The sequence below is a fragment of the Amborella trichopoda genome, chromosome 12 (genome assembly GCF_054954075.1).
Source record: "Amborella trichopoda isolate Santa Cruz 75 chromosome 12, AtrichopodaSantaCruz75HAP2 v2.0, whole genome shotgun sequence".
Lineage (NCBI taxonomy): Eukaryota > Viridiplantae > Streptophyta > Magnoliopsida > Amborellales > Amborellaceae > Amborella > Amborella trichopoda.
The window spans coordinates 49,421,816-49,535,984 of NC_142347.1; the positions used below are offsets into that span (position 1 = coordinate 49,421,816).

Consider the following 114,169-nt stretch of genomic DNA (forward strand, 5'->3'; position numbering starts at 1 on the left):
TGATTACCAATTTCATTAGAGGTACCTATGTTTTGTATTTCGATCCCCTTGTAACTATACTTGTTTATGGTTAATAAAAGTCATGTGTTAATGCTCAAACAAAAAATAGTGAAAAAGACATGGTGACTTTTGGTGTTCCTGAGGGTCATGCCCTTGATATAGAAGAGTGAAGGAATATGATTCATACAGCCAAATCCCAAATAATTAAGATAAGGCTTGGATGATGATGATGAACTTCATACAGGTCCTAATACTAACAATAACAAATAAAAATAAAAATATCAATTAAGGCATTACAACCCCATGAAGAATCTCTTAAGCAACAAAAGATCACAATTATAATGGTTGTTTTTTTTTTTAATTTCTATTTCAATGAGGTACTATCTCAAAAAATATAAATTTTCAAATTACCTGGACAAAACTATTGAGAGGCAGTTTGGTAAATTTTACTCCCAAAAATGCCTCAATAGAAATAAAAAAATGCCCTTGTAATTACCAAAAAAAATAACCCCAATTGTTCAATTTTCTCAATCTCAAATAAGAACAATTTCAGCAATTCTCAATTTTCTTTTTTTAAGATATATTTTATTGAAATAGAAGTTTAAAAGAAAAGTCCTCAAAATGTAGATTATTATCTTTTCAACCCTTTGATGATTTTCTAAGGAGTTAACCTTAATTGATATTTCTTCCGTTAAAACATTTCTAAATGACACTCTATACAATAGAGAAAAATAATGTCTCAAGATTGAATAGATATTGTCTAATTTTTTGTCTAATGTTTTCAGGGTGACTAAATGTTAGATAACTTATAATTTTAAAAAATTATTATAAAAATAAATATATAATTATAAGTGGATTACTAAAATTTTAAACCGAAAAAATCACCCAATTAGGTCATCCTGCTGAAAGAGTTGATATATAGTAATGGTCCTGCACAAGCATAGCACGCGATCCAAAAAGTCAAAAAACTCCTCTCCCTCTCTCTCTCTCTCGCCAATTCTTCCGATCCGATCCACCGTTTCCCCGGATCCAACACGCATATGGGTGCGACCGATTCGTGTCACCAATACGTTTTTTTTTTTCAACCTTACTTTCACCGGTATCCACACTTCACGTATTTCTCTCTCTAACTTATGCGAGGGGTCCGAGGGTGCCTTTGGGTCGTAGATCGGAGGATGCGTAGAGTGTAGTCCCATGGAAGCAAACTATACACGGTTCCTCCGGCAAAGAATCACCTGGTCGATAGTTTTTCTCAATTTCAAAATTTGGGATCCATTAAAAATAAAATTTGAGTTCCTAAACACTTAAATTAGGCAGTCAGTTGCACATACTAACAATAAACAGAATGCAATGAAATATGATGCAAAAAAAGGGCTTTAGGATTGAATAACAATGCAATATGGTGCAAGAAAAAAATTAAATTAAATTTAAATGGGAGTAATATAGGTAGGATTGAGTGGCGTAATTCCCTATATTTAATATTTATTGAAAACGTGATCAGTTCGATTAATTCCCAATCCAAATAGGCAGGTCTCGAGTCATTAGGTAGTAATTTAAAACAACGTTGATTCGTTGCGTAGTTATTTAAAACAACATTGAATCTAATCCAGAATCAAAGGAGTCCCACCCAATCTCAATCTCACTCAAACGACTAAAAGCTTTTTTTTCTCCAAGATATAATTAAGGGTGCACTTGGCATACGGATGCATCCGTAGCTCTAGAGGTAAGATGCACCTTCAAATTTTATCATGGTATATAATTTTGATAGAAAATGTTTTTAAGGTTATCTCAAAATCTATGTTTACATCGAATTATAAAATTTTAAATTTTAAAAATAGTTAATATCAAATAGATCTATAAATATATGAAAATCTTGAGAATGGACGTTGTAAATAATATATTGTAAAATGCACTATTTGTAAGACTTAAAATATTTTTATTTTTCTTAATCATATATCTTAATGTTGAGATGATCAATCAAATTTTCAACATTAAAATTACCTGTTCCGATAGATTTTTGAGGTTCATATGTAGTTCTACATTATAATTTTACATCCTTATATAAACTTTTTCCTATAATTAATACACAACATTAAGAGAAAGTTGATAAAAATGTTACAAACCAATGTTCTATCATACTTCCCATATAAAAAGTAATACATTGACATTATAATTGACCTACTCGTATAAGGAAAATGTACAGATAAGATCAACGGCCCGTATTCAATTTAGACCGAACAAATTATCACAATTGTATTTTATATTTAAATTTTTATTTATTTTTATAAATCTACATCTCTTAAAATTTTAGACATGTTCTTTAAAAATAAAAAAATCCAATAAAAATATCAAAAATAATATTTCGTAATAAATAAATTGATCAATATACCTCCAAAACTTTTTAACAGTATTTTAATCTATTTATATCTTGTAAATTATTTTTTAATATTTTTATTAAATACACTTTGATAAGAAGAATAAAGGCTTATAATTTTACGTAATTTAAAATTATGAAAAAAAAATTAAAATTAAAATACGAAACATAATCATGCCTATCAAATCAACCCAAATTCATGGGCTCATATGTAGTTATAGGCCCACTAGCCTACCGCTACCATTTCCCCTCGTATGAATACCATCATGCTTCCCATGTCATAACAAATGTGTGATATTGTTGGCTCACTCATATAAGTACCGTATGTATTGAAGCACAAAGAACTCACCTCATAACAGGAATAAGATTCAGCACCATCTCCATTTTTCATTTTGCAAATGGCCGGAAACAATCCGACAACGCCACAAAATGAAACACCCCCATGAAGAATGAAACATCACATGGCACATTTCTTAACAAAAGTTTTACTGATAATAACATAATCCCTTCCATGACAACAATAGAAGAGTGAAATACAAAGTGTCCATACAAACCATAAGGAACCGAAATCAACATGGCCGGTTGAACATGCAACAGCCAGAACATAGTCAAAATTAAATGCCTAACCTCCATCTTACCAGATGCTGAGTTCTTCTCTTTCAATTGCAATGTCAAAATGCAAAATACTCTTAGTTATAGAACTAGAGAGAGAGAGAGAGAGAGGGACCTAAGCTTGACCAACCTTTGAAAAGCTGACCAATTCAGTGCAAAACTTCTTAAGTTAAAAACAAGTACAGGTCCTTTACCTTACCAAACGCAAAGTGCCTCAACAGTTGAAAAAGCAGAATCCCAACTATGGAAGAGAGTATCGGTGTTTTTATGCACGACCAACTTTTGAAAAACTGACCATGCGAGTTGTGTTATCAATCTGAGATCCCTTTCCAGAAGCACCACTCTGGTATGGTGTCCTCCCCACACTACTATATGCATCTTGGTAGCGAGTACTCTGGTAAGGAGCCGAGTAACCTCCACCACCCCTACTCCCTTGACCACCCCTATCCTTAGAGAAACCACCACCGACACCAGAAGACCCACCTCTACCATAGGCGGAACGCGCACCATAACCGCCTTGTCTCCCTTGACTCGAGAAATCAGCCTGCCATTTTCCACCAGTCGCCCCTGCATAGTCTTGACCCTCTCTCCTCCTAGACGGGAGGCCATCGAGCCCACCCCCTGTTCGAGCCTCAAAGGCCCTCTCATTGCTATCCACGAAGACCGAGAGCTTCTCAGCATACAACGAGGCCAAGGCTTGAAGCCTTGTGTGCTCAACGTTGTGGAAGACCAGGCAACGAGTGGGTTGGTGCCAACTCGCATGCAACTCTTCAGTGATCATCATCTTGCTCACAAGGCTATGAACATGGGCCTCCGAGAGCTCGAACATCGCAGTCAATTGATCAAGGCTCAACGAATGATAGCACGAAGAGTACGCGAAGAGATAGGTTCTTAGGGCCTCATCTTTTATTTTGTTCTTTAACATGCCCAAGACTGTTTGGAGGTCCTTTACGAGTTTCCACATGTCTAGGGATTCGATGGCTTCAAAGGCCTTGCGAAAGTCACCCTTGATGAGGGAACGCGTGGCAGCCATGACATGGTCGCGCACATTCTCAGGTGGGCCCGTGAAAGTCTGTCGCTCACTAACTTCGAGGAGGCGGCGAAAGGTCTTGCTGATGACCTTGCGCTTGGCATCATGAGTGTTGGCTGCCATGTTCGGGACCTCAAGGAGCATGGCACATATCAGGTGCACAGCCTCGAGAAGTTCGAGGTTGATATGCATGTGGTATGGCATCTGCCTTCTCCTCTCGAGCTTTTCCTGATAGAGAGAAAATTAGAGAAACTTATACATCTTACTAGTACAAAAAATACATTGATAGGAATGTAGAAGAAAAAAAGGTGGTAAAACACAAAAAAAAGTGTAAAAAACAAAAAAGAAGATGTAAATTCAGGTGCCTATTAAGAAAACAGGAGAAGAGCATTGGAACCAAAACAACCCTCCAACTACCCCCCCCCCCCCCCCCCCTTCCCAACCCACAAGAAAAAGTAACCCAAAAAAAAGAAAAAAAGAACATCTCAGATTTATGACTTCTCTTTGATAAGGTGGGTTCTGGTAGTATATTCATGGCAATCAGCAAAGGGCTGGCTGGCAGGCTGCCTCTTGCATCAAGGAGGTTAGCTTAGCGAGCAACAAAAGCAGTGCCACCCAGATGTTCGTAGTTTTAGTGTCACAAGTAGGCATATAGCTTTATGTTTCATAAAAAGTAGGCATATAGCTTCACTTGATTAAAAGGGCATCATAGCCCAAAAGTCCTAAAGAACCTTGTCCGTGCATGTCATAGATTTTGTTAATTAAAACAAAAATCAATCCCAAATTGAGATGGGTGGACAGCTGAGACAGATTGCAGTACTCAGGACATAGATGCTCTCAAATGAATAAAATCTATAGAAGTCATGAAAACAGTATCATAGGAGTACGTAAATGCATTCATATGATGAAATCTATATAATTTTCAGAAACAAATATCCGATTGGATGGTTGCCTCAGTTTTCATCACACCAGTCATAGCCTGGCCATTCTAGCCTCCCAGGCGGGAAAAGGGGGAGGAACCAGGACAAACCTCACCGCCAAGGAGCCGATTGACCAGACAAACCAGCAGTGGCCCTATCAGTGTACATTCAATTATATAACGAAAAAAATATGAACATAGCCAACCAACCAACTACATAAATACACTTGATGCATTCAATGAATAAACTGTATAAAAGAAATGTAATCCAAATAAGGACATGAGACACCCATCATGGATACAGAACACAAGCACGGCGTGGAACATATCCTTTGTACTTAAAAAAATCATATAATTTGACAATGGAAGTGAGTTAAGAATGAATCAAACTTCTGAAAATGCTTCAGTGGGATAGGTGAGTGTGCATGTGCACGAACACAGACAGACAAATGCACACGTGCACACACACATAAAGCTGATATTTCATAATTGAATTGAGTACAATAAAGAAATACGTAATTCAATACCTTACTGATAAAAATACATATTCCAATATAAATCTGTGATATCTATTTTTTTCAATCAGTTTCTATCCTTGCAATGCTGGCACACAAGCTCAACAAGACCATGCACATAATGCCACAAGAATATGGGACATGGTGATCCATGTCTTCCAATAAGAGTCCCTATTATCAGTTTTCCAAGAATAGGGTTCATTAAGGTTGACAGCAAAGCCACCAATATATAAGAACCCAGTCACTTAAACACATAAGCTGATCAGCGGCTGGGGAGTGCTTCATGGAAGGTGAGGCATATCATAAAATGATATCAGCCATGGTTACAGATTGAATCAAGGATCATCTAATTTGCAACACATTGTACACGGCCTGGTGTCCGTCCCATGTTTGAATTTCCAAGTTGAAAACAGTTCCATAACTTCATATTTTAAAGGTAATTCAGTAAATGAAGATAAATTTATCTATTTTTTAGAGAAATAAATGAAAATAACTTCTATACAGATTCTGATTTAGAAGTAAATGAAGATAAATTCTATACAGATTAATGGTACACAATACAAGGTTGAGGTTTCTAGGTATGTTCCTCGTGAGAACAAAGCCATGGAATTAATCACAACACATGCAGAGTGAGCATGTCAACAAGCCAAGCCAGATCGCATGGAGGCTCAGCTCAACTCATAATGACCGCAGCTTGAGCAACATTTTGTGACTCGACAAGCCAAGTCAAGCCTAAATGGGCAGCCTGTCTATCAATCAAAACAAGCCCAAGCCAAGACAAGCTCAGGCTTGAGCTTGTTTAATATATTACTAGTCAGATGCAAATGCTTTGCACGTGCATTGAAGTGCATAAAGCCATTCAATGAAAAATATAAAATTAATTGAAATTAAGTTAGGAAAGAGATTTCAAATTCGGCAATCTTTTTTAATAAAAAATATATACTTTATCTTTCAAATTTTTGAAATAACAATAAAAATTTAATGTATTTATAAATTTGGGAAATTCATCAAAAATAGTTTGAAGAACTAAAAATTATTCAAAAAAAATAAAGTTATTCAAGTAAATGAAGAAACAATGGGTGCATATTTCAGGTTATATTCTGGGCGTCCAATCACCCCCTATTCAAAGGCTTTCCGTCCTCAGCATTCCATCAGAACTGGCAGGCCTTGCTTCATCCCCATCATCAGCAACCTTCTCATGCGCCTCTTTGGAGACCCCCTGAGAATGGCCTAATCAAGCTAAATTTTGATCGAATTGGAGGCCTTCTCCGAAATCACCAAGGCTCTGTCCTGGCCTCTTTCTCGAAACCCATTGGCCATGCTAATTCCCAAATCAGCAAAGGCGCTTGCCGTCCTCAAAGGGCTCAAACTATTCGACCCTTTCTGGAGCCCTGGACTGATAATTGAAGGTGACTCTCGGAAAACTATTGCCTGGGCTTCAGGCTCTACTGCCTGCCGTTGGTACATGCCGCATATCTTCGATGAAATTTTCCACCCAACAAGCTTCTTCCCACACTTCTGGAACCACGATTGGCTAGAGTGCAACACAGACACAGAAACCCCCCTTCTTAGATGATGGTTGCATATTTCTCTTCTGTTTTTTTTTTTAAATTGGAAGTCAGAAATACTACAGAAACACCCCTTCCCTAGAAGATCATACATGTAGGACCCCACCCGCTAAATATAGACATAGTAGTGAGTGGTATAATATAGTAAAATGTAATATAGTATATAACATGGTAGTCTAGTTTGGTATAGCAATATATTACTACACAGCATTGTTATATAATATAAAAGTATAGATTATGTTACATTCTTAAAAAAAAAAGAAAAAGAAATATAGATTATGTTACCACACTAGTCAAGCGCTCTCAGGGCCCTCGATCTTTAACCAGATGGAGCCTCTGCCTATATAATTTATCATTAAGCACAATTGAGTTTGGATCTAGCTACATTACATATTAAGCTCAAGATCCCCAAATTTAAAGGTGTATGAACCCTAATCCCTACCATCAGGAGCTTCTATCTAGTTATATACCCTATCCCAGATCTGGTTCAATCCCAATCCCAACAACTAGGTGTGAGCGCTGAATAACCTATAAACACTTTTCCTTTTTTAGCAGTAAGTAGGCACTCAAAGCGAGTCTGGTTCAGGTCAGAAGTAGGAGGCCCTTCTATAAAAGGGCACTCAGCAGGTAGCTTTGAAATATTATCAATGAGCCCCATAGAACAAAGGAGAGAGTTCAAAAGATTATCAAATTTGGTGGGAGCAATAGCAGGGGAACCTTTAAATCAACAGGGTGTAGTGGATAATTGGATATCATCATAATTTTGAAGGCAAAAGTTCTACTGTGCAACAAGTTTGTTGCAATTAATAAACAAACTTGATGCTTCCAAACACAACTCCTCATGGACAAAGTGTAGGTTGTACAGTAAACACACTATTTGTCCAAAGAGAAAACAAAGGGATGTGCTTAAAGCCATCACGTAGCTAGAAATAGGTCAACATACTGCTTGGGACGTAGCTAATACAATTAGCAATTTGCAAGTGTAGAACCAAATGAGAAATGTATGTTTGTGTGGGTGTGCATGTATGCCGCATACATAGAACAATGGGAGATCAAGTTTGAAGAATTTTTGTGCAATAATATGGCAGCATCAAGTAATGTTTTCAGTTGGGAGACATCAGGTAGAAGTAATGTCCTTACCAACACATTACACGAAATACATATATCTAAAATGTATGATAGGGAAGAACAAAAGCAAACCCATATACGAAGAGATATATAAAAAAACATATACAAAGAATTGCATAGCAAAGAATAGGAGAGAATGTAAATTACTTGTTCTGGGGTCTTCTCATGGTAACGACTCTGAGCAACACCTTGTGCAAGCAGCTCCTTCACCCTACCACCCGCATAAAGCTCAGATAGACAACCATGCGCTTCTGAGATGAGAGACACCCTAAAAGCACAGAGACCAAGTTGAGCCATTGCCCTGTTGAAAAGTATTTGGGTCGAAATATCCATGTGTTGGACACCATCTTGCAAGTGACTCATCAACAACAAGTCGCGAGCAGTTGCAAATTCGTCCAAAATTGCATGATGATATATATCACAGAGCATAGCCCTTGCCTTAGTGCGCTCATCACCATACTTATAGATAAGAGATACCAATTCATCCATGAAAGCTCGACTACTCTCTGGAAAAGTGGGCTTTCGAGGAACAAGCTCAGGTGTGACTACAAAAGCAGGAGGTCCTCTAAATTCTTCACCACCAACATGGGGTTCCTCAGATTTCCCATCTTCATCAATTTCCATCTCCCCATTCTCTGTAGAAGCTTGAGCAGGTGCTTCTGAAATATCCATTCGCTGCTCAGCCAACTTCCTCATTGCTTCATAAACTTCTTGGGGCTTATAATACACAAGCTCAACTCTTCTCAATGCAACTTTAGCAGCACCTTTTGTGTCGCCAATGCGTTGCAAATAATCCTGAACATTTTGTGCAAGCACAAAGAACAAAGGCTCATCTCTAAGCCTTTCAACATATTCCTTAGTGTGGGGATCAATACCCTGCAAGCTCTTGAAGAATTCACTATCCATTCGCTCTAAGAAGGCAACCAAGTTCCCCCAAACCCGAATTGTACCCTTGTAATCTGCATCCTTTTGGGTCTCATTCTCGTCAGACTCCACAGTATCATCAACCACAATATTTGGGTATTGCTCCAAAATATCAAGAATTGAAAGCACATTTTGGACGCATTTTTTCCATACATTTATCTGCATATGGCCACTAAGACTCGGATTCACATCGAATTGGGCAGAAACCACATGGAAAAAGATCTCAAGCTTTTGAGCAGGGGTTTTTGCAACCCTGGTGAGGAAAGTGAGCTGCTCAACCTGTTCAATTCTTCCAGTCCCCTTCTTCCCCCTCGCTGCAACTATTTCTTTAAGCTTCTTATCAACTGTTTCCCATGTTATCTCACTAGGGTCCTTCATAAACTGCTTGTCCATCATCTTATCTTTCTTACTTCTTTTCTTTTCCCAACCCCCCTCATCTTCATCATCTACCATATCCTTGTCTTCATCTTCACTCTCCGATAAAGTAGGGACCTTGGTAGGATCTTCGATGAACTCAGATTCCGAGTCTTCATCTTCTTCCTCCTCTTCCTGTTCATCTTCTTCTCCATGACCCTCTGCCCTATATTTCTCAATAAGGTCCTCAAATTGCTTGTTGTTTTTCTTGAGCTTTTGCTTGACTGAATTCAAGGCCCTAAAGTTACTACTACTCATCTTTTTCTTTGCATCTTTGTTTGCCAAAGCCTCGGCAAGGTAATCCTCAAGCATAACCAAAGCTTTGATGTAAAGCTTTGGTACCTGCTCGGATTCAGTAACTCTAATCACCTTCTCCAGCTGCTTGTTAATTTTATCGAAGCATTCTTGTAAGCTAACCCAGTCATTGATTTTCATCGCATTTTTCATCTGATCGATCGTTTGCGACATTTCTTCAAACCTCTTATCCTTTGCAGATCGAACGACCCTCCTTTGATCATCAGAATCATCAGAGTCACTGGCATTTCCTTGCATATATTTTGATCGAGCAATTGCCCCTGCTGAATCACCTGGAGGTCCTCCATTGTCAATTGATTCCTGAGAGGCTGTATCCTCATCCTCTGTGTCGCTATCTCCCTGATAAAGCAGAAGGAGAAGGGGATATCAGATCGAGGTGAGGAGTTGGGGAAATTAAATTGGAGAGAAGGAGAAGGGGATATCAGATCGAGGTAAGGAGTTGGGGAAATCGAATTGGAGAGATGAGCCATGAGTAGCGAGAGATAGGTATATGGTGAGGACAGGTGAAAATCAAGCGGAAGATGATCTTTTTATCTGACAAGGAAAAAATAAAAAATAAAACTTCACAGGGTAGCGGAAGATGATCTGGGAGAAAATGGTAGGGGAAAGCTGTGAGGCGATAAAAGATGAGGCAGAGAGAGAATGAGAGGAATCAGAGTGAGAAGATGCCTCCACTGAGAGGAAGTGAACTGGGCAAGTTATGAGAAAAAACAGTAGCGACAGAGAGGAAAAGGAGACGAAATCAGCTTTGAGAACTGGTCTCGAGAGAGAGAATGAGAAAAAAACAAAAAAAAACAGAAGGCTCGAGCATACCTGAGTCCAGAAACGTGAAGTCGCCATGGTGTGCGAGTAATCCTAGAATCAACCTGTAAATCGCTATAGAGATCAGTAAAATATTAGAAAGAGTAATCTGAGGAGATAGAGAAAAACCTGCAAAAATCTTAGAGAAATACCTGAAGTAGATAGAGAAACCCGCAAAAATTGAGAGATGGAAGAAAGAGCTATATCACAAACCCTAACCCTAGAAGAAAATAACCGCTGAGGCCCGAAAGCTACTTGAAGCTGCTCTATATATCATGGCTAAATGTTTGATAGGGCTGCTGGCCTATCAAAATATATAAAGCCTCACCTCATAACTCATCAAAAAGTGCACTTCAAATGTTCTTTAAATCGATCATCTCATGAACGTTATGGTTGTCCAAAAAAATTAGTATTTTAAATTTTAAAAGAGTAATGATCCTACGAGACTATCCCACACCTATATATATAGGACTTTAAAAGATCATCATTATATTTGATACATATCTTTAAAAAAATTAAGTATCACATTCATGTGATAACTTTTTTAAAGATCCGTGTCAAAAATTAATAGTAATCCTTTAGAGTCCTACACACACGGGTATAGGAGAGTTTTATAGGATCATTACTCATTTTAAAAATAGGGTATATTACAAGAAATCTTCTAAACCGTTCATTTCGCTCTTAAAAATAAGTGTTCACATATTTGTAGGATCTGAACTATTTTTTTAGTTTCAAAATTTATTGTCAGTGTTGGAAACTAATTTTAGAGCTTTTTGATGTCAAATGTGCTTTCTGGATGAGGATTTGAGGTGAGGCTTTATTTTGTTTTCATAAAGCCTAGGCCTTATAAAAACTTCATCGATATTTTATAGGGAAAATATCATAAATATAGCTTAATTTTAGCCTAATTGGAGAAAAAAAATTACACTTTTCATAAACTTTGTCTACACCTTTTTTCTTCATTTTGGCTTTTTTTTACTAAAATAACATTCACGGTAGGCGTATTACCATAAAAAACATTACTGTACTTTAAGTATCGTAATTTTTTTTGCATTTTATACAGTCTTTAAGTACCAGAATGTTTAACGCATTTTACCGTAATATCTCCAATCGTTATTACAATATTCGAACTATCGTAATACTTATTATACAGTATAAAAATAACTGTAATTATTTTCCGCTCTTTTGTTGATGATTTGTTTATCAAAAAACCCCATTTTTACAATTTTTTTATCATAAACCAGCTATTTTCTCATCTTCCTTGCCTTCCTATGTCTATCTCTCTTATCCATTTCTATCTCTCTCATCTATTTTATATTCTCTCATCTATTTATCAATCTTTGAAAGAGGTCTCTGAGCGCTATTTCCCAATCCGTGAGTATCAAATATACATGCCAACACTATTTTATAGATATGTCATCAAAATCGTCAAGCGTTTATTTCCTTGGATTTGTAATGGGAACATTCCATAAGAAATATAATGTTGTTTTTCTATAGTACTTGATGTAGTTGGGTTGGCTATTGTAATTTTTTAATTAAAATATCGTATAAATAAGTTTTAGATTTGTATTTATATTGTGGCATCTATATTGCAATCTAATGTCCCTCTATAATGTAACTTCCTCATTATATATAAGTATTTTGAAATTTCTATACAGTGATTAAGCTTTGCGCAATAATAATAGCTGACAACTGAGGGAAAATCATTTTTCACTTTAGTGATTTTTTCAAGATGAAATCTAATGATGGATATATTTTCTATGACGGTTATATTTTTTATGGGGATTCCATCATTTGACTAAGTAAATGATCACCTGTCAAAAGTATTAAATTATGTCACAAGTACCATGACTATGAGGTATATTGGCTTAGGGTTACCAAATAATAATAATATGATACGTATTGATGATGAAGTCTAAAATGTCGAAGCGCAAGATCTGGCATGTACCGCTCACAAATGCGTCTACATATGATGTATGTGCGACACAAAGCAATCTGACGAACAATAAGGCCATAATCTCTGTCATCTTTAATTTTCTCTCTTAAGTCAGAATAATCATTGTATGGAGTCTATATGACCTATGAAAAAAAAAAAAAAACTCTTTAAGTTAAATAATCTACACCAAAAATTAATTGAAATATAAATAAACAAAATCAATAGTAACTATTCTATACTAACATCATTTATCCATACGTTATCAAATCTCTTGTCACCCCCACGAGACAGAAGTTGTGAGAGTTATCTAATTATCTAGGAGATGCCCACCTGAGGGATCTAGGTTGCCATGCCTTTAATTCTTTATAAATTGGGCGTAACAATTTGAAATGCTTGTACGCCCAGCACTGAAATGCATGTATACAAAATAAGTATTACAACAAAAAATATCTATCAAACTTAAAAAAAAACTTTCAAAACATTAATATACTAGCATTACCAATAAAAATGGCAGTTGATCCTCTTAAGTATTGATGACTAGGACGAACAACTTTTAACAAGCCAAGGCTAAGGCAACTGTACCCCATGCATACTGACCAACTACTTCTATATACTAAAAAAGCTGTAAATATATTGTAGGCATCGTACCAGCTGTGAAATCCATAAAGATTGTGCAACCAACTAGATATAGGAGGTAGGCACAGGTGTGTGTCGTAAAAAGGTGGTATGGTTATAGTTCAGTGGCAACTATTTGAAAGTATTCGTCAACCATGTCAACCGAATAATATAATAGTTACCACCAAGCGGCAGCTGTCATATCATGTTGACTACATAATCATCGTACTTCTCCACTCTCCTAAGTGTTACGGCTATACTAGTCACCCTTAAACGGATAATTTTCTATACATTTTCAATAATAGGCATCATCTCTCTGATGTCTACATTAAAGTGCCAAGTGTTCATCTCTATGCGCCACCTCTCGATCATAGTCGACAATGTGCCACGGTCATGATGAGTCATCAGTACTATGGTCAGAGAATACAATCTTGATCTCCTAAACAAATCGATTTAATCATTATTTGTTAAATGCAATAAAGAAACTATATTGGCCTTCTCATCAATCTTGAGGGGATTTTCCCGATCCTGAAATGGAATTTGTGAGTTCAAATACTAAATTAAATAAATTGATTAACCATCATGATAGACAAATAATATAATTTAAAACAATTGTACATACATCTCCAGGGTAGGGTGCATCTTCTGTCATGATCCCTGTTCAAAAAGCTATCATAAATAACAAACTCATGGTAAATAGACTACTACTAGTCTATGAGACACCTGACCAAGGATATGACAAAGTAAAAAAACAATTAGTAAAAGAAACTCATTCAATCATAATTGGGACACAAAGTTTAACTACATTCAATCATAATTGAGACACAAAGTTTAACTAACAAGGCAAACAGGAAATCACTTTCATATGTATTTTTATGGATAATTATGAAGATCTGTCATGATAAAGAAATCATAGATTTGCTGCAAAAATGTTATTGATATAATATAGAGCATCCTGGTTTGACGAGCATGATTACTACTCAAGAATAATTGAATAAACAATAAATTTTAAAGTGGAGTAATTTCATGTTTATTTTTAACTCGTAATCAAAGCCATATCAACCCAAAATAGTATAGATCATTTATTTAAACAATACCATCAACAAAATCCCATTTCAAAAGAAGCTAAAAAACAATAGATAACTCTCTCTCTCTCTCTCTCTCTCTAAAACTTTTCAAGGTTTATGGAGGCTATAGAGTCCAGATACTTGTACATAACATTATTTGCGGCTACTGTCAGCCATATCATTAATTTTTTGAAGCAAATCAATTAAAAAAAAAGAATCGATCATGAAGATTCATGTCAATTTACCACTTCATGATAACACTATATAGAGAGAAAGTGCTAAACCCGATTAGAAACTATGAAAGGGAGATAAATAAACTTAAAATTGACAATATACGACATATTTACCATTAATTGGTTGAAAGGCTACAAAGTACTAAACAAAACCTCAATGATCAGATGAGGTAACAGAACTGAGGGAGAGAGAGACCCCGTGGGAGATTGAATGCCAAAAATCTTGAGGTGGAGAAGAAGAGTAAAGCCCTAAAATGGTAAAAACAGAACCGTAAATGAGAAAATGGTTTTAGGTTAAGGTTTATAAGAGTCAATAGCAGTGTTAAAAAAACGCCGAGTCGAACCAAACTCGCCCGGTTCGACTCGGGAATCCCCATGGACGGATCGAATCGGCGAAATAAACGGGAATCGTCCGGTTCTAGAGAGAACCGGACTATTCTGTACAGTGACTCGCCGATTCACTGTACGGAATCGGCGAGTCCTGTACGGAATTTTTTTTTTTTTTTTTTTTTTTTTTTTTTTTTGTAATCCATGATAGATTTTTTTGTAATACTTGATCGATTTTTTTGTAATCCATGATCGAATTGTTTTTTTTTTTTTTGGTAATCCATGATCGAATTTTTTTTTTTTTTTTTTTTTGTAACCCATGATAGAATTTTTTGTAATCCATGATCGACTTTTTTGTAATCCATGATCGAAATGTTTGCTTTTTTTTCTTGTAATCCATGATCAAATTTTTTGTTTTTTTTTGTAACCCATGATAGAATTTTCTGTAATCTATGATCGAATGTTTGTAATCCACGATCGAAATGTTTGTTTTTTTTTTGTAATCCATGATCGAAATGTTTGTTTTTTTTTTTGTAATCCATGATCGAATTTTTTGTTTTTTGTTTTTTTTTGTAACCCATGATAGAGTTTTTTGTAATCCATGATTGAATTTTTTGTAATCCATGATCGAATTGTTTTTTTCTTTTTTTGTAATCTACGATCGAATTTTTTATTTTTTTTTGTTTGTTTTTTTTTGCAATCCATGATCGAATTTTATGTAATCCATGATCGAATTTTATGTAATCCATGATCAAATTTTTTGTAATCCATGATTGAATTTTTTGAAAATTTGTGATTTTTTTTTTTTTAATCCATAATCGAATTTTTTTTTGTAATCCATGATAGAATTTTTTGAAAATTTGTGATTTTTTTTTTTAATCCTTGATCGAATTTTTTTTTGTAATCCATGATAGAATTTTTTGAAAATTTGTGATTTTTTTTTTTTAATCCATGATCAATTTTTTTGAAAATTTGTTATTTTTTTTTTTTTAATCCATATTATTCAAAGAGAAAATGAGAGAGATGATGATTCTGAGGCCACCCTATCCCAGCCATATTATTCACATATCGAGTCCCAACAGCAACAGTGTAGGGATGAGCACGACAGTACAGGTGAGCATGAAGGATGGATAATCTTCGGGGATTTTAGATTGGGAGCACAACAAAACACTAACACTCAGGGATTTGGGAATAGTCAGACGCCTGCTAATATCGATGATTCGTTTTTAGATCGAATCAATGAATTGTTAAACGAATTCAATCAACGGCACCAGCGTGACCAAGAAGAACAATAACGTCGTCTATCATTTTATTTTTAGATCATATGTTACTAATTTTATGCTTTATTGTAGTCCATGTATGTTAATATACTTATTCCATGATAATTCTATGTTTATCCTTTTGTGTGATGTAAACTAAATGCTGAATGGTGGTCCATGCAGGGAAAGAAGATATCAATATTCGCATATTCATTCAAAAACATGAAAATTCTTAATGGAGTACCCTCATTTCTTATTGAATTCTTAAAAAACTATATTTATAATGAATTTTAATAATTTTTTCGGATTTTTTTTAAGCTTTACTCTGACCGATTTACCCGATTCCCGATCATGATCGCCAATTCGCATATCCGGAACGGTTTTTTGGGAGCCCGATCTGGTCACCGATCTGTTTTTTAAACCATTGGTCAATAGTATTACGGCATTTTCGAGTGCCGTAACACAAATTCAACTTCTTACGGTAATAAAAATGAAGTATAATGTGGTTAGATCTTTACGGTATTTAAAGTACTGTAATATTACTTCAAGTTATTACGGTATTTTAAATACCGTATAAAATGCGATATGTATTATGGTAATACGACTACCATGAAAGTTATTTTGGTAAAAAAAAAAAAGTGAAAATGAAGAAAAATGATGTCGATGAGGTTTATGAAAGTTGGAGGTTTTTTTCAATTAGGCTAAAATTAAGATATATTTCTGATAATTTTCCTATTTTATATATAAATAAGCAATATGTTCAATATATTAGCAACCAATATTTTTAATATTATATATATATATATTATTTCTCTCTACACATCTCTATCTCTCTCCAGATTTCTCTATCTCCCCTTCATAAAAGCTTCTATAAAAATCTCTCATCACCTCCAAAATCTTTGGAGCGCTCTTTTTTTCTCCACCTCCTTTTTTCTCTCTCCGCTACGTATAAGCTTCTATGAAATATCTCATCTCTCCTAAAATCTCTCAATATCAAGAATATATATATATATAAATAATGATCATACGAGACCCTTCAATACTTATGTATGTAGGACGCAAAAGATTACCATTAAATTTGACACAGATCTTTAAAAAAGTAATCACTTGGGTGTGAAACTTGATTTTTATAAATATATGTACCAAATTTAATGATGATCATTTGGATTCCAACACATAAGTGTGAAAAGATCTTACAAGATCATTTCCCATATATATTTATATATACATATTCATTACGAATTCTATTACTTTTTATGTTGCTATCCATTTTTTTTAACATCCTTACCACCTAACATTCTATCTCATAAAATATGGAGATGTTATTCTTGTACCACCCAACCTTCTATCCCATAAAACACGGTGGTCGGTCTAATAAAAGGTTTAGTCCGTGAATTTTGGTCCAAATATTATTCCCGAGGGAGCATATTTACCGTATATCCTACCGTGGACCCAGAAGAAATCTTTTGGCTTTTCTTGTTATTTTGTCAGTGATTGGGTGGATTCCTCTCTCTCTACCTCGACACAGAGGTGGTTTTATGAGGCTCCCTCTCTCTCTCTAGTTTTATACTTCGTGAAGTCTCGCTCTACTTTCACATTGAGGAAAGTAGTTCTCTCTCTGTCTTTTTCTCTGATCTCACACTGGGTAAATTGGTTCTCTCTCTTTCTAGTTTCTTTTTCTTTTCTACGGGGTGGTAATTCTTTTATATCTTTCTGTTCTCGCGCTGAGTAAAGTTTCTCTCTCTATGGTCACACTGACTACTCTCCGTGTGTGTAAAGTGGTTCTCTGTCAATTGATCTCTCTCTCATGAGAGAGAGAAAATGTCGGCCAGCAAGGACTTGGACGATGGGAGCACGCTAAGGGAGTCTGAAATAACGGAAGCTCTTATCTCCAAAGAGAAGAGCACTGCTGTTTTGATTGCTTCTAATTCTAGTGGCAATGATGGTAAAGGATCGATTTTGGTGGTTATTCTCAGTACCTTTGTCGCAGTTTCTGGTTCTTTTGAATTTGGTTCAGCTGTAAGTGTTCTTGGGAAAATGGATTCCTTGATTTTCGATGAGCTCTCTCTTGTAGATATTTGGGCTTCAAATCTCTATGGTCTCTCGTTATGTTTGAGTTTAATGGAGCTTTGAGGAGTGATTTCAGGTGGGGTTTTCATCTCCAACTCAATCAGCAATCAGGAGTGACCTTGGTCTTTCTTTATCTGAGGTGATTTGCTTATTGCTCTGTCTCTCTCTCTCTATCTCTATGCTTGGAAATCTTCCGAAATTTTAACTTTTTCCTAGTTGGCCCGGAGTAAATATTTGATCTATTTGGTTGAATTCAATCTGAGACCTTGTCTCAAATTTGTCAAAAATATTTAGAATCATCTACTAATTCAAAATTAAAAAGAAGAGAAGATTCAGAATCATCTCTCTCTTGTCTACGTATTTGTTCTTTTTGTAAGGCCTATTCACGCTTCTTTGCAGTTTGGTTGGAAATCACCAAAAACTAATTCATTTTGCATATTCCATCCTTTTCTTCTTTCACCTTTCTGTTTCTCTCTCTTTCTATGAGATCAATATTGTTTCTCATATGCCTAATTGTCAGGAACTCATCCATTTTGGCATATTTCAACTTTTTTTTTTTATGTTTCTTTTTCTCCGTTTTCATAAGAATAGTATTGTTTCTCCATGCTTAATCTTTCTCAAAGCTTTGTGATAATACATTGAAGCCTCAGTCAGGACTCCTTAGCAAATTTGTACTGAATCTCTAGGCTTGTTGCACTTAAGAAATGGTTTCTCTTCTTCACCCAAAATTGTTGCATCAGAAGAGAGCGGTAGAAACTAGAAAAACCACTCTTAGTTTTGATTAAAAGTTGAAACTGTAATCTATTTGTAGGATTTTAGATTTATAATGGATAGCACTGTCAACAAAAAACATGAACTACTCAGGCTTTATATGGAAACTGCAGTATGCTTGGGGATGTGATGGGAGTGTCTGACAGGCCAAGCTCATAAGTGGCCTTTTAGATACGACACATTTGTACATCGCGTAAAGCAAGGGGAAGCAGGATTTTAGGTGACATTGAGTACTAATTTTGCTATGATTTCAAGAAGAAAGGCTAAGAATAAATATTTAGGTTTCTAAAATATCCAGACATGTTTTATGTCCTTGGTGTGTCGATATGGGCAAAAAACCATGGGCAGGCATTCCGTCTTGCACCTTGAAGTAAAGAGAATAAAGTAAGAAGTTTCAGGTTTCATTTTGTGCAGTACTCTGTTTTTGGATCCATCTTGACAATCGGTTCAATGATTGGCGCAATAATGTGTGGAAGTTTAGCTGATTATGTTGGTCGCAAAGGGGTAAGTAATGTTACTAAGGAACAAAACCCTCTGGCTTTTGTTGAACTCTTACTACCTCTTATATTATATAACTGGTTTTGGTGAACAGGCAATGAGAATAGCAGCTGTCTTTTCCATCTTGGGATGGATAGCCATAAGCTTCTCCGAGGTTTGTTTTCTTCTCTCATGGTGATGGAGGCTTCTAAATGTGCTAGAAAAATATGAATCACTTTGAATTGGATGTATTGTCATTAACATGGCAAACTTATTCACATTTCACAAAAGAAATTACCTTATTCGTTCAACTTTCAAACCATTAACATCTGATTACACTAATTGGAATCATAAATGGATATTTGAACTCTCTCTGTTTTGAAAGGCTGCTTGGACGCTAGATATTGGACGACTATCCGTGGGTTATGGAATCGGCGTTCTTTCTTATGTGGTATGGTTAAAAGTACACTAAGATAGTCATTAAAGCAGTGAGAATTATATAATTCGTGCCATTATTTAATCACCATTGCTTTGAGGGTTCATTTTTCATTAAATTTCTCCAATAGGTTCCTGTATATATAGCTGAGATAACACCCAAGCATCTCAGAGGAGGCTTCACAACAGTGAACCAGGTAATTCAAGAGCTAAATGAGTATCACATGAAGTTAGGAGAACAAAGTTCGTGAGCATAAATCACATTTATCCTGCAGCTAATGATCATCATACTTGTCCTGCAGCTAATGATTGTATTTGGAGCATCAGTTGCATTCATATTGGGAACGATTTTGACTTGGCGCGTGTTGACAGTAACTGGTAATATCCTCTGCTATATCAAAAATTAGGTACCTTGTAGGTTTGTCCCTGGACACACCTATTCTAGTTTTGAAATCCATCTTTGAGATAGATTGAGGATCCAAACTTCACAGGTCTATCATCTCGAACACCACGATCATGACTATAAAACAAAAAAAGAATTTTAAACCTTAAACATGGTCAATCTTGTACCGTTTTTTGGACCAATCATTTCAATTCTTTAAGATCATAAGATTCACACAATTTTTGGAGCTCGAAATTCTTGTATATGAAGTAGAAATGGATTTGAAATGATTTAGGATGTGTTTTGGGAATTAAAACCCTTGAGAAGTACTCTGGAATCTGTACGCATGAGTCGCCAGACTCTTAAAAACTATTCAATCAAATGATCTAATAAAACTTTATATGCTTCTTATTTGTGGATATTCATGTGAGTAAAAATCATTTGAGATTTTTTTTAGTAGTCCAATAGCAGCATGTGGCAATAAATAACTACAGGAAAACCCACGTAAATCAGGTTTGGAAATGGATGCACGATGGCTAATGAATCACACCAGTAGACAAAGGATACAATTATGGAGCCATACAGAAAGTGGCAGGAAAAATCAAGCATACGGAAAGTAGTCATACGGTTCAATCATGGGCTTTGTGGTCCTGGTCCAAAGTAAAATGACCATGATCATTTTTTAAATGTTAAAAATGATCACTTTTCTTGGTTGAGTATTGAGAGACACCGATAGTGAGGTCTTGAGGACTAAAAGTATTAAGCATTTGTGGTATGAAATAAGCAGGGTTTCACCAGTTGATTTTTTAGCATTACAATTTATATTTTTCTCTGATCATTTTTATCATCATAGTCGTCAAAGCCTTTTCCCAACTAATTGGGGCCTGAACATTTTGATTTATATTTTTCATTTCCATGTGCAGGTATAGTTCCATGCCTAATATTACTTCTGGGTCTCTTTATTGTTCCTGAATCTCCTAGATGGCTGGTTTGTCATAACTCTACGTGATGTTGATCTCATGTTACATGAATCTTTCAAAATAATAAATTTAACATTTCACAAGAAAAGAAAGTAACCAAAGGAAATTCATGGTTCAGGCAAAATTAGGTCGACAACAAGAATTTGAAGTGGCCTTGCGGAGACTGCGTGGGAAAGAGGCCGATATTTCTGAGGAAGCAGTTGAAATTGAAGTTAGTAATCTATTGCCTCTCATTATCCACAATAAAGCTTATGTTAAATAACCAAAAAACTTGGGTGTCTAATAGGTGGTCGGGCTGACCGCCTACTAAATGTGATTGAGGCCCCTCATGCCCACAAGAAAAAAAATCATTGTTAGGGGGAAACTTTTGATCTGAAAATTTCAGATCCTCTTTAGTCATTCCCAATATCACTCTCATACCGCACACACACACACACAAAAACATGGATTTGGAGCTCAAAAAATGCTCCAAATTGATGCTTCCTCAAGGGTTCTAAGCTCTCCATTTTGGGGACTTATCAGATCTAGGGCTTTAAGAGCTCGAAAGCATTTCCTTTTTGGAATTGTCACAGGGTGAATCAAAGATGAATAAGGAATTTCCAACTAAAAAAAAAACAATTTCCCCTATGTCTTGTTGGGGCTCAACCATAGGTGTTTTGGTAATCAACGTACCAGTCAATCTTTTTCCATTACAAAAAAAAAAAGAGAAAAAAGAAATAAAACACCGCATGTGTGTGTAATCTCTGACCATTTTTTTACAGGAATACATCAAAACTATTGACAGTCTTCCTCAAGTGACACTGATAGACTTGTTCCAAAGGAAATATGCACACCCACTCATTGTGAGCAATCTCAAAGCCTAATCCAGCCAATCTCCTGTTAAATATATTGTTGTCTTCATTATAGTGTTATGTTCCTGTACTGTTTTTCTGAACATTGTGTAATTTGCTATTCAACTTACAAACCCAACTCACGTTCAATTCCATGAGGTATTTCTCAAAAGAATAGAAAATGTCAATTGCTACTAGGTTGGTGCAGGCCTAATTGCACTGCAACAATTTGGTGGGTGCAATGGAATTGGATTCTACGCTAGTGAAACCTTCGTATCGGCAGGCAATGAACGCTATATCACACATTTTCTCTCTTTCACTAGTCTGTTTTTATGCCACAAGTTTAAGCGATTTAAATAATAACCCATGGTCTATTTCATATATTTTCAGGATTTTCAAGCACAGTTGGGACTATAGCCATGGCCTCAATCCAGGTTTCCAAACTTTCATGTCATGGGCTTAACTACCTTTTTAGTGGCATTTACGTATGAAAGATGGTGTTGTTTTACAGGTTCCAATAACAGCGGTGGGTGCACTTTTGATGGATAATTGTGGGAGGCGACCGCTTTTACTGGCAAGCACTACAAAATGATAACAAAAGAATGAGAATTTGTTGGTGCTGATAAAAAAATAAATAAATCAGATTTTTTTCTAAATTTTGAATGTCGTTTCATTGGTTATTATAAGCTCACTATGAACAGTATTGAGTTTCAGATATCAGCAACTGGAACATGCATGGGTTGCCTTCTAGTAGCAATATCATTTGTATTGGAGGTAAATGAAATACATATAGGGAAATTATAGGATAAGACCATTTTACCTCTCGTATGAAAAGGACACAATCGCTCCTTTCACATATGAAATCGGACGGCTGGGGTTGTACCTATGTTCAAAGTCCACATAAAGTTTTCCGTGGATTTTATGCGGGGAAATGACACACACCAGATGTTTGATTTACATCTAACATCTTTGAGTGGTTGTGACCTATGCATACGAAAGGTAATGGTCTCATTGTATACAATACCATAAATACATTATTGTAACATCTCAACATAACATAATTCCTCTAGTCCTTTCCACACATGAAGAGCTTTGGGTTTTACTGAATAATTTATGTTCATTTTATGATGCAGGCCCATGACTCTTTAACGAAACTGTCTCCAATACTAGCTCTTTCTGGCATACTGGTAATCTTAAAATCCTTGAAAGAAAATTTCTCAAAGAAGGATGGTATATTTGATGAATCTTAATCTTTTGTTTATTGATTCAAGGTTTTTTCCGCTTCTTTCTCAATTGGCATGGGCGGGATACCCTGGGTCTTGATGTCTGAGGTAGTCTCCAACAGCACACCCAAAAATAACCCAATGAAGTTCTTATGGAGAGAGATATATATATCATGCCATCCATTTGAGTTTATTTTGATTTGAAGAAGAAATAAACAAATGCTGGGGGTGGCAATGGTTCAGGTCCGGGTCCGGGTACCAAAAAATTTATGGGATTCGGACCCGACCATATTTGATTGGACCTAACCCAAAAATAAATATAAAAATAAATAAATAAATAAATATATATATATAGAGCCTACTTCAAAACATTATCTAGAAGAGGTTTTTTTGATGCCCGAATGTCATCAAATTGATCATCTCGACAACAAGATGCATGGATATGAGAAAAAAATGAATTTCAAATTTTGAAAATAGTGTATTTTGTAACGCATTTTTGGGCTGTCAATTTTCAAGATTTTCATAGATCTAATCGATCTACAATATTTTTGAAGCTTTAAACTTTATAACTAAATATGAAAATATATTTTAAGGCTATCCCAAAGATTTCCATTATTGAAACCATATTTCGCGAAACTATTTGAAGGTGGGCTCAAATTTGATTGTTTTGAACTTCGGCTCTATACAAACCACACCCTATATATATATATATATATATATATATATATATATATATATATATATATTATGTATTTATATTCATTTAAATATTATTTAAATGTTATTAAAATATTATATAATAAATATTACATGGGTGTGTTTTGTATAGAGCCTATGCTCTAATAATCAAATTAGAGCCTACCTTTAAATAATGTTGAGAAATATGGTTTCAATACTGAAAATCTTTGTGATAGCCTTAAATTTTCATATTTATTTATAAAGTTTAAAGCTTAAAAAATAGTGTAGATTGATAGATCTATGAAAACTTGAAAATCTTGAAAATTGACGGTCCAAAAATGTGTTACAAAATACACTATTTCCAAAACTTGAAATCTTTTTTTTTCTCATGTCCATGCATCTTGATGTCAAGATGATCAATTTAAAGATATTTGGGCATCAAAACAACCTCTTCTAGTGAAATTTTTGAGGTAGGCTCAAATTTGATTGTTTAGAGCCTCGGCTCTATATAAACTTATCCCATATTATAATACTATCAAAATATTATTTAATAAATATTATTTAAATAGTAAAACTATTTGGGTCGGATCCAAATCGGGTTCACTTGGACTTGAACCCAGGCTCAAATAGTAGTTCGTATCCAATATTTGGACCCATACCCGATCTAGGTCGGATCCCTGTCCATTGCCACCCCTTACAAATGCATATGTAGAAGAGAGAGATGGTTTGTGTCCATATTTTATGTGAAAGTAATCTCTCTGCAGATATTCCCGATTAACGTGAAAGGAACGGCTGGAAGCCTCGTGAACCTTGTACACTGGTTTGGTTCTTGGGCCATGACATTTGCTTATAACTTTTTCATGAGCTGGAGCAGAGCAGGTTCGCAAAAAAATAAAGAACAACTCCTTTCTATAATATTTGTATCAAATAACAGCATTACTGAAAATTCTGGATACTGCCCGTTCTTTCTTTCCTTTTTTTTTTTTTTCTAACTCTGTTATGAGTGTTTTGACTTTTAATGAAATAGTTGCATTATTGTTATTATTTTGTTCTTTTTGGGAAAATAGCTCTAGAATGGTAAAAAATTGGTCAGTTTATTAATAAAGTGGTTAATTGAACGAGATCATTTATTTTTCTGTTCAGGCACATTCTTCGCATTCTCAGCAGTTAGTGCAGCAACTGTACTGTTTGTAGCAAAGCTGGTTCCAGAAACAAAAGGGCGAACGCTCGAAGAAATACAAGCTTCTATGGACCATGCCTCCTCAGGGAAATCGTCAATGCATTGATGAAATCAGTCAGTTCAGGCAGTTCCGAGCTTGCTCGCCAGTTTTAATTACAGAAACAAAGGATATTATCTCACAATTATTGAGGTTTTTTTTTTTTTTTCAATGTATAATTATCGAGTGTCTTATTGTCAAACAATTAATTGTAGAATTCTCAATTTAAGTGATGATTCTATGTCTCCTTGTATGTAAGTTGTTGCTATGTAGTTAATACAAACTTCTATGGCCTCCTTGCTTGGAGAAATGGTCAAATGCATAGATGAAAATCGAAACAAAGGCAAATATCTAAAAAATTATTGAATTTTTTGTTGTCAAAACAATTAATTGTAGGACCCCTTAATTTAAATTGCCTCTCCCTATATGTAAGTGGTTATTCTTTTGTTTCTTTGTAAGTACTACAATGAGCAACTCAAATGTCAGTCTTTCACACCATAGTGAGAAGTCAGTTATAGGACTGCACCTCAAATCTTGCTGGTATCATAATTTTAGTACTGGAAACATGAAAATCATTTGTAAATAATTTCAAACCCCAAAATCTATATTATTTTTTGAGCTTCAAATTCTGTAGTAGGGAGTTAAAATGGATTTGCATGCCATCGAAGATTTTCGGCAGTGGAAGTGTCATTAGGGTTTATTGTTTGATAAGAAGCCGGATTCCAAAAATCACCAAGCTGGATAGGATTCGAAGAGTAGGTGATTTTACATGAGGTATCTGAATAAAAAATGTTAAGAATCATCTAGGTTTCTAGGTGTCACGTCCAAGGTGTGTCAAAACACATGCAAACAACCATAGACATGTGGGTCCATGTCACAAAGACGGACAGCAAAAGAAGCACACTTTCTTTGCAAATGCTCACAATGGAGTTCCAGTCAACACTAATTTGGACAAGTGGCATAATGTCAGTTTCTGCAAATGCAAACAAAATCACCATTTTTTGATAAAAATAATATTGTTTTACTAGTAACATTACAAATATAGTTGAAGATGGTTTTATACATGGCAAAAATTCAAATAGTAACATGTGATATCATTGTCTGCTGGTCCATGGGTCAAGCTGCTACAATTCACTTACTGCAAGATAGAATTGAAAAATGAGCATTTCAGGTACTTATGGAACAATAATAAAAGGTAAATTTGACATACTTTTGAAGGTAATACTTTGATGAAAATGAATACCTACTTGTATAAAGACGAGGGAACATATTATCAGCTTCTCAACTGATGACTCGATATTTTATTTTTTAAGTGTCCTTCCCTTTGTTTCTGGAACCAGCTTCTTGACAAACAATACAGTCGCTCCACTAAACCCTGTGAATATGAAGAACAGTCCTACCACAGACAAGGGCACAATTTGAACACACTATCAATAGCACATCAAAGAACATGAGGTTATAGTTAAGCATTACAATGTGATCTCTTGTACTCATATTGGATTATAACCCACATGACATATGGCCGTAACCCTATTGTACATACTATTGGACACTGGATTATAACCCACATGACATATGGCCGTAAGCCTATTGTACATGCTATACGAGAGTAACATAAAAGGTGGAGTTCCCACACAAATCCCCACCACTCTAGTGAAGAAACAAAAAAAAAAAAAACAACAAAATGAGCAAAGAGACAATACACTGTCAAAGACCATGTTTCAAAATAACAATAACATCCATTGAAATATCACGAGTCCGTTAAAAGCCATTCTTCCTTTTAGTGGCGTATTAGTCAAGAATTTATGATCTAGAACTAATCATTAATAACAGAAATTAACAAATAGTGAGTATGTCATTTTGGTTTAATTGGATACTAGATGTATTGTTTGTCATTTTGTCTCATTAACCATTGAATCTTGGAAAGGGCGAGCGAATAACATAACAAAGAGCAATGCTCGGGCACCTACCAATCAGATACGTCTTGGGCATGCATTAGTGAGCAGTATGAACCGCAATTCTCTTATATATTTTTATGCCGGCCGCAGATCGTGTTCTCCCTTGAATGCCGTGGCTTAGGTTATTTATCCTTGTGGGATCAACATCTATCTTAATGAGTTAATGATAACAATTTATCATGGTTCTAATTCCAAGTTTTCAATCAAGCATTTTAATTTTTCAAAATCTTGATACCCCATTTTGTTATTTCAATAGTACAATGACGGTATAGTATATGGTATACCATGGAGACAGCCACCTTCCACGATGACACACAACGAAGATTAATCATATTAGTGTGAATGTTCTCATCATAAACAATGTCCAATCTCCACCATCCACCATAGGGTTCCAATGGGGATGACCCTGTTATGTGACATTATAATCCAACAGTTGTGGATGGCAAAATTCTCCTCTTACTAGAACTTTTCCATATTATTCTCCTCCAATCAACATAGGGAAACCTTTCTATATGGTTCAATTTACATAGACTATATGTATGTCTGGAGACACGCAAATGTCTGGGTTTATATTAGGCAATTGGGAGTGAATCGAAAACAATGCAACAAGCTGGTGTCAGTAGTGTTTGTCAGGCTATAACTAATGCACGATAATGTTGTCAACTTACTCCTAGCCATCTAATCAAGATCAGATGGATGGATGTCTCTAGACACATGTATTTATGTGTGTGGAGACACATGAAAAGCTTGCCCAAAAACTTATATACAAAAAGTTTTACTTCAAACCTGCTTTGTTCCAGCTCATGAAGAAGATGTAATTAAAAGTGATGATCCATGAACAAAACCAGTGTACAAGGGTCACAAGGCTCCCTGCTGTACCCTTCACATTAATGGGGAATATCTGCATGGAAATCACTTAAGACAGAAAAAAGGAAAGTCCCCATGCTCATGCTCTCTCTCTCTCTCTCTCTCTCTCTCTCTCTCACATATATTTGTTCTTCTTTTGAAAGCATACCTCAGCCATTATAATCCAAGGTATGCCGGCCATTCCCAGCTCAACCAAAGCTGTATAAACCTTCGATAAATGGCACATAAAAACCTTAACTCAATAGCATACATAAAAGGCCTATCTCAGATTATTCAGACCAATAACATGGCCTATCCTCATAAAAATAAAATATTCTATGAGAATTCAAAATTACCAGAATGCCGGAAAGTGCTAGTATTGGAGACCAATTTTGTAGTGATTCATAGTCCTGTCTCACACAAAATAGAGGTAAGTCTTTTCGGCATACCTAAAGCTCTACATGAAAGATTAAAGCAGAAAATGAATAATGTAATGTTAAGATTCTATTTTATGTCAAAGAAACCTTTGCACATGTCTTCATCAACTCGTAATTTATGTGTCAAGAGATCTATAACCATCCAATCTTAATCACATGGTTGGGAGTGCGTCAAAAATAATGACATAGGTTGACACCTATTGTTTTTGTCAAAAATAATTAATGCGTGACGTTGTTGTTGCCTCACTCCTAGCTATCAGATGAAGATTGGTTGGCTAGATATCTTCACACACATATATGCATGTGGAGACACATAGAAAGCCCTCATATAATCGCTTTTTGTTCCTCTACCTTCAAGATGAATGATATTGAAGTGAGAAGGCAACCAATGCATGTCCCTGTTGCAGATACCTGAGATAATTTTTAGTGTCATAAGTTTATTGAATTCATTCTAGAAAAAGAAAATTTAACCACAACCAACAAATTTCTTAGCTCTATATTTTTCTTCTTCTTTTTTCAGTGTTCCTTTTTTCATAATTTACATTGCTTGCTATCAATAGAAGATTGGTAAGCGCGCTAATAAGAAGAAGAAAAAGAGGAGCCAAGAAATTTGTTGGTTTGGGGTAACAAATTTACAGTGATTACCATAAGAAGCTGCCGCCATCCCCATTTATCCATCAAAAGTGCGTCTACTATAGACATTGACACCTGTAAATTTTAAATTTTCCGCCATTAAAAGTGTTAGAAATAACCACGTCAATAGAGAGTTCCAACCTGGATAGATCCCTTGGCTATGGTCCCAACAGTACCTGAGACTCCTGAACACAAATGAAAACAACTTTATCTTAAAATAGTTTAGGGTATAGAGATAATCCAGCAAGGTCTTGACAAACTTCAAGGTAGAAGTGTTCCTTGCCTGCGTTTACAAAAGTTTGGGTTGCATAAAAGCTGATTCCATTGAGTCCACCAAATTGTTGGAGTAGATTCAGGCCAGCTCCTACCTAGTTATTGAAATTCATTTCTTATGAGAAAGAGCTCAAGGAATTAAAAAAAAGATATGTAAGTTAAAAAATTATCTTAGAAAGAATGAGGAGGGTTCTTGCATTGTTTGAAACATCAGTACACATATGTAGAAACTAAGAATTTTGTAGTATGTTCCATGAGAATGAAAAAATGTAGCTAAGGTGAGGACCATGAGGTTGATGGGAATATTTGCTCACAATGAGTGGATGCGCATATTTCCTTTGGAATAAGTCTAGTAGTTTGTCCTGAGGAAGGCTTTCGATGGTTCTGATGTAGTCCTTTTGAAAATGGTCAATCCATTACAAATACTTTTTTGCTGTAAGCTTCGTAATGTACATTCTTTTTTCTTTCTTTTTTTTGTAATGTACATATATTGAATATAATTTTTTTTTTCTTTTCTGTACTCTTTGTAATGTAAATTTAGAGGTAAAGGATTACAAACTTCAATTTCAGCTGCTTCTTCAGAAATATCGGCATCCTTGCCTCGCAGTCTCTGCAGTGTCACTTCAAATTATTTTTGCCGGCCTAGTTTAGCCTACAACATGATTTTCCTTTGGTTTTTTTATTCTTTCAGAAAATTTCATTATCTAAGAAATCCATGTAACATGACGTGAAAAATTGCATCACTATTTATCTCAAAGAAAGCGGAACCAAAAGATTGACATTTCGTCAGTTTCTTTGTTGAAAAAAAGGATTGAGTATTTCAGATCTACATAGCATGATGGGATAGACTTCATATAGTTTAAGACTTTAGACTTACCAGCCATCTTGGAGATTCTGGAACCAAAAACAGACCCACTAGTAATATCAGGCACGGAACTATGCCGGCACTTGGAAGTGACAAACATGAAAAAACCGTTAAGAAATCAACAAGATAAACCCTTTTTAGAGCACAACACAAGTGTCTTTCATTACCCAACTGTCGGTTTCTCCAAATTTAATTTCCTGTTATGAAGGGGTGATTTCAGTTTAGAGCCAGGACTATAGAACTCATGATCAAGCCATGAAACATAAAATGCATGTTTATTTCCTGCCACTTCCTGAATATTTTCTGCTGAAGTCTCTTCCCTGATTTTCTAAAATACATTCTTTAATGTTCTCTTGTTTCTATTCCAGCCGCCTAAAACCAAAGTTCGGCATTTTTTTTCACGTGAAAATCAATAAAAAAAACATATTCACTTTCACTGATATAGCAGGGTACCAGTAAGTGTCAGCGTGTGCCATGTCAAACATGTTCCCAACACGTACACAACAAAGAGTCCAAAACTGAGCATAACCTGCAATAAACACGGTCTATTATCATTACCATTTTTTTCATTCATATGGATCGTCTAGCTATTCTGTTACCTGGCTCACTGTAGTGAGGCCTCCTCTGAGTGTCTTGGGTGTTATCTCTGCTATGTAGACAGGAACCTATAGAGCAATTTGATTAAAAAATCATGCTCAAAGTATAGTCAATATGGAATGACAACAAGTCAATTTGAAATGCTCAGTTGCTGTAGTGAAGTAATTTGAGCAAACCACATAAGAAAAAACACCGACTCCAAAGCCCACAGATAGTCTTCCAATATCTAACGACCAAGCACCCTTTCAGAACGTAGCCATTTAAAAATTCAAATTAGAAAAATCAGATTCTTAGGGCTTGGAATTTGAATCAAGTACCATTTCTTTTGTGAATGGTGAATGAGTGACCTGTTACCACACTTCATTATTCCAACTTTCGAGCTTTTAAGAGTAGGGCTTGGAATTTGAATCAAGTACCATTTCTTTTGTGAATGGTGAATGAGTGACGTGTTACCAGACTTCATTATTCCAACTTTCGAGCTTTTAAGAGATGAACTTCAAAAATTGTTAATGTTGCACAATTATTACACTTTTTTCCACTGCATTCCGTCTTTCATGATAAAATTAACTGTATTTTTCCACTGTATTTCCAAGCTTCCATTGCTGAGAGAAGATAGCAAACCTTGGAAAAGCTTATGGCTGTCCATCCCAAGAGGCAAAAGATAGCAGCTAATCTCATTGCCTAATCATCGCAACAAGCAAGCAATAGACCAACTTATAGGAGTTGAGAAAGGCCAAGAAGATTTGATCCCTAAATGTGTTCATCAATTAAAATATATTAAATGATAGTTACCCCTTTTCGGCCAGCATAATCAGCTACACTTCCACACATTAATGCACCAACCATCGAACCAATTGGCAAGAGAGATCCAAAAACAGAGTACCGCAAAATTAAATCTGATTCTTTGAATTTCCCCCTACCTCTATGCATAATATGGATCCCAAATGTGGTCAAAATAGTTTGAAAATCTTGTTGGTGTGCTGCCCATTTTTTCTTTCTACTCTCGAACCAATTGGCAAGAAAGATCCAAAAACAGAGTACTGCAAAATTAAATCTGATTCTTTGAATTTCCGCCTACCTCTATCCATAATATGGATCCCAAATGTGGTCAAAATAGTTTGAAATCTTGTTGGTGTGCTGCCCATTTTTTCTTTCTACTCTCCGGTACAATAAATCTTTGGTGAAGTTGAGATCCCATGTGCTTGTAAGAATTTGGGTAAACAAAAACAGCGTCATTCGTGTGAAAAAAGACAAGAAAAGACAGACAATAGCTTAGTTTCTCGTGAATTCCAATGATTTCACAAAAAGAGTTAGTTCCTGACCATTTTTTTTTTTTTGGGAATAAGCAGCCTGAAGTTTGGCCTTTTGAAAAGAGCAAGCTTTCATAGAAAGAAAAGATATACCTTTTTTAAAAACAATAATAAGTTTGAAATGGTTTTGGACTAAATTTTATCTCATAAACATGGATTATCATTTTGAATATTTATTTACAACTATCAAACAATTTTTAAATTTCAGTGACTATGCCATGGACCATAAGCTCATAATTTGCAAAGATTTCCAAAATTGGAACTGAATTAGCACTAAGTATCGTGACAGTCTTTTTTGTTTTTGTTTTCAACGAAAACCCATCTTTTGATTCATAACAGCAGGACTCGTATATGAAAAATCAAATAAAAAGTTAAATATCAAAGAAAATTAAAATATAATATAGATAATAAGCATATCACCTCTGATAAAGAAAGAGCAAGGTCACTTCTAATAGCTGACTGAGTAGGAGAGGAAAAACCCAACTGTCATTGATCATCAAGTGGCACCATTAAAGTCGAGCATAGAGAGAACTCGAGCTCGAATTATGTGTAAGAAAAGGGAAAAATCTCACAACAGATGGATAGTTAAGGTTGCATAGAGAACTGACAGCGCAACCAAATTTGAAAGAACCGCAAACTGCGACAAAGGTACTGAGGAGAAGAATGGAACCCTTCTTCCTGTTTTCTTCATCTGAGCGAGTGCTACTTGAAACAAGAGGTTGCGTTATGTTCAGGAAGGGTGCGGCCTTCCTCCAAGCCTTTGCTGGTTGACATTTTAAGAGAGAGAGAAAGGACTCCTTCTTCCACTCTGAAAGAGAATCTCACTCCACTGTGTGTATTTCTGTACTCCACTCGTCGTAGTCTCAATTTGAGAGAGAGAGACAGAGAGAGAGGGGAGCCAAGTCACCGTTTGGAACTCTTATTCCAATGAGGAAGTGTTCTCACTGAGTGAGACAGAAGGACTTCGTTCCCTCACATTTTCCTAGGATGGTTATTGCTCACCATCTCTCTCTCTCTTGCTTACTTTCTCTACAATGTATGCTCGCTCTCCAATGTTTTGAGAAGAATATACATATGCTATCCATTTGATTTTGGTTTCGGCTATCCAATTTAGATCATATGGGTTATTGATTTTTTAATTTAAAACCATCACTTTATAATAATTTATTTTTAATTATTTTTTATATTCATTATAAATATAAAACTTGGCATGTTTTATTATTTGGATAAGGCACATCTAAAAAATATTAAAAATAATTTTTTGATAAAATATAATGATCAAAATACCTTTTAAAACTTTTAAAAGTATTTAGATCATTTTATTTTATTGAGAATATTTTTTTTATATATTTTACATGCGTTGAGTTTACGAGTAGAGTAGATGCTCAAAATTTGGTGTCAAAATTTTTTGTAAAAAAAATTGAAAAATAAAATAATATAAATACGTGACATTATTATTAGATAAAGAAAAGTATTTAAGTTTCATGTTGTAAGGGCAGTATATAAGTTATATACTATCAAATATTTTAGAATGGATTGAGGTTACAGTGATAATACTCTTAATTAAAGGTCACAACTTCCATTTTCACTAACACCGTTGACTCTTTCAAAATGGGAAGGGGTAGTCTCTACTCATCTACCCCAAAAAAATCTAATATTTTAGGTGTCCCCTTAATCCCTTAGAAGCCCTGTTTTTTTTTTTTAGTTTTAATGCTTTTCCAATATAGACAGATACGGATTGGCAATCTGGCAATCCAACACAGATCTGTAAACCGATCCCAGTTTTGAAACAATGTGCTCACCTTTCTCGGTCTTCATTGAGGGGCTGCACCCTCCCTCCTCTCCATTATGTTGATTGGGCCCTACAATTATTTGGCTGGTTTGGGGATAGAAAATAAATCACATTGCGGCTTGAGCCATGCTTGAATTATACCATTGGTAGTCAAGCTCGGTCCAGCTCAATGCTTGGTCTAATCCATCCACCCACAGTCTCGTGCCGAATTGCTGGACCACATATCGGTTTGGTGATGCAAAAAATATTTAAAGGTTAAAAATAAAAGAGACGTTTATGGGTTAGGATTTACTAAAGGATGAAGTTCTATAACGCCGAGGATTTTTTAAAAATAACATAAAGCCTCACCTTAAACATCGTTTGGAAAAGTAATTAAACTTCATTCGAAAAGTACTTTTGGCAACATAAGTCTGTATAATGGCTCTAAAATAAATTTCCAACACTGACAATAACACTTGAAACTCAAAAAATAGTATAGATCTTATAGAATGTGAACACTTATTTTTAGGGTGAAATAAACGGACTAGATAATTTGTTACAATATACACTATTTTTATAGCTTGAAATCCTAATTTTTTCACAACCATAATGTTCAAGCTGAGATGGTCGATGTAAACTTTTTCCAATACTTGAGTTACAATTTTCGATGAGTTATGAAGTGAAAATTTATTTATTTTTATAAAGATACAGCAATTCTATTACTAAAAAATTTATAAAAATGTTAACAAAGCTAAAAAAAAAAAAGACTATATACAATGAGACCATTTGCCTCTGATACAAGATGGTCACAATTCTTTACCACTGAAATTTGATGAAATAGGTTATTTGATAATGTTCATAAACATGATGAGCTATTTGAAATTAGATTAAAATTTTAATATCATATCACCAATCTTCAATTCATCATCATCATCTTATTTATATCTAGGTATAATTTGATAAATTTCAAACAGACCACGGTGAATACTCCCGTTGGATACTACGATAAAGTTTTAGGAGTTGACCAGCCTATAGAATAGTATAGATCAACGGCCTAGATTGAAGGAGAGGAGGCGATTTTAATAGCCTACATTCTTGTTTTTTCTTTTCTTTTTAGAACATACATTTATACATATTCATACAGAAAAAAGTTGTAACACATAATGCTGGTTGTTCATCTCCATAGGATTTAATTTGAGTTGTCTGGCCTATACTACTGAAAGACTCGTATAGCCATTTTCCTATGATAAAGTTCTCTACAGTGCATACACATGCAATGTACTTTACCCATTCTACATGTGTGAGAATTCCGCATGAGAAGTAAAAAGAATGCATATGGTTTTGCACTAAAATAAAATACCAAAAATGACCATGTAAGTTAATCAGTGTAGATAAACTATGCATCTTTTGTATAATGAGGTTTAAATCTGAAGTATATGCAAAATGAAAATTATCAAATATGTAGAAAAGTAATAATATTCTCCAAATAAAATGATCATAGCACAAACTGTCCTGATATTCTGATCATCTTTTCGCTCCTTATTCCACGCAAATTTCTTCTATTCCTCTATATCGACTACTACTTGGCTTACCAATGAAGATGAACTGAGCCAAGTGAACCTCAATTCAAACTGGGTAAAATATCATGGCAATTCAAGAAGAGGGAATCAGATGACCCCACTTTCTTGCTACATTGGAAAGAAACATTCCTTTCCAACTACTACAAAGAAAGTGCAATCACTTCTCATCTGCCGATTTCGATTTTGAAGCAATAGTCGAGTCCATGGAAGCTTGTATTTCTTCGAGTGTTCGGCCCTTTGTCTCAGGAACCAGCTTGGCCACAAACAATACTGTGCCCCCACAAATCGCGGTGAATACAGTGTATGTGGCTGAAACCAACAAAAGATTAATTCAATTAAAATATCAGAACTTCTGCCCATATGCTCTCTTCCAATCGACATGTATATTGTTGAGTTTTACATCCCAAACCTGTTTTGCTCCAGCTCATGAAGAAGTTGTACATAAGGGACATGAACCAACCACCGAACCAGTGCATGAGGCTCACTAGGCTGCCTGCTGTTCCTTTCACATTTATGGGAAATATCTGTAATGGAGATCAGTTTTGTGATGAGAATGCAGAGAACCCTCTCTCTCTCTCTCTCTCTCTCTCTCTCTCTCTCTCTCTCATATTGAGCACGTTTTTCTAATCAAAACTTACCTCAGACATCAAAACCCAGGGTATCGCACCCCAGCCCACTGAGAATGCAGCTATGTACACCTTAAAAAAGTGGCCACAAGAAATCAAAATCTCAGATTTGTCATCCAATATCATTCCTATCCTTTGAAAATAAATGTTATCTGAAAATTTGAGAAGTTACCAGTATGCCACAAAGAGCCAATATTGGAGAAAAATCTGTTAAATAGTCCTGAGACTGCATCACACAAAGAGAAGATTAGTTAGAAATCCAAAGTTATTTACATATAAATTTATTGAATGGCTGGATTCATTTACGTTCAATCATGGTTTCTCTCCTTTACCTGTAAGAAAAATGATATTGCAGAAAGAAGGCAGCCGAAACATGCCCCTGATATTGATACCTGTAACTCAGACTCTTTGTTATGAACCACAAATAAACTTTTTTCACTACCAACCACTAAATGTCATGTCCTTATATTGCTTACCAAAAGAAGCGGTCTCCTTCCACATTTATCCATCAAAGTTGCACCCACTGCTGTTACTAGAACCTGTGGAAAAATGTCTATTTAGATCATCAGCCATCTAAGGAAAGGGGAAGTAAATATCATCCAACGGATTACGGGAAAACCACATTCCATTGATCATTACCATTCAATGAAATGGAAGACTGTGATGGAGAGAATGGGAATCACTGTGGGTCAGCCCCTGATCTGGTGGGTCATACTCTCTCTTCATCACCATCTCCATTATTTCAGTTGATTGCGATGATCCAACAGACTATCATTTTCCCATAGTCCATATTGTTATAGTGTACTTTCCTTTTAGGAAACAAGGAAAGTTCATGAGGACAGAGTCAGAGAACCTGGATACAGGCTATGGATATAGTCCCCACTGTCCCCGAAGATCCTGAAACACAAATTAGATTAAGAATGCATTTGAGCTATTTAAAAACATCCTTTCTTGACACATTTTAAGACAAGTGGGAGGTTACGAGTTCAAATCCCCTCTAAAATACTACATTTGCCAACCTAAAAAAGAAGGATTACATAATTATGTTTAATTTCTTTATCATATAGAATGATCCTGCTACAACAGGTGAAAGTGATGGTTATAATGGTGAAGCAACTTCATTCATCAAGTAAGAATTACGAACTCAAAGAAGCAGTGGAGAAAAGCTGAATACTCTTTTTGGGTAAAGATTAAATGCTTGTTACCTGCTTCCTCAAAAGTTTCCGCAGCGTAGAAAATTATCCCATTGATTCCACCAAATTGCTGGAGTGCAATCAAGCCAATTCCCACCTAGTAATTGCAATATTTATACTTTTGAGAAATAGCCGAAGTAAGTGATCAAGAGCAACAGGCAAGCAATTTTAAGTTTTAAGGTAACTCACAATGAGAGGATATGCATATTTCCTTTGGAACAGGTCAAGCAGTTTAACCTTAGGAAGGCTTTCTATAGTTCTGATGTAATCCTGTACAAAAGTGGTGTTCATATGTTCAGCACAAGATTTGTTAGAAACATTTTGAGATAAAAGTTTCTTTCTGGGGTAAAGATTACTAACTTCAATTTCAGCTGCTTCTTCAGAAATATCAGCATCCTTTCCACGTAGTCTACGTAGAGCTTCTTCGAATTCTTTTTGTTTGCCAACTTTTGCCTGGGACATGATTATCCAAGTTTTTCCAATTTTACCATAAAAAAACATGATTTTATTTTTATCTACCTGATATGCATGTAACACGATATGGAATTCAAGTAGGACTAACCAGCCATCTAGGAGACTCTGGAACCACGAAGAGACCCACTAGCATTATCAGCATTGGAATAAGCCCTGCATATTAAAATTGAATAGAAAAAGTTTTTTCCCCTCTTAAGTTAACAGATTGCTAAGTGTGCATGCTGGACTGAAAAACAAAGAACCTATACATGAGTGGGCATGCTGAAATGAAATCACCATAGCCAATTGCGTATATCATAAGACTCAAAACCATAGAAAGATTTTCATGAGAGATTTCACTGACAAGTGAACCATGTTATTCCATTTCACGATCTCTAGTCAGGAGCTTTACCTAGAATATGCTTCTCTTCATGGCAACCCAACAAACAATCTGACTCTTCTCACACTTCCTATCATATCTTTCTCTCAATTATCTTCCCAACTGGAGGTTAATTATCCCTGAATTGTTTGGATATACGTATATATTATTATTTGGTATTGTATTCTTTATTCAAGGGTAATATTTTATGATACTCATAATAGGGCTCCCATATGTATCCTCAAAGTGATGAAATGAAACACACAAATTTCCAATTCTACCCCAAAATCTTGTCCTGGTATCAAAGCTAAAGGATGAACTGAAGGCCTAAGTAGCAGCTGCGGGATCTTCAACTCTCCAATTTCTTTCATCAACCATCTAGCATCTGAATATTCAACCCTCCAATTTCTATCATCAACCATCTATCACTGGAATCTACAAACCTCCAAGTTCTATCATCAACCATCTATCCATTGCTATAACACTTCTGAGCTGGATTGTCAAGAAGATTGAAATCCTCTCCAACCAAGAAGCAAAAGCCCAAAATTGTTTTTTTGATAAGCATCTCCAAAGATTAAGATTCAGCTATATTGATCCAATCTTGATGTGCGAAATTTCAGCACAAAATACAAACCTTGGGACGGGTTTTCAGAAGGTGAGGCAATCTCTCACTTGTAGGGTTTTTCTCTCTAAAATTTCATCTCTGTCTACTAGAAGCCTTAAAATCTCACTAGGGCCCAAGCCTAAGTCAGGCAACTAGACTCCCTAACAGGCCAGGTCTTAAAAATTAAAAAATAAAACCTTAGGAATCAGCAAGACGCAGTGGATGCCCAAGGTTTTGTTACAGACTCAGTAGCTGCGGATTCAAAGTTAACTCACCAAGTTTCAAATATCTAGATGAGGCTAATCCATATTATTCATCTTCTAATACAGACTTGCAATTCTTTCTTTCACAAGACCTATTTCAAAGTATAAAGGCTTATATGCCATGGGGAGAACAGGTAAAGATGAGTGCACCACAGCATGTTGAACCTCTTCCTATCATGAAGACTTGTGCATAGGAAGTGTATAAAGATTCAAAGCAGGCGTGATGGCCAAAGGATACAATCAAGAATATAAAGTATGGATTATACTTTAAGAAACTCTCAGTGCCGTGTCCAAAGCTGCAACCATGAGGGCTTTATTGTCCTGGTGGTCAAACCAAAAAATGGACGGAATCACAACCAAATTGATGTTAAAAATGCATTTCTCTATGGAACAGTAAAGCAATAATTCGATATGCCAAAAGACCCTCATGTTGTTGACAATAAATTCCCTAACCCTGAATGCCGATTGAGAAATGCACTAACTGGAAAGCTCAAAGAGCTCGGTTTGACAGATTTCCTGCAAGTCATCAAAATGGAAGGACTTATTCAAAGTTATTCAACCTCAAAGTGTTCTCAGGTAATAACCCTCTTACTCTTGTATGTAGATGCCATGATTACTGGAAGCAACAAGTTGGGAATTGAGAAACATCCTTCGAAATGAAGGACCATGGAAGCTTAAATTATTTCCTTGGAATAGAAGCGCATAGATTCTCAGTAGGTTTGGTTCTTATCTCAACAGAAGTATGACTTGGAATTGAAAATTTTGGCATGCTGGGCTATAAACCGATAGGAAACCTTTGGAATTGAAAAATTTAGCATGCTGGCCTATAAACCGATAGGAAACCTAGCTCAAGTAAATATAAAATTCCGAGACAGTGAAGGGAATTACTTCCAAATCCTATTCAATACAGAGGGAGTTACTCCAAAATGCTACTCAATAGAGAAGTTCAATTGGAAGGCTTCAACACTTGACCGTCACAAGGCCATACATTTGACATTGCTCACACAATCAATACCACACAATCAATACAATGTGCCAACATATGCAAAATCCAAGAAAGTGATACCTTGAGGAATGCAAAGAGAATATTGAGGTATGTCAAGGAAATAGCAAACAATAGTCGTCGGTGTGCCATATAAGGTGGAGCAGAACCATTAACTTTCTCTAATGCCGAACCGGGTAAGCTGCCCTAGTGATAGAAGATTAGTTGTTGGCTTTTTTATATTCTCAGGAAGAACTCTTTCATCATGGAGTAGGGAAAAGCAGAAAACTGTGGCCAAAATCAAGTACTGAAGCAAAGTATAGATCTATGTCTTTTGCTGCTTAAGAAGTTATCCAATCTATTCTCAGAAATAGGTATACACCTAGAGAAGGTAATGAAGATGTATTACAATCCTCAAAATCATATCAAGCTATCAAATAATCCATTACAACATGGGAAGACCAAACATTTGGATGTTGATCATAGCTATACTTAGATACGGCTCATAAAAATGAAATCTATGTGAAGTATACCATACTTCAAAATTCAAATCAAGTTGCAAATATAATGACCAGGGCTCTCAAAAAAAAATCTCCGTGATAGACAAAAAGCTTTCCATGTTACATGTCAGCTTGAGGAGAGTATTGGCATATATTTAATATTTGATGTATATATACATGTACCTTGTTTGGCATTGTAATATTTGTTCAAGGGTAATATGACGCACTATCCACAATGGGGCTCCTTTATGTATCCTCAAAGTTATGAAATAAATACACATGATGGTTTGCTCTTCTTCCCCAAAATCTTCCTCTGTTTCTCCTTCATGTTTTTACTGGAGTGTTTTGTTCTTAGCCTGCTTCTATTGCTATGGTTCATCAATTCCAAATACGATTTCCTTAAAAAAAAAAAAAAAGGTTTCCAAAATTGATTTGAATGGTGCACTTGTCTAGTTCCTTGCTATCCTTAAACAACTACCATACATTTCTTTTTTTCTTTTTTTTTTATGAATATCCATAACAAAAAAATGTGTGGGATTTCTTTTGATAATTCAAAAAGAATACATAAGATTGTATTTAAATAACAAGAAAGAGTACCAGTCAACGTCAGCACACGCCAAGTCAAAACTGTTCCCAATATGTACGCAAATGAAACGCCGGTACAAATCATTAGCTGCATAATAAATGTATATAAGCTCATGGGATATTATCTTAACCATACTCCATATGAGATTTATATATAGATTCTCTTACTTGATTTACTGTTGTGAAGCCCCCTCTAAGACTCTTTGGTGTTATCTCGGCTATGTATACAGGCACCTGTTGGAGCAATGTGATAAAAACTAATTATGATTGCAGAAATGGAGATTGTCTAATAGCCATTAACATGTGATGTATTAATTGCTAACAATAAATGAAGCACTGATTGTTTTGTGCATACCACATAAGAGAAAACACCAATTCCATATCCCACAGCCAGTCTTCCAATATCTAGTGACCAAGAACCCTTTCGAAACAAAGAGAGTTCAGATATCTATTTAGGATTTGAATTACAGTAGGATAATGATATAGCTTGGAATAAACATAGTGTAAGTAATTTCCCAAAATCCAATACTCCAAGGGAATAAATCAAACCTGGGAGAAGGCGATTGCTATCCATCCTAATAGGCAACAGAGGGCTGATGTTCCCATTGTCTACTCATCAAACCATTTAAGTAGTATTACAAGGACTTACAAGAACTCAGAATCATTCTCGAAATAACAAAATGTGTTTGAAATTTATACAATTCAGGGAAAAAAATATTTGATCCTTGAACATGCTTATCAATAGATATCTTACCACTTTTCGACCAACATAATCAGCTAGGCGTCCACTCGCTATTGCACCAATCATAGCTCCAATGGTCAATATGGATCCAAAAACAGAGAACTGCACAGTGAAAATGTGAAGGCTTAACCCTGGCACTCTGTAACTTGATAATAATCTCTGTAAGGCAACAGGCTGGAAGCTCCAAAATACATAGCTAGATTGTGCTCATCTTCGATTTGAAAAATAGACAATTTCAAAAAAATTAATGATTTTTAGTTCCTGAAGGCCTGCCAAATGGATGGCCTACATTTACCAAATACGGCGACTTCACCCCCCCCCTTCTTTTTTGTGCTAACTCAAAAACTTTTTTATTTTTTTTATCACCTAGATGAGATCAACATGTGTGCAGAATTTAAGGTTTAATGATCCACTAATTTTCACAGTGGCTTACACTGCAGTATAGGACACTTGGCTTATAAAATCCTTTTCCTTTAAGGCGTAATTTGTGTATGGCCCTATATATTGTGTAGGTTCCATTTGTTTCAACATTTTGACTTTTTCAAATCTGATGTTAGACATTTAGATTCAGAGTGCCCCTTCTTTTGGATTTCAGGCTTACAGTAGATAAATTGTGGATTTTTCAGCTTTTATATTCTACCTTCTGATGTGGATGAAGATGAACACAGAGATGTGTGCAAAAAATCAAGGACTCAGATAGAGATCCCAATAAAATAGTTAAAAACTCCTGAGGTTGAAACCATTATGACAAAGCTTTGATAGAGAGAGAGAGATGGATAGATAGATAGATAGACAGAGAGAGATAAGGTCTAGTAAAAAAACACTTTCTCTTGAAATTCGACAAAGTTTTGCTGAAACAATATATGAATTATGCAGTGTTAGGAGAATGCTGATAATAATTGGGGCCCTTTTCTTCAGTTATTGCGAATCTTTAATCCAAATTCGATAGAGAATTGGAGAGTGCTTAAATATGCTCTTTCATTGATATTTTTTAAAATTTGGATTCATGTTTGCAAATAGTAAAAATAAAAAAGAGAGTTATTAAGCATATTACCTCCGCTAATGAAAGATCAAGCTCGCTCCTGATTGCTGACTGAGTGGGAGATGAAAAACCCACCTGTAATCACCCATCAAAGCTCCATTAAACTCAATCATGGATAATACAGAAACACAGTAACTCACTCAACCCTCTGCTAAAGAAGAAGAAGAACTTACGGCTGAACCGAATTCAAAAGAACCGGAGACTGCGATAAAGGTGCTGAGAATAACCATTGCAATGGAACCATTATCACCGCCACTAGAATTGGAAATGAGAGGCTCTGTTATCTCAGGTTCCCTTGGGCTGTGCCCATCTTCCAAGTGTTTGCTGGTTGACATCTTAGACAGAGAAAAAAAGAGAGCAACGCACTGATCAATTAACTGAGAACTACTTTACCAAGTGTGGAACCAGAGAGAGAGAGAGATGAATCTCTTTAGAGAGAAGCAGGGGTTCTGAATCAAATGACAGTGAATCACTTCACGCTGTGTGGAAAGAGAGAGAGAGAGAGAGACAGATGAATTTCTTCTAGAGAAAAGCAATCATTTTGTATGAGGAATGGGGGATAGTTCTATAGAAGAACCCCGAACTAATGGAAGAGAGAGAGTTGGTTGCCTGTTTGTAAATTGGACTGTTGCTCTGAAGAGAGAAAAAAGACAAGAGTTCCACTGTTTCAATTCTGTGATGAGAGAGAGCTGCTCTGTAGTGGCGCGGTGAAGAGAGAGATAATGGGATGATTAGCAGTGGATTAAAAGTGAGTAAAAATTATAGATCAAATATAAAATGGATCAAATTTAGTTGAAAATTAATGTAGAATTTTAAAAAATTTATGATGCCCTCTGGTGATGGCATTCCCATTTAAAATTATTTTTTTTTAAGTTTTTTTTTATTAGGTGGGTCATGTCTTATGTTTTACAACAGTATAGTTCCCATCGGTCCGACCACCCAAATTGTTGTATAACACTACATGATAAGCAATCTAAGGATTATGATCTCTAGCTGCTTCAATCTAGTTAGCGGTTTGAAGTCTCCATCCTCGTACCACCTACATTATAGTGTTTTACGATATTTTAGACGGTCTCAAGATGGAAACTGCCTTGTAATGCAGTGAGGTACAATAATGATGGGAATTTCGGATCGGTTACCAACTACTTTAAAATATAAGATATAATTCAAATAATAAAATAAATAAAATAATAATAATAAGATGAAAAAATTTACGGCAAACAACCATTCTCGAATCTTTTTGACCATACACAAATCAATCATTTATTTATTTAATTTATAGCCGTACATAAAATCTCTAACAATGTGTAATAATAAGAGGGAGTTTTTCTTTTCTTTTTGAATGATAATAGTGAGAAAGAGTTGATGTGTGGCTGTGAAGAGAGAATTAGATGATGTGCATGAGAGAGAAGAATGAGAGGAATGGTATTCCTTGCTTGAGGTGGAGAGAGAGGGGTAATTACTTGTTACTAAATATGACCTAAGTTCTTAGCTGTAGATGACGAGAGAAAGATAAAGAGTTAATTGATCATTACCAATTAAATTACTATTTACTAAATACGATGCGGTTCTTAGCTGTAGCTGACCAAGAGAAAGATTATTAGGAAAAGAGAGAGGCTCTAATATAATTTGGATTCTTCCCTGTATAGAGAGATAGAGAGGAGAGAGAGTAGATATAATAAGCGCGAGTGTGTAAGATAGCATGTGATAATCAAGGCATTTCCTTTCTGATTTTATATAATTTTTTATGAGAAAAATAAAGTCCCGGGCATTACTTGTCCATCATTTATTTTGATTTTATTTGGTACGATGGTTTTGGACGCCCTTACAACCCTCAATTATTGCTTCCCTTATTTTAGAAGATCCAACTAAAGTTAAAAAAACAATATTACAAAAATAAAATTTAGGTGGGTATAATTATTATTAGAAAAATAAAAAGTTAATTAGCACACTGATGATATATGTGGGGATAGGAGAGAGCTTTACATGTTTCACTCCCTTGTATTTTTATACCTATTAAAAAAGGGTGTGGTTTCTATTTGCAACATTAAACAATCTAATTAAGATGTACCTTCAAATTTTATCATTACAGGTAATTTAAGTGCAAAAATTTCTTCGGATTATCTGCAAATCTATTTTTATATCTAATTATAAAACTTTAAACTCCAAAACTAGCTAAAATCAAGTAGATATATAAACATATGAAAATTTTGAAAATAAACGGTCTAGATAATGTGTTGCAAGATACACTATTTTTTGGGACTCAAAATCTTTTTTTTTTTCTTTTCATATGCATACATATCGATGTTGAGATAATCAATTGGAGGGTTTTTCAACATAAAACAATCTTTTTCGATGGATTTTTGATGTGCATCTTTAATTTTACATTTTAAAGTTGCAACTTTATATCAAAAATTTCCATTAAAAAATAGGACAATTTATCATCATACGCTTAAATTTAAATGTTTAACGTTGTTTTACTTGAACTGTAATTTGGTAAATTTCAAGACCCATTTTAACGTGTCATTTGATGGGATATTTAAAAGTATATCATAAAATGCGATATTTAAATCTTTTGTGTATTTTGATAAATTTTCCTTTTCAATATAAGTATGACTCACGTGGTTGGGGGCACAGTTGTCACCCTAACCAGCTCAAACCTTTAAATTTTATCTTGGAGATAGGTTTTACATTTAAAATTTTACTAATTTTGTCGACCATAAACCAACATGAATCATCATCGTCAAAGTTTTTGTCCAACTAATTAAGGGTTGACTACACGAATCTTGATCTGTCATTCTACTCTATTAAATGTCATACATTCAGCCAGACCATATGTCTTTATGTCTTTTCTCACTGTTTTTTACCATGTCTTTTTGGGCTTACATCTTACCCTTTGCGTCTTCCACTTCAACTAACTCGCACCTCCTAACAAATGTTGTACTGGGTTCGTACCACAGATGGCCAAGCCAAATCCAAAGTGTAAAAATCAATTTTATTTTTAAAATACTTTCACTTATTCATTTTAAAAAATAAATATTATCATCTTTGCTCTAGTTGTTTCGCTTCAATATCACAAAACTAATGTAGAAATGAATTTACAGTGATTTACGATGCATTTTGGATCTTGAATCTTAGATAATTAGGTTGACTCACCAAAATGAATTTTTTGTGTTCCCATTGGCAAGGAGAGCTGGATACGTGTGAGGGCTTGTTTGGATCGACCATTAAACAAGACTAATTCTATTTTTTGAACATTTTAGATTGGGAGATGTCCTTGAATATGTTGCAAGTGTTCCCTTTTTTTAACAGGCTTGTTTGGGAAATGGCGCTAATTAAGTTACTAAATCCATTTAACCTCATGACAATTGCTTTCAATCTTGAATAATGCTTCTCCATGAGTACCCCTCCTCGGTAATCCAAATTGGCCCTGGTTTACTGAATGATATATTAAAAAAATCTGGTCGCCACGTTTATTCGTTTGAATAAAGGACGCAGTTTCGATGGTTGTCAAAAATAAATAAATAAAAGGAAAAAGTTTATTTAGAGCCGAGTCTCTAAACAATCAAATTAGAGCCCACCTCAAAAATTTCACTAGAAGGGGTTGTTTTGATGTCCAAATATCTTCAAATTCATCATCACGACATCAAGATGCATGGACATGAGAAAAAATGGATTTCAAATTTTGGAAATAGTGCATCCTGTAACATATTTTTCAATCGTCAAATTTCAAGATTTTCAAGTTTTCATAGATCTGCTCGATCCACACTATTTTTGAAACTTTAAATTTTATAATTAAAGATGAAAATATATTTTAAGGTTATCACGATGATTTTCAATATTGAAACTAAATTTCTCGACACTATTTAAAGGTGGGCTATAATTTGATCGTTTTGACCCTCGACTCTATACAAACCACACTATAAATAAAAAGGATGCAGTTTTTATAAGGCCAAGGTCTTATGAAAAAAAATAAAGCATCACCTTCACACCTCGTCTGGAAAATACTTCAAGTATGGAAATGCTTATGATGTCTCTTAAATTTATTTCCATCATCTATACAAAATTTGTAGCTAAAAAAATGGTTAGATGTTATAGAGTTATGAACACTTGAAAATGGACGGTCTAGATAATGTGTTACAATATACATTATTTTAGGGCTTGAAATCATAACTTTTTTCTACAACCATAATGGTCAAGGCCGAGATGATAGATATAAAGGTTTTTTTTATGCCGAAACTACAATTTTTAATGAGTTTTGATATGAGGTTTTACTTTCTTCCATTTATACTGCATTTTCCTTGAATAAATTGTACATTGGGTCCTCTAGGCGGAAAACACTTGAAGGGGATTTGTTTGACACCAAAACTCTAAAATGTCTATTATAAGGCCATTAACTTTTAATATAATGAGGTCGCAATCATCTTTAGTCATCAAATGAAAAATCCTATAGCTTGGATGTATACGATGGTTCAAGAAATTTTACTTTGAGTTTAGTGCCCAAACAATCACATACCTCCAATTTGATTTCACATCTAATGATTAATAAATAGTGATTGAAACCTCTTTATCCTAAAAATAAACAATTTTATTGTATACTTTTCCATACCAAAATATTCCAACAATAATTTGAAAAACCAACTTGGGACTAAAAAAATGCTTTAATAGTACTCCTAAAAGATTGAATGAGGAAAAAGGTCACAACTAGATCTATTCAAAGATCTCAAAATCATCTCCAGCTTGATGATACACCACGTAGACATTTATAGGGTCATCCATTGTTTATTTATTACTATAGTGACTTGAGCTAGACATCCTCTATATATATATATATATATATATACCCTAACGTATGTACGCCTTTCATCACGAAATAAAGGTTTTAAAACTCAATGACACCCCTCCCCAACCCTTGAATTCTGCAATTGATTTATTTTTAATCGATATTTCACCCGTTCATTGATTTGAGCGATCCAGATTGATGTAATAAAAAACTTAAAACAACATGTTGATACCGGATGTTGATACCGGAAAGGCCAACTTGAGTCTCCCTTCTGACTACTGGAAAGAAAAATGGGTCCCAATTTTCCAATAATTTGGACAAAGGACAAATCGATATGAATGCAAAAAACAATGATGAATAAGTGGGGGAGTGCAAGGGTGGTGGATGCTTCTTGTCTCATATTATTTGTACCTACCAAATGACACGGCTCCACTTTTTATATTATTGGATTGAAATGTGAGGACTCTTTATGCTGTCTCACAGTTTCATATATTGTCGGCTCCTACACTTATTTATGCCTCGTGATTTTGCCGTGTCTCATTGCTGTATCAGATCATAACAGCTCTCCCTGTGTCGTATGCGATGCTTTATTAGTTTCCGATTTCTCTTTTTTTTCAAGGAAAGGAGTTGAGTCGTGGTAGTAGCACCCTCATACCTAGTTACAACATTTTGGTTTCCAATCTTATCGACACCACTTATTGACACCTTAGAAAGAAAAAAAAAAAAAAAAAAGATTTAACTCTTTAATCTATATGGAAAATGATACCTTAGAAAGAAAAAAAAAAAAAGACTTAACTCCGTAAGCTATATGGAAAAATGGGTAAGAGACTGTCTTTCTCGTTGAATTACCCAAAAGAAAGAAGAAAAAACTCTTGAAAGATGGTTGGGCTAATATTTATGTATTATTGATTACTGTCATATTTAAGTTTTATATTTTGTGTGTGTATTATTATGTTAGGGTGCGGTTTGGTTAAGGCCAAGGCTCTAAACAATCAAAAGTAAGGTGTACCTTCAAATAGTATCGAGAAAAGTGGTTTAATGCTATAAATCTTTGTGATATCTTTAAAATATATTTTCATTTCTAAGTATAAAATTCAAAGCTTCAAAATTAGAGTAGATTGAGCTGATCTATGAAAGCTTGAAAATTAATGGCCCAAAAATGTATTACAAAATGCATTATTTTCACAATTTGAAATCTATTTTTTTCTCATATCCATGCATCTTGAGGTCGAGATGATCAATTTGAAGATATTTACGTATCAAAACAACATCTTCTAGTGAAATTTTTGAGGTATATCCTAATTTGATTGTTTAGAGCCTTGCACTTATATAAATTTTTTTCCATTTAAGTTATAGTTAATGTTGGGACACTTGCATTCAGCTAAAATTAGGCCTTGAGAAACTCAGGTTGACTACCGTTTAAAGGGAATCCTTTAAATTGGGAACTTAGGGTAACATAATTCGTACAATATATGTCTCCTCTTGATAGGCCCGCATATCTTACGTGGGCTTGCCCAGCATAAAATCCGAGTCATTTAAATGATTGTGACATTCTTATATCATAGATAAGTAGTCTCACGGTATACAATCCATTATGATCTCCTTATTATCAAGTTAAATAGTCTCATAATACACAATCCCTTATTTTTTCGTAAGATCAATGCACATATACTGCCCGCGTTTTATCTTCATCACCCAATTGTAAGTTGAAGAAAATAACTTTTATATTTTCTACTGCAAACAACACTAGCAACGTGAATTTTGTTATTCGATTCTTCTCTTTCAAAAAACGATACCCCTAAGTAAGACTTGTTTTTTATCTAATAATTACTTAAATGGACCCCAAATTTTCAAATTACTCTGTACCAAGAAGTAGCCATTTAGCTCAAGAAAGGTGTTGTACAGTATGCTCCCGGGGAAACATGCTACAAGTATTCGAGGGTTGATCTGCAGAGGGAACGTGACTCTCTCTCTCTACAAACCTCGCCCAATTATCCATGGATCGTTACGTCCATGTCAAACTCCTGAACTCTTTCATCGTTTCTCTCTCTAAAACCCCCGACTACCGCTTTGCCCTGAGCAATGGCAAACGCGTTTCACTCGTAGAAACCGTGGGCGTGGTGGTGGGTAGAGAGAGAAAGGACAAGTTCCTCCGCTTCCATCTTGACGATGGCAGCGCCCTGCTCCCCTGCATTCTCTGGCTGAACCACCTGTATCTCAGCCCTAGTCCATCTCCACGTGATGAGTTGCTTTTTACGATGGCAGTCGAACAGGCGGAGGAGGTGGCTTTGGGGAAATTGATGACTGTTAGAGGGAGGATCACTGAGTATAGAGGGGTTAAGCAGATCACTGTCTCCAATTTGAGGGTCGAAGAGAACCCGAATGCCGAGATTCTTCACTGGTTGCAGTGCATCAAGTTGGGGAAAGAATCTTACAATTTACGACCGCCACTCACTTCGAATTCGTGATTCTGATGAACACGGGGCTTGAGGTTAAGTTTAGAGTTAATGGTGACTAACCCATTTTGTGAATTAGGGTTTTTCGTTTCTTGTTTTGTTCTCTTCTAAGGAGAAATTGGGTATGAACTAAAAGCGTCGTTTTGAATACATGGAATCCATTTTCTGGTTTTGGGTTTTATCTCTTCTCTCCATAGAGAGAAGTTGGGTGTTGATTGAACTATGAACTTTTATATTTTGTGTACATGCTGCACTTTTGAATTATTGGTTATGAGGAGCCCTATGTGATTTGGGGTTTTCTCTCTTCTTTTTTTCGTTATCTCAGAGAGAGAGAGAGAGAGAGAGAGTTGATTGAATTGTTTATTGGGATTTTGTGTGTGTGTTCTTTAGCCAAATGAGCTTAACTTAATTGATGTTCAAGAATTTAAGTACTCTGATCCTTGAAGGATCGTTAATTGGTTTGTGATTTTTTTAGTTTCGCTCGTAAAACACAGAGCGCGCTCTTAAAGCACTGTAATTTTGTTTTGAAATAAGTTCAAACTTCAAATCTCTATAGAACTTTGTAGCTAAAATCCTAACTGCTGGACTCATTTGTACAAAAGAGGTCATTATTTCGATATACAACGACTTCTCTTACTGTTATGAATACAAAAATTTCTTATAATTAGTAAGAATGTCTTGTTATTTCAGTCCTAGTTATTGTTTCGATTCTAGCTATTTCTGTATTGTTTTTATTCACTTAGGAAAAGTGGCTATAACATAATATCATAAACACAAGACAATAAACAACAATGTAAATAATGTCAGGGAAACCATATTGATGGATTGGCTTGACAACTGATCACTAAAAGACTTATGACCATCACATGACCTACTTCATATTATTGTTGGGGAACATGATCTCTCCGGGTTCAGAGTTACATGAGGCTTCCTCTCTACCAATAATTATAGCTCTTTCATTGAATCAGTAAAGGAACATGCACTCAATTGTTCTAACTTCAATGAAAATAGGGAGCAGCCCATACAACACAATTTCCAAGTGGTGATCTCCAAGAAGAAACTTACAAAGAGTCACTAAACAAACAGTTATCAGTCCTCTTAATGAATTTCATTCGGTCTACGGAAGTGGCTATGAGAGACTATAATTCTTAACTGAAATTACTTTAGACCTCAATTTTGTCAATTTGCAACTTTATTGATGGATAACATTGTTATATGGAGTTTTTTATTTTCATGTTTCAGAGTGAAGGCTATGGAAGTTATACTAATGTAAAGCCAAGGTCCTACATAAGGGGAAAAGAAATCTATTACTGTAAAAAAAAAAATTATCGAAAGGCATAATAACAAACAAATAAATAAAGTCATTTACTTATATATTCTTCATTGATTGTTTGTTTTTATTCAATCTTACATTCTCCTTTTTAATTGCTTGATCTTTCTTTCTTTTTTTGGCTTACTTCAACTTGCACAAACTGAGAGTTACGTAATATAATTAGAGTTTTAGGATGTGGCTTGTTTATATCCCAAGTCACATTAGAAACAAATATAAAATACAAACAAAGCAAATAGTTTTTTAAACAACTATATAGCCACTTCTGTTACTACTGATATCCTCTCCCAATTATTGTAAAGTTAGTCCGACGTCGATTTTGGTTTTGACTTTGGAGAGGTATCACTGAGTAGAAGCAGATACTTAAAGGAAAATGCATCAGCCAAGAATGACATAGCTTCTATGCTCTTAGATATCAAATGTGGTTCAAACACAAAAAAAAGGGGATTATTCCATTGAGATATTGGAAATTGCCCAAATATGGTGGAAAGAATAAGGCAAATATGCCAAGATTGAGAAGATTGTTTGTTATTGGCTTACGTTTGTTCCCCAAAATTTGAGGCTTCAAATATAAAGTTTTAAGTCCACATTTTTCACAAGAAGGACCTGGCCCATCAAAGAAAGAATCAATGAAAAGGTAAGCATTGGAGAAAATCCAATCTTTATATGGGAGGAAATTTTTTTATTACTGAGAACTTCAACTTGTTGAAACTTGAAGCCTTGAAGTTGCAAAAGATAAAAAATATCTAAGAACATTGAGATTTGTCGAAGGTGTAAATCCCAACAACCTGTCTTGAATCTATTTATGTTCCTCATCTCATTTTTCTCTATGTTTATTGATCTTTCATCTTCTTTTTACTTTAGTGATTACTACCCCCTCCACATTTAGATGATTGCTCCAATAGATCCAGGACAATTACATGAATGGAAAATGAATGAATTAATCTTAAAACAAGAGCACTGTCCCTTCCCTATGTCATTCATTCCTCATATCAAAAAACAATCAATGCAATTACTTGAAACAAGAATGCAATTACTTGAAACAAGAATGCAATCACTTTTGCATGCCCAATTTCGCAGAGGAATGAGAAGAGTGTTCCATGGAGGCTTGTATTTCTTCTAGTGTTCTTCCCTTTGTTTCTGGTACCAACTTTGCTACAAATAGTACGGTAACCCCACATACCCCAGAGAACATGAAAAATGTCCCTGAAACACGAGAGACAATATACTATTAGTTTATACTAAACTTCCTATTGATTTTCCATATAAGTGTATCCACACTTATATGGATAATTTTGGTGGATTTTCTTCACTTATATTTTTTATGTTACAAACCTGCTTTGCTCCAACTCATGAAGAAGTTGTAAGAATAGGACATGATCCAAGAACCAAACCAGTGAACCAGGCTCACAAGGCTTCCTGCTGTTCCCTTCACATTTAGTGGGAATACCTACAAAAGAGATTTCATTCTAGTAAAAGTCTGAACATTCCCCATATTAAATATTTTTTGTAACAACAATCCTCACATTATGCAATATTTTGTAACTTAATCATTAACAAGTGGTCATAATGCCTGACAAAGAACTCACCTCAGCCATCATGACCCAGGGTATTGCACCCATGCCCAATGAGAATGCAGCTATATACACCTTACAGTTGTTGACAAGAAAAGGAAAGAATCTCAGACTGCTGAACTCATATAAGCAAACTGATAAACCAATAAGCATAACCTTTCTTCTTGAAAAGGAAAGCGAAGTTTTTTACAGTATCTGAAATTTACCAGTAAACCAGTGAGGGCTAGTATTGGTGCAAATTCAAATGTATTATCCTGATCCTGTATCATAGATTTGTCAAAGATAATTTAGAGAACTTGAAGTTTAGTCTGTCCCCCACCCCCCCCCCCCCCCCCCACGCACCAAAAAAAAAAGAAAAAGGGTTTACAGAACTTTAAGCAAATGTGTGATATCTTAAAAGTGCAATGACATTTTTTTTTTCACCTGCAATACGAAGGATAGTGCAGCCAAAAGGGAGCCCAAACATGTCCCGGAAGCAGATATCTGAAACTCACAATCTTCATCATGAGCTTATTTTTATCGATATTCAATACCTTTTAACCACAGCTCAACAGTTTCTTTTTGGTTTCTCATCTTTTTAAGTGCTTACCATGAGAAGTGGTCTCCTTCCAAACTTGTCCATCAAAAGCGTAACCAACCCCGTTAATGGAACCTGTAAAGATAACGTTGAATTGTAGATTTTCACCTATAACAATTGTTTAGAGGTTTCAGAATGGAATTTAAAGGGACCTGAATAGTGGCCATGGCTATAGTCCCAACAGCTCCTGAAGAGAAACCTGAAAGCACAGACAAGGAGGCATTAAACTATGTTTATATTATTTATAAAAGAGGCGAGATTTTATCATATGTTTAGGGTTGTGGAAGTGTTCTTATGACCTGCTGATACAAAAGTTTCACTGGCATAGAATGCAATTCCATTGATTCCTCCAAATTGTTGTAGTGCAATCAGGCCAACTCCAACCTAGTTATTGAAACAATGGATCTTGAGAAAAGTCCCCAGGAATAGATTACGGATTGGATGCTTATGAGTTTAGGTTATAAGGGTGCTCACAATAAGGGGATGTGTATATTTCCTTTGGAACAAGTCCTGTAGTTTGCCTTGAGGGAGACCTTCAATAATTGTAATGTAGTCCTATACAAACATTAAAACTACTATTATCCATCCTCATGCTTACGTTACTTGTATTCAAATGGTGACACTTCCTATTTTCATTGAAATTATAACTTATAAGAGCTACACACTTGGATTTCGGCTGCCTCCTCTGAAATATCAGCACCTTTTCCACGCAGTGTTTGTAGTGCTACTTCAAACTCATTATGGCTACCAACTTTTGCCTGCAATTTTGATTTTTTATTTTTTTTAAACGACACAAGGTCATCAGTTGCATTGATTCCAAAAAAAAGAAAATAAAAGAAAAGCACATCAGTGCCGGTAAATTCTATGAATGCAGGAAGTTGGAGTTGCAAATGAAAGCTAACCAGCCATCTAGGAGACTCTGGAACCAGAGAGAGGCCAAATAGTAATATCAGGCATGGAAGCACCCCTGTTCATGGAAATGTCAAATATAAGTACAGTAGTAAGGTCTCTAACTAGTTTGTGTTCATGAAACATATGCTATTCACTCATGTGGCAGTGAAAGTTACCAATTAATGCCAAAACACGCCAGGTCAATATCGTTCCCAATATGAATGCTGTTGAAGCTCCACTGCATATCATCAACTTAAAAAGAAGAAAGAACATGATCAATATTTCCATCTATAAAAATAGAAAATATACTATTCTTTTCCGAAAGATAGGAAAAAAAAAAAGTATCCCCATGTATCTAGTTATTTTCTTACCTGGTTCACTGTTGTTAAACCGCCTCTAAGATTCTTGGGTGTTATTTCTGCTATGTACACAGGAACCTGCACATCCAATTTATTCATTGTTTGTTTTTTCCTGTTTTGAGTGAAAATATACTATAATCCAATGGACTATGGAGAAACCATGGTCCCTTAGTTGTCAATTAGTCACCATTATCACCTGAGATAATGCATGATGATGGAGAGAAAATGGAACCCACCATTGAGCTTGTGTCCTATACCAGGTAGTCTGTCTCCACATCACTGTCCATCATTTCAATGGATGGTGACGATCCAATGGACTATTATTTTTCTTTAATCCATAGATTACAGTACATCTTCCCTTTCTTTAAAGCATAAGAGATTTTGGTTCAGCAATGTATTTGTAAATGAGAGGAAGTGCTTTGAGCATACCACATAAGAAAGCATGCCTATTCCATATCCCACTGAGAGTCTTCCGATATCCAAAGACCATGCAGCCTTTCAAACAAACAGAGCTCATATTTTATTATGCATTTCAACTTGAATAGTTGTTTAGCCTCACTTATATCATGTAAATTTTTTAAACTAAGTTGTCTGTTGCTAGATATTGGGTTTACTTGTATTGTGTAATTGGAATAGACTTTTCCATCATAATTTTGTGTTCACAGTATCAGTATCATGAGGTAAGATAGCAAACCTTTGAATAATATATTGCAAGCCATCCGATCATACAGAAGCCACCTGATATTCTCATTGCCTGTTCATAAAACCCGAATATATGGATACAAGTTCATGAAAATGGCAACTTCAGAGAGCTCCTTTGGCAAACATAAATGTATTGTCATGTATCTGATTACTATGCCACTTACCCCTTTCCGGCCTATAGAATCGGCAACACGTCCACTCATTACAGCACCAACCATTGAACCGATGGTCAAGATGGACCCAAAAACAGAGTACTGCACAATGAAACCTGATTTGTAAATATGGTATCTTTGGATTTTGCATAAATCACCGTTGCTAATCCAAATAAGTTTTGGACGTAAGAGGATTTAAATTGTAGGTGGAAGCTACATAATGGTTTGATTCATAGTTACCGGGAGCGGGAGCATCGGATTGACAGCTGCCAAAGCTCCAGAGCTCGGGGAGATTGAGATCCCGTATGAACGGGGAGCACATTCTCAATATATCGGGATCTAGATCCTTATTTAATGGGTACGCGTTCCATGTCAAATGGGATCGTATTCCCATATTCATTAGGACCGTGCTCCCACCAACAATAGGATCGTGCCTCCATCTAAGAATTATAGCGTTCCAATTTGGAAAGGATCGAGCTCCATTCAAGGAAGGATCGCGTTCTGTGCATGATTAGTCCGCACTCCTATCGCAGAACTCCACTTGTATGAAATTTTGGCTTAAAATATAATTGTTATATTTTAAAAATTAATTGCATTTAAAAAGTTTGTTTTAGGAAGTTTCGAGAACATAGGGATGGAGTTCCGGAAACATAGGCATCGCACTCCTAAAATTCTGGGAACAGGGATCTAATTTATTAAGGTACGAGACCTACAATTTTAAGGAACGCGATCCGTGCGACAATGGGATCAAGATCCTTTGTGCATGGGATCGAGAATCCTATAACTAGGACCCAGCTCCTGAAAAATTTAAAGCGAGTTCCGGTCGAGATCCCGGCCATAGAACGCCGAAGCTAGGTTCTGGAGTGGGAGCACCACCCTAGTTGGGCACTCCCAATAACTATCGTTTGATTAGCATGTGATAGTATCACAAATTTTAGCCTATGATCAAATCATAGAAAATACAGGAGTTATATAACTGAAACAATTTGAGTTTCTTGACTGTTGCGGTCTTGTCTGTCTGTGTTCTCAAGTTTGTTTGAATCCTTTGCCATCACAATGAATTTAACAGTTTATGACAATAACCCCTACCATCCTCTTATTCAGTTACCGCAGTTAAGAAAGAAATTTAATTTACAAAATGTGGACAAAAGGTAAGGGCGGGAGTGAGTGCTGATCACCTCCGCTAACGTAAGACCGAGTTCATGCCTGATGGATGACTGAGTTGGTGACGAAAAACCCACCTGCAATCACTCATCAGAGCAGCTAATCATTAATTAGAAAACTTAATTACACCAACCCAATTGCTCTATTCCTTAACCCAACATTAATTCTGTAAAAGATGACATTCCAACAAACAATAATTGTAACTCTTAAGCAAAAATAGGCCACAGTTCAAATTAATCAAAACTCTGAAAAACAACTTCATGAAATAATCGAGTAAGCTGAATTCTCGATAGAGCTTACAGCACAACCAAATTCGAATGAACCGGCAACCGCTACAAAGGTGCTGAGAAGAACCATCCAAATTGATCCTCCATCTTTTCCATTTGAAGAAGAATCAGTGCTCAAAATGACTTCCTTCCCCTTTGAAATAAGGGGTTGCTTTAGATCAGATTGGAGGCCTTGCCCCACCTCCAAGTCCTTAGAGATAGACATTCCACTCCTTTGATGAAGCTGATTGTCAATGAACCTGAGAACAATTCCTCAGAGTGGAAACTTCTCTTTTCCACGGAGGAAAGGTTCTCTTCAGCTTGAGGGGAGGGTTGATCTCCATTTTGTTCTTATAGAGATACTTTATGTCACCAACCAAAGAAAAAAGAAAGGAGTTCTTTGTTGGTTTTTGATAATTGAGATGAATTTGGTTTTTGATAATTGAGATGAATTGTTTGTTTTATAGAGAGAGCAGAGCACATATGATTCTTTAGCTGTAGCTGAGGTGTCCACCTCAAGCCATGTCAATCAAAATCTTTAAAAGAATGGAAAATACCAGTGATTTATGTAACCTTCATTTCTCAAGCATTTATTTATAATAAAAACTCTCAATTGCTTGTCTAGTTTCCATTGATTTTTAAGGTTAGTTCCTATTCAATTCCTTGCAACTGGGGTTTGGCTCATTTCATTAGGCGAAAAGGATGTTATATCTACATGGGGAAGTATACAATAAGACCAATTAGTTTTTGGTATAAAAGAGTAAATGATCCTTAGCCATCTAATGTGAAATCCGGCAGCTTGAGGTGTACCATCAAGTACGTGCAAAGTTTGAGGTAAGTTTTTTTCAAACTTTGCAAGGAGAAATGAAACACCTTTGATTTCACATCTAGTGGCTTAATATGGGACCTTTTGATAGCAGTCTTATTGTATAAAATCTCATATTATAGTAAACAGGAACATTATTGTACATGGGGTTCTTTTCAATGGTTCATAGTAAGGACAAATTTTTGAGCTGATATAGCATAGCAAGTTGTGGTTGGTATTCCCCTTTTACCAAAAACAAAGAAACAAGGGATGTGTAAAGGTAATCAAAGTTCGTCTTATTGGAGCTAGGGACAAATCCAGCCTATTCTTGCTCATAACTTGTACGTTCGTCCAATCACATATAGAAAAGGCTCGCACGCCTCCCTTTGAAAATATGTTAATAGCCCTCACATTTCACAACGAGTCATGTATACATTACATTATTCTTGGAAGAGCATGCATGCATATTCACTGATTTGTTGACTCATTTTCATATATAAAAAAGAAACATATTAAAAAACGAAAAATATACAAAGAGACTATTTATTTTTAGAGAAATTATCAGATATAACCCCGGTAGTTGCCTATATTTGAAACTGACCTTTATTTTTTATGTAATACATCTATATCTGTTTTTAGCTTTTTTCTTCCCTAAAAGGTGTTTTTACCCCTGTAACAGCTCTATTAGAGCCGTGGCAGCTTGAAGGGTTGCTGGAATCCTTCAGCCAAGCTTCGTGGTGCACCACGAAGCCTATAAACCCCACAGCTCTATTAGAGGTGTGGCAGCTCTAACTTCCTGGTGCACCAAGAATCCTATACATTGGTTCAGACCTGCTATGTCCATGACGGTCGCCACAACTATATTAGAGCCATGGCGGCTCGAAGGGTTCCTGTAACCCTTTGGCTAGGTTTCTTGATGCTCCAAAAAGCCTATAACCGTCACGGACATAGAAGCCTAAACCCTAAAGCACACGTGCACCGGTTCAAGCCTCAAAAACACTTCACACGTGCGCACGCATCACACGCGCGACACACCACTCCTACATGTGCCACACGTACGACACACACTACTCTCACATGTGACACACGTGGGATACACACCACTCCCGCATGTGACACACGTGTGACACTCACATACACGTACACGTCACACATGTGACACACACCACTCCCACATGTGTCATGCCCACATGTGACACACATGGGCCACACACCACTCCCACATGTGACACACGTGCAACACGCACATATACGTATTCGTGCCACACGCACACTCCCACACGTGCCACACGCACATGTGTACGTATGCACCGGTTCAAGCCTCAAAAATACCTTCACACGTGCATACGTGTCACACGTGTGACACACCACTCCCAGATGTGACACACGACACGTACATACACGTACACGTCACACATGCGACACACACAACTCCCATATGTGCCACGCCCACATGTGACACACGTGGGACACAAGTGGGACACGCACATACACGTACATACAAGTCACACACCACTCCCACATGTACCACGCGTACGACACACACATGCACATGTGCACTAATGCCCTAGTATTTTCACTTGCATTAATTTTCTAAGTACATAGTTATTTATATTATATTTGAATATTCATCCTTCGATGTGGGATAATTCCCAAACATCATTAAATGAAAATATAATGTAAATATATGCTATTAATAGGCAATTTTAAATACATATGTTAATGATCCATGATGGTTATCACTAATGTTATTTGTTTTGACATCTCAAGTTCAAATCCCCTCTTGGGCCATATAATAGTTATCCCTTCTTGAGCTAATTTTTGTTCATCCCTTGGGCATATAATAAATTAAAGTGTTTTTACCAAAATTTATACGCATTTTATTAATTTTTACATTGATAACCAAATATTTTATTTTATTTATTAATTTTTACATTAAAATCATGTAATGTACTATTTTTCCTACAGTTGTCAATAATACATTTTAAATTATATAATATTATAAAATATTTTAAAATTGTTATTATTTATCTAATAAAATAATTATAAAATGTAAACTAATAATTATAATTTCAGTATATAATAATATAATTAGTTAGGTTGTAATAATTTTGGATTATAGTTAGTTAGGTTGTAATAATTTGGGTTTTTTTAGCGGATTAGGGTTTTTCGCCAAAACGAGATTTTAATGGCCATTCTTTCATTGATTTAGTCTATTCTTTATTATAGTCCATGTATAATTATATATTTTATCCATGATAATGCTATGATTTTTTTTTGTGTGATGCAAATTTAATACTTAAGTTTATAAAGGAAAAGAGCATCTCAATATTCACAAATTGATGAAAAAACTGAAAGTTAATAATGTAGTACCCTCATTTCTTATTGTATTTCTAAAAAACAACATTTATAATGAATTTTAATAATTTTTTCGGATTTTTTTGAAGCTTTAATCCGACCGATTCAGCCGATTCCCGATTCGGATCGGTTTTTGAGGTGCCCGATCCGAGTCACCAATCCACTTTTTAAATAATTGGTTTACCAGGTTAATATGAAAGGTATATATTGTACTCAGTATATATAGGAAGAGTAGGTACAATATCTTGTATTTTATTGTAAGTCTAGATATAGTATAGGTACCTATGATTTATTTATATTCTTGTTATTTGTATTTGTCTATTTAAAACAAGCTTGTATATGCATATTGCTTAATGAACTAAGAGTCTCTTGGAAGAATCCTTTCGTATAATCAACTAAATAAATATTCAAGAATTGGACTTGAGCTTGACTACTTAGCAGTTGATGTAAATACCAAATACATATATATATATATATATATATATATATATATATATATAACTTTGAAGGTATTCTTCTACCCAACCAAAGTTAATCCTGCTTTTTATACCAAACTATCACCTAATTACCCGAAAAAAACTACGCAAAGCATATAGATGAAAATGAATAGTGTTTTCTCCTATCGGATGGTGTGGATTAACAAATTGCAACGGCTCTGCTATGTCTGTTGCGATACCGAAACAGACATAGTAGAGCTATTGCGATCAAATTTTCATGCAAAAAATGCAGGATTCTACAACGACTATTATAGAGCAATTGTGACTTTTAAGGCAAACCGTAACAGCTCTACAAGAAATGTTGCGAGCAAAATACTATTCAATTTCGCCTACAAATATTTTTAAGACTTATATATATATATATATAAATATAAGTGAGGAACGGAGAAACCCCTCTAACCAATTTTCATTAATAAGTAGAGAAGCCAAGTACAACTTAACAATCCTACTTTTCATTAATAAGTAGAGAAGCCAAGTACAACTTAATCCTGCTATAGGGAATTTGTGCAACATCCAAAAGTATTCTTTTACCCAACAAAAGTTAAACTTGCTTGTTATACCAATGCATTATCCTAGTTTTATTGACGATGCGACGAATTCAAGTCAATTTTTTTTTAATGAATTTTGAAATCTACTTTAGATTCACTAGATGAATATTACCTATAACAAATCTATCTATTGGTAGGGTCCAGTCTAGTTGATTTTCTAACCACATTTTAAATGTGGCTTAATAATGCAGAATTAAAGGGTCGGGGCTCTGATAAAGTGACTTCATGAAATTCACTAGGGAAAACTTGTTGGAAAATAAATTCAGCATTAGAAAACTTTGTGATGGCTTGCAAATCTATTTTGCCTCTCTCAACTTTCAAGCTCCATAAATGGTGTATATATAGGGGATCTATGAACACTTAAAATGGATGGTCCAAAAAAATATTGTAAAATTAAAAATTCTTTTTTTTTTAAATCTGAGATTATTAAATTTACAAGTACTTGTGGCACTAAACCAATTATTTGAAGGGTGACTATATAATGCCACAAATACTTTTCATATATAAAAAAATTAATAAACCAATGTACCTGTAGGAGCATACATGTCTGTTTACTCTGTCGAGTAAAATTCAACATAGGAATATCTTGAGGACCCAAAATTCTAGAGATGTAACATCCTCATCCTAATGATCAATCTCAAAATAATCTCATTCCATACTTTCTAGAAAAAAAGTAACATCCCAATGCTGAATAGTGTTCAATTTATGAAGGATGAGAACCTCTCAAGTTGTTGTACTGTGCGATCATGCAGAAACATTGATTATGCTCATTGTGTACCCCAAGGAGTTGTTGTACAGTGTGCTCATGCTATACGCGCTATCCCCTTTTATACTGCAGAGGAGAGAGCAGTTTTTTATTTTGAAACATTTATGAGAGGGAGAGAGAGAGAGAGAGAGGGGGAACAGTTAGAGAAAGAGGGGGAGAGATGGCGAGCTCAGAGAAGAACCCAAGAGAAGGGTTTCCAACCAACAGAATAAAGAACTTAATAAGGAGCGAAGGCAGCGACTACCGCATCAATCAAGACGCTCTTTTCCTTATCAATAAAGCTACCGTATTCTTCTTCGTTCTATTTTTGCATTTATATTTACAGATTTTAACTTATTTTTATTGCCTTATTTCTTCAATGTATCTACTAATGTATTTGTTGTTTATGTCTACTATTTATCTGCTCTTTTTCTTTTTTTGTATTTTTTCTTTTATGAAGGCTTTGTCTTACTCTGTTTCATATAGGTGCAATTCCTCGAGCAATTGGCTGAAGATGGATTTGCTTGTTTTCTTGAGGAAAAGAGAAAGAAGTCATCTCTCAGTTATGAGCATCTATGTAAGTGGGTTTTTTTTTAACCCCACTTCTTTTTTGTAATGGTGTTTTTATTTTATGACTTTTTTGGTGGGCCATTTTTTGTAATGGCTTATTTGCATGTTTTAATGGTGTTTTATGTTGTATGATTTTTTTGTTTTTGGGTAATTATTTGTTTTTCTGGTGGTGTCTTTGTATTTTAGGACTCATTTTTTGGGGGCCTTATTATTTATAATTCTTTGTGTTATTTCATCAAACAACTGAAAGATTGCAGATACTAGAGCTCTTGATGGTTTTACTTGTATCTAGAGATTTGATATTGAGAGCCAATTTTATTTATCAACTCAATTGTCTTGTTTCATTTCTCTCCAAAGCTTGACCTTGATATTCAGCTTGGCTTCATCTTTTAAGTTAGTTTGTTGGATAAAATGGCACCTGCATTGCTATGAATTAGTTGCACCAAATGATGCCATGACATCGTACAAAGAATTTTCATAACATTAACTTATAAGCTTGATTTAGGTGTGGCACCAATATACTCATAGAATGAGTGTAGCGGAAATGAGGATGTTGAGATGGATGAGTGGCAAGACAAAATGAACACATTTAGGAAAATTTAGGTGTGGCACCAATAGGCGATAAGATGAGAGAGAGTAGATTTAGGTGGGTTGGCCATGTATGGTGCAAACCTAGTACAAATACAACACCTATTAGGAGATGCGAGTTAGTTAAAGTGGAGGCTAAAAAAAAGTAACGGGCAAGCCCAAAAGGATATGGTTGGAAATAGTAACAAACCCTTAATAGAGTAGAATGGCAGACCAGGATTTGTGTAGCCAACCCCAATTAGTTGGGAAAAAGCTTTGATGATGATGATGAACTTATAAGCTTGATTGGTTAGTAATCTGTGTTTTTGATATCATACTGCTTATGCTCTTTATGCTAGGTATGGGGTGTTCTTTTTGGAAATGTATAGGTATGAGGTAGTAATTGTAATGCAAGAAAAGAAAAAAAGAAGGCCAGCAATATGCCGCCATTTTGATAGTCAACAATAGGCATATTCTTAATCTTCTTGCCACCTCTTCCAATTTACAATATGCCTCCATTTTCATCTTTTGTGTGGCAGACGAAGAGAGCAATGCCCACCTCTTCCTTCATTGCCCTTTCACCCACAAGATCTGGGGTAAAGTTCTTAGCCTATTTAAATGCCAGTGGGTCTTACCCGCCAATGTGCCTCAGCTCATAAACTCTCAACAACCTTTCCTGTGGCCTAAAGCAAGCATTTTATTATGGAAATATTCGGTGGCAGCCATGGTTTGGGCATTGTGGATGGAACGCAATAATAGGATCTTCCGGGGTGAACACTTATCCGGGGAAGGCCTTTTCTCCAAGATCAAATCCTCGATCGTCTTCTGGGCAACCAACCACAAGAGCTTCAAAGGTGTTCCCCACTTAGCCTTCTACCTAAATTGGGAGGCCATTCTTCTTTTTAGTCCTAATCGTTTTCCTCGGGCTTCTTTATGAAGACCTCTTGACATGAGGCACCTTAAACTCAACTTCGATGGTGATTCCCTGGGCAATCCCGGTCCATAGGGAATTGGCTCCCTTATTAGGGACCACACCGATGCCATTCTTGCTTCCACTTCCAAGAACATTGGCCACGCCGATTCAATGACCTTCGAAGCTCTCACTTTACTATGGGGGGTTAGGCTTCTAGTCTCCTTTAGGAATGCCCCAATTGTCATTGAGGGAGACTCAAAGAATGTTATTGGATAGGCATCTAAAACTTCTCCCTTCCCTTGGGCTGTAGCTCACATTTTTTGACAAAATTGAACACCTTTGCAGGGATATGCTCGTCTCATCGAAGTATGTTGGCCGGGAATCAAACCAGGAAGCCGACACCCTCGCTAAGGATGCCGCATGTATAGATAATTCGCGGTTATTTTTTGATGGGCTCATTTTTTATGGCCTCTTAATGCTCTGCTCTGGTAATTTTGCTGCAAGAAAGGCCTTTATTTCTGTTTCTTTTTTACACCCTTTTAGGTGCTTTCTGTAAATAGGGCTTCCGCCTGTGGATAGCCAATATTTTTTGCTATTTGTATCCCCCTTTATTCAATTCAATGTTAACATATTCAAACAAACACACGTATTTTGATTTAGAAGAAGCGGTGCTTATCTGGATGCGAAATAGCAATGTTTTCTTGGAGTGGACATGGACATAAAAGTGGGCTTCAACATTCTCTTTCTGGAAAGAAAGAGTGCCTAAATCAACCTAAAGCATCATATTATACGTTCTTATAGTTTCTAGCCTTTTTTTTGGTGTAAGTATATAGTTTCTAGGCTTGAAGAGGGTAGATCAATGCATGTCTAAAACTATTTGTTAATGCAGATTTCTAAAACTATTTATCTCATTCTTAGTGGGAACTGGCACAGTAAGATCCATGTGTGTTAGAAGAGTTAGGATTTAGGAAAGATGCATGCATGTTAGAAGAGTTAGGATTTAGGAAAGATGCATGCGTGTTAGAAGAGTTAGGATTTAAGAGAAAGTTAAATAATAAAAATGAGGGTTTTTACCATCCAAACTCTCCACTCATTATTTTCATTGTTTAGGTGCCAGGGGATCGGAGATTTACCATTATGGCATTCTTTTACCCCTAAGTATTGTAGTAAAAAGTCTGCCAATAAATAAATAAAATAAAAGAAGAACCCGTGGATGGTTCTGTTTTTAGGAATTGTGTGGGTTTGTGTGTATACATTGTTTTGTATTGGTAACCGTATTTTCTAATATCATGCAATCCAGATCGAACAGCGAATGTACCTAGCACGATCCTTGTTGTGATCTTTTGTGTAGACGGTATGATCCATGATCTCAGCACAACCGTATGATTCACTCGCATCAAATCCATATATGAGTGGTAACTAGTGAAGTGCCGGGTTTGTTGTAACACATCACCTTAATTTTTTGCTCCTTGAAACCAAAGTGTACTAGTTAAATTCGTGTGAATTGAATTACTAGTTCACCGTAAAAACCTTTTTCTGTCTTTCTTCTCTAATGAGATGAGATCTTTTCTTTTCTTTTCTTGTTTTTGAAAGAACCCTCTAATGAGATTAGTATCCATCAAAGTATATTTTAAATTAAAAGTTTGACTTGCAGCCTGGTTGATTTATATTCTTATTATAGTTTTATTGTCAAAGGAATGTGATACCTTTCACTTGTGAAATGTAAGTTTTAGATATAATTTTTTGATTCTTGGGATCTGCTTTTGTCATCTCAGCATCAGCTGTTCACAAATCGAGAAGATATGAATTCCTTGAAGGTATTCTGTTAAACAATATCTTTTTCATGACCCGTCCATGTTCTTATCATCTTATATTTCCAATTCTTCTACCAAAGATTGGAGTGTATATTTGCTAATTATTTGACCGTCTTTATGCAGATTTTGTGCCCCAGAAAGTGAAAGCTGCAGATGCTTTAAAAGATAACCCATTAGTGGAAACATGAGGCAATTGTGTTGTCAATGGCTAAAAACTGTATCTGAAGTAATAGAGTTCGGATTATCTGCTGCAACTTGGAAAATACCTTTTGGGATCCTTTGTATTTGATTGGTCCTCTATCCATAGTTTTGGTTCTATTGTTTTCTGCACCTTTAACTAGATTGACAGAACTCAATTTAAGCACTGTAGCATCTTTTTGTGATGCATGTATGAGTTTTTGTCATTCCATGTTTGGATTCATCAGAGTTATCCTTATGATTCAATTTTACATTCATCAGAGTTATCCTTGTACGAGTCAAGGACAGGTGAAGCATTGGTTTCCAGTCCGTCAAAACATGCTATAAAGTTGTAGAGCCCGTTTAGTGATACTAGCATTCTGACTTTATTTTGTGGAAAAGAAAAAATATTCTGACCTTATCAACTAGTCAATACCCAGCTGGTATGTGTAAATGGTTAAAAGAATAACAAGGAAAGTTTTGTTACATTGATGAGTATTAGGTACATTGAACTCCCGAAATTGTGTACATTTACATTGGCCTGGAGACTCTTGTATGTAGTTCAACGTTAGCCAGACAAAATTTTGTATCTCAATGAATTATGGTGATATGTTGGTTAGTTTGGTATGTCTCCTAGTATTTAGCCATGTTGAGGGAACAGGGCCTATTAATTTTGATTTAGGAGGAAAGTGAAGTTTGGTTTTGGGAATAAAAAGGAATTAACTGTTGTTTTTGGTACGCTTTGAATCATGGGTTGTGCTCTGAGAAGCAGATCTCTCCCCAATTGCGACACTAAAGTGCAGGCTCTCGTGGCTGTGTGTTATGCAAAACTGTTTGTAGCTATATTTGTCTGGAATTAGGACGTTGATTGTTTCATATGCTTATCTTAATCCAACATTAATATCTGATAACATAACCATGTCAATATGATGATGCCACATCCTTTCAGCAAGAAACTGGCACATATGCATGCCAATATTTAGCAACTGGAAAAGACGCACAAAAAAAGAAGTCAAAGATAAAAAGAAAAGAAAACAGAGATCTATGTTAGATCTTTGAATTGTTGTTTTTCATTTTTTGAGATCTCATTTGAGTCTTGAACTCTCCAGTCAGGCATGCCATGGAACCTGATTTATTAGTAAAAATCAAGTAGATATAAACTTATTAAGAAAAAATAAAACCAGCAGGCAGATTCAGTGCACAGTTGCTCCAGCTTTGGATATATTTTTGCCCATCAAACGTTCAGCTGTAGGATATTTTTGCAATCAAATGGAAGAATGATCTCATTGATTATTTGGTTTTATAGAAATAGTGAACTGCCTGCTGAAATAAAAGAAATTATTTCTCCTTGATTTGAAACAATCTACTTGAACACAGTTTGTTCTATTGCCCAACCACTACAATTAACATGGAATAGGGCTACTATATTCATCCTTAATGCTATAAAGAAGGTAGTTTCTTCTGTTAATGAGAGAGAATTTAGGATTGTGCTGGACCTGAGGCTTGTCATTATTTTATGAGCTAATCCAGGCACGAAGGTCCCAAACAGTCTCATCTTGAGATAGAGAGACCATTTCCTGTACTGGGATAATTCAACCAGAAAACTGTGACTTTCTTAGGGTATCTTTTATTACACATTAAAATTTGTCAGCCTAGTTTCTCAAAGAAAAGATAAACTCAACCTGACTCGCCTTATTGAAGTGCTTTCCAGGCTCTGCTTCGATAATGTTGGCATGAAGAGATGCAAGAGGAACCATTTGTTGAAGCAAAATGATGTAAAATGATGTAAGCATGGCCTGTTATCTCAAAAAACTATACAGTGTTTTTGGTATCTCCCATGGTGGTCTCACATTCAGCTCAGTATAAAATGATTTTGAAGCCAAATAAAGCAAAAAAATATATTACAATAGAAAACTTCTACGTCAATCAACACTAATAATAGAATTTTGGGATTATAATCCCACACAAAAGAATGAGTACCCAAAAATCTGATTTCAGAGAAGTAGAGTTGGATGCTTGAGGTCCTCTCATTGGGAGCAATTGAACTCCTATAGACTACTCGATTCCTTCAGACTTTGAGAGGCATTCTCGTAGTTGAAAGACTGATACCCTGATGGACTAGACAAATGACCAGAACCACTACTGCTTACTGATCTCTCAATGTCTTCTCTACCTGCAACAAGAGGGATCGGCCTCTCAGGAATGGCCGGGATAGCTAAATCGCTCTCTAAAATCTTCAAAATTTGATCCATGGTTGGCCTTGCATGCATTTGAGGATGAGATGAAAGGACAGCAACTAATACATATTTCTCCATGACTTCAGTTGAGCCCAAATCAGCCATGCCTTGTTCAATGACATCCAAAACCCTTCCTTTCCGAACAAGAGACCAGGCCCAATCTGTCACAAGAGAAGGCTGGCTTTCACTATTAGAAACAAGGGCCTTTTTGCCACTCAGAAGCTCAAGAAGCACAACCCCAAAGCTATATACGTCGCTCTTTTCGGTAAGCTGACCATAAAGAGCGTATTCGGGTGCTACATAGCCCATTGTCCCCGCTACCCTTGTGCTTAAATGGGTCATTCCCTCTGGTGTAAATTTGGCCAAACCGAAATCAGCCACTTTGGGCTCGAAGCTCTCATCCAAAAGAATATTGCTAGCTTTTATATCCCTATGTATAATTGCAGGTTGTGCACCATAGTGCAAATAAGCAAGCCCACGGGCCATTCCTACGGCTATCTTATGACGAATTGGCCAACTCAATCTGTTCTCTGATGAACCAAATAGATGATCATGGAGACTTCCATTTCTCATAAGGTCACAAACAATTATCCGCTGATGGCCCTCCATAGGTGTAGTGGCAGTGCAAAACCCTCTCAATGCCACTAAGTTCCTATGCCTAACGCTTGCAATGACTTCGACTTCGTGAACAAAGCCTGCATCGCCAGCAGCTGAACAATTCTTGAATCTCTTCAAGGCCACTTCGGTCCCATCAGCCAATGTCCCCTTATATACATTCCCATAGCTCCCCTTCCCAATGATGTTATGCCTTGAGAAATTACCAGTCGAGGCCTTAATGTCCTCGAAGGTGAACCTCACCAAAGTGGCGCTTGTTTTCATTGAATCCAACCCTGAAGCCACATCCTTCTCCATCAAGGACCTCCTCTCTATAGCTCTCTTCCTGTTATATCTCCGAGCTCGCAAAAACCCAAGTGCAAAAACAGCTCCAATCAACACAAGGCAAGCGACCACAAGTCCATAAACCCAGGCCTTGTGTTTCTTCAGGTTTGAAGGCAAAGGCAAAAGGAACAAACACAAAGCGGTTCCTTGATCCGTAGGCCCATATTGGTTCACCAAAGCAGCTGCATAAATTGATGCGTAATTAGAGCAAACAGTCATATTACCAATGGAATCACCAGGCAAGTAAGCAGCTTGTGTGCTTGATAAAGTGGCCGTGCAACCAGAACAAGGAGCATTGTTCTCTAGAGATTGATTACAAAGCCTCTTCATATCTCGAATTGAAGATTCAGGGACTTGAGCTTCGAATTGAGCTCGGGTTGTGATATTCATACAACCCTGTGATATCCAACTGGTTTCGAAGCCGCAACTTGATCGAATATTGAAATTGGGGTAAACCCCATGAATTGCAGTCTCGAAATCATTCCAACAAGAGTCGGAGGAGTTTAATGGAGGGAGAAAGAGGCCATTGGTTCTGAGGAATTCTGCGAGGACGAGGTGTAGGCCTTGGAGAGAGTATTGACAGCGACGAGAGAGATTTGCTTGCTTTGCTCCTTCTGCAAATCTTGAGAGGACTGAGAAATCGAGGGGGCAGGTGGTCCGGTTTTGCGAACTGGAGTCCGCGAGCTTTCTGTGAGATTGTATGTGGCCATGAATGGAGCCTCCGTGGTTTAGCAACAAGAGGAGCAGAAGCAGCTGATACATGCCTGTTGAGCTTCAAAAGTTGGGTTTTCGCCCTGGTTTGTATGCATACATCAGAGAGAGAGAGAGAGTTACATCGGTGATTTTCTAAAGAGTGATGTTCTGGTGATTGCCAGGGGATTTTGTCATAGAGAGAGATGCAAGATGGATGTGGATTTTGAGAGAGAAAGAGAGAGGTAGCTCCAATATTGATATGGTTTTAGAGAGAGAATGAAAGTGTTGCAAAATTGATATGGGTTTTGAGCGAAATAGAGAGAGGAATGATGAGTTTTCAAGAGAGAAAAAGCTGCTATCTTGATATAGAGAGAGAGAGAGAGAGTGAGAGAGCTGAGATGGGTTTTACAGGGCTGTTGTAGTATCGATCTGTTTAAACTTTAGATAGAGAGGGAGGAGGGGGGGAATTGAGAGAGAGAGAGAGAGAGAGAGAGTGGTGCAGTATTGATGCCTGTTTAGAGAGAGTGTGTGTGTGGTGGGATGGGCTTTGCAGAGATGGAGCGAGAGGTGAAGTATGTTTTAGGGTTATTTCTTGGAAAGGGTGCTTAGAACTAAATTGAATTCTACCTCATCTTCCATGCAGATATGTTCTCAAGCTTATCTCACTCTCACCTCAACTGAAAAAATAAATAAAATTTAAAAACTGCAACGAAAACGTGAGAGCGGAGCTAGGCCAGGCCAGGCCGCTTAGAGAGAGAAAGCAGCAGCCTTTGGTGTTGATCAATCTCCGTCCCTCTAGAAGATGACCACAAAATGTCAACAATGGTGTGTGTGAGACAGAGAAGAAGAGTCGCCGTTGGTGCTTTCATGGAAACCACCTGACCTTGCCCACGAAGCTGCAGCCTCGGTCCAAAAACCACTGCTAAGAAGGACTTTAGAGAGAGAGAGAGAGAAAAAGTTAAAAGATCACAGAGAGAGGGTAGAGTGTTTGATGTGAGATAAGGAGAGAAACAGGTGACTGTTTTCTTTGATAAGAAAATTCCTCTCATTGGTTTATGGCATCACAGGATCTGTACAACGCCAACTAACCCCGTTCATTTTTATTTTAATAAACTGAATTTTTCATCGGGTTCGCTTACTCCCCTAATAGGTGGGGTTTATATGAGGTGGCACTTTTGATATATGTTTTTTTTTTGGTAAATGAGTGGGGTTGACAGGCCCGTCGGGCTTTTTAATTTTAATTAGTGCTTTTTAATTAGTATGGGGTTTTTGAATTAAGTGGAAATGGAAGCCATAATGTGCAATTGAGGTATTGGGATATGTTTTAAAATTTCAAAAATTTAGCAAGTGGAACATATTTATATGGGTTGAAGATGTTACATCCCATGCTTGGACGGTCCTAACAATACTGTTATATTGGGTTTTATCTGGGGGAGTAAATTGAGAGCGTGCTCTATTAGGAGCATGGGATCTTTTAGCTTTTAACTATTTAAAAACACATAATGTGAATTTTTTAAATACGGTTCAAGTCAATTTTAGGTAGATTAAAATGATTTAGATAAAAATTAACTTTAAATTTTTAAATAATCATCACCTAATTTTTAGGTAGATTCCTGTAATTTAGATAAAAAACGACTTTAATATATGGGTTGATTTCTTATCAAGTTTTTGGTGAATAGGTTGAAGAGTCAAACTCCAAAACTCGGGCTCTTAAAAGTCTCCTAAATTTTGTTTCATCCCGAGGAGTGAACCGATAAAATGCTCTTGGCAATATAATATAAAGTACTGGCAAATGTGAAAAAGGAGAAAGTTTATATATCCTTAATAATCAAATGGTGTATAAAAACTGTCCCCTATATTTTCACATTTTATGCTCGTGTCCCTTTGTCTTTTTCCACGTGTTTATATGTTTATCCCCAAATACCCCCAACTTGGAATTATTAGTATATGATTGTGATTATTTTATAGTTCAGGACCACTTTGATTAGCACGCTTTTTTTTTATTTTTTCTTTATTGTGAGTTAGTGGGAAGATGGCCCCCACCCTCGCTAGGAATTGACCTCTTTCCCTATTATCACGCATTTTGACGACAACAAAACTATATGATTCAAGACAATTTTGATTATTATAACATAACTCAAAATGCGTGATAAAAATCATAAATTGAAGCACCAACTGCTTGCGAAGAATGTAGTCTTATTATAAGTGGCAAATATCTTGTTAGATTTATGATAAGAAAAAATGATCAAAATACACCTTATTAATCAATTATTAATACTTCACTCATTTTCGACTCTTCTAATTCGTGATCGTGTGTATTTTGATTAGAAAGTTCATCTCAAATGTACATTTGCGTTTGAGTAAGTTTCACTTATGATTTTAATCCTTTCTTTGGTGGGAAGAGCATTTCAAAGACCGGATCGAGGGGCGGATCGTTCACCGATTGGCGTCGGATTGATCGACCAGCATTCAGGATGCAGATTGTTAAAGAACGAGTATATGATGGTTCAATCATTTATGTATGGATGATTACTTATCCACTAGCCATTCTAAAATGTCAGGTTTCGAAGATGTAGATCCCACATGACAAACCTATCTAGGTAAATGCGTGCTATCCCGATTCAATTATCGCTTCCTATTCCTATATCTGATCTATGAATTGACTTATGCCTCATTAATCGGATGAAATTTAGGGAAAAGCTGTCGAGGAGAAACATATCCCTTCTCTCGCTACCAATTTCTTCTAGATCCGCTATTACCTTGTTTCATCAAACAAATGGGTTCGAATAGATGATCTATAAAATATTTTAAAAATTTAAAATTAAAATAAGAATTTACAGAGACTTAAGAAACCATTAGACAAGAAAAAAAATATATATATATATATATATATATATATATATTAAGAATTTACAGTGGCGAACTGGACGTAGTCTCATACCATCTCAAAACTGATTCATTCCGATTCCTATCTAGATCGGCCTTTCGAAACAAAAATCACCGGGACGTTAAACACTGGATGGATCTATTGGCGCGTGTAAACTGCCCTAAGCCGTCGCACATGGATCACTGATTCACATAAAACCGTTGGCGGTAACCTGGTAGCGGGAAACTGGAAGCATTTCCTCCTCGTCACGTCGGACTCTCTCTCTCTCTCTCTCTCTCTCTCTCTCTCTCTCTCTACATCTATCTATTACTCGTCCTCTCTCTCTCTCTACACTTTATTCTATGCATCCCTATTTCCTTTTTATCAACAGTTAATATTCTGTAATTTGTTGCAGGAGGCTTTGGTTTCTTGTTAGATGTGAATCCATCCATAAACGATCTTCTTCCTGATGTTAGCAAACTGTCCCACGAAAGGAAGGTATGCGATTTTGTCGAGTTGGACTTCTCGGCACTCCTTGCCCTAGGTTTTTCCCATATCTGTAGTCATCGATTCATTTATCGAAGTTCCTTAGGAGTTAGGATCCTTTTATACAACCAGAGTGATCATGAATTAGCAGTTGTTTTCTACGGGACTCTTAAGGCACAATTAATGTCTCAAAAAATATGAATATTATTTTTGACAACAAGATTGTGAACAACTGTTTTCTTCCTTCTTCTTTTTTCCCTACTAGAAGCTTTTGATTCTCTCCTTTCATTATTTGGTTCGTTAATCGTTTGCATTTGATTAGTTTTCGAAGTGCTGAATCCTGATTTGTGGAATGTTTAGATACTGATAATGAGATCGAAAAAGAGACACAGTGAAGAGACCTCTACTTCCCTAAAACAAACACACTTCAGAGGAGTGAGAAAGAGGCCATCCATAGAAGAAAACCAGGAAATGGCTTGGAAATCAAAATTATGGCTGCACTATTAGAAAAGGGTCGTTCATGAAAAGCTTAAAAAATGGACCATGCAACTCCCTTTGGCATTGTCTTCTCTCTCTCATTGATACTGTCACTGGGTGGAGCTCCTTTTTGTCCATTTATTTGGCTATATGTGCTTGGATGATGCATATGTATACATGAATGTGTATGTTTTTTGTATTAAGCTTAAACGCACTCATTCTATGGTATGATACATCATCTTTGCTCATAAGGATGCATCCTTGGTTCTCTTAAACCACGGAGTAAATAGCTGGAAAAACCATCGTTTCGGATAATTAGATACCCGAATAATGCAACCCTTCACCCTCACTCCTACCCTACGCACACAAATACATAAGGAAGTCTTGAATAAAAAGTAGTGATGATAACAAAGTTAAAGTTCGGACTCTGGCCGGGGCTTGAGCCCGAGTTCCTCTAGTCTGAATTGGATGAGTCCAAGTTGGACCGAGGAAATTTCAATAATAAAAATTTAAAATTCAAGTGATTCTTGGTGCCTGATCATGTCTGACTCTGGTCAGACCACCAATCTTTTAAATGTTGGTTGAGAACTGTGATGGTGATGGTTGTGGTGATGATATGCAAACCTGGTGCTTATGTTGTTAAGAGTAAACACTTCTAATTTTATGAAGGAATGTCTTGTTTTGCTCAATAATTCTGGACCAGGAAAGTATACAGTACATATGCCATAATCCTTCGAAGTCCTAAATTCTAAACCCATTTACTTTGGGATAAAAAGGCTAAAGACAATTGAACATATACATAAAGGGATTGTATACTGTGAGGCCGTTCATTTTTGGAGTATATGGTATTATTGTATTTATCCCCTCCTAACACCGAAAAGTTCTAGTTTAATTCTCAAGTTATATTTTGTGTAAGAATCCCTAATTTTCTGATTTTTTGTTGAAAGCGTTTTGCAGGAAAAGAATATAGTTACACGGTGGGAGTGCGCGGTGATCTCTTTTATCAGAGAATACATTTTTTTTTTTTTTTTTCACCCCTTTCTTTTGGCAAAAGATCACTTACATGTGGTCTTTATTATAATAAGATAAATTTTAAAATAAAATCAGCATAACAATAAAATCAAGATCTTAACAACTTGATGTCATTGAAATAACTATGCATTATGCTTGAGAATAAAAGATAAGATTGCAAGAAACAAAACGAAGAGGCCGGTCGGGCTTATTATACCCTATACCGAGTCACCACCATCCGATGGCGCGGGATCAACGGTTTAACTTCAATATTGAATCGGGAAAGAAAATTTTGGCCAAGCCACACCAATGGAACATGAACCCCTTTGATCACAAACTCAAACCTAAGTGAATTCTCTTAGCAACCTAGCTTGAGAGAGATGAATTCTCTTTTTGCTAAACCCTAAAACTCTTAGCCATAAATCCATATTTGAAATATAGGAGAGAATAACTCTATAACTTAAACCCTTAGGTTCTTTTACAATGTGGGAGAGATAGATCAAATATGAGAGAGATAAACTTTCTTAAGAGAGAGAGATAGAAAGATAAAGTGTAGATATTTTTTGATAGAGACAATCTCTTTTTATAGGCTTTGAATAAGATTAGAGTTTTTCTTGGTTTACCTTTTCTTGCGAGTTTGAACATAAACCATCGATCAAGGGTGACTTGTAGGGTGAGAGATCTGAGCCATCCATTCTATAAATGGGCCATCAACATTATGGAAGGTGCATGAACCATTTTTTCATCAATAGAAATTAAATAAATTAAATCTAATCAAAATATTGTGCATACCATAAAATAACACAAGTCTACTCAGTCTTTCAACAAAACCTTTCAAAGATATATCAAGTCAATATTTAGTCAATATCTTCCAACTATATGACCACATGTCATATTACCAAAAAATAGGAAAGGGAATAACGGTGGGGCGTGCCACTCAAAGGAGGCACTCACCCATCTTCTAGAAATATGGTGGGTCCATGTGCACAATGGGCACCCATGATATTTTTATATATTTAAAATTAATAAAAATATTTTAGAATATTATTTGAATATTTAAACCATTATAAAATCAATATATTTAATTTTATAAATCTTAAAAATTATAAATAAAATATTTAGGGGTTCATAAAAATTCAAATAATAATCCTAAAATAATTTCCATCATAAAACAAACGTAATTAAATTAATTTGATGGGAAAATGATCCACATGGTTTAGGAATCAACAATCATGGGGCACTCCACCTTCAATTGTGGACTACAAACTACACTTGTTTCATCAGACCAACTCAATGTTTTCTATGACCCGCAGTTCAAGCAGGGGCTTATTAGCGGGTCACCAAAATCAGGCCGATGAGCTAGTGGGTCGCAATCCCAGTCTGTGGATTTCAAGTCCTCCCCTAGATACGAGTCAATGTCACTTAGACCTGATGCGACCATAGCTCTTATGGTGGATAGGGATCTCTCGTATATACATACGCTTCACTTTAAAAGGTGGATTTCTAGCTTTCCCGAACGATCTATCGATATGCATTCCGTGTGATGGCACATGGATGAGGCTTTGGCCCCCGTCTCTGTAGGCCACCATCACACACAAGGGTCACACAGTCCCTCGGCTCAATCATGTGGGCATATTCTCCGACCTCATCAAGGGCCAACTCATTAGAACCCTTCTCGGTTTGTTCTTTATGTCCAGACAACATGGGTTTTTTTCAACCGACCGGCCTAGATCGTCAAGCACAATCCGGTATTTGCAAATATCGTTTACTTAGTATGGTCCACGAGAGACCATACTTCCACTGAGTTTATGTTTTACTATATCATTTCATATTACAAGTACTCATAAGGCTTTTAAAAGCCACATAAACCCAACGGTTAGGTGAGGTGGCGGGGAAAGAGAGAGATTGTGGAATCATACCTCAATCAATTGGGACGCAATTTCTCTCCTCTTCAATGCCTCATGTTATTTGAAAGAAAATAAATGACTATTAACTATTCAGGGAAATGGCACTATTCTAAACAAGTGAAGATTTGTGGCCAGAAATGCCTCAATGATGCAAGCACGTTTAAATATGTATCTTAAAGGTAGGTTTGAAGCAAGGTCAGAAAGAAGCTTCGATCTGGGTCCAAAATGTTTCATCCGGTTTAGAGTTCATCATGGAATGGTCCCATTGTTTTCTCAGAAGAGCCCACATCCTTTGTTTGACTGCTCTTTTATTCTTATTTTCTGTCCAATTTCTCCCATTTTGATAGTGTGCCTTGACGAATATTTTGAAATGGAAAAAGTTTATATAGAGCCGAGGTTCAACAATTAAATTAGAGCACACATCAAATATTTTACTAGAAGAGGTCGTTTTGATACCCAAATATCGTCAAATTGATCATCTCGACATCATGATACATGGACATGGATTTCAAATTTTGGAAATAGTGCATCTTGTAATGTATTTTTGGACCGTCAATTTTCAAGATTTTCAAATTTCATGGATCTACTTGATCTATACTATTTTTGAAGCTTTAAATTTTATAATTAAAGATAAAAATATATTTTAAGGCTATCACGAAGACTTTCAGCATTGAACCCACATTTCTCAACATTATTTAAAGGTACGTTTTATTTTGATTGTTTAGAGCGTCGGCTCTATACAAACTGCGCCCTTTTGAAATAATATTTAGAACTCTACTATAGGCTTAGTAAGTAAAAATAATCACTCAAAAAAAGAAAACCATTAAATGATTTATAGCATATTTATTAAAAAGACAATTACTTTAAATTATTTATAGTCTTAGGGGATTAAGAAATGGAGTAGTACTATTGTGCGACTAAGAAATTTTGGCTTCCCATTTTTCCTAAATTACAAAATTAAGTTCGAATTGTTTGTGCCACATTTACCTAATGATAAGCACATAATGGATCAAATTTCGAGTAAAAATTTGTATCTTATGTACAGTTAATTTAAATACAGGTAATATTAAAAAGGAAGTAGTTTATATAAGGTGTCATTTTATTGTAGAACTGAGGTGCAAGTATAAAAACTCTATGCATAAAGGTTGTTTTGACATTGAAAACAATTGATCTTCTTGACCTCGACATATGTAAATATGAAAAAAAAAAAAAATCTCAAGTCTTAAAAATAGTACGTCTTATAGCATTTTATCTAGAAAGTCTATTTTAAAGTATTTATGGATTTGCTTATTCTACAACATTTCTGAAGATCTCAATTTCATAACTAGGGGTAAAAACAGATTTTTAGGTCATTATAAGAAATTTTAGCATCAAAACTGTATCTTTTAGCAAGATTAGAGGTATGCATTTGATTGTTCAAGATTGACACCTTATACAAACCACATTTTATTAAAAATCATATGTTATGTTTTATTTCTAAATTTCTTTAAGTTTCTCTACATTTTCCAAAAACAATTACCTGGCTAAAAGAATTACACTTTTAAAAACAAAAAGACCTCCAAAATGGGAGTATAATCAAAATAATTTTTCAGCATTGAATCAATCCAATGGTTCCAAAGTCATCGATCCATGCTAGAATTAAAATCCATTAAATGATACATATATCGTGGAAATATCTGAACCTCCCAATTATCTCACATGAGAATCGATCTAGCCCTCAATTTCCATATCACCTCGTAGCGAGGCATGCTCTTTGTACTCTCCTATTGTGATTCCGTAGGTGCACAATGTAGATATCCTACCTCGGGGAAAAAACCTACTTAGGAGGAACTTTTCCATCTAAAATTTGGAATCTTCTTTAGAGTAACTGGATTAGTATTTTTCAACCTACATTATTTGGATTTTGAGTTGCTAAACGCTTGGATCTAACCATGTGAAAATTGGACAATCTTTGCTTAGTATTAGAACATCATAAAAGCATTTGAAATTTATTTATTTCTTTTTGAAGTTGGTCCCCATAATATGGGGGCCGAGGTGCTTCCTCACACAAACTATATGTTTAAGGTAGTCTTTTTTATTTATTTATTCTTGCATCTACCCCAAAAGTAAGAAAGCTTAATTTTTTTTGAATCAAAATACCTTCATTTTAATCTACTTTTTTTTCTCTCCCAAAATGTGATGACCACACATGTGGCCCAGTACAAAAATAATAGTGTGGTATAAAAAAAAAGTATCGAGGGAGGGGCATTGCATGAGAAAGTACAGGGATATCTATAAATTTTCCAAAATTTTACCTATGGAGCAAAAGCAGGATATATACTCTATGCTCCTGCAAGAGCATGAAACTTTTTGGCTTTTATCTCACGGAACAAAGACAAATTGTCCACAGACTCGCTTGCTATCCGTCTGTGGCCACACACTCCACACCACACTCACTCAAATTCCAGCCACCGATGCATGTAACCCACAATACAAAACAGTGAAAGAGAGAACATTTTCCATGCAAAAGGATACAGAGAATGAGAAAACCTTGTTCATAGAACGATAGAGAGAGGAGAAACCATTGATCTGGAATCATTTATTGAGCAATGGTTTGTGCTCTGTGAAATTCTTCGAGCAAATTGGCTTTGGGCTGAGCTGAGAAATGGCCCCGGAGTTCGAGCTGCCAGAGGCGCTGCGGGCTGTGCTCCCGGCAGACCCTTACGAGCAGCTGGACGTGGCGCGGAGGATAACGTCAACAGCACTGTCGACGCGGATTGCGAAGCTCGAGGATGACATGGTGACGCTCCGAGAGGCAGTCCAGGAGAGAGAAGAAGTCATCACCCAACTCCAAGAGAACATTGAGAAGTTGGAAGTGGCACTGGAAGAGAGCAGTGAGAAGCTTGCGAAGGCCCTGGAAGAAAAGGTATGGTTTTTTTTACTAGCTTTTCCTTCTTTCATTGGTAACTAAGTTGCTTTTGCGGGATCTTTTTGTTATGGATTTTGACTGAACTCTGAAAGTTTGAATTAAGAGCTCTTTGAGTAGGGATTTTACTTCATCGAATTGAGTGGTAAACGTGTTAAGAATTGTGATGGGAGAATTTTGGGCCATGGGCCTTCTCTCTCTCGTAATGGTTTCTGTGGAGAGAGAGAGAGAGGAGTTCAGGGGCTGAGAGAGAGATTTTAGATAGAGAGAGACTCTGTGGCCTCATCTGATCTCAGTTCCGGGAAAGGGATCGACCCCGGGGTAAGTTTTAGACATGGCAATTACTTAAAAAGGTGTCGATTTTTTATATTAAACCAGGAGTAGTTTTGTATTTTTATAAATAAATTAAAAAAAAAACTTTTTTTTTTTTTGTGGATAGAAAGTAAAAAAACTGGATCTTTCACAATTGGCCTCTCCCGAAAACACGCTCCTCCCTTTTAGTAATTGCATTTTCCTCTCAAACTTTTATTCACATTAGAAACTACCTCAAAAACTGAGCAAACTGGTCAAAACAACCAACAACAACTACAAAATGGTTGCTTTAGTAAGTTCATTTTAATGAACTAACTCAAATATTTTTGCAAAAAATTGGGCACATTTTTTATTTATTTTTTTGATAATTTTAGCTTATAATGTAAGTTGAGTCAAATTACCTATCAGGATTGTCTACAAAGAGACCATTTATTTTTGGAAAATTGTTTCAAGTGAACTGGATTGCATTTCTACATATGCGATCCAGAAGTATAAAGCATCCGCTCCATCTAAAAACAATAGAAACGGTACAAATATTTTCTTATTAGAATGATTATTTTAATTTTTAATTTATTTATATTTTCATATGCATGATCTCCATGTTAGAGATTACATGTACTTAAAAATTAAGTCTTAAAATCCATCTCAAAAATAGGTTTATTAAGAGGCTTGCATTTCTATATGTGCGGGCTTGGCCACATAGAAACCGGATCATTTATTTTTTTGAATATAGAGGTCACAATCATTCTTATCTCTTAAATTTCAAAATGGATGGCTGTACGAGTGTCATTGAATAGACACAAAGTTCTAAAAAAAAAAAAAATTTGCTTGCTTCGTGATTCACCCCAAGCCATCCCATTTGACATATCTAATGAGTATAAGTGATTGTGACCTTGAAAGAAGGACAAATGAGATCTAGCTAGAGTATATACCATATATATATATTAATTATTTTTTTATCTTCACGGTTTAGATCACTCACAAGAAGTCATTTTACAATATAACAACTTCAAATAAAATAAAATAAAATAATCAAATAGGATCTCAAGAACTTTAAGCCATTGAAAACCACATTTTTCATTAATAAAGAAAAGGCACAATCTATGCTTGGAATAAAAGATATAATAAATAAATATGGAAAAAACAAAAGAAGGTGCCAGAGCTTACCTCAACCGGGGTTCTTACACTCCAGACCTAGTCACCACCTTTTGATGGTGCGAAATCTAATGGTCAGCCTTCAATCTCAACCAAGAAAGCAAGTTTGGACAAATCACACCAATGGAACATGAATCCATTTGATCACAAACTCAAACCTTAGGTGAATCCCCTTAACAACCTAGTTTGAGAGAGAGATGCTCTCTTTTCTATCATAACCCTATAATCTGAGAGATCGTGAGAGAGTAACCGTGAGAGAGTAAAGAGAGCCACCATGAGATGAGAGAGTGGTGTGCCTCATATGGCTATCTTAAGAGAAACTTTCTTAGATGGGAGAGAGAAGAAGTCAAGAGAGCATGAGAGGTGCGTGCCCCCCCTTAGCTTTCATGAGAGAAGAGAGAGAGTTTTGAGAGAGATAGAGTTTCTAAGTCGGGTGTGCCCCCTTTGGTAGGTTAAGAAAGAGATAAAAAGATAAGGTGTAGAGATTTTGGGTAGCGACAATCCTTTTTTATAGTGCTTGATCAAGATTAGGGTTTTTTAGGGTTTTTCTCGGCTTGCCACTCACATGAGATTGAATATGACCCATTGATCTTGGGTAACTTGTGGGTGAGGGATCTGAGCTCTCTATTCCATAGATAGGCCATCGACAACTTATGGAAGGTGTTAGACCATTATCCCCCACTTCCTAAATCATTTTCTCATCAATTAATTCAAATAAGAAATAAATATATCATAATATTATCATTTCTTATTTCAAGCATAATCATTCTCATACATTTCAATATATTAATCAAACATTCCTCAAGGTTTCAAACTTTTCAAAACAACACAAAACCTTCTCTCAAGCTTCAAGCTTGAACACCAAATAGGAAAGTTGCTATAGGTGGGGCGTGCCACCCATGGTGGCCATGCAATGGTGGACCCAAAAGACCTATTGGGCCTCCCATGCATATTTAATTTATTTCATATTTTTGAAAAAGCACAAAATTATTATTTGAATATTTAAATTATTATAAAATCAATATCTCTATTTTTATAAATCCAAATTTGATAAATAAAATATCCATAGATTTAGACAAATTCAAAAAATAATTCTAAAAATCAAATATAATAAAATATAAATAAAATCAATAAACCTTGATGGGAAAATGATCCATATGGTTTAGGAACAAATATCAACTGGGGCACTCCATGTCCAACAGCGAACTACGAACCACGCATGCTTTCTCAAATCGACCTAGTGTTGCTCATGACCCACAGTCTATGCAGGGGATCATTAGTGGGTCACCAAAGTCATGTTAATGGGCAAGGGGTCGTAGTCCCAATATATGGATTTCAGGTCCTCTAGGAGACAAAACGCCAAGGTCATCCTGACCTTGATGTAATCCATGGCTTGATGGTACACAGGGGGTATCTCTTACACATACACACGATTCATCTTAAAAGGTGGTACGTTTTTCCAAAAATAGCTATCAATGTTCATGTCGTGTGATGGAACAAATGATGAGTATTTGGCCCCGTCCCTCAAGGCCTCCATCACACATAAGGCTCACATAGTCCATCGGCTCACTCATCTAGGCATACTCCAGCCTCATCAAGGGATAACCCATATAACCATCATTAGTACAATTCTCATAGCCCATGAAACATGGGTTTTTCCCAACTAGACTGACCCAACACGTCAAGCACAATCTAGTATCAGCAAACAACGTTTGCTTAGTATGGTCCACAAGGGAGCACACTCCCACTGAATTCATGTTCTACAATATCATTTCATTTTACAAGCACACGTAAGGCCTTTAGTGGCCACACTCATCCAACAAACTTCCATGTACAAAAGACAAATTGTTGCTCTATAGACGATCCCTTATCTAAATGACCCAGTGAGTTTTGGATTTGCAAACTCAAAACAAAAGATAATGGAAAGACATGGTTCTGATTTGAAACATGGAATAAGCAATGGTATTTACTCCATCTATGGCACTTAAGTGGGCAAAAGTATCAAAATGCCCCTGTTTGATGAGGATATCTAATTCATAATTGAGGCATTTTGGGTATTTTTTATGGGATAGTTTAAGGGATATTTGAGTGAAATGTTCTAAGGTAACGGCTTTGTCGATGGATTGGTTGATTTGACCTCATCGATGAGACTATTTTAGTGATATTTTATTGGATTAAAGAAACATACAAACAGCTGTGGGCTTGACAGTCAAATTTGGTTTCCCATATTACTGTTGTTTGTACAGGAGAAGCTAGCTGAGCAAAACATTTCATTGTCTAATAATGTAAACAAGCTCAATCGAGATGTGGCCAAGGTAAGCTGATTCTTAAGACCTTTATGATTGTGATTCTATCATTTGTTTCTCTTTTTCTTTTGTCATCTCAATTATTGAAATGTTCTATAGGCAAGAATATTTCATGGAACTTTTGATCCTAGTTAAAGAAAAATTTCTGACAAAGCTCGACTCTGGTCAAAAAATGTCGGAAAAAAAATACAGATGGAATCATGGAATTATCATATCATTGAACTAAAGAATAGGGAAACCTTTTGTTCTTTTATTCTTGGAAAGGCATGGTTATTGCACAATTGATGAAGTGCACAATTTACTATTATATTGATTGTATTATCTAAATAAGGACATGCATGTTTGTGGTTTGTGGCCCATGCTGACACACCAAGAACATGAGTGACTCACACTTTAGAATTTTAGACTCTTCTTGTTAACTTTTCTTGTTTATATTTCAATATTGATGGTGTGATTGCGCAATAAGATTTTTTCTGAAAAAGAGAATAGCCATTGGAAGACCAGCAACTTCAAATCTAAGGAAGTATTTGAGAGGTAATTAAAGCCCTTTCATAATGGCTTCACTACCATGGCTGGTAATGATAACAGCATTTGCAATCTATAAGTTAACAGCATTCACCATCTAGAAGTTCACTATTTGTCATTTGAATATGTTGGGTTCCAATCAGCGTTATCAGAAGTTGACTAGACAACAAAATAGAAAAGTGTTCTTTCTGGTTCAATTGGCAGTTCAACTGAGCACCAAATTGATTGGACCAATCAAAGCCATAAAATATATCAAAAATCTTTTATAAATTACATTTAAGGATGGTTTTTCTCCAGATCCAGGTTTTTATTGGACCAAACCAGTTGGTGGTCTGGATGACGATCCAACAGGTCGGATCGGTTGGTTCTGTTCAGTTCTAATAACACTAATTCCCAGTCGGCAGCTTACTATCTGTAAGCTAGACAGAAATTCAAGATTGCCTTAAATGCATATGGACCATTTAGAGAACTCAGATGCAGCAATTTTGAATTATTTTATACTATTTTCCCATACTAAAAAAAATTGTGTTTCCTTATATTGGCCTTTTTACCTGATAGCTTTGCCTTTACCATAGCCTGGCTCGTGGTTCATTTCATCCTTGTGGTCGAGTTCTGCTTTACTACTTAATCAAGAGTTTCTTTGTCGCTGAAACTTCTCTAAGGATTTTAATGAAGTTGGGTTTCAACCAATGCATTCTCATAGACCACATTGCTTGGACATTGTCTTTTTGTTGGTATTTTACTTGTTAACATAACCATGCCCATCATTTATTAGACTTGGTGTTTATTCCTCATGCCTCTTCTATGTTTTCCCGTTGAGAAAATTTTCTTCGGTCATGTTATCCACTATGTACTTGATTCTTCCACCTCTATGTTACTCCAAATAATATAAAATTATCATGGAGGAGTCTAGCCTTCTTCAAAAAACCTTATCCTTATTTGGTGGTGTCATCACGAAAAGGATTGAAAATGTTGACCCGCACAGCTCAAAAACTTACTCTAAAATGAAAGAAGATATTGGGGCCTTATTATTTGGTTTGGTTTTCATTGTAATCAGCATAATTTGCAGATTCATATCTCTCAAAAACTTAGCAGGTTTGTTTAAGTTTCTTAATCTTCAAAACCATTTATCATGATTCTAGGAATATGCTTTTCTGTTTGTAAGAACTTGTTTTGTAACCAAGTCATGGAAAACATTCTTTCTGGCAAGAATATCATCATTATAAATAACTTCAAGGATAACCTTACAAGTGCTTTCATAAATCTACAGACTTTTCTTTTGCAGCATCTATTGTCTGTGCTTCTTGTAAGCATTGAACTTTGTATATTTGCAGTTGGAGATCTTCAAAAAGACTCTCATGCAATCCCTTCAAGAGGAAGAAGAGCCCTCTGTAAGCATTTCAAGATTGTAGTTCTGTATTCTTGTTAATCTCTCATTTGGAGGCGTTGAAATTAGTTTTGGATTAAAATGGCCTGTGCTTAGTGAAAAGCCAAGGAAACAATACAACTGCTTTAATATGGATATTCCTTTTCACAGCAAACTGGAGCTGCCCAGGTATCTGAAAAAAAAATACCAGATCCAAACAACATTTCATCCCGATCACTCCTAGGAGGTAATTGTTTTTGTCCATGGTTTTTCTCTATCCATGTGCCAACTATGAACAATAAACCTCATTTCATTTCTAACTTCTCTCCCAAAAAAAGTTCATTTCAATCGATGTGCGGTATTTAACAGAGGATGATGCGGGTTTGCAACTTCTGAAGCCATCTGAATTGCAAACTCAGGTCTCGGACACTGGAAATTCAGCTTCAGAGGATGGAAGTTCAACTGAACCAGATTGTATGCATACTTACAATAGAGAATTGCTTGGTTCTATTCAAATTTATACATTTGAAGGTTTACTACATTTTACTGGCTTATAAAAAAATTTATAATTGGCAGCAACAAGGTATAGTTCTTCCCGTCAATTTTCATTTGCATCCCAAGGTGGCACACCAAGGCTCACTCCTCCAGGATCTCCCCCTCGAGTTTCAGCTTCAGTTGAACCAGATTGTATGCATATTTACGATAGAGAATTGCTTCCTTCTATTAAAATTTATACATTTCATGTTTTACTACATTTTACTGGCTTATAAAAAGTTTTATAATTGGCAGCAACAAGGTATAGTTTATCCCGTGGACTTTCATTGGCATCCCAAGGTGGAAGGCTTACTCCAGGTGGCACACCAAGGCTTACTCCTCCAGGATCTCCCCCTCGAGTTTCAGCCTCAGTTTCTCCTACCATATCGTCGAAACCAACAACACCACAGCGACATTCAATTTCAGTGTCAACTTCAAGGGCCATATTTGATGATAGATCTTCAATTTTTTCGTCAATGCCTACCAGCCATACCACTACTACTTCAGGTTCTCCTGAATCAGGATCACATACAGGTTTGTTCCAAGAATATATTATAGCCATCATTGAGACATTCCTCATTGTTAGTTATTTCATTATGTCAATGCTTCTTAAACGTTTCACTTTTAATTTCTTAATCAATAGTTTCACATAAATTTGAATCAGGAAAGCATGTCATTTAGATTCTTAAGTGTGCCTATTTGTAGTAGAATTCTCAATGGTGCATCTCATCAACACTTACAAAAAAAGCAATTCTTAATGACTCTTAACAACTTCCAGATGGTTAACCTTTGAGTCCATCGGGGGCAACATATTTTGCATCCTTCAAATAGAACATAGTGGATTGGATGCTTTGAACTAGAGCTATGCAAATGCAAGTGTGGAATCCGCCATATAGTGCGAACTATTGTGCCTTCTCTACCAAAATTGTATTATGCAAAACTTCTTTTTTTTACTATTACTGCCAAATGCATTCTATTTCATTTTTTGATCGTGCTGATTGTGCTTGTTACTTAGGTAGATATCTTCAGAGCCCTCAATAAACAACTGTGGGTTATAGTTCATCCCTTGGACATATTGGATTATTACCGTGTTCTTCATGTGCAATATTGAATTTAAATTCGAGTCAAACAACTGATTGCTTTCTGCTCCCTCAGCTAGTCACCTTTACATGCAAATTTTTATGTTCCACTTGTCCCTCGTACATGCTTATACTTTTTGGGTCAAGGATAGCTTGCTTAATGACAAATGGATTTTATTTATTGGTTTGAGGGTAGTCTGCTTGATGGCAATCACATTTTATTTTAAGAACTTACTGATTGATGAGGGAATGTTGGCCATCTTATTCAAAATTATCATGCAAAATTCAGTAATGTGGCCAAATTTAAATGCATTAAAATCAAATGTATGATGATACCCAATGGCGCATTGCAAATTATATCTTTTATGGTCTCAGCATTTTCAAGTTGGGCTTGGTATGACAACCCTGCATTGATGACCTGATTTAACTCTATCTAATTGTAGTGTATATGAAATAAAAACAAAAACAAAAGTAATAGAAATATAATGAAATGTTAGATGATGCATCTATAACATTATGGCAATTGATTATTCTGAAGTGCCTGAAATTGGCAAAGTAAAAAATAGAGGATAATGTTGTTAACAGTCAAAAAAATCTGAAATGGTAAAGCATGTTCTAAGAATTTCTAGAAGGTTGAAAATTTGCTTCAAGGTTTTCACTATCAAGTTAATGGTTATAATCTGTTTCAGCACGTGCACGAGTCGATGGGAAGGAATTCTTTCGTCAAGTCAGGTATTTTCATGGACAACTGGAAACTAATGCTTTTTTTCCTTTATAAATTTATCAAAGTGTCCGAAGTCCGAACCCATTGTAAAGGCTAGCATCCTGCAAACTTGGCCCATTTGTTTATTTCACATGGTCTATGGTCCGTGCTGTTCACCTTCTATGGATCATATAATATATATGCTATGTATATTCTAGATTCTCCTTTTCCTCCGGTGAATTCACAGGTTCTTTATTGTGGTTTGCTGCATCCTTAATGATCTATACCTGCTATAATGAAATTGTTGACCTGTTTCCAGGAGTCGATTATCTTATGAACAGTTTGGTGCATTCTTAGCCAATGTGAAGGAACTGAACTCTCACAAACAATCAAGAGAGGTCTCTCTCTCTCTCTCTCTCTCTCTCTCTCTCTCTCTCTCGGGCTGAGAATTTTTCGGATCGGGACCAGATCCAGATCTGGATCCAATCTAGATCTAGATCCAGAATATTCGAATTTAGATCCAGATCCGGATCAGTTGCAATTTTGTATATTATAAAGTCAAAAGATAATTATAAAAGTTAAATTAATTATATATATTATATATATAAATTAATAAATATATGGATTATAACGTATGTATATATTTATACATATATTATTTAAAAACGGGTCAAATCCAAATCCGATTTACTTTCTGAATTTTGGATCCACGTCTGGATCTGGATAGGATCCAATTTTGGGTTTTGGATCCGGACTGGGTAAATTGTCAACCCTATCTCTCTCTCTCTCAAACTTCAACACAAGTGAAGTGGCCTGTAAGATGTGCAGTTATTAAACTCTTTAACTTCCCTGTTATAAGTTGGATTTTGTTTGAATCATTATATTTTTCAATACAGGAAACACTACGCAAAGCAGATGAGATATTCGGACCTGATAACAAGGACCTTTACATCGTATTTGAGGGATTAATCAGCAGGAATGTCCAGTAGAGTAACTGCCTTCTTCATTTGAACTAGTAATATCACCCTATTTTATCCATAGTTTGAGTTATTTTTATTCTCCATAGTAAAAAGCGATGATGAATATTTAAAGCTTTCAATCTTTCCTCCATAATTGTATTAATTTATTTATTCAACAAAAGTCTTTGCAATAATTTTGTAGTAATGTTATTGTTGTTCTTTAAAATTTGTGGCATGATACGCATTCTCTTCAATCCAGACATCAGAGAGAGAGAGAGAAAGAGAGAGAGAAGGGGGGGGGGGGGGCGGGAGGAATGTATAATACTCCTTTGACCATGAATAGTGGAGTTTTGCTCATATCAACAAAAGAAAAAGAAAGTGAAGGGTTTGCTGCTAAGGATAAGAATTTGATCATATTGTCACAAGTTTCATCTTGTCAAATTGGCCAAAGTTTGCCAACCTAAAGCTAAAGGGGGTATAGGAATCCAAGATCTCCAGAGTACAAATTTAGCTTTGTTGGGTAAGTGGTGGTGGCGTTTTGCTACCCAAACCAACCATTTGTGGTGGCAGGTGATCCACTGCAAGTATAGCAGCGGTGACCATGAATGGCTGCCTTCCTGCAAAGTGGGAGGCAATATTTCCGGCTTCTAGAGGTCCATCTTGCATTGCCGCCCACTGATTCTTAATCACATTCATTTTATACCCAGATATGGCTCAAGAGTTTTGTTTTGGCACAACATATGGGTAGGTTGATCACCTCTCAAGGAGCAATTTCCATCCCTCTTCCTGTTAGATCGCAACCCTCCCTCCACTGTGGTCGAAAGCATCACTGGCCCTATCCACTCAATATATGGAACCCGAATTTCAGAAGGCCCCTTGCTGATCACGAATATAACCACTTCCTGGCCTTCTCAGCAAAGCTTCACTTGGTTTTCTTATCACCCATAGGAGAGGACAAGATTGTTTGGTCCCCTTCTCCATCTGGAGATTTCACGTTCTCTTCCTTTTACCACAGCTTGACTTCATTCCCCCTGATCCCCTCACACCCTATCCCATTGCAGCTAATTCTTTTTTACCTCCAAAGATCCAGTTCTTTACCTGAATAGCCCCCATGAGAGAGCCTTAACCCTTGATCATCTTCAACGGAGGGGGTTACTGCTGCCCAACCGTCGTATCATGTGCTGCAAAGCTCAATAGACAAATCAACATCTTTTTCTACATTGTGAAGTGGCAATGGCCCTTTGGACTGATGTACTCATGCTCTTCAGTTGGCTGTGGGTCACCCCCCAGTATTCCGCTACTATTCTCGTCTTACACTCACACCCCTTGGAACAGAGCTGGGAAACTGTTATGGATTGCCTCCATTGCTGCAACACTACGGGTTATCTGGATTGAAAGGAATAGTAGGACTTGTGAATCTGCCGCTATCCCTAACCTTCACCAATTACTCCTTCTCAGACCTTCATCAACAGCTGCAGACATTACTTCATCTGAGGGTCATGAGGATATCTCCAGCATCCCTTTGGAGGTCACCGGAAATAGGGACCATCGAGTTCAATTTTGATGTTTGCTCCCTTGGCAACCCTGGCCCCCTGGCATCTGCGGCAATTCTGCAATTTGTCATATCTCTTCGGTCCAAGCACTGAGAGAAAGAGCATGGTATAGAGAGGAGAGCGAACAAGGGAACATGGTATAAACTATAAAGAGAAGAGAAAGGGGGAGGGAGTGAGAACTTGGTATACCCTTCTGAGTGAATCCACTTAAATCCATGTTCTGAGTGCGGATGCACATGTGTGTGCATGTGCATGTGATACCAAGCCAGTTGTGGCCTTTGCTTTGGTGAAGCATGTGTAAAATTATTAACTGAAATGGTAACCACATCTTTTTTTTATGTTTCCTTAAATCTTTTGGTTTCAATGTTGTGTTGTGACAGGCCAGTTGACATTTGCATTCGATGAAATTGTTTTACATGTTTATCGCATTAGAGAATAGAAATAGAAAATGTCTCGATTGCTCATTATCAGGCTGACTAAACAAGGCCTTCTATCATATAAAGCACATATTCATGTCATTCTTTGTGTTCTTATCTTTTTGTAATTTTTTTAAAATTTAATGACCACATCATTAGTGATGCACCCATGCGCATCAGACCACCCCCCGCCCCCAGTGCATTGAGTTCAAATCTAGCATTTGATAACATTGATCAGAACGTTTAAAGACAATGATAACATGAAAACCCTCTTTTGGGGGGATTTAAGTTTTCCAAAGTCACGAGACCATAATGTTGTCCAGCTTCAATTCATGTATGGAAAAAATTTATATAAGGTTGCAACTTTAAATTCTAAAATTAAAGTGCACCTCAAGAATCCATTATAGAAGGTTGTTTTGATGTTGGAAAATCCTCTAATTGATCATCTCAATATATGAATATGAAAAGAAAAAAAGAATTTTGAGTCTTAAAAATAGAGTATCTTGCAACAAATTATCTAGACCATCCATTTTCAAGATTCTCAAGGTTTATAGATCTACTTGATTTGAACCATTTTTGGAGTTTAAGATTTTATATTTAGAGATAAAAATAGATTCTCAAGCCATCATATGAATTTTTTAAACCAAAATTATATTTATAATAAAATTTGGAGGAACGCATTGTTTAAGGTTGCAACCTTATACAAAACCACACCCTTCATGTATATAACCACCACAACATTCACCATGCCATATCAGTCACTAGACTCCAGTTTATCTTTCTTGTTTCAATATTTTTTTGCTTGCTTCTTTGTTAACTAATACACCATTAATTTCTGATGTTAATCATGATAAATAGAATAAACAATTTCAAATTCCCATTTGTCCGCTTCACCACCAGACAGCAGCCTAAAACAGAGCATTTACAAATGTATTAGAGAAGCCCACAACATCATGGAGAATAGTTAATGGACCCTCATAAGTAGTCAATCATGAAATAACAGCTCTAAAAATTCGATATAATATTCTATATTTCTACTCCAAAGTAGACATGGGAAAGGTTATTGTACTTCCCCTACTGTATGGAAGATCTATACTTCCCCCCATCCAGTCCAATTTAAATCAAGTAAGCCACTGACCGTTTGATCTAAGATTTGACGCCTCAGTATTTTATTTTTAATTTTTTTCTACGAATTATATGAATATGAAATTTGGTATGTGCCATCATCTCAAAGAGGTGCACCTAAAAACAATATTAAAAAAATATTTTTGATAAAATACAATAACCAAAATACCCCTGAAACTTTCAAAGACATTTTGGTTATTTTATTTTATTGGGAATATTTATTTTATAGTTTTTTACAGGCAAGTTTAAGAGAGGAATGGATGCCCAAAATTTGGTACAAAAATATTTTGTAGTAAAAAATTAAAAATAAAATAGTGTAGAGGCGTGACATTGTGATGGGAGCCATCTCAGCCCTCCATTCAGAATTGACGGTTGGATAGGGGAAAGAATATAAGTTTTATACAATAGGAGAAGTACAGAAAGCTTGCCTAGTAGATATTAGATACCTTACCATGTACTGTACTTCTGCAAAGTGTCAGAGTCCCCGATATTCAATAAATCTGAAACCTAATACAACAACTAAATTGCTACATTTCGCAAGTTGCATCATGCTTGCCTAAATCATACAGGAACCAGACAATTTAAGTTGCTACGTGAGCCGTATTGGTTCACTATAAATCATCAGTCACATTGTCCATGAAATGGACAATCTTAGCTTACACTCCAAAATCTTAAGGTTTATTAAATGGGAAGTAATCCAACAAGACAAGCTTACCATACTAGGGCTTGCAGGAACCAAGTAATCGTCCGGGATCAAAGCCACGCTGTCGTCAAACTCACTACACACAAAAACTTATTACATTTTTAAAAACATTGGTTAGTCAAAGTGCAATTAAAATTCAATACCCACCTACGGAAAGCAGCAGCAGCAGAAGTGGTATGATCGTATGAAATAAAACTTGGTGTATTCTTTCTTTTATTTTTTTTCTTTTGTTAACTGTTATATATTTAGCAATGGAGTAATACAAGTAATGGCAGTATACAAAAAATAGGCAACCCACAACCAGGTGCCTATACAAAAACCTCAATAGTCCAAAAAAATGCTTTACAGTTTCTCATGCCATGCCAGTGTCGACAATTCACAAAATGAAATAAAATGGGGGAATACGTGACCATTGAGTCACTTTTTTTGTATAACTCCCTCACTGCCTCCTTGTCACACTTTACTTCCAGCATAGGTGTTAAAGATAATACAGCCAGAAAATAACGGATAGAATATTGGGTAGGTCAAGGATCGCGTGGCCGTTTCTTTAAAATGGAAGGCCTAGAACCAAAGCTTTTAGCCGCATTCTTCAAATAAGCATCTAGACTTCCCTCACAAGGAGAATCCCATAGGCAATAAGGCGTAGAACAATCTAGCGAATAGAACATTATTTGCTGCCGAATACCAAGATGGCTATATGCTTGTTGGGGGTCACCATCACATGCTTCCAGATCACAATTGGGGAGGTCCAAAGTTGGAATACGAGACTGCTCATAAGACAGCTTCAGAATCCAAATTTTCAGAATGTGGTGTATGATTTTCATCAATGCCACAAGAATGTGTTGTAAGTTATCATCTGATACCAAATTTGACATGTTTGTGTCACTCCGTGCACGAGCGTCAGTTTCACAAGCTCAACGTGCAGTGGATGTTGAAGACTGCCAGACCTATGCAATCATGTAAATGTAAAAATCAATGAGGTCAGATATTTTGCACCCTCCAAGCACTCCTTTGATCTCAGGAAACTGACTTCTAATAGCAGCTACATCGCTCAAGGCAGGTACATAATAATCCTTTGAACATGGTGATGCAAGATACTCAGCTACATCCTTCTTGTTAGCTTCAACTCCGATGCATCGTGAATGGCTGGAACAGATGTATCAGCCACAATGTTCAGATTGGAAGCACCCAACTGAAACTGATTCTTGACTACATTCTGACATATGATCCATTCCAACTCCATCCTTGAGACTGTCATCCCCCACGGTTGGTTGATTCCATGTAGAAGAGAAAGATGCGACACATGGGATAGCTGGGTCCATAAGAGATAACCCGGAAACTGACCAAGTAAACCAGAACCCGCATATGAAGCTAGCTTCTTTTTCAAGGAGCTGTTCCAATTATTCTTGATTGCATTGTTGGTCCTGAGTACCAAATTGCTTATATGTAGTAAGGAATCAGATAGAAGATAGCTCAAAATTTTCTTAAGTATGACAAGAAGCACAAAGCTAGCATTGTGAGTAGATCCAGATTCCAGAAAAGGAAGCAACACAACATGGAGAAAAGAAAGAAATGACAACACCATTTCTTCCTAGATACAGTGTTGAATGACAAAAAGACATGTACATGTATGTACAAATTCACATAGGACACATCTACGCATCAAAACAATATATGTGATTTGGTGCGCACAGATTATGTTGTATGGACACGGGTATGTGTGTAAGCGTCAGACACGGATATGGGGCATTGGATTCCCCATGAGGAGGAGGATTTCATAACAGTTATATTAAGAAGGGACAACAGCATACAACAATGTTGTATCATTATCATATTTCATGATGAGTATCAAAAAAAATCAGTTATATACAATTGCCTGAAACCTTAGTTCTATAGGATCCTTGAGCATAGGTAGTTGTTCCCACTATAAAACTTTATACTCCCTATGCAATTACTGATGTAAAAAAGGTCCCTTTTCCCATTCCCTCACTATCTTCTCCCAAAAATGCTAGCTAGGTGATGCCAGTAGCTAACAGCAATTACTCACATCACACAGGAAACATAAACAAAATACAAATCTGAGACCTGAAAAGGCATGCAAACAAAACATTTTTTTAAAAATGCCAGCTGCTCTGAAAGGTTCACATTTGACACGAGTGCAATAGATCATGAGACCATAAAAGATTCATGGGAATGATTCAAACAAAAACAATAATGATAACAACTAAGGAATGCACTAAGTTTTTTTTACCCAATGCAGTGAAGGAAGTCAAAACAAAGAGTAAACCATTGCCTTGTGATGCCACATGTCAAAGATTAAAAACATACCTTCCAGGTAAGAATTTTGCCAACTTCACCCACTTGTTTCCATGCTGTTGATGAGCACGGATTAGTGCCAACTCCTCATGTGGAGTCCATGCCTCTTTGTGTATTGCAGGATTCAAATGATTGTGCCACCTACGAAATTGACATAATTCACAAGAATGAATAAACCATCTTACAAATACATGCATGACCAAGGATCCCAAAAACAATAAGGCATTATGAAATGCTACTATTCCGCAAACCATCAAGAGTGAACCTCAATGAATATGAAAGAAAAAAGCACTACTACAAGAATTATTTCAAGGAAAACCATGGATTAGAGAAAACACAAAATATAGCAATGAAACTATATATAACGTAGACCGAGATTCAGAAGCCTATAACCCCTGGGGACCAAAATAAATAATGGTCAAAATAGATACGGTTTTTAATTACTACTAAGAAGTGGTCAAGCCCTACCTCTCAGCTAAACTATGAAGAATTACAAAATACTCTAAAAAGATGATTTGCTTCTTTGACAACAGAAAATCAATACTAGCTTCAATGCATATTATGCTACAGAAAAAAAAGTTGGAGTCCTACAAATCCAATCCATGAGCCAAAATCAGCATATTCCAGTTACAAGCGGTGAGATTGTTTAGGCAGCATTTGGAAACGTGTCTTATTGCAGTAAAGATCCGTGGTCAACAAACCACCACTTAGTAGCTACTTTTACAATTGGACAAATTGACAAACAAAGCCATCAAAAAACTTCTCATTTGAAATTATGCTTCCTCCAATCAAACTTCCATGACCGGCAAAACATATCCAACCAAATATATTGTAGCCCAAGTCTCAAATTTGTCAGTAAGCCTCCACGTATTCCAAAAAGCAATCAATAGACTTTACGAATTCTAATAATTGTTCTTATTGAGCGAATGATTAGTGTAGCATACATCTTTGAGACTGGGGCAGGACTTGCACTGCGCTATTTCAATGATACAGCGATTCCATTGAATATCTGGAAGAACGGCCAAGAAACAATATTTAGATCTTACCTTTCACGACACTGCTTTCCATTCCATCCAAGATACAGGGATTCCATTGAATATCGGGAAGAGCGGCCAAGAAACAATATTTAGATCTTACCTTTCACGACACTGCTTTCCATTCCATCCAAGTAATGCTTGTGCAATGGTTGACCAATTTTTGGCCCCATGTTGCAGGACAAGCTCAATAATCATGTCATCCCCCTACAAAAATTGTCATAATCAATCAAATACAATGAAGATGCAACACCTCAAAGCCCACAAATTTCCCACATTCAAAAATTTTAAAAAGCAAAAAGGTCCATAGAACCACATAGTGTGTATCAAGGAGAGGCAGCTTACTTCTTTTGACCATTGCCCTTTCACAAGATCAGGATTTAAAACCTTGTGCCACCTATGATAGCATTGGACCTCGGTGCGATAGGTAAAAAAGGTATCTGGCAAAGTAAAAATGCAAAACAAAACATCCAAATTATACACCCAGATAATAGCATACCACCATGAATAAGGGTTTCAACATATGTTTAAAAATGTTTATCAGGACACGCAAGGTCGCAAGAAATATGAAAAAGTAACTCTTAAAATTTATAAAACCCAACGACTAAAAACTGAAAACTATGGACCACGCGAAAAAAATCAAAACCAGTCCACATCAGAAGAAGATTAACATATTTTATCTTTAATTAAAATGGTGATGATGATCTTCAATTGAAATGGTGCACACCGTGCTGCATTGCTGCATAGAGAGGGATGCTGAGAAGCTGACGAGTAATGATGGCCATCCATGTCAGATGCAAACAACATCCTGGAATACATTAAAAGTCCCCCTCAGGTTTCACCCAGTAACTGAGAGATCCACTAGCCTATTCCAGCATCTGGAACAGACAGTGACGACACTCCCCAACATGCAAAATGGTATCCAAAAGGCCTTGCACTCAAGTTATGTGTTACATTTCTCAGAAAAAGAAATGTAATGGTGCCATCTTGAAATTAGATCCTTGCCACTAACAATTACATGTCGGATTTATTGGCCACTATCAGTAATAATTCTTTATATAATCAATCCTAGATTTCAAAAGCCAAAACAATTTTTACAATGTTTTCATTGTGAAAAGAAATGAAGAGACTTGCCTTGAAAGAAATAGATTGTAAAGCACATATGGTCGATGCAAGGCAGTAATAAAAAACACACAGATATGGATCAGGAATCAGTAGGTACCTTGCCAGTTCCTGGTTGGAATAGATGGTTCCATATATTTCATATAGTAATTAGTACATAAAACTTATATCATATAATGGAAGTCACTTATTTGGCCAAAGTGTGCAGCTAGAAAGTACTGGGTTGGAGGTTCGAACCCCTCCTGGTCCTGGGTCTCCAATAGCATAAACTTCCAACCTATTTTTCTTGGATTTTTTTTTCTTTTTTTTGCCATATCACTGATCCAGCCATTTAGGATCGGGATAAGTGTGTAGCCGCTCCACCCCACCTATCCGTTTTTTTTTTAAACAATGATGTAGGCAAACTAAGTATGGCTAAGAAAATATTGGGAAATGTGAATAAAGCAAAATAATCCAGGTATAATTTTCAAAATTATAACATCAAATAGTTGTAACCAATACTTTCTAGCAAACATTCAGAGATACAAAACCAAAATAAAATATATTCACCAGGTTACCTATCTCTTTCCACTGCCTGCCGTTATAGCAGTGAACAGCTTTCCTCAATATTTCATTCTGCAATCATAGTTCAAATTAATCAAGAAAAATTCCATTGCATATCAATGTTAGTATACCACTAAACACAAGAAAAGCAGCAATACAATCAACCAAAATCCATAGCATGCCCCAGGACCAAGCAAAAAATAAATATATAGTAGAAAAACTGTTAAACACCACAACCACTACAAATAGAGGCAGAAGCCTCCATAAGGAATGAGAATATTTGAAACTTATCTTGAGCATGCCAAAATCCAAATAATTGCAATGACTAGAACTCCTACAAAGGAAAGCAAACATTATGAAATATGGCAATTTGTCCTAGCCTTGAACACGCAATAGAAGAAGGTTTCTTAAAAAGCTAAAAATACAAAAGATAGATTTGAAGGCATCAATTTAATCCAATTTTAGTATCAATGTTCTCCAAGTCAGTCAAAAATATTTGATATTGAAGCCTATGTTTACATTTGATGGATATATTTGTTATTTGATTATCAAGAAAGGAAGGGGCACTAATTTGTCAGATATAGAATTGGTGAGCGTTTTCTCTTTCTTGGTGACAAGAGGGCTAGAACGTGCAACCTCAAGTTTGCAAAGTACCTTCCAATTGAGCAAGGGCATTAAGATCAACAACACTGAATATGAGGATTCTCATAAAAATAAGAATTCATGTAAGGAACGTAACTTTATAAAACTTAAATTAGACTGCACAGATCTGTCAAGTATGCAAACACAGAAAAATGATACATCAAGATCTGTATGCATTTCATAAATACGCCAAGTAATCTTTACGAATGTAATATTAAATGAACAGAAGCAAGCTAAAAAGGAGAAAGAAGTATGTAATAACCACTGCTAATGACCTCTTTAGGCATCCACCCACCGTAAGTCGAACATTTCGCAGGACCACTCATCCTCCTACAATGACATCATATACAAATATCATGTACACTTCCTTATGTTGGCTACAATGTGCAAACTTAAAAAGAAAATTGTTATCAAAATATATGCTTCTAGTATATAATAAAGGTGAAACCGACCCAAAACAGTAGCAAGGACCTAGTTTATCAATGTTGACATCACTCTTCACCTGGTCTTTTAGTTCCAAAGGTAATAACAATCATCAATAACTCAACCGAAGTTTTAAAGCAACGACTTGGGTTAGGATTCGTTAGGGAAGTTTGATTTGGGCAACTCAATTTGGCTATGTATTAAAAAATTAACAGTAAAACCTTCAGAATTGGCAATACTTGGACAGTTCCCAAGGAAACTCTCCTTCAATAAATTATAAATACTTCGCCTTTTGAAAAAAAAATTTCCAAACTATATCTAGTAAAAAGAGATTCTCTCCCATTTCAATAATTAATTTTATTGGAAACCTAATGTAATCCCCAAATTTCAAAGATTTTTCTTTTCGGAAAGAAAATGCAGTGCAAACTTTTTGTGATTATAATCACAATAATTGAAACATGCATCGCATGCCTCCTGCTAGTAATGTATATACAGTGGAACATTGTTCCAGCCCTTTTAAATCCAAGCTTTAGCAAAAGACACATGCATCGCATGCCTCTTGCTAGTAATGTATATACAGTGGAACATTGTTCCAGCCCATTTAAATCCAATTTTTAACAAACAACAAAAAAAAACAAAGAGATTCACTAAAAAAGAATAGAGTGCATATTATCTCCATCTCCTATCATAGCAGTAAACTATTCAAAACTTACCCCTGTGAATTTAACTGCAGATTGTTTGTAGTCTCACTGCACCCATCAGAAGGGCCAGAGTAGTGACTTGATTTCTCCTACTCTCCATGGTAGCATTCCTCTTTGTCCTAACACCGACCATCACTTCTCAAGTGCAAAGTGCATCCATATATCCCAAAAATCACTCTCACTCCAAAGTATGCCTCCAAAACATTATCAAATTCTAGAATAACTGCAATAATTATGACTTAACAAATGGAGCCACAAAATGAAAATTTGATAAAATATTATTGAAAAATAGAGGAAAGGAAACTCATGTCAACCATTTACAAACTAAGCTTTGCAAGTTTCTTCTCAGATGCTAGAATCCCGATGCAAGTACTAACTACGACCAAACAAATTTCAAATTGAAACCATATAAAAATGCTACCACTATGATATGCTACCATCACATCTTCTTGTTGCTTGGATATTAACATTGTGATATGCTAGCATTACTAATGAGAAGCTATTTGATGATTAAAATAAAATTTCAAACCATGAACTGCCCTTCATCTACAAATGGGCCAGAAACCACATCAGCCAATTTTGACCTAATCGTCATCAACAGTAAAATAAAACTCGGCAAGTTCCATTGGGACTCACCCGAGTTACTATGACTCGGAAAAGCTGCTGCAAAGCTGCTAGGTACAGAACCCATGGGAACCAGCCGTGTATGAACAGTTCAATATTTTATTATTATTTGAGGAATCAACCAAGTCTGTCAGACCTAACTAGGGCTTGGTAACTTAGAAAGTCCCAAATTGAGTGTTTCTTTTAAACCACTGATCATCAATGATCTGCTCAAGTATAAAACTTGCTAATCCCCTACAATATCCTTCTAATATACCACAAACACCAACCTAAACTTCAAGAAATTCGCAGCTGGAAAACTTTTAGTAAGTGACAGAGCAGCCAAGGCACTTAGAGATAGAGAGTTTGAATCTAGCCTCATTGTCTGCAAAGGCACCGAATGCCAATTCAACCAACTAAAACCTAAATGTTCAATAATCAGAAAATCTAGCCTAAATCCCTAGCATAGAGGCCATTAAAAGCAAACAAATGAACCACAAATGAAGTCAGAGACTCACCTAAGAAAATCCCCCTCCAGTTTCTTCTCAGATACCACTAACCCAAACAAAAACCTCACAAAATAATGAAAATTAATCAGAGCCAAACCAGCAACTGACCTTATCGCCAGTAAAACAAATGAACTCCAAGAAAAGCCTGCCGAAAATATCCTTAAGAAAATGTAACCAGAAAAAAAAAAACAAGAAAATGCAGTAAATCGACGCAATTTGAATTGCAAAACTCTTGATGAAAAACCTCAATTCGTACAGCTGCAAATGCTCTCGTTCAACTTCGGAATTTGCCCTAATTTCATGAGAGAAAGAGAGCCTTAGAGATAGAGAGTTTGAATTTTGAATTATGCTTACATTCGAAGGCGGTGGCGCCTACTCTATAGCGCGCGTGCAACTTCGCAGAGATCGGACGGCTGAGGCTGGCTATAGGAGTTGCCCGTTAGCTGGGCCCATGTGTTGCCGCGAGACCGCTGTTCGCTCACGACCGGCTGGTGCGGGTCACGATCTTGACTTAACGAAGCTAACCGGGGAGAGATATTTTGGCGGAAGCACAGGTTTTATAAAAGGGTGCAGTTAGCATGCAGAATCACAGATGTATCCGTAGGTGTAGAGGTAAGGTGCACCTTCAAATTTTATCATGATATATATTTTTGATGTAATATGTTATTAGAATTATCTTAAAATTTATTGTTATATTTAATTATAAAATTTTAAATTTCAAAAATAATTAAAATCAAATAGATCTATAAACGTATGAAAATTTTGAAAATGGACTGCGTAGATAATATGTTGTAAAATGCACTATTTTTAAAATTTAAAATCTTTTTATTTTTCATGATCATATATCTCGATGTCGAGATAATCAATCAAAGGGGTTTTTCAACATTAAAACTACTTTTTCCGATAGATTTTTAGGTACATCCATAGTTTTACATATAAAGTTACAACCTTATATAACCTTTTTTCTTTATAAAAAGTTAAAAACATAGCAAAGCCACGCCTCGAATTCTTCTGGTTGGGAAAGCGCCCTGCGCATTACAAATATATGTGATGGCTCTAAAATCAATTTGACTATGAGATTTAAAGCTTAAGAAATGTGCAAATCTTGCATATCATTTTAGGGCGAAATATACAATATGAGAATGTGTTGCAATACATTTTTTAGAGTTTGAAATCCTAATTTTTTTTTACAATCATAATGGTCAAAACCAAATTGATCGAAGGTATTCAAATGCCAAAACTGCAACTTTTCATAAGTCTTGAGGCCAACCTTTACTTTTTTTGATAGAGTCGCAGCCCTATTTTCCTTTGGCTATGGGATTTTAGTCATAAAGTGTAGCCCCAATTTTATTAGACGCATGATTTGCTTAAATTTTGGCCTTTTCTACTTTTAAATTTATTTTTGGAAAATGACAAATATACCCCTACTTTTTAAAAAAAAAAAGAGTGAGTTAAATAGCGTAAAGTAGACAAAAAAACCATTTACTTTTAGTAAAAAAAAGTCACAACTATTCTTGTCCATCAAATTTCAAGGCTTAAAATATACAAAAAGACCATTTATTTTTAGTATAAAAAAGTTACAACTATTCTTGTCCATCAAATTTCAAATCAAATGATAGTAAGTGTACTCGTTACTAAACTCAAAGCCCAACAAAACATTTATTGAACTTTATGACATATCCCAAACCGTCCAATTGGACCGTTAATGGTTAGGACTAATGATGACCTTGTACTAAAAGATAAATGGCCTCATAGTATACAATCCCTTTAAATAATATATAAGTAACAATGTAAAATTTGCCCCATAGTATACAATCCCTTTAAATAATGTATATGTAACAATGTGAAATTTGTTGATGTGCTAAGCCAAAATCTAATTGACACATTTTAGAAGAAAATAAAAATTGTCATTGTTAAAGAACCTTCAAGTACAAAAATTTTCCAGGCATATTAACATAAATTCCAGCCATAAAGATGCATCCTTGGTTCTCTTAAACTATTGAGTAAATAGCTGGAAAAAAAATGGATACGAATATTAGATATCTAGGTCCAATATTAATACATTCTCAATGCAAGTTATTTAGTATCATGATTAAAGAAGTTCTTCAACTCGAATCTCTTTGCATTGTCCATTAAGTCAACATAATAAACATCATCGTCATCATCAAAACCTTTTTTCAATTAATTGGGATCAACATAATAAACACCTAATGGAAAAACATAGTGGTCTTGCAATATACAATCCATTTTGCCAATACTTTTCCTTGTTTTAATGGTTAAAGTGGCCTATTTTGAAACCACAAATAACACAAAAAAAATAAAATAAAAAGATATGACAAAAATGAGCAGTGATTTTGTCTACCCTCATCACCATCCAAACTTCATCGCATAATCATAATTGTCCAATAATGTTTCATTTTTTATTTTTTTTTAACTAATCAGAAGATCTGAAATTTGGAGCGTGTATACATCTTAGTGAAACACACCTAATAAAAATATAAAAAAAATAATATAAATTGACCAAAACAACCCCAAAATTTTACAAAGGTATTCTTATCAAATTATATTTTACAAATTATTTTTTTTATATTTTTATTAAATACACATAACTAAGATATACAAACTCCAAATTTCAAGTAATTTGAATTTATAGAAAAAAATGAAAATTGAAACACTACCAAACAACTGTGACCGTACGATGATATTTGACTAGTGATGAGAGTAGACGAAATCATTGTTCATTTTTACCTATAGGTATTGAGAAAAACTTTCAATACTAAATACCATACCAGATTTAATTGGCAAGATGAAAGCAAGAAACTACTTTTTGTGTACACGAATCTCATGTGTGCTTGCGTCAAATAGCTAAGGCTCGATCATCTCTAGCTCGTTCAATCTACTCTAAATAACAACGAGCAAAGCCAATGGCAGCAGCCTCCTAAGGAGCGAGTTGCTTGTGTATGAGAGAGAGAGAGAGAGAGAGATTTTAAGGTAGATCGAAGACCATATGGCAGCTTCAGTGTTTTCCCAAAAGCAGAAGCATTTCTGTCCTAATGCATTAATCAAGACCAGTCTTCTCAAGGATATGGAAGCTCGGAAGAGAGAAGTTACTATTCCACTAAATATCAATTTATACAACATTTCCTATGCTTTGTACTTCCAAATATGGTGTCGGTCTCTGCACATCACCCATTGACAGCAGACCTGTAAACTGATTCATTGATGGTCGAATAGATTTCTCCCTCATCTGCCAAGAAGCCAATCACCTTCCTGTCAAATGCAGAATATTAGTATCTTAGAGAGAGAGAGAGAGAGAGAGAGAGAGAGATATGTGATTCACAAGTTTATAGGTTCTCATAGAACTCACAATATTCTTTCTTTAGGTATGCCAGGTAGTCTACGTGCAGCTTCATCCACATGTAGTCCGTCATTTTCACTTGAAAAGCAAAAGTCAATGACATAAATTAGCAATCAATCAACCAAATAATTCACTATTAAAAAGAAAAAAACACACATAGAAGCAACAAGATCATTGGCATTTTTTTTATCAGCAACAAAACAATCTCTATGTTATTACATTATTATGTACGAGAATTAATAGAGTATCGTTACTTGTACCTGAAATTTCATTATATTTAGTCATTTTTGGGATGAAGAAAGAAAATCAGTAAAGCTGATACTTTTATGAGAGTTGCTTTGGTTTCAAGTAACTCACAGGGCTGCAGGGTCCATGAAGACAATCCTAACCCTGTTGCAAATATCTTCATCAGATCCAACTGGGGCTGAGCGTCCACTAAACTGGGTAAATCAAAGGAAAGATAACTTTACAACTATGTTACCCTTTCACATAAATGAAAATTTTGAGAGAGACAAAGGAATGGTTTTCTGATCCCTTACTTGGGCTTGGATAGGAGTACCATGTCCAAGGGGTCCATTTCCATGAGCTATGTTCACTGAGCTTGTTTGCGGCTGAGAAGACCCACCCTGCATTTTCATGACGTGCCATTAAGTGTATTCTTGTGTGTGTATCTAGATGAGATGAGAGAGAGAGAGATAGATGAGATGAGAGAGAGAGATAGATGAGATGAGAGAGAGAGAGATGAGATGAGAGAGAGAGAGATGAGAGAGAAAGAGAACCATTGGAAATTGTATATGAAAGAGCATTTAGGTTGATTTTTGAGTTAAAGTTATTTAGCAGGGGGAGAGAAGAGGGAGAGGGAGTGCATATAACAAAGATAAAGCCTTTCCACAAGAAATTCGTACCAGATGCCTAGTGTTGTGCATATGTACATAACAGCACTCCAAGAAGTGGCATGTAACTTCGTTGAAGTCTGTAACAGGCCTGGAGAGAAGAAATAACGTGACGCCTCGAGTATAAAATAAGCAGCAGATGCGTCAAACATTCTACAAATTTACAACTTGACACCAACAAGGAAACACTATTAAAAACCATGCAGCTCAAATAAGAAGCTGATTTGAGTTGAGTACGAGTTCAAACTTTAAAGACACATACACAGATGATTTTGAGTTTGAGTTCAAACTTTAGATCACATACACACACACACATGATTTGAGTTTGAGTTCAAAGTTTAAACACACACACACATGATTTTGAGTTTAAAATGAAACTTTAGAATCAATATCTCTCTCACACACACACACACAGCATAGCCCTTAAAAACTCCACTCGGTATAGTTTAGACTGCATTAAGAACAACCTAGGAGACAAACTTTAGTAGTCAAACACAAATTAAACATGATTTAATGTGCCACTTGTTTAGCTCATCATGTGGGGCATGAGGTTGGGCACTCAAAAGTCCCACATTTGTTAGGGACGGCCCAGCATATTTATCTTGGGGTAAGTTCACGTTTCTTGATTTCTCAATTTCATCGCTTAAAAAAGTATTTCGTAAGAATCTTACTAGTCAAAATTTCTCGAACTGTTATACTTTTACAACTAGTTGTAGAGCTAAATTTCATATAATACCCATCAGATTAGAAACGATCATGTGATACTGGGACTTGACACTATGTCTTGAGAATGAAAGTAGCATGGTTGGCTAAGGGGTATTCTGCCTCGCAAAAATATGCCCTATGAATCATCAGATCCCATCTCACTTATAAAAACAAAATAGTAAGCACTCCTGCGCCATTGCGAAGGACCATACTCGCATGAGTGATCCTATCTCTAAGATAATAGGACCAGCAAACTACGTATAGATTATTGCATCTGACAATACTGTTCAAAAAAGTGGTCTTCTATCGATGTCCACTGAATTTGTTTGTCAAGGCTATCACACAACTTTAGCATAAAGTCTGTGTGCGCCAAATTTCTCAATGAACAATTACTAAATGATTGAGGGGCAGAGTGCTAGAACTCATAATCTTGCTTGAGAGAAAATTTCTCAGTGAACAAATTGCTAAATGATTTGAGAGGTGGGAGAACTATAACTTGTAATCTTGCAAAGTCCCTCGAGTAATTGTACAAATTTTTTGGTAGGTCAATATCAAAAAAGAACCTGGAATGTGGCCTTGCAATCATCATCCTGTAAACATCAAGCCAATACCTAAATCCCCAACTAAAAATGTCAACTATCTTATTCACTTCTCTATCTAGTACTCTTTCCAAGGGATACTCTATAAATATAACTTGTGTGTGTCCCATAGCTAATGATGATGAAAATAGCCCCACAGTTAAGTTCAATCACGTTAGGCACAAAATGGTAGTCTTCATTCTGTTTGTCTCGGGCACATAAAGGATTATAACCTTGTCTATATTAATAAAAAGGCTTTCATAATCCTACACTATGCACACAAAAGTGGTCGTCTAAATATTTCAGCCAACTCCATAACCCTTTTGTATATCTATTTTGACCAACTTGTATCAACCAACTCCATATCCCTTCATTTGGCCCATACGTGGTATCATCCTGTGGAAGGCCTCCGTAGCAGCCACCCTCTGGGTCATTCATTTGGAACGAGAGAAACAACAAAATCTTCCGTGGCGGGAGGCCTTTTGTATAGCTATTTTGACCAACTTGTATCAACCAACTGCATATCCCTTCATTTGGCCCATACCTGGTATCATCCTGTGTAAGGCCTCCGTAGCAGCCACCCTCTGGGTCATTCATTTGGAACGAGAGAAACAACAAAATCTTCCGTGGTGGGAGGACCTCCCCAGGAAAAATGTTTGATAAGATCAAAACCCAGGTTATTTTTTGGGCATGCAACAACAAGTACTTCAAAGGATTGTCACAACCCACTTTTCTCCTCAACTGGCAGGCCTTGCTGTTCTCATGGCAACCCCGCATTTCCCAGGCTACGTATTGGAGACCACCTGAACCAGGCCAATTGAAAATAAACTTTGATGGCTGCTCCCTTGGCGGCCCTGACCCTTCAGGTATAGGAGGCCTCATCAGGAATACTCCAAACATTTTGGACACGCTGATTCCCAAATGGCAGAGGCTCTAGCACTCCTTGAAGGACTCAAAAGAATCCCTCTTCAGACCTTACCCTCATAGTGTAAGGAGATGCTAAGAACGTTATTGCCAGGGCCTCACGCTCAGCACTATGTCCCTGGACTGTTGCTCACATTCGTAGGAATATAATCGTTTCATGGAAGCATATTTGGTGGGAAGGACAGACGAAGGCAAAAGCGCTAGCTAAAGAAGGAGCAGTCAACATCACACCCATGACCGCTTTTGGCAGTTAAGTCTATAGTTTTGTTCTCTTTGTTTTGGCCAGTGCACATACTGTTAACCCAAGTGCCGTTTTTTACACTTATTTTCTGTATAGAGTCCCCAATAGCAGGGGTGCCCATTTTTGTATAGAGCTCTTGGTCTGTGAGATGCCAATTTTTTGATACCTTGTATTCCCTCCTTTTTACTTAATACCATAGTCAACAGTTTCAAAAAACAAAATTCCATTGTCTCACTCTTGCACTCCTACCAAGCATAATCAATCCCTTTCAATAAAAATGACAGATTAACCTAACCTTGCTCCTCCATCAAATTAAACGATATAAATTAGCCCCATGCATTTGCCACGATTGAGCCAAAGAGTCTAATTATATATGTTTAAACATGGCTTCGAGGAATAGATTTCTACAAAAGTATACAATAATAGCATTTGGGATTCAAACTAGTCACTAAGAAACTGACCATTCAAATCAGAATCTTCCAGTTCAAATCGTAAAAAGGGGGACTCAGGTTCTTAAGGTTTACAAACCAGAAACTTACCCCAGTTCAACTTAAATCGCCTGATTCACTCCATCAAATGTTATCATCTTGCTCAGGCAATTCCTAAATTTTGAATGATCTAAGAAAAATGGTCTGAGTCGGACCATTTCTTGTCCGAAATAGTAGAAAAAAAAACCATCTTTATTATCAATCTCTGGCACATTTTGAGCCAATTCATTCCCAAATTTACAAGATCTAGTTTTTTTACAAGATGTACAAGGGGTAAAGCTCACTTTTTCAATAGAATCCGTATTCTTTTGAAAATGAAATATTTGAAAAATTGAGGTTTTTTCCAAATTTGAACTCCGACCTCTTTGAACCAATGTTTGAATCAGTGTTTTTTTCTCTTTTCTAACGATTGAATAATTCCTAGAATCAGTATTTATTTGTTGTTTAATAAAAAAGTTTAATTAGGGGAGGGTTTGTTATCCAACCCACACCCACCTCCCTACTAGGCAGCACCTGCTGCAATTTAAAACAATGACTCATACTATCATACAAGGAACAAATTTCAAAGTATGGTAACGGAATAACCATCCTCTCTCCTTATACCTAACAAATGAAGCTGAAATTCCCTCAAAAATGCCTACTAGTATAATGGTACGAGTTGCATAAAAAGAACAGGTATAGGTATCAAATACTAACAACCAAGAACATCAAAATAACATTGGAATGTGCAGAAGACTGCTTAGAAATGACATATATTTTGGATAAAAAATCCAGTTATATTGTACATCGGCAACCGAAAACGTAGATCAAAGAGAAATGCAATACCTACATACTCTCATTGACTCATCCAGGAACCTATCTAGTCATTATAACTATTTTCATTCGTCATTTTCTGAGAGCATTCCAAGCTTAAAGCCATAAGATACCATGTGAAAATGAGCATGCAAAGAATTGAAATCTGTAAGAACTTCAAGAACAAAAATGATAGAGTAAGTAACATATTCTGGTCATCAAAACAAGAAATAGAAGGGGACACCTAATACATGAAAACAAAATAAAATCAATAAATAAGAAAATTAATGCAGCACACACCTGACAGATAAAGCTTCCGCATGCCTTTTAGCTTGAAAACTTTTAAGTTGACAAATGACACGGATATATTTTCCATTCCTGCAATTGTAAATGTAAGCTTCTCTCAATGGCATCCCTCTTCTCCCAAAGTATCTAAAATAAATATGAAAACTGTGTTTAACATTAATTCTTTCTATGATGAATGATAAAACTACGTGGATGCAAGTGACATATAGTCCAATAGCGCATGTACAAAAAAGTATAGAACTGTAAACGATAACTATTACTTACAACAGACAGCCAGTGACTTTTAGAGTCAACCCAGATACCTCTCACAATTCTAGTGTTCATCACAAAAATGTTTGTAACAACAATTTGGCCCATTTGGATGGTCAATCGACTCCAACAAGGGATTGAGAAGCTCTTTATAAATTAAAAACAGTTTTTTTTTCTTTTTTTGCAGGGTCACAAATATTTTGGGAGGATATTTTGGTCAAGTGGAATACAAGTTCTAATTAGCCATGAATATAGGAGCAGACCGAGGAGGGACACTTCTCACTCCTAGATGGGCAGTGAAAAAAATGGCACTGACACCAAAAATTGGTCCACCCAAACAGGTCCTAAAATTAATGAATTAGCTATGAGAGATAAATTAATGCATAAAATTCCCAAGGGCAACATCAGAAAACCCCTTAAAAAAAAGGAGCTGCAATCTAAAATAACCAAACAGCTCTGTGTATCTGAAAATTTCACAAACAAATATCAATTGAAAGTAACTGACAAACCATCTTCTTTAATTCACAAATAATGGTCTCTATAAGGACATCACTCATCACAAATTTAAACTGACTACAAACAAACCTCAAAATGGCATATAAAACCAATTTTTATCATAGTTTTCAAACAACACACCTAATTTACAAAATATGACTAGAATTGTTGGTGCATTTTGTTGTTTCCAGTGAAAAATAGAGGGATTTTGCAATAAAATAGAAAATGAAACATATTCACAGCACTGATTTTCATAAAAGGGATATTCTCCCTATGAGCTCTTAACTAAAATAAACCTGATGAAAGCAATAATCATATACTTACTGCACCACTTCCATCTCTTTACTGCAGCATCATTGATCCTGAAAGTATAACCCAAAATATGTGGGATGCACAAGTCAGAATATTTATGTCATATACTGCACTGAACAATCCCTTTTCAAATTGGTTTTTATTTTTAAAATAACATAGTAAAATTGATAAAGATGCAAGATTACCATCTATGTACATCTATCTTTCCAGTGCCATCATCCAGAGCGAATTGCACATCTGTGACCCTTTCGTCTTTCTTAACTACCATTCCAACAAGCCTGATCTAGCAAATGTAACACGCATCCCATAGGGTAAAGGATTCATTAACACTAAATATTGCCTCGAGAATTACCAGTAAGATCATCAATTTAAGTAGAGCAGTTACCCTAGGGTCAAGGAAGATAAACAGAAATCCAATGACTTCCTATCCAATGACTTTGATCAAAGAGCTTGTTATATTCAACTGAAATCCTTCACCATAATGTTGTGTCCCATGAGGATTTATGCCAAGAGTGAGTCAAGCCTTCGTTTTTGTCATTTTAGATTACTTCCATTTTACATTTGTATTCCTAAGGATAAAAAAGTAGAATATAATACTAAAAACTGAAATAAAACAGAAATCTAAAGAAAAAGGAAAATAACAAAATCATTGTTTGGCTGCACTAAAGAATTGCAAGTTAAAGGGCCCAACAGCGTTCGAACCTGACCTATTGATACATATGAGAGGTTTTGGTCCAATAAGAGTTTTGGCATATGCACAGGCAAAACAAAAAGGTACATTGGGATTGTTTCTGTCCACGTGATGCTCAAACCTTAAGTAAATAAATGGAAAGATCATGATCAACAAAAGGAAAATAAATGATAAGAGGCTTCAGCCATTTAGAGATATATTAGCATAAATAGAACATGACTGAATACGTTACAAAATAAAACTACTTAGAGAGGTATTGGCACCTGACATATTCAACATTTCATTGCCAAACAAAATTAAATACGGGCAAGTTTTTTGTTGTTTTCTCCCATGATGAATAAGTCAAACAAATTCTATAGATTTCGAAAGTAAGACATTATGGAGAAAATACTCAGACAAATCTCACCATACACACTCTCTCTTTAGATGATATGGAGGAAAGACAATCTCACTACACACAGCATATATCTTACCTATCCATTCTAGAATCAAAACTGCCCTAACAAACTAATGATCTCTCCAGCCCACCCTAAACATAGGCAAAAACCAACCCTTTCTCTCACACCATCGCAAAGAAGCCTGCACAGTTTCAAAAAAATAAAAAAAAAAGGATTGTCATTGAATTATGAATGGCAGTGCACATTGTACACTCACTGTGTACAGTTTCTCACTATACACTGTGTCACAGTCTCACTTTAGACATTATGGGAGGAAATATTGAATCACAATCTCACCATCACAGTTTCTCTCTCTAACTACCCATTTTAGAACCAAAATGCCCTGACAAAGTCATGATCTCTCAAACCCACCCTAAACCAGGACAAGAACCAACGCTTTCTCTCACTACATCACAAAAGAGCCTACACAGTTCAAAAAAATTAATCAGATTGTCATTGAATTGTGAAGGGTACTGCACATTTAAAACAAGTTCCTCTCTGAGCGCCACAACACAAGAACCCAAGACCCAGCAGCAGGGCTACAAGAAGACTCCAGCCCTATATCTTCCCTCTATTAGTTCCTCTTTAATGTCAAAAAAATAAAACAGTTTCTTTCTCGATATTCCACAACACCATCACGCCAAATTTCCAGTGTCAAGGCCATAGTCAGTTCTCTTTTCAAGTTGTTAACGTTTCTTATGTCGAAAAAAAAAAAAAAAACAATATCTCTCTCTATATTCCACTACACCATCACCCAATTTTGCCAGTGCCAAGACTATAGTCAGTTCTCTTTTCAAATTGTTGACGTTTCTTATAATTAGAACTGATCATCCACGAAAATGACAATATAGAAGCAAGCGAAACCAAATTAGCCGAATTGTGGAATTGAAACTCACAGTGTCTGATTCAATGGCATCAATGCCAATGCTTGAACTATCACCTGCAAATATTCGACTTAACTGCTTCACTGTGCAAGGAAGCAAAGCGCTAACCCCGCGACCCTGAATCAAATATTACGAAATAGATACATGATCATAGAGAGAAAGAGAACGAAAGAGAGATGGGAAACGGAAGAAACTCAAGTGAAAAAAAACCCCAAACATACCCTGGATGAAGAGGGAGAATGTTGTGTGGATTGAGTGGACTCGAATGGCATGAAGCCTCCCCCTCCAAAGAGTGATGATCCATCAAACTGGCTTGACATCTCTATCTTTCCCCCTCTCTCTAAAATGGAGAACGAAATTGAATGTTAAATGCCTTTTTCAGTCTCTCTCCCTTTAAAAAAATTGGGACTGGAGTTGAACCCTAGAGAGAAATTGATGAGCAGGTGTGTCTATTGGGCGCGGGAAATGTTCCCGCCAACTGTTTTTGTCCAATTGGTCATAGTTACAGTAGTGCCCACCGATATCTATCCAAATATTAGGAAGTTGGGAACAATTGTTTCATGCGGGCTCGGCCGCATTTCTAAAATACGCTCTCCAGAGTATAAAGCATCCATTTTAAAGATGGATGCAGATAGGTGATCCATTTAAAAATAATTGTAACTAAAGGTTCAAATGTTTTTTTAATATGATTATCATTTCTAATTTTCAAATTTGATCTATTTTTTTATATTAGTAATCTCTATGTTAAAGATTTTTAGGAAAACTAGATCACCTTCCTCAAATTCAAGATCTCTCCGTCGGTTATCGGCATAACTCTTTTGCCGACTCTGAGCTGTCTTCTGTTGAGCCTTTCACGAATTAATGCTATTTTATCTGTGGTTATCTGGATAATTTCTAGCCCCAAAAGCTTTTTTTCACCAACCTCGTCCCAACAGATAGGTGACCTACATTTCTTTCCATACAAGGCTTCATATGGTGCCATCTGAATACTGGCTTAGAAGCTATTGTTATAAACAAACTCAATCAGGGGTAAATGGTCATCCCAGCTTCCTGTAAAGTCAATAACACAGGCCCTCAGCATATCTTCCAAGGTTTGGATGTTCCTCTCCGATTGTCCATCAGTTTGGGGGTGAAAGGCAGTACTAAAGGTGAGTCTCGTCTCCATGGCTGACTGTAGTCTAGCCCAAAATTTAGAAGTAAATCGAGTATCCCTGTTTGATACAATATTAATCAAAACTCCATGCAAATGCACTATTTCCTTAATGTACAACTGGGCCAGTCGATCCAAAGTGTATGTCGTGCGAATCGATAGAAAGTGGGCAGCTTTGGTCAATCGGTCTACAATGACCCAAATGCTATCATGTCTTGAATTTGTTATAGGCAAACCAGAGACAAAATCCATAGAGATGTGCTCCCACTTCTATTATGGCACGGAAAAAGGCTGCAACAACCCAGCGGGCCTTTGATGTTCAGCTTTTACTTGCTGGCATGTTAGGCACTTAGATACAAATAGTTCTACCTCTTTTTTCATATTATTCCACCAAAAGGTTTTCTTAAGGTCCTGATACATTTTAATACTTCCGGGATGTATCGTATAACGAGAATGATGTGCTTCTTCCAAGATAGCTTTCTTCACGCTCTCATCATTCGGGACACAAACCCGACCTTTGAATCTTAGCAAATCCTCACTACATATAAATAATTCATCTCTCTTTCCTTGCTTCACCTCTTCTATAATTGTTATAAGCTGATGGTCTTTCTTTTGTGTCAATCGAATCTGTTGGATTAATTGGGGTTCTGCCTTAATGTTGGCAATCATACTTACCACACCATTAATGGACAGAGTCGGATGCCAATACACTATTGCCTCTAACAATCTCATTTATTGGATCATTAGATGAGCTAAGACTCCCGTAGATTTTCTACTTAGAGCGTCGGCCACAACGTTAGCTTTTCCTGAATGATAATGGATTGTACAATCATAATCTTTTAATAAATTCATCCATCTTAGCTGTCGCATATTTAAATCCTTCTGAGATAATAGGTATTTCAAACTCCTATGATCCGTGTATATTTCGAATTGCTCACCATATAGATAATGCCTCTATATTTTCAAAGCGAATACTATTACAGCTAACTCCAAGTCATGAATTGGATATTTTTTCTCATATTCTTTCAACTGTCTGGATGCATATGCCACTACTTTCCCATATTGCATTAATACACAGCCCAAGCCTTTATGTGAAGCATCACTACAAAGCACAAATCCCCCACTCCCCTTAGGAATAGTTAAAATAGGTGCTGAAGTTAATCGAACTTTTAGTTCTTGAAAACTCTCCTCACATTCACTTGTCCACTCAAATTTGATATTTTTCTGTGTCAATCGAGTCAATGGGATTGCGATTCGAGAAAATCCTTCTACAAATTTTCTGTAATATCCTGTCAATCCCAAAAAGCTTCGAACTTCAGTCACATTACTTGATTGTTTCCAATTAACAATGGCTTCAACCTGTGAATGATCAACTGATAGACCTTCCTTTGATATGACATGTCCTAAAAATGTCACTTGTTCAAGCCAAATTTCACATTTACTAAGTTTGGCATACAATTTATTTTCTCTTAATATTTGCAATACCATTATTACATGCTGCTCATGTTCCTTCTGATTCTTGGAATAAA

General features: G+C 35.9%; 10 protein-coding genes and 2 long non-coding RNA genes across 65 annotated transcripts; 6 read left to right on the forward strand and 6 right to left on the reverse strand.

The window, feature by feature from the left end:
- Positions 1-2,843: 2,843 nt before the first annotated feature.
- On the reverse strand, positions 2,844-10,935 carry EIF3C (eukaryotic translation initiation factor 3C). Of its 2 annotated transcripts, none has more exons than XM_006845742.4 (4): positions 10,753-10,935; positions 10,613-10,665; positions 8,294-10,138; positions 2,844-4,244 (listed from the first exon to the last, which is right to left on the reverse strand). In XM_006845742.4, the coding sequence occupies exons 2-4, from the start codon at positions 10,637-10,639 to the stop codon at positions 3,252-3,254; spliced, it is 2,865 nt and encodes a 954-aa protein (XP_006845805.1). In that variant the 5' UTR covers positions 10,640-10,665; positions 10,753-10,935; the 3' UTR covers positions 2,844-3,251. The 2 variants fall into 2 exon arrangements, with proteins under 2 accessions (XP_006845805.1, XP_088709271.1); XM_088853145.1 differs by having other exon boundaries at positions 10,613-10,675.
- Positions 10,936-17,844: 6,909 nt separating this feature from the next.
- LOC18435701 (sugar transporter ERD6-like 5) lies at positions 17,845-25,345 on the forward strand. Of its 15 annotated transcripts, none has more exons than XM_006845743.4 (18): positions 17,845-18,056; positions 18,184-18,246; positions 19,293-19,382; positions 19,471-19,530; positions 19,741-19,806; positions 19,922-19,987; positions 20,093-20,168; positions 21,096-21,160; positions 21,271-21,363; positions 21,914-21,994; positions 22,181-22,265; positions 22,373-22,416; positions 22,494-22,556; positions 22,697-22,756; positions 23,116-23,169; positions 23,254-23,313; positions 24,648-24,762; positions 25,027-25,345. In XM_006845743.4, the coding sequence occupies exons 1-18, from the start codon at positions 17,859-17,861 to the stop codon at positions 25,167-25,169; spliced, it is 1,482 nt and encodes a 493-aa protein (XP_006845806.1). In that variant the 5' UTR covers positions 17,845-17,858; the 3' UTR covers positions 25,170-25,345. The 15 variants fall into 15 exon arrangements, 10 of the variants coding, with proteins under 10 accessions (XP_006845806.1, XP_088709275.1, XP_020523668.1 ...); XM_088853149.1 differs by having other exon boundaries at positions 17,845-17,982; positions 18,112-18,246; XM_020668009.2 differs by having other exon boundaries at positions 17,845-17,982.
- Positions 25,346-26,070: 725 nt separating this feature from the next.
- Positions 26,071-32,912, reverse strand: LOC18435702 (sugar transporter ERD6-like 5). 11 transcript variants are annotated; one of them, XM_088853162.1, is made up of 13 exons: positions 32,628-32,912; positions 32,440-32,502; positions 30,712-30,777; positions 30,566-30,641; positions 29,258-29,338; positions 29,116-29,159; positions 28,987-29,033; positions 28,693-28,752; positions 28,261-28,314; positions 28,074-28,133; positions 27,845-27,959; positions 26,348-26,496; positions 26,071-26,238 (listed from the first exon to the last, which is right to left on the reverse strand). In XM_088853162.1, the coding sequence occupies exons 4-12, from the start codon at positions 30,595-30,597 to the stop codon at positions 26,402-26,404; spliced, it is 588 nt and encodes a 195-aa protein (XP_088709288.1). In that variant the 5' UTR covers positions 30,598-30,641; positions 30,712-30,777; positions 32,440-32,502; positions 32,628-32,912; the 3' UTR covers positions 26,071-26,238; positions 26,348-26,401. The 11 variants fall into 11 exon arrangements, with proteins under 11 accessions (XP_088709288.1, XP_088709287.1, XP_088709286.1 ...); XM_088853161.1 differs by having other exon boundaries at positions 29,258-29,342; XM_088853160.1 differs by having other exon boundaries at positions 29,258-29,342; positions 32,592-32,912.
- Positions 32,913-35,178: 2,266 nt separating this feature from the next.
- On the reverse strand, positions 35,179-57,316 carry LOC18435703 (uncharacterized). The gene is made up of 36 exons (XM_011625600.3): positions 57,028-57,316; positions 56,742-56,804; positions 55,576-55,665; positions 55,404-55,463; positions 55,139-55,204; positions 54,722-54,787; positions 54,527-54,602; positions 54,362-54,426; positions 54,125-54,217; positions 53,934-54,014; positions 53,759-53,843; positions 53,612-53,658; positions 53,472-53,534; positions 53,306-53,365; positions 53,089-53,142; positions 52,898-52,957; positions 52,644-52,758; positions 52,366-52,514; positions 42,913-43,128; positions 42,752-42,814; positions 41,710-41,799; positions 41,505-41,564; positions 41,311-41,376; positions 41,124-41,189; positions 40,968-41,043; positions 37,752-37,816; positions 37,550-37,642; positions 37,379-37,459; positions 37,202-37,286; positions 36,850-36,893; positions 36,473-36,535; positions 36,329-36,388; positions 36,169-36,222; positions 36,009-36,068; positions 35,780-35,894; positions 35,179-35,679 (listed from the first exon to the last, which is right to left on the reverse strand). The coding sequence occupies exons 1-36, from the start codon at positions 57,217-57,219 to the stop codon at positions 35,528-35,530; spliced, it is 2,994 nt and encodes a 997-aa protein (XP_011623902.2). The 5' UTR covers positions 57,220-57,316; the 3' UTR covers positions 35,179-35,527.
- On the forward strand, positions 49,477-50,290 carry STN1 (Nucleic acid-binding, OB-fold-like protein). The gene has a single exon (XM_006845747.4). The coding sequence runs from the start codon at positions 49,520-49,522 to the stop codon at positions 49,988-49,990; it is 471 nt and encodes a 156-aa protein (XP_006845810.1). The 5' UTR covers positions 49,477-49,519; the 3' UTR covers positions 49,991-50,290.
- Positions 57,317-61,459: 4,143 nt separating the features above from the next.
- On the forward strand, positions 61,460-66,268 carry NF-YC10 (nuclear factor Y, subunit C10). The gene is made up of 4 exons (XM_011625601.3): positions 61,460-62,253; positions 62,433-62,523; positions 65,772-65,813; positions 65,934-66,268. The coding sequence occupies exons 1-4, from the start codon at positions 62,128-62,130 to the stop codon at positions 65,996-65,998; spliced, it is 324 nt and encodes a 107-aa protein (XP_011623903.1). The 5' UTR covers positions 61,460-62,127; the 3' UTR covers positions 65,999-66,268.
- On the forward strand, positions 63,622-64,637 carry LOC148779648 (uncharacterized). Its single transcript, XR_016045470.1, has 2 exons — positions 63,622-63,937; positions 64,342-64,637. It is a non-coding gene; the product is annotated as an uncharacterized LOC148779648 (long non-coding RNA).
- A 1,590-nt stretch (positions 66,269-67,858) lies between the features above and the next one.
- On the reverse strand, positions 67,859-70,979 carry RKF3 (receptor-like kinase in in flowers 3). The gene has a single exon (XM_006845749.4). It carries the CDS (start codon positions 69,923-69,925, stop codon positions 68,036-68,038), a length of 1,890 nt encoding a protein of 629 aa, XP_006845812.1. The 5' UTR covers positions 69,926-70,979; the 3' UTR covers positions 67,859-68,035.
- A 1,931-nt stretch (positions 70,980-72,910) lies between these two features.
- Positions 72,911-73,911, forward strand: LOC148779649 (uncharacterized). Its single transcript, XR_016045468.1, has 3 exons — positions 72,911-72,992; positions 73,138-73,220; positions 73,569-73,911. It is a non-coding gene; the product is annotated as an uncharacterized LOC148779649 (long non-coding RNA).
- A 4,613-nt stretch (positions 73,912-78,524) lies between these two features.
- Positions 78,525-88,673, forward strand: LOC18435708 (PH-response transcription factor). The gene is made up of 10 exons (XM_011625602.3): positions 78,525-79,508; positions 83,222-83,290; positions 85,141-85,197; positions 85,344-85,419; positions 85,542-85,646; positions 85,749-85,859; positions 85,962-86,240; positions 87,475-87,517; positions 87,808-87,886; positions 88,385-88,673. The coding sequence occupies exons 1-10, from the start codon at positions 79,248-79,250 to the stop codon at positions 88,475-88,477; spliced, it is 1,173 nt and encodes a 390-aa protein (XP_011623904.1). The 5' UTR covers positions 78,525-79,247; the 3' UTR covers positions 88,478-88,673.
- Positions 88,674-88,775: 102 nt separating this feature from the next.
- Positions 88,776-100,489, reverse strand: LOC18435710 (transcription factor MYB3R-4). 24 transcript variants are annotated; one of them, XR_016045474.1, is made up of 11 exons: positions 100,382-100,489; positions 100,147-100,282; positions 99,038-99,248; positions 98,177-98,231; positions 97,274-97,331; positions 96,322-96,402; positions 95,940-96,034; positions 95,698-95,801; positions 95,505-95,569; positions 94,573-94,701; positions 92,430-93,668 (listed from the first exon to the last, which is right to left on the reverse strand). XR_016045474.1 is itself a non-coding variant. In XM_088853174.1 (10 exons), coding segments are annotated over exons 8-10 (453 nt in total). In that variant the 5' UTR covers positions 95,507-95,569; positions 95,698-95,801; positions 95,940-96,034; positions 97,274-97,331; positions 98,197-98,231; positions 99,038-99,248; positions 100,147-100,282; positions 100,382-100,489; the 3' UTR covers positions 92,430-93,346. The 24 variants fall into 22 exon arrangements, 16 of the variants coding, with proteins under 16 accessions (XP_088709300.1, XP_088709291.1, XP_088709299.1 ...); XR_016045479.1 differs by lacking the exons at positions 92,430-93,668; positions 96,322-96,402 and adding exons at positions 88,776-90,046; positions 92,257-92,333 and having other exon boundaries at positions 99,038-99,160; positions 100,147-100,396; XR_002281115.2 differs by having other exon boundaries at positions 99,038-99,160; positions 100,147-100,396.
- Positions 100,490-103,159: 2,670 nt separating this feature from the next.
- LOC110006366 (replication protein A 32 kDa subunit A) lies at positions 103,160-111,996 on the reverse strand. 6 transcript variants are annotated; one of them, XM_088853180.1, is made up of 11 exons: positions 111,712-111,805; positions 111,503-111,607; positions 109,864-110,047; positions 109,664-109,756; positions 109,491-109,528; positions 108,417-108,494; positions 104,401-104,479; positions 104,035-104,121; positions 103,853-103,935; positions 103,505-103,573; positions 103,160-103,407 (listed from the first exon to the last, which is right to left on the reverse strand). In XM_088853180.1, exons 5-11 carry the CDS (start codon positions 109,502-109,504, stop codon positions 103,323-103,325), a joined length of 495 nt encoding a protein of 164 aa, XP_088709306.1. In that variant the 5' UTR covers positions 109,505-109,528; positions 109,664-109,756; positions 109,864-110,047; positions 111,503-111,607; positions 111,712-111,805; the 3' UTR covers positions 103,160-103,322. The 6 variants fall into 6 exon arrangements, with proteins under 6 accessions (XP_088709306.1, XP_020523515.1, XP_088709304.1 ...); XM_020667856.2 differs by lacking the exon at positions 109,864-110,047 and having other exon boundaries at positions 103,853-103,885; positions 109,664-109,761; positions 111,712-111,996; XM_088853178.1 differs by lacking the exon at positions 109,864-110,047 and having other exon boundaries at positions 103,756-103,885; positions 109,664-109,761; positions 111,712-111,996.
- Positions 111,997-114,169: the final 2,173 nt, after the last annotated feature.

Bases quoted from the DNA above. Each gene is read 5' to 3' on its own strand.
- STN1 (XM_006845747.4), top strand. From the start codon at position 49,520: ATGGATCGTTACGTCCATGTCAAACTCCTGAACTCTTTCATCGTTTCT.
- LOC110006366 (XM_020667856.2), bottom strand. From the start codon at position 111,810: ATGTCAAGCCAGTTTGATGGATCATCACTCTTTGGAGGGGGAGGCTTC. The intron at 109,529-109,663 runs GTAATCTTGCAT...TTATACTTTCAG, and splicing joins AAGATAGATGTACATAGATG to GATCAATGATGCTGCAGTAA. The intron at 104,480-108,416 runs GTGTGTGCTGCA...TCTTCTCTCCAG, and splicing joins GCGGAAGCTTTATCTGTCAG to GCCTGTTACAGACTTCAACG.
- RKF3 (XM_006845749.4), bottom strand. From the start codon at position 69,925: ATGTATCAGCTGCTTCTGCTCCTCTTGTTGCTAAACCACGGAGGCTCC.
- LOC18435701 (XM_006845743.4), top strand. From the start codon at position 17,859: ATGTCGGCCAGCAAGGACTTGGACGATGGGAGCACGCTAAGGGAGTCT. The intron at 22,557-22,696 runs GCAAGCACTACA...ATTGAGTTTCAG, and splicing joins GGAGGCGACCGCTTTTACTG to ATATCAGCAACTGGAACATG. The intron at 24,763-25,026 runs GTTCGCAAAAAA...TTTTCTGTTCAG, and splicing joins CATGAGCTGGAGCAGAGCAG to GCACATTCTTCGCATTCTCA.
- NF-YC10 (XM_011625601.3), top strand. From the start codon at position 62,128: ATGGCGAGCTCAGAGAAGAACCCAAGAGAAGGGTTTCCAACCAACAGA. The intron at 62,254-62,432 runs GTATTCTTCTTC...TGTTTCATATAG, and splicing joins TCCTTATCAATAAAGCTACC to GTGCAATTCCTCGAGCAATT. The intron at 62,524-65,771 runs GTAAGTGGGTTT...TTGTCATCTCAG, and splicing joins TCTCAGTTATGAGCATCTAT to CATCAGCTGTTCACAAATCG.
- LOC18435703 (XM_011625600.3), bottom strand. From the start codon at position 57,219: ATGTCTATCTCTAAGGACTTGGAGGTGGGGCAAGGCCTCCAATCTGAT. The intron at 53,366-53,471 runs GTAAGCACTTAA...TGTGAGTTTCAG, and splicing joins GAAGGAGACCACTTCTCATG to ATATCTGCTTCCGGGACATG. The intron at 37,817-40,967 runs GTACTCTTTCTT...TTTAATATGCAG, and splicing joins GCGTGTGCTGACGTTGACTG to GGCTTATTCCAATGCTGATA.
- LOC18435702 (XM_088853153.1), bottom strand. From the start codon at position 32,710: ATGAAGAAAACAGGAAGAAGGGTTCCATTCTTCTCCTCAGTACCTTTG. The intron at 29,050-29,115 runs GTTGGAACTCTC...TAAAATTTACAG, and splicing joins TAGCCAAGGGATCTATCCAG to GTGTCAATGTCTATAGTAGA. The intron at 27,960-28,073 runs GTATGCTTTCAA...ATTTCCATGCAG, and splicing joins CTTGGATTATAATGGCTGAG to ATATTCCCCATTAATGTGAA.
- EIF3C (XM_006845742.4), bottom strand. From the start codon at position 10,639: ATGGCGACTTCACGTTTCTGGACTCAG. The intron at 10,139-10,612 runs GTATGCTCGAGC...CTGCTTTATCAG, and splicing joins CTTCACGTTTCTGGACTCAG to GGAGATAGCGACACAGAGGA. The intron at 4,245-8,293 runs GTAATTTACATT...TCTCTCTATCAG, and splicing joins ATGAGAAGACCCCAGAACAA to GAAAAGCTCGAGAGGAGAAG.
- LOC18435710 (XM_088853165.1), bottom strand. From the start codon at position 98,227: ATGAGTGGTCCTGCGAAATGTTCGACTTACGGTGGGTGGATGCCTAAA. The intron at 96,035-96,321 runs GTGTGCACCATT...TTACTTTGCCAG, and splicing joins CTATGCAGCAATGCAGCACG to ATACCTTTTTTACCTATCGC. The intron at 94,702-95,697 runs GTAAGATCTAAA...TCAATTTCGTAG, and splicing joins GGAAAGCAGTGTCGTGAAAG to GTGGCACAATCATTTGAATC.
- LOC18435708 (XM_011625602.3), top strand. From the start codon at position 79,248: ATGGCCCCGGAGTTCGAGCTGCCAGAGGCGCTGCGGGCTGTGCTCCCG. The intron at 85,860-85,961 runs GTATGCATATTT...TATAATTGGCAG, and splicing joins AGCTTCAGTTGAACCAGATT to CAACAAGGTATAGTTTATCC. The intron at 86,241-87,474 runs GTTTGTTCCAAG...AATCTGTTTCAG, and splicing joins TGAATCAGGATCACATACAG to CACGTGCACGAGTCGATGGG.